Here is a 144179-nt window from a genome sequence, read left to right as displayed (position 1 = left end):
GAGGAGTAGACGCTAACTGGGTTGTTGCACTGGTTTGTGACGACCCTGGGGGAGAGCTGGAGGAAGGTGAGGTGGTAAAGGGCAGAACTCTGGTTTGGGGTGCTTCCTATGTGTAGGATCTCTTGGGGTTCAGAGGCTAATTCATCTTGTATGAGTGATGTTTCCCTTCCTATGTCACCAGAGGAGACCATATTTCTGTTCTGTTGCTACTGTGAGAGTCATGTTGTCTGTGCAGCCCTTGATTTTGTTCTGAGCTTCTAAGTACAATATATTGCTGGTATTTTCCCCATCAGTGGCTGTGGTTACATCTCCAACACATACATTAGCTATTGCAGCCTTGATTCCAGGAATGACCTGGGAAATGAGGAACACCTAGTTTGCTCTACTTTTTCTGGTTCTCTGTGATTTGAAGTCTTTCTCCTTTATTGTCTCCTTTTTTAAATGTAGGCATTATGGCTTTAAATTTCCTTCTTATCACTGCTTTCACTGCTTTCTATAAGTTTCATATGTTGTATTTTCATTTGTCTCAAGGTATTTTCTAATTTCCCTTGTGATATCTTCTTTGAAATGTTGGTTAAGAGTATGTAGTGTAATTTCCACATATCTGTAAATTTTCCAGTTTTCCTTCTGTTACTGATTTCTTGTTTCATTTCACTGTGATTGGAAAAGATACTTTGTATGATATCAATCTTTTAAAATTAAGACTTTGTGTGGCCTAACATATGGTCTGTCCTAGAGAATGTTCCATGTGCACTTGAGAAAAATATCTTCTGCTGTTGTCAGGTGGGGTTTTTATGTCTGTTAGGTTCAACTGGTTTATAGTACTGTTCAAGTCCTTTATTTCCTTATTGGTCTTTTGAGGGTGTGGCCCTCACAGCTTGTGGGATCTTAGTTCCCTAACGGGAGACTGAACCTGGGCCCTTGGCAGTGAAGAGTGCAGAGCCCTAACCACTAGACCACCAGGGAATTCCCTCCTTATTCATCTTCTGTATGGTTTTATTCATTATTGAAAGTAGAGTATTGATGTCTCCAACTGTTATCATAGAACTGTCTAATTCTCCCTTAAATTCTAACAATGTTTACTTCTTATATTTTAGGGCTCTGGTTTTTGGTCCATATACGTTTATAATTATTATATCTTCTTGGTGAATTGACCCTTTTATCAAGGTACAGTGTCCTTCTTTGTCATTTGTAACAGTTTTGACTTAAAGTCTGTTTTTGTCTGATACAGGCATATCTTAACAGATACTGCATTTTTTTACAAATTGAAGGTTTGTGGCAACCCTGTATGTGTTCAGTTACTCAGTCACGTCTGACTCTTTGCAACCTGGACTATAGCCCACCAGGCTCCTCTATCCATGGTGTTTTCCTGGCAAGAATACTGGAATGGGTTTCCATTTACTCCTCAAGGGATCTTCCTGACCAGAAATCAAACCCGTGTCTCCCACATCTCCGGCATTGCAGGCAGATTCATTCCTGCTGAGCCGCTGGGTAAACCCTATGGCAACCCTGTGCTGAAAAATCTACTGGCAGCATTTTTCTAACAGTTGCTCACTTCACACTTTGATAATTCTCACAGTACTTCAAACATTTTCACTATTATTGTTTATGGTCATCAGTGATTGTTGATGTTATTGTTTTAAAAGACTTGCTTAGATAATGGTTAGCATTTTTTAGCAGTAAGGTGTTTTAAAATTAAGGTATGTACATTGAGTTTTTTAGATGTACTTGTGCACTTAATAGTCTACAGTAAAATATAAATGTAACTTTTATATGCACTGGGAAACCAAAAAATTCATGTGAGTCCTTGAATAATTGCTTCATTGTGGTAGTCTGAGGCCAAACCAGCAATATCTCTGATATGCACCTGTATTTATATCACCATCCCAGCTCTCTTTGGTGTCTATTTGCCTGGAATATCTTTCTCTGTTCTTTTCCTTTCGACCTAATTGTGTCTCTGGATCTAAAGTGAATCTCTTATAGAACATCATATAGTTGGATCTTGGTTGTTTTTGTTCCTTTTCTGCTAACCTCTGCCTTTTAAATGGAACGTTTAATCCATTTACATTTAAAGTAGCTACTAAGGAAAGACTTCTACAATTTTGCTATTGATTTCTGTATGCCTTACAGCTTTGTTATCCCTCATTTCCATCATTACAGTCTTTTGTGCTTAGTTGATTTTTGTAGTGACACATTTGCATTTCCTTCTGTGTATATATTCCTCAGACATCTTCCTTGTGATTACAATATATTCTTTAGACATCTTCCTTCTGATTACAAAGGAGATTTTATCTTTTTTCTGATTGCTAAAGTCTTTAAAGGTGTCTTTATTATTTTATGAGCATGTGGGAGCTTTTTCACGTTAAAGGATGTTGTAGTTCATGTGTAGACACACAGACCCAGCTTATAAGTGGAGAAACTTTGAGAACAGATTTTAGAATTCTTCCCTTAAAAGCTTGATGTGTGTGTGTGTGTTTTAGTTGCTCAGTCATGTCCAACTCTTTGCGACCCCATGGGCTCCAACCCACAAGGCTCCTCTATCCATGGAATGCACCAGGCAAGAATACTGGAGTGGGTTGCCATTCCCTTCTCCAAGGGATCTTTCTGAATCCAAGCCAGGTCTCCTAAACTGCAGGTAGACTCTTTACCATCTGAGCCACCAGGAGAACTCTTGTTAATTCAGATGAATTAATCCTCACAAGGCAAAATGGTTCTGTGTTTTGGGAAGTGACTTATCAGCAGTTCCTAATAATTATTTTGTTGACTTTGCTTGTAAGTGCAGATCATATTGCATTAGCTTTGACAGAAAACTGCTTTCACACCATCATGTTTTTGACTTGGTTTTGAATGGCCCTTAACTTTCGTGTACATTTAGGCAGGACTGATTTGCCTGTTTAACAGGTTGCTTTCCTCATAGTCATCTCCTGAATGAAGAAAGTTGGCATATGAAAATTCACCCAAACTTCCTGGATATAATTACATGTATATGTTCACATATATATTTTTTAAAATAAGTGGCATATCTTATCTGTTGTCCTTATGGGACAAAGATATTTTGTATCCTGACTGATGAATATGGTATAATGGTAACCTATATGATTTCTGCAACTTCAAAGTTAATACATATTTCAATACCCTAGTAAGATATTATCAGTTATTTTTCTTGAGAAATGTGGGAATTGATAATTTTACCCTTTAGTTATAATTTCAAGGTATTATATTAGTACTCCTGGATTCTGTGTTAAAATCATGTTGTATGTGACCATATACAGGCTTTATTATAGCTGAGCTCTTCTAAGATCTTTTTGAATTGCCAGATGGTCAGTTGGATTATGAAGTTAATTTAGCCAACCAGCCTTCCTACCTGCCTTCCATTCATTTATTTAACTTTTACCATATGAAGTGTTTGCTATGAAGATACAGAAATGGATGATACAATCCCTGTCCTAAAGGATCTTACAGTCACTTAAGTGAAGTGACATATATGCAAATAAAATAAATATAGAATTGACTACAACAAAGACCATTTAAGACAGAAAACAAAGTGCTTTCTTATTAAATAGCCAGGTTACTTCGGCAATATTGTTTATGGGCAAGTAGTCCTTGCAGAAAGGTCCTTTGAGTTTATCCTTGAGGGTAGGTTGATTTTTTACAAGGTAGAAATGTTAAGTGAGGTTGTTTTTTTCAAACAGAGTTGCTGTAATGGAAAAGGTATAGAACCAGAGCTAATTTGGGCCACAGGAAGTAGTGGGAGAGAACAGAGAAAAATGAACCAGGAATGGTAGATTAAAGCTAGAGCTTGAAGACCTTTAAGCTAAAGGCTGAAATTAGACTTCATGTTAAAGGCATTGGGGAGTTTTGAAGGATGTTATTCTAAAAAAAGAGCTATGCTTTTATTGGGGCATGAAGGGTATTTGGGAGGTTACTTCCATGGTTGAGGTGGGAAACCAGGAAGTTCTGAATCAAACAAGTAACAATGAGTTGAAAGAAGAGTTGTGGAGACACACTCCACAAGGATGCAAAGTCACAAGAGAGTGACTCAGAGGTACTTAAAACATGGGGCCTCACTGACTTGGAAAATGAAAATTGAACAGATAAAAGGAGGAAATGGTGAGTTATTTTGAGTGTAGTGAATTCTTCCAGCAGTGGGGAGTCAAGAGTTCAGCGGTGGTGTTTGCCGCAAGTAGACCGTGCTGTTGCTTCTTTTTGACCTATAGATACGACCTCAGTTTGTTTCTAAAAAGTGTTTTATTTGGAAAACTTTCAAGCTTGAAAAATAAAAAGCAGTCCAACAAAGGTCATTTCATTGTTTCAAGTAACTACAAGTCAGCACTTGATACAAGGATGTAGTTAGCAGGAAAACCTTTTAGCCTTCTTACTTTCTCCTCAGTGCCTGTACTCCCAGCCTCTGTGCCCACGCTGCCCAGGACAGGGTCCAGCAGCCGCGTGTGGCCGGTGAGCACCTGTAGTGCAGCCAGCCTACACCGAAATGGGCTACAGTTACAGAGATATATACCAGATTTCAGAGACTTGGTGTGAAATAAGAATGTAAAATATGTTCTTAAGAATGTTTTATATTGATTACATGTTAAAATGATAGCATTTTGGATATTGTTTCAGGTTTCCACAGCACCACCCATATGTTAGCTGATTTCTAGGACCAGCATATATTCATTTTAGCAGCTAAGATTATTACAGTGAAAGGGAAAAGACTGCCTTTGAGTTTGGAGAAATCCTTTCACAGGGATTATGCTCACCCCTCCCAGGAGGGGCACACTGAACATGTTCATTTCTCCAACAACCAAAAAATACAGTAACCTGTTCAATATTTCTGCCCAGAAAAGCCGACTTTAGAGATTCAGCACCCAAGGTTTTTACTGGGGACTGTTCACATAGGCACTCTCTGCCTTGAATATACCAAAAGTCTAGACTCACAGAAGGAAAGCAGTTGTTAATATTTGGCATAAATGATATTAACACAAACTAGGCACCACGAACTACCCTTGTCAGTCAGGGAATGGAGGAAAGCCAAGTTTCCAGACGCCAGCTAAGGGCCACCCTTGCACACAGACCCTTCTAAAGGCAGCAGCCTTGGTCCTGCTGTATCAACTTTCTGCACAAATACATTAGGTTAAATAAACTATCAGTGGCTTCCCTGATGGCTCAGAGGTAAAGAATACACCTGCTAATGCAGGAGCCACAGGTTGCATCCCTGGCTCAGGAAGATTTCCCTGGAGAAGGAAATGGCGACCCACTCCAGTGTTCTTGCCCAGGATATCACCTGGACAGAGGAGCCTGGCTGGCTATAGTCCATGGAATCACAAAAGAGTCAGATAGGACTTAAAGACTAAACAACAGTCAGTAGAATTAATTCCACCTGTTTCTTTTTAAAGACTAAGATGGCTACTTGCTCTCATTCTTGACTCACATTATATTTATTTTGGGTAGCAGTTGTCTGAATCTTATATGTAAAGTTCTAATCTAATGTGTTTTAGTTGTTTTCTCTGTAAAACTAATGATTTCTCTTTAATACAGATCTAATAAGTAAACAGGTGACACACCTCCTTCAAGTGCTGTGTTTATCCTAATCATTAAAGTCCAGACTAATTGAAGGCTACAGTGGGCTTAACTCCATATCCCACGGGTAGCTTTATTACCCAAGAACAAAAAGAAACACCCCTCCAAAAAAATGTGTGATCAAAAGAAAAGAATTTTGTGAACCCTGATAAAACAAAAGTTTCCATTTTAAAATGTCCACTTGATAAGCACATTTGAGAGCTTCAGTATTCTTTTCACATACTTGTCATTAATTCACATTGTTAACTGTCTTTTGTTATTCTCCAACTTGTTTAGTTGCTAAGTTGTATCTGAGCTTTTGCCACCTCATGGACTGCAGCACACCAGGCTTCCCTGTCCTTCACCATCTCCTGGAGTTTGCTCAAACTCTTGTCCATTGAATCAGTGATGCCACCCAACCATCTCATCCTCTGTTGCCTGCTTTTCCTCCTGCCCTCTATCCTTCCCAGCATCAAAGGTCTTTTCCAATGAATCAGCTCTTCGCATCAGATGGCCAAAGTATTGGAGCTTCAGCATCAGTCCTTTCAATGAATATTCAGGATTGATTTCTTTTAGAATTGACTGGTTTGATTTCCCTGAGGTTTGATTTCCTTGTATTAACTCTAAACTGTTAATGGTTTGTAATTACTATGAATCCATCCATGAATATATTTCCCAGGAGATTTATATAAATGCATTAATTCTGCATAAGAGGTTCACTTCCTATCTATTCATTGACTGTAGACTGCAGATGTGACTAAAATAGTACAACTTGGCCAAAATGCGTAATACAGAATAGCAACCAGGATATGTTTGACTTCTTCCCAAGCACTGAGTTCTAATATATACCTTACTCTTTAAGGAAGGGAATGGCTTTAGGAACGTGATTTCCAGGACTAAAACTGTGAAAGCAGCAGAAGATATTTTTGTTAGAATAAATCCATAATGTGATTTTCAGTGACATATTGCCCTAGGTCCCCTGCAGGCTTAGTTGGAGGACAGAACCATCTCTCAGCATCATTGCCACATCTCATCAGAAGTAGAGGGAAGCTAGAATGGCAGCCCCCTCCCCTCTCCTGCACATGACCCAGCAGTGAGTACAGGGGAAAGGAGAAAGTCCTCAGGCTGCAAGCAGAGAGCAGTTCATAACTGGCAGTGTTTTTGCTATTCTCTTTGTCCTTTATTTATGTAATTCAGCCATTTTATATAGTTTAGAATTGAAGCATGTCATTAGCAACCCATGTCAATAACTGATACTTGCGTTCTCATCAGGAACAGTTATGCTTGTCCACTGAAAATCCATAAAGCTTAATACATTTGTGATTTTCAATATAACTCGCATTTCTACAAAACAAAAGCTGACAATATCATTGCTTGCAGTGCTTTCTAATTGCTTTAAATAATGTGGAGAGCAGTTATAAAGAACTCTATGATTAAAGGAAAAAAAGGGTACTTTCCACTCACTATTCAATCAGTAAGAAACACTGAGCAGGAAACCTGGCTTTTTGCCATTTTTGAAGCTGTGAAGAGCCATCAAGGTACTGTCACATAATGTTTTGTTGATAAACTATAAGAACGAATAATAGTTTGACTCAGAAAATCAGAGTACAATGCTGTTTATAACTTAACTCACTTTGTCTTGAAAACAGCTTCCTTGTATTCCCACTTGTGAACTGGATAAAATAGATAAAATAAGAGCTCAATGTGTAATATGATCTAGTATATAATAGAATTGTGGTATGATAATTAAACAACAGAAAACTCCAGTTTTTAGAAATGAAGAATGTAAAAATACTATATATTCTTTAGGACATGTGTTATATTTTAAAGTATACACATTTGTGTGATACAGTTTTATGACATATATGTCACAACAGAAGTGGGTACACCTGCTAATTTTGTAATTAACTAAAATACCACGCTACATCTTCATTGGCTTTTCTGTCCATCTAACAGCTTATTTCTGTATCTAATATTTATTGTCCTTGTGATAAGCTTTGAGACCATTAAGGATTTTTAAAGAATTGTACCAAATATGAAATTCAATGGCATATATTCTATATGTCTACTGTTTAAAAACTTTTTTTTTAATTCCAAGGAGTGCTTTTTTATTTTGTCTGTGGTCATCCATTCATCCTTCAACAGACTTTTGGGTTGCTTTCACCTTTTGGCTCCTCTGCATTATATTGCTGCAGTGAACAGCAAGTATCTGAGTCTCTGCCTTCAGTTCTTAAGACTATATACCTAGAAATGGAAATGCTGGAGCTTATAGTAATCTATATAAATTTTTGAGAACTATTTACCATTTGCCATACTATTTACCACAGCAGCTGCACTATTTTACATTCCTACCAGCAAAGCACAATGGTTCAGTGTCTCCATGTCTTCACTAACATTTTCTTTTACATTTTGAAAAAAATGTTCTGTGTACTAGTTTCATAGGACCTGTATCAAATACGGTTGAGCCCTGAGTAACAGGAGTTTGAACTGTCAGGTCAGGTCCAGTTACCATGACTTTTTTCAGTAGTGAATACTGCAGTAGTGCACGTTCCACGATTGATGCAGAGGGGCCGCCTGTGGGCCTTGAGCGTCTGCACATGTTGGTGTTGGCCACAGGTCCTGGAACCAATGCCCCACCGATAATGAGGGCTGACCATATATTCATATTGTTATTACACTAAAAGCAATCTTTTGGTGCCCGACCTTGGTAAAAGTTTACATGAGTCAGCATCAGAGAATATGGGCCTTTGTCTTATTGTTTGTGTAGTACAGAGTATATTCACAGAAAAGCCTTTGAGATAGAATATTGACTTTATAAGAGCAAATGCAAAATAAATCAGGATGTTATCATCTGCATGCTTTCTCTTCTTAGCAACAAAGTTTTCTTTTTTTCTCCAGCTCCCTGTACGGGCAGCACTTTCTTTTGCCATAGCAACATGTGCATCAATAATTCTTTAGTCTGTAATGGGATTCAAAACTGTGCATACCCTTGGGATGAAAATCATTGTAAAGGTGAGTCTGCTGGTGAAGGATAGCTCTTAGAGGTGTGGCCATAGCCTTTCACTAAGAAAAAAATCTCTTTTTCTACAACTGTACTTGGCATAACTGCTTTGGCAGAAGACATGTAAAATCAAGGTTCTCCTTAATGAATAACAGACCCCTGGCATGTGGTAAAACTGAATATTATTCTCAATAAAAGCAATTTTTATAGACTATATTTTTTACCTAAAAGTTGTCCATAAGTTAATTATGGTCATTTATATTGTAAAGATACCTTATTGTCATAATAATGTAGATTGTAACCTACAATATTCTTATTTTTTAAATTAAATGGAAATACTATTTAGTAAAATTCAACTGATAGATTCAGTCTTACAGTGTAAAACAGACTCCTTATAAGGACTGCATTTTTTATTCCATGAATTTCCTATGCTGTATTTCAGTATATATTCCCTGAAAGAGAAATATGCCTTGGGGTAATGCTGGTTATCACTGTTTCAGTACTACAGTTTATCTCCCCTTTATTCTCCCAAGAGTTCAATAAGTAACTATGGAAAGTTAATGTATGATATTGCTATCGTAAGTACTTGAGAGGAAGTATTTTCAGGTAACCATTCAAAAACAGTGGACCATGGTTGTAAACATATCTGAGTGGGTCAGTGAAATAATTTTTGTTCTCCTTGCTTATGGCCATCAGTAGGAATACTATGGGTTAACTCAAATCTGCCATAGAGCAGAAAGCAAAACTTGATAAAACAAGAGTATTTTGTTTTGACATTTTCTACATTCATGTATTACTTTGATTTGCAAACTGTATGTGCTTACGTGTTATTGTTGTTTAGTTGTGTCTGACTCTTTGCGACCCCGTGGACTGTAGCCCACCAGGCTCCTCTGTCCATGGGATTCTCCAGCCAAGAATACTGGAGTGGGTTGCCATCTCCTTCTCCAGGCGATCTTCCTGACCCAGGGATCAAACCTGCGTCTCCTGCATTGGCAGGTGGATTGTGTGCCACTGAGCCACCAGGGAAGCCCGTGTACTCACATACCTTCTGAGTAAAGAACCAAGTCCTTTTCCTTTTTTTGTAGTCTGTCTGGCTGCTTTATGATTGGTTCGTTTTATTTTGTTTAAAAACCTAATCTTAAATTGCATTTTCTGTGTTGTATTTGACCCAGGTGTTCTGCTTTACCTAAAAATATTTTGCCGATTTGTGACAGGAATCATGAATGAATTTTCAAAGTCTCATTGTTTTTCTTTTTCTGCAGAAAAGAAAAAAGCAGGACTGTTTGAACAAATCACTAAAACTCACGGAACAATTATTGGCATTACATCGGGGATTGTCTTGGTCCTTCTCATTATTTCTATTTTAGTACAAGTGAAACAGCCTCGAAAAAAGGTCATGGCATGCAAAACTGCTTTTAATAAAACTGGGTTTCAAGAAGTATTTGATCCTCCTCATTATGAACTGTTTTCACTGAGAGACAAAGAGATGTCCGCCGACCTGGCCGACCTGTCGGAGGAACTGGACAGCTACCAGAAGACGCGGCGCTCCTCGACGGCCTCACGGTGCATCCATGACCATCACTGCGGGTCACAAGCACCCAGCGCCAAACAAAGCAGGACCAACCTCAGTTCCATGGAGCTTCCTTTCCGAAACGATTTTGCACAACCACAGCCAATGAAAACGTTTAATAGCACCTTCAAAAAGAGTAGCTACACTTTCAAGCAGGCACATGAGTGCCCTGAACAGGCCCTAGAAGACAGAGTAATGGAGGAGATTCCCTGTGAAATCTATGTCAGGGGGCGAGAAGATTCTGCACAAGCATCCATATCCATCGATTTTTAATCTTCTACTGAAGGTGACGTTAATTATTAAGTATGTACGTATGCAGCCTACAGAGCATCCATGTTGTTTTCAACAGCCAACCCTTTTCTCCTGTCAGAACTAGAAAGACCTTCATTTCGCAGTAATGTAATGGTGAAGTTTTTATTATCTCAGGCAGTCTATATGTTAACCCAACCAAGAAACTTGGTCCATGCAGTAAAAAACAAAAAATAAGCATCTCTTGCTCAGTGTCCTACAAACAAAGCTCCAGTTACATAGTAGCATCTGGAGAGGGGAGCCGTGGTGCTGCACCAGGCTCAGCCGCCTGCTGGTGTTCGCAGCAGGAAGACGCTTCTTGATTGATTCAGCTCTGTCAAAATTTTGATCCCACAATAAGTTTAAACATAAGATTTTTCTTCACGTTCCTTTTACTTTTTCTTTTCTCTAAATTTAATTTGTTTTAGAAGCCAGTAATGTTGCCGTTTCAGTTTCTTATATAAATGGTTAATGTTTCACATGTATTTCAGTATAGGCATTTGTTCTAGAATTTGTCAAAATATAACTAGTTACTGTTGTAAGTGCCAGTTAAGACACAGAATTATGTTTCATCCATCTGTTTCTTGAGTAATTTCCATACTGCTGCCTTTTAATTACTGGATCCTTAACCTTTATTTTCTGTGATATGGTTTAGCACCTTTAAGTCATATTTTGTTTTGGTTATATTATACTAGAAAGTTTCATAATCCTGGGATGTATGCACCATTGCCAGTTACAACTAAAAACTTAATTAAAATTTTTTGAAATTTCCCAGGTTTTATCACATTCAGTGATAGCCCATTTTTTCCCGTGAGTAAAAAGTCATTTAATTCATTTTGGGGGCGGCCTATCATATTTATTTCCAGTGTTACTCATTACTAGATCTGTGTTTCCTATTTTTATAAAAAGGTTATTTGACTCCCTTTGTATTGGTTTGTCCTATAGCATATGGTAACCAAGGTTGTATGAGAGTTAAAGGAAAATGCCTAAGCAACTGTTTAAGCCTTTAGATTGCTTCTTACTTGGGACAATACATTTTTCTAGTTCTTACCAAGAATAACAATTTCCACTTTTTTTTAAACTGCACTTTTGACCTTATTTTTCTTATGGTATATAAACAATAATTTATAAACATGATATACAAAAATCATTGTGTTTTTTTAGACTTTTGATATTATTTGATACTGTACAAACTTTATTAAATCAAGGTTAAAGACCTCCACGACAGATTTCTTTTCAGTGTTCACAGTAGCGGCTTTGTATACAAATATGCTGTGATGGAACTGCACACTATAATTTATTGTAAAAATCTTGGTAATGTGTACATAAGCTTTTGTTTCTTCTTGTTATTGCACTTAGTTTATGATAAATTTTTCACTGGTATCTGTTGATCTAAATCACTACACAAATCTGATAATTAAAATATACATTGTTACAAGATTCTTCAATCATATTATTTATAGCACTGAGATTTAGGATCTTAAGATATATGTGGAAAGGAATCCATTTATTGAATTATGACTAATACAGGCATGACATTTAAAAGATAAATTCTCATGTTTGATATTTTGTGTAGTTAAATTTTCCATGAAATGAGAAATTAAAGTTTCACTAGATTTCGTTGACTTTTTAAAAATATCACATCTTTACATTTTCTCAGATTAATGAAAACTGTGACCTTAAATATGATATATATATATATATAAAATACTCCTTCAAAATGCTTATTATATCACATTTTTTTAATAAGTATATACTATCCAGAAGATAGGAAAACTTACACATAGTATTGTCTTAAGTTTTTTTAAAACTCAGTGTAATTTCCAATTTTAAAAATACAATTTGGGAAGGTAAAGACTTAATGAATGTAGTATTCAGTGAACTAATGAACCAGAGCCAGATTAGATAGTTAAATCCTTTCAGTAGTTTTGTTGAATAGGCATTTTAGTAGATAACATGCCAGACAACATTTAGTAAATCCTTAATATAATAACAACTGTGATCTCATTCTTAGTGAAAGGGAAATTATCACATTTCCTATGTAAAATTATATTCATTAAGAAAACAAATACATCTCTAACATCTATAGTAGTAAATAATACAATATGCTTAAGTAGCACTTGTATTTTTATTTTTGAAATTTGTGTCCTACTCTCTTAAAAGGGCATGAAGGGGCCTACAAAATACAAAGCTGTCAAGGAAGACATTTAACATTAAAACAGCACAGAAGTACATGGTTTCAGACCACTAAGAAAGTAAAGCTTGGACAAAAAAATTGTTTCTAAATTTTCCTGCTTCTAAAACAGTTTTTGTTTTTCATAGTAGAAAATTCAAACTTACCTGCAAGAGGCTAGTTTTCTCTTAAACTAAAGAAAGGAGGGTCTTAATAGTGAATGACATTTCCTTGTAATTTAAAGAAAATGAAAAATACACAGAGAGGCCTTAATGGTAAATACTAACCCAGTGAAGGCACATCTTAGTGTGGCCTAGGGACACTGGTTTCTCATCAGTTCACCTGCAGGGATAGAAGTAAAGAACCAGAGCGTCAGTAACCACACCAGCCTGAGACTGCCATATGTTAGTCTCTGAGCTGTGGGTGGTATCAGATCGCATTTATTTCTTAGTCAAACATTTGACAGTATACAATATGAAGAGAATGGAACTAATAAATTTTAGGCATTATTACCAGAATAATGCTCATTGCTGTATATATAATCTTTCGTCTTTGACATCAGTGAAAAAACTGCAGATTGTTTACTAATGTGAAAGCCATAAATTTTAGTAATTTAAGAAAAAATTTAGCCATCTTGTGGAAGTTATTACACCCTTCACAGAGAATATGGTGCCCAGTGTTAAACACAGAACAAAAAAGGTGAATCTGGAGGAGTGTGTGCAGCTCAGGAGCACATCTGTTAGGCTGTTGATCCCAGATTTACCACAGGGTGTCAACCCCCAAGTGCCCTCAGATTGCAGGAACCCTACTAATCCCAGCATCTAAAGTACGGAGGAATCAAGTGCCATGTACCTTTTGTGAGGGGAAACGTTTGACAAAAAGCAAAGGATTTTTCCACGTTTCCAATCACAAAAGAGATCAGAAACACTTCTTTGACTTGGACTTGTTAACAGCTTGTGTCAGTGTCTGTGTCACATTTCATGTGATTATTAGGCGTTAAAACAACCTCCTAAATGCCTGAACATTTTTATAGCGGTGCTGTTGTCTGGTGAGGATGCTTCCTTGTTTCAGGAGTGTGTCAGCTGATGAACAGGATAGGAAAAGCCTAGTTGTGATCATAGGAATAATTCTCAATCCAAGGAGAGTATGCTTTCTTCAGAATGTTGTTCATGATCAGAAGGAATCTTGAGATTTGGGTTTTTTTAAGATTCAAGAAAGATTATCTGCCCCAGTGTTATTGATGAGAATACTGAAGCCCAGAGAAAAGAAGGTAGTTCCCCGTGTCTCAGACCTCGATCAGCACCCTTTCCTTGCTCTCTGCTGTCTCCCTGCTTTTGCTTGCTGTACGTTTTAAAAGCCGCTCCAAACAGCAGCCCAGATGATTCTTGTAAGCTTGTCAGTTATTCTGGTTTAAAATGTAATTTATTCTACATTTTTTTCCAAAGCATTATATTTTACTTTTTTTTTCCTGTAATACTTTGTTATTCTTCAATTTTGTTGCCATGATTCCTTGGCACCTGCAAATTCTGGAAAACAATTACTCTTTATTCTTAATAAACAATGTTTGTTAACAATTTATAGCCTTGACACTAGACAGAAAGAGCTTTCACTGGTTTGCTTTTGTGATCTTTTCTGAATCTAAAGGAAACAGTGTACAATCTAGAAATTAAAACACGTGTGTGTGTGCGCTCTTTGTTGAGTTTGGAGAATGATTTGAGTTGTGAGCTAAATAATATGACAGGTTGATCTTGGATATCTTTTTTTAGCTTTCTGTAAAACCAGTTGTCCATGTTTTATATACCTCTACTAATAACAAACTCATAATTCTGAATGTGCTTTTTTTTAAAGCAGCTTTTACTTATATTTCTGTGATTGACGTAATGACTACAAAAGCCCGAGAAACTAATGACTGAGGTGCATGTTTAGTATGTGCTGTCTTGAGTATATTCTTCTGAGGCAATGATTTTTCTTTAAGAGGTGAACTTCCAGACCGTATAAGACTTCTTATATGGATTAATATAGTATTAACTTATTACTGGATTTGATACTTCACAGTAAAGAATTTGGTCCTTAAACTGGAAATAAAACTTGTTCTTTGATTCCTTACTTGCCTCAATTTCCAAAATCTCTAAAAGTGGCAAAGAATCCTAATTTCCTTCCCAGGAAAAGTTGGCATTTCCTATCCAGTCACGTCCAGACTAATCATAGTTATGATAAAAAATAAAATCATTATATTTTCAAGTGAATATTCAAGGGAAGAACGAAAAAAGACACATTTAGTCTTAGCTTGCCTGCAGGATCCAGGCTGCTGCCTCCAGTCACTGCAGTGACCGTGAGGTCTTTCATAGTACAGTGGGCTGTCAGAACACGCTGTCTGTTGAGGGACAGGATGCGTCAGTAGTGGCCACAGCTTAGTGAGGATGGGGGTGTGGGTCTCATGAAAGGGGCACCCTGAGGAGAAAGCAAAGGAAGGCAAAACCTCTTGAGTTGTGCAGTCACACAGATCAAGGAGCCAAAGAAGAAGAAAAGAAGGGTAGTTATCACTGCAAATAGTCACAGAGCAATTTTAGTGTTATTTAGGATCAGGAAACAGCTTTTATCTAAAAGTTGTCTCACTCTCCAAGCTTTGTCATACTCTGTAACATCTGGTGCCTGCAGGTCACTGAGCTGGTACATTCCTTCTTGAAATATTTGGAGTATCTGCTGTTTGCTAGAAGGAATTTCCATCAAAAATCTCGATATTGAACCATGCTTTTCAAATCGTGTTCAATGCTTCCATTGATGACTTCATCTGGGATTTGTATTAAGCTTTGTATTAAGCCGTGTTTTGGAGAAGCGTTCACAGGTTTTGAACCCAAAAATAGTTTTGTCAGTCTGTTATGTGTCATGCCCCAAGGACAATTTAGCTCCGAAAATGTGCACAAGTACTGCTGCAACTAACTCAAATGTATGGCCTCCGCCTTTTGCATTCATTGTCTGAAAGCAGCCTTGCATTCTCAATCAGTTTTTAATATTAAAAAAAACCTTGTGATAGGAGAAAAAACCTTCTAAGGTGGCTCCCATGGATCCTTGCTTCCCAGTATTCACAATCCTGTATCGTCCCCTCTCCTTGAACGGGAGCTGGAGCTAGTGACCTGCTTCTAATGAATAGAATATGGCAAAAGTGACATGTCTCTTCCGAGATTAGGTGACAGAAAGACTTTGTCTTCTGTCTTGCTTGCCTTCTATTTCTGTCATGCTTTCCTGCTCTGATGGAAGCCAGTTGCCATGTTCTGAGATGCTCTGTGGAGAGGTCCATGTGACAGGAAACCGGGGTTTCCTGGCAACAGCAGAGTCCCCCAGTCTAACCACATGCAAAGAACTGAATCCTGCCAGCAACATGTGATGGGTCAGGAAGGGGATCCTCCCCTCACTAGAGCCTTGAGATGACCACAGACAACACTTTGATTATAGCTTGTGTGGGACCTTGATCCACACCCAAATTACTCAGAAACCCGAGATAAATAAGTCTTGTATTAAGCTGCTAAACTTAGAGGTAATTTGTTACGCAGCCATAGATAATACGAAGCTGGAAAAGACAGTGGCGGTTCCCAATTTTCACTCCTGGGGTAAAAGTATTGATGAAATCTAGCATGATGTTTTATGTTTGTGTAAGAACTATCAGTGCAGTGGGCACATCTTAAACCTGGCATCATGGAATGAGGAGAGCTGGTCTTCCTCTTGCATGAGTACAAGTCAGCCATTTTAGCCTCCCAACCACCAGTAAAAAAAACTTAGATCCATTCCCTCTCAAGTATGGCAGAAGATACTGCAATTTGATTCTGCATTTGAAATGTAAATAAAATTACATTAAACCCTAACTCTTGAAAATAGTGTCCCTTTTAAATCACTCATCAAGTCTCCTTTGAGTAAGGTGAATCTATCTTAAAATGAATAAAGGATAAAATTCTATTCAACGTCTATATAGTAGTCCAATAATTTAATCAAAATCTTTCATATTTCCAATCATATTCACACTCAGTTTCCTAGACTGCAGAGTTAGTATCATTAGCCCACTTGCAAATGTGATCCTTGGGAAAACTGACTAAGAAGAGCAGTGGAGCCCCACTTTGAAACTTTGAAAAAAAGTTGGAGGGGACTGCACTAAGAAATAAATCTTTCATGTCCAGAGCCACCCTACAACCCAAATTGAGAAATATAACCAAAACATTTCTATACAGAGATTTTTCTGTTGTGATGAAAAATAAACTGATTTCCTGGAAGAGAATACTCTTTTTTTTTTTTTTTTTTCCCACTCTGGTCAAAATGATGGAAAGGCCAGACCAACTCCACAAAGTTTTTTCTTTGTGAAATTGTTTTCACATCTGGCTGACAGCCAGCCACAGCTACCTGCTACAAAGATAAAATTGTATCTTTTATTGTATCTGTGTATAAATATTTCCTTTGAATTGGAAGCTGCTATTGCTGATTTTGTTTTGCCCAGTGGGTAGAATTACGTCCTAAATCCTTTTCTAATGTGAATGCGTCAGACCTTAGCCTCCAGAAATAGGGTAGTACCTGTTGCTTTGGAAGCTTGACGTTTTACCCTAATCTCTGCAAGAGAGGCACCAAATGAATCTAGTCTTCCCGTTTGCCGTTCTTAATTGCTAGATGGCAGACACTGACTAGGCTTGAAGTTGTATGGCTTTTTCTGCAGGATTGGGAAAAGGGCCTACCTTTCTGCTAGGAGCCTGTGGTTTAAAGTAATCTACCACACACACGCTGTCCAAAAACTCCCCTCTCCTGCTATAGCTCCCTCCTTTCGTGAGGATACAGTGTTTGGTTTTATCTTCCCATTACCCACACTCACAGATTTTTTGAGGAAATACTACAACACCAAACCAGGTTCTCTGAAGAAACTCCCAAAGTTTGTCCATGAAAATGAGGGAACTTCTCTGATTGGTACAGATCAGTGCTAGGCTGAGAGGTGTACAGAGCGACTGCCTTTATCAAAAGCCACGTCTTAAAGGATGTGCCAGGGAATGCTTCTATTATTTTATAAATATATAAATATCTTTTTTAATATTTACATATATTTTACACATGTAAATATATATATAGTTTGTCATGCAACATGTATCATGTGTCAGCCATGTCACACAACATGTGGGGTCCTAGTTCCCCGACCAGTTGAACCCACACCTCCTACATTGGAGGCAGAGTCCCAACCACTGGACTGCCAGGAGTGTCCCAATACTTCTGTTTCAGGCTGACACTTTCACCTCTCCACCCTAGAAAAACAGCTCGTTTCTCTTCCTCTCATCAGATAGGCAAAGAAAGCGCTTGCATACTTTTTAATTACAGGCAGACATAAACCTACAATTCTAGAGTATTGATTTGTTGGACTGTAATCTACACACTGAACTGCATTTGGCAGCATGCCAGGTGTGTAAAGTTGGAATTTAATGACAACGTCTCAGTAGCAGCCCCAGAATTTTGTACAATACCACTGTCGAATACTAATGTAACGGTAGCCAGAAAACAAGTAGAGAAAAAAGCTGCTTTCTCAAGTTACCTTTTTTTCTCTTTCTTGGATATGGAGCAACTGAAAGCAATTAACTATTTCATGGAAACTTCGTCTCATAAAGAAACTTCAGTCAAAAGCAAACCGTGGTCATTGTTGCTATGTTCATGGAACTTTATCAATCAACCAAAGGCAAGTTCATTTTTGACACTTTAAAACATTAATCATACTGCCTACTTATGAAGTTTTTTCCTGAAGAAGTTATCAAGCAATTTTACCTTCTGAAAATAGAGATGTCAGAAGTATTGTGAATGACATCACCATGTGATCACATTTCTGGTTCTCATCATTTTCAAAATGGAGTTCCATTTCCTTTTAATTAGAAAGAAGAGTGATAAAATCTAATTTTGAAAAAATGACCTTTCTTATCCTGAAGAATGGGATTTCTCAAACTCAATACTGTTAACGTTTTGGGCCACATGATCCTTCATTGTAGGGGAACCACTCTGTGTGTTATAGGATGTTTAGCGGTGTCCCTGACCTAGGTTCCAATAACACCACCCCCATTTGTGACAATCAAAAGTGTCTCCAGGTATGCCCAAGTGTCCCCTGGAAAGAGGAGTCAAAATCAACACAGGTAAGAACCACTGCTATAAAGAGACTGAAGGGCTTTTAAAAAATAACTAAAAGCTGTTGAATTCTATGTTGAAGAAATACTTCACCTACTCAGCCATAAAAAAGAATTAAATTTTGCCATTTGCAATGATATGGATGAACCTATCAAACTCAATGGCACCCCACTCCAGTACTTTTGCCTAGAAAATCCCATGGACAGAGGAGCCTGGTAGGCTGCAGTCCATGGGGTCGCTAGAGTCGGACACGACTGAGCAACTTCACTTTCACTTTTCACTTTCCTGCATTGGAGAAGGAAATGGCAACCCACTCCAGTGTTCTTGCCTGGAGAATCCCAGAGATGGGGGAGCCTGGTGGGCTGCCTTCTATGGGGTCACACAGAGTCGGACACGACTGAAGCGACTTAGCAGCAGCAGCAGCATCAAACTCATCATTGGTATGGAAGGTATGATGCTTAGTGAAATAAGCCAGAGAAAGACAAGTACTCTATCTTATCACCTATATGTGGAATCTAAAAAGTAAAAATATAACAGAAACACGCTCCCAGATACAGAGAACAAACTAGTGGTTTCCAGTGGAGAGAGGGATAGGGAAGGGGCGTGACAGGTAAGGGATAAAGAGGTACAAACTACTATGTATAAAGTAAGCTACGAGGATATGTTGTACAGTGCAGGGAATATAGCCAATATTTTATAATAACTTTAAGTGGAGTACAAAATTTAAAACTTTGAATCACTTTGTTGTACACATGAAAGTAATATTGTAAATCAACTATGTTTCGATTAAGAAAAAGAAATGTTTCAGACTTATGAAAAGAGGTGAAGAATAGTGAGCACCTACATGCCCAGAACACTGCTTAATGCCCTCCCGGTTTTATTTCCTTCCTTCCTACCTCATCCCCCAGAGGTGCTGAACTGGGTGTTTATGCATACTGTGTATGTATTATACATATACTATGTATATTATTAGTTAGAAGTTGCATACTCAGGGGACTCCCTGGTGGTCCTGTGGTTAGGACTCCACACCGCCAATGCAGGGGCTGCGGGTGTGATCCCTGGTTGGGAACTAAGATCCCACACGCTGCACAATGCAGCACAGCCAAAGAAAAATAAATAGAGGAAGCTTAGTTGCTCAGTCATGTCTGCCTCTTTGTGATCCCATGGACAGTAGCCCACCAGGCTCCTCTGTTCATGGGATTCTCCAGGCTCCTCTGTTTATGGGATTCTCCAGGCAAGAATACCGGAATGAGTAGCCATTTCCCATTCTATGGGAATCTTCCCAACCCAGGGATTAAACCTGGGTCTCCTTGCAATGCAGGCAAGTTCTTTACCATCTGAGCCCCCAGAGAAAGTGGTGAAATAAATAGCTAGGTAAATATTTAATAATAAATAAAAGCTTCCTGCTCTGGTCACTTCTTCAGTTCTTCATTGTCTTGTGAAGAATCTAATTAAAAACTTTTCTTTAAAAAGTTACATATTCTATTTCTCACTTTTGTGGTTAACATTCACACTTTCTCATGTGTATGTAAGTCTAAAATTATATTTCTACTGTCTTTCTGAAAAGAACAAGAGTCTGCCTTATCTGCATCACTCCTTTTCCATGTTGCATGTTATTTTATTTCTGTGCTGTTTTTTATGTCTCAAAAAAATGGTCCATAGTGACCAATTTTTATAGTGAACAGACTTCTCTCCATGCCTCCTGATTCACTTGCTCTTCATATCTTCTTGCATCCCAGACCTTACTACTGGAATCACTTCCCTTCTGCTTTCCTTTTGAAGTTATTTACTGACACTCTGCCTAGTAATCTGTCCGATTTTTACTTTTCTAAAAGAAAAATCAACTTCTTCCTCATGATTTGTATAATTTATCCGGGTATAAAATTGATATTGACAGTAATTTTCTCTCTGTGTTTATTTTGTGAGTATCTGGCTTCCTTTCTAAATCTAAATTACTTTATCTATCAGTATAACCTGTCTTTTGCCTCTTACGTGAAGTAAAGTGAAAGTCACTCAGTCGTGTCTGACTCTTTGCAACCTCATGGACTATACAAGTCCATGGAATTCTCCAGGCCAGAATACTGGAGTGGTGGCCTTTCCCTTCTCCAGGGGATCTTCCCAACCCAGGGATCAAACCCAGGTCTCCCGCATTGCAGGTGGATTCTTTACCAGCTGAACCAGAAGGGAAGCCCTTTCCCTCTTAACTAATTTTATAATATTCTCCACTATTTTGCCATCACTGTGATGCATTATGTCTACATACGGATTCATTTTTGTATTATTTTTATAATATGTGGGCTTCTTGAATCTGAACATATATGTTTTTATCATTTATAGAAAATTCTTTGTCTCTTAATCTCTTAGTACTCCCAGTTCTTCATATTTTCCATGTGCTACATATTCTATTTAGCCATATCTATCTTCCGTTTAACTCATGGTAGTTGGTTTTCTTGGGTTCCAATGAGTCCTTAACTTGACTATATTGCTTATTTCTAGAAATTCTATTTAGTTTTTTTCTAAATAGACCTGCTCCTTTTATGGTATCTTTTTCTTTTCCTTTGTTTTTATTCTCTTTTCTCTTTTTAACAATTTCATACATATTTTATATTCTGTATTCCACAGTTCCACTACCTAAATTTCTTGAGGGTTCTTGTTGCCTGTGTTGACTAATGCAAATAGTACTTGGTTTGCTTGGGTGATTGTTAATTTTCTTTTTATTGTCAGTGCATCTACGAAAAGGCATTGTATCTCTAGGAATTTGATGAAGGCTGGTGTGAGGTATATTTCCTCCAAAAAAGATTTGCATTTTGCTTCTCTGAGATACTCCCAGAGTACTTTCAACCAGGATAAATTTAGATTAATTTTGCATATTGGGATTTTCAAAAACATTATAAAATTCTTTTTTACTAAAATATAATTTACATTCAATAAAAAGCATACGATTTGTGTCTAGTTGGATGAGTTTTCATAAATATATGCACCCATATAGCCACCATTCCAGTCAATATATAAAACCTTTTTGTTAGGAATTTGCTGGTGGACCACTGGTTAAGACGTGGGCTTTCACTGCCAAGGGCTTCAGTTTGATCCCTGGTTGGGGAACTAAGATCCCACAAGCCACTCAGTGTGGCCAAAAATAAATAAAACCTTTGTTCTCATCCCAAAAGACTCCCTTGAGCCCTGTCTCCTAACCCCTACTAACACTGATTTACTTTCTGTCACCATAGTGTTGATTCATATTTCCTAGACTTTCATATAAATAGAATTATGTGTTAAGTATTCTTGTGTGTGTACATTTTTTTAATTCAAAATAATGTTATTCCCATTCATCTATGTTGTTATATATATCTTGCTGGTGCTGCTGCTAAGTTGCTTCAGTCGTGTCCGACTCTGTGCAACCCCATAGACAGCAGCCCACCAGGCTCCCCCATCCCTGGGATTCTCCAGGCAAGAACACTGGAGTCCTACCAGGCTCCTCCGTCCATGGGATTCTCCAGGCAAGAGTACTGGAGTGGGGTGCCATTGCCTTCTTGGTGAATACTTTTTATTACTTAGTAGTATTCCAGAGTTGACTATGCCCCAATTCATTTATTCTTTTTTTGATGAATGTATTGATTTCAATTTTTGGACCTTATGAAGAATGCCTCTGTATACATTCATGCACAAATCTTTCTGTGGATGTATATGTTTATATCTCGGTCAGTGTCAAAGGGAGTTTCCAGGATGACACTAGTTGGTAAAAAACAAAAAAACCTGCCTGCCAATGCAAGAGATGTAAGAGATGGGTTCGATCCCTGGGTCAGGAAGGTCCCCTGAAGGAGGAAATGGCAACCCACTCCAGTAGTCTTGCCTAGAGAATCCCATGGACAGAGCAGCCTGGCAGGTTGCTGTCCATAGGGTTGCAAAGAGTCGGACATGACTGAAGAAACAAACACAGTATCAAAGGATAGGATTGCTAGATCATATGTAAGTTCACATTGAACATTTAAAGAAATTGGCAAACTGTTTTCCCAAAATTGCTGCACCATTTTACAACCTCACCAACAATATATGAGTGTTCCATCTGCTGTACATGCACATGAACACTATAATGATTAGCCATTTTAATTTTAACCATGCTAATGGGGATGATATCACACTGTTTTAATTGGTATCTCCCTAATGACAATTGATGTTTGCATCTTTACAAACACTTGCATATCTTCTTTAGTCAGCTTTTATATAAATACTTTGCCAATATTTTAATTAGATAGTTTTATTATATGTAATATATATGTATACACACAAACATACATATATCCCAAATATAAGTCCTAAGTCAGATGCATGTATTATAAAATTTTCTGGGTTTTATTCTTTTTTTCTATAAGTATTTTAAACAGAATAGTTCATATTCTGTGTTCATGGATCCCGTTATCTAAACTTTCAGTTGATTGCTGCTGCTCAATAGAAATGCAGTTGATTTTTGTGTACTAACTTTGTAACAATCTTGTAAAACTCATCCTAGTGGTATTTTATAGATTCCTCTTGATTTTTTATGTATACAAACATAACATCTGTGAGTAAAAGCAATTCTAGATCATGTCATTTTATCTTTTTCCTGCCTTATTACACTGGCTAGGACCATCAGTAAGATTGAAATAGAAATGGTGAGACTGGATATCCTGTTAATGGTTTTCATCTTAGGAAGAAAGCATTCAGTCTTTATCAGCATTTAATTTTATTTAGATATACATTTTTCATAGATGCCTTTTATCAAGTTGAGGAAATTCCTTTTATACCTAGTTTGCTATGAGATTTCACATACATAGGTGTTGAATTTTATTAAGTATTTTCTCAGCATCTATTGAGATGATCATGTTTCTCCTCTTTTTATATGATAAATGACATTGCTTGATTTTTCAAATGTTAAACCAACTTTGCATTCCTGGGACATGTTTACTTGGTTACAATATATTATACTTTGCACATACAGCTAGATTTAATTTCTAATACTTGTTAAGAAGTTTTTGCATCTGTATTTATGAGGAATGTTTGTTTTAAGCCTCATGATATGAGTTGGGAAGTAATTTACTTTCTTCTGCATGTTCTAATTACATGTTAGTGTAATTAGAATTAGTGTTGCTGCTGCTGCTGCTGCTGCTGCTGCTGCTAAGTCGCTTCAGTCGTGTCCAACTCTGTGCGACTCCATAGACGGCAGCCCACGAGGCTCCGCCATCCCTGGGATTCTCCAGGCAAGAACACTGGAGTGGGTTGCCATTTCCTTCTCCAGTGCATGAAAGTGAAAAGTGAAAGTGAAGTCACTCAGTCGTGTCAGACTGGTATCGACCCCATGGACTGCAGCCCACCAGGCTCCTCCATCCATGGGATTTTCCAGGCAAGAGTACTAGAGTGGAGTGCCATTGCCTTCTCCGGAATTAGTGTTATTCATCCTTAAATGTTTGATAGACTTCACTAGTGGAGCCATCCTGCCTGATGTTTTATTTGTTTAAGGATTTTTAATGGGAAATTTATTTTTTTAATTGAGATAAGGTTATTTAATTTCTTGTTTCTTCTTAAGTCAGCTCTAGAATTCAAGGAATTTAAGTACTTTATTTAGGTTGTTGATTTTTTGGCATAACATTTTCTTATTATTCTTTAAATATCTGTAGAATCTGCTGGGATGTCTCTTCCTTCCTTCTTGATAATAGTAATTTGCATCTTTTCTCCTTTGTTTTAATCAGTCCAGTTAAAGGTTTACAACTTTCTTCATGTTTACCAAGGCCCAGCCTTTGGTTTATTTTATTTTCTCTCTCATTTGTCCATTTTCTAATTTCATTGATTTCTATTTCTGTACTCTTGTTTTCTTCTTTCTATTTAATTTGGGTTTATTTTGTTATCTTTCTAGTTTCTTAAGGTGGAAGATTAGATCATTGATTTTAGACTTTTCTATTATTAGTGATGTTTCTACTACTGATTTCCAATTTAATTCTTCTGTGGTTAAAAAACACATCTTGTATGATCTCTGTCATTTTAATTTTTAAAAACTCACTTTATGGCCCAGCATAGGTCTCTTTTGGTAAACATTTCATGTGAAATTTAAAAGGATATATGTTCTGTAGTTGTGGGTATATTCTAAATCTTAAAAGCAATCAGAAAAAGAGGCTGATTATATATACACATATGTGTAATGGTCTAAACAAATAATTAGATGGTTATAATCTTCATTACATCATATCTATCGCTTTTCAGTCATTATTAAGATAGGTGTTTTGAAATCTCAAATTGTAACCTAAGACTTACCTATTGCCCCGTTCACTTCTGTCTGGTTTTGCTTCATGTATTTTGAAGTTCCCTTGTAAGTGTACTCATTTAAGATTGTCTTCTTGTTGAATTATTATAAAGCTCTCCACTTTGTGCCTGACAACATAACCACTGTTGTCCTCTACATTGTAACCCTGGCAGTGTAGACCATTTACATACAATGTAATTTTTTGTGGTTAAGTTTTAATTTACCATCTTGCTAATTTCCTGTGTGGCCCATCTGTCCCATATCCTCTTTATTATTTTTCTCTTTTTCTGATTTCAGTGGAAGTCAGAAATAGATTTAAGGGACTAGATCTGGTAGACAGAGTGCCTGATGAACTATCGACAGAGGTTCCTGACATTCTACAGAAGACAGGGATCAAGACCATCCCCAAGAAAAAGAAATGCAAAAAGGCAAAACAGCTGTCTGAGGAGGCCTTACAAATAGCTGTGAAAAGAGAAGCGAAAAGCAAGGAGAAAAGGCAAGATATACCTATTTGAATGCAGAGTTCCAAAGAATAGCAAGAAGAGAGAAAAAAGCCTTCCTCAGTGATCAGTGCAAAGAAATAGAGGAAAATAATAGAATGGGGAAGACTAGAGATCTCTTCAAGAAAATTAGAGATACCAAGGGAACATTTCATGCAAAGATGGGCTCAATAAGGACAGAAATGGTATGGACCTAACAGAAGCAGAAGATATTGAGAAGAGGTGGCAAGAATACACAGAAGAACTGTACAAAAAAGATCTTCATGACCCAGATAATCACGATGGTGTGATCACTCACCTAGAGCCAGGCATCCTGGAATGTGAAGTCAAGTGGGCCTTAGAAAGCATCACTACAAAAAAAGCTAGTGGAGGTGATGGAATTCCAGTTGAGCTATTTCAAACCCTAAAAGATGATGCCATGAAAGTGCTGCACTCAATATGTCAGCAAATTTGGAAAACTCAGCAGTGGCCACAGGACTGGAAAAGGTCAGTTTTCATTCCAATCCCAAAGAAAGGCAATGCCAAAGAATGCTCAAACTCCCACACAACTGCACTCATCTCACATGCTAGTAAAGTAATGCTCAAAATTCTCCAAGCCAGGATTCAGCAATACATGAACCATGAATTTCCAGATGTTCGAGCTGGTTTTAAAAAAGGCAGAGGAACCAGAGATCAAATTGCCAACATCTGCTGTATCATGGAAAAAGCAAGAGAGTTCCAGAAAAACATCTATTTCTGCTTTATTGACTATGCCAAAGCCTTTGACTGTGTGGATCACAATAAACTGTGGAAAATTCTGAAAGAGATGGGAATACCAGACCACCTGACCTGCCTCTTGAGAAACCTGTGTGCAGCTCCAGAAGCAACAGTTAGAACTGAACATGGAACAACAGACTGGTTCCAAATAGGAAAAGGAGTACGTCAAAGCTGTATATTGTCACCCTGCTTATTTAACTTCTGTACAGAGTACATCATGAGAAACGCTGGGTTGGAAGAAGCACAAGCTGGATTCAAGATTTCCAGAATTATCAATAACCTTAGATATGCAAATGACACCACCCTTATGGCAGAAAGTGAAGAAGAACTAAAGAGCCACTTGAAAGTGAAAGAGGAGAGTGAAAAAGTTGGCTTAAAGCTCAACATTCAGAAAACGAAGATCATGGCATCTGGTCCCATCACTTCATGGCAAATAGATGGGGAAACAGTGGAAACAGTGTCAGACTTTACTTTTTTAGGCTCCAAAATCACTGCAGATGGTGATTGCAGCCATGAAATTAAAAGACACTTACTCCTTGGAAGGAAAGTTATGACCAACCTAGACAGCATATTAAAAAGCAGAGCCATTACTTTGTCAACAAAGGTCCGTCTAGACAAGGCTATGGTTTTTCCAGTGGTTATGTATGAATGTGAAAGTTGGACTAGAAAGAAAGCTGCTGCTGTTGCTGTTAAGTCGCTTCAGTCGTGTCCGACTCTGTGCGATTCCATAGATGGCAGCCCACCAGACTCCCCCATCCCTGGGATTCTCCAGGCAAGAACTCTGGAGTGGGTTGCCATTTCCTTCTCCAATGCATGAAAGTGAAAAGTGAAAGTGAAGTCACTCAGTTGTGTTCGACTCTTAGCAACCCCATGGACTGCAGCCCACCAGGCTCCTCCATCCATGGGATTTTCCAGGCAAGAGTACTGGAGTGGGGTGCCATTGCCTTCTCCGAAAGAAAGCTGAGCACCAAACAATTGACGCTTTTGAACTGTGGTGTTGGAGAAGACTCTTGAGAGTCAATTGGACTGCAAGGAGATCAGTCCTGGGTGTTCATTGGAAGGAATGATGCTAAAGCTGAAACTCCAATACTTTGGCCACCTGATGCGAAGAGCTGACTCATTTGAAAAGACCCTGATGCTGGGAGGGATTGAAGGCAGGAGAAGGGGACAACAGATGATGAGATGGTTGGATGGCATCACCGATTCAATGAACATGGGTTTGGGTGGACTCCGGTAGTTGGTGATGGACAGGGAGGCCTGGCATGCTGCGGTTCATGGGGTCGCAAAGAGTCAGACATGACTGAGTGACTGAACTGAACTTATTTCTTTTGTTTTAGGTTTTTCCCCACCATTATTCCTTTTTTATCTTGACCCTGCCTGCCAATGCAAGAGATGTAAAAGATGCAGGTTCGATCCCTGGGTAGGGAAGATCCCCTGGAGGAGGACATGGCAACCCACTCCAGTATTCTTGCCTAGAGAATCCCATAGACAGGAGAGCCTGGTGGGCTACAGCCATAGGGTCGCAAAGAGTCGGACGCAACCAAAGTGACTTAACACACACACAATACCTTATTAGCTATTACAGCTTTGCCATTTTTTAATGGCTTGCTCTAAGGTTTACAATATACATTGTTAATTTATACAGTCTATCTTCAAATAATGTTATTTCATTTCAGACCTAATGTCAGCCTGACACCAGAAGCATTTATTTCCCCATTTCATCTTGTCTACTGTTATTATTATACATTTTATCTCAGTAAGGCCCACAATACATTATTATTACTTCAGCTTAATCAATCATGTTTTTAAAATTTTTTTCAGAAAGGGAAATCTCTTGTATTTACCCACATATTTGCTATCTCCTACACTCTTTCTTCCTTTTTAAAGATCCAAATGTCTGTCTAATATCATTTTTCATCTGCCTGAAGAATTTCCTATGCCATTCATACTACATCTTGTAGCATTTACTTGTCTAAAAATCAGTATTTTGGAAAATAAGTTTGCTGGCTATGTAATAATTCTAAGTTGACTGATTCTCCTTGTCTTTTAGCATTTTAAAGATGGATTATTATTGTCTTCTGGCTTGTATTGTTTCTGACAGGAAGTCTGTGGTCATTCAGTATTTCTGTATATAATGAGCCTCTTTTTTCTGACTACTTTTAAGATTTTTCTACTTTTCACTTTATCTGCATTCTGGTGGAGTCCACAACCTCTGCTGACCCTGTGGATCTCTAGAGAGGCCCAGCAAAGCATCAGTTGGAAGTCTTGGTTACTTTTGTGTTTAAATATGACTAACTGACTTGGTCTGTAGTAAACTTGTCACAGTATCATTTACATTTGCAAATGCCAATAAATCAAGCCAAAAGGCTGGGCACTGCACATTATTGTTTATCTATGTGAATATTCAAAAAACCTACTTCCCTATATTAAAGAAACACAGAATCTGACAGTTATTAAAGTAGTAAACACACATTTTATTAGGAACTGTTACAATAGAGGAAAAGAGACTTCAGTGTAGAACTGGGCTCAACTCCAAATACAGCATGATATAGTGGTGATTTGTAACTATGGAGCAGGTTGAGGCTCAGTGGATGAAAAATTACTAAAACATCAAGGAGAAGGCCTAGTTAAACAGACTTAAACAGGATTCTTTGTGAGGGCAGGGTAAGGTGATAAGACATCATCTGGAAAATGGTGCAGATGTGAGGAATTTGATCAGAGATTGAGAGTGATCAGATATCAAGGATGGAAGGTTTTCTCTAAACTAGCTCAGAATGATTCTTGTGACAAGCAGGTGATGCAGACCTGACAAGGACAGATGCCAAATTGGGGCCTAGAGATCTTAGAGGAGACTGAATAAAATTTAGTCAAGGAGGGAACCTCTGTCATTAACAATAGCAAATACACATCTCAAGTATACACAGAACTTTTTCCAGAATAGACCACTTACTAGGCCACAAAACAACTCTTAACCAATTAAAGAGGCTTGAAATCATGCAAACAATCTTTTCTAATGACAATACAATGAAACTAAAAATCAATAGCTGGAAAATCTACAGAAATGTACAGATTAAACAACACACTGTTAAACAACCAAAGGGTCAAAGAAGAAATCACAAGAGAAATTATAAAATGTCTAGAGACAAACGAAAATGAGAGTACAACCTACCAAAACGTATGAGATGCAACGGAAGCAGTGCTAAGAGGGAAGTTTATAGCCATAAAAGCTTACATTGAAAAGGATCTCAGATCAACTACCTAACTTTACACCTCAAGAAGCTAGAAAAAGAAGAACAAACTAAACCCAAAGGTAGCAAAGAGAAAATAATAATAAAGATTAGAGCAAAGGTAAATGAAATAGAGGGTAGGAAAAAATCTTTTATTTCTTCTTACAAATTTTGTGAAACTAAAAACCTTAAATTGGTCACCCTCTCTCAGCCTTTCTGTCTTAGAAAATTCACACCACAAGTATATTCTTTGCAGCTCTGTTTGCTCAACTTGATGAAATACTAGACAAACCCCAGAATCTATTAAACTGCCCTTGAACCCCTTACTCCTTGTTTTTTCTGTGACGTTCATAGGACACACTGTTCTTTTCTACTAGTACTGTACTGAGAACTCAAATAAAAGGGCACATGTAAGAAATAACAAATCCCAGATTTGTCAGCACTGAAAGGAATTAAGCCAGAAGGCTTCTTGTAGTGCTCTGGGCAGTTTTTGGAAGGAGGAGGAGAAGGACAACCTGATCAGAAGGTAGGCAGACTTTCCGAACAATAGAAAGACTTGGATCACAGAGGGATTCCTGAAGCTGGCAATGAACAAGGAGTCTGCTTTGTGTTTGAGTAACTGTGAGCAGCCCTCTTGTAGCTCCTCCAGGCAGGAAGGACTGCACAAGCCTCCTTGGAAGGTCTCACTCACCCAGGCATGTTTTTTAAAAAATTCTGTGATGATAAAGGGAGTAGAATGTGGCTGCCACATTATTAATTCTGATTGCTCAGAATATGCTTATATACTTTCATACACATCCAGAATCTAGGATCTCACACCATCACACCTTTTCATAGTGCTGAGCTGGAGATGAAAGGGAATAGAGCAAGTGCCAAGGAAGCCAGAAGAGAAAGGATTCGTTTCTTCAAATAACTCCAAAGACTTGAGAGACTCAAATTCTGCTTGATGGAGTGAATGCTGCAGATCACATCAGCAATCAATAAGACAGAGTGTATCTCCAGAGAGCTTTGAATAGGAAAACAATGAGCCCTAGCCCCTCAAAGTTGGGGCTTCTTTGATCTTGGTCATTATGTTGGGAGTGCTACCCCACTGGGGAGACTGTTCCTTCTCAACCAACAGAATGGGCAAAGTTTTACAATTGAGCACACAACCACCTTCACACCTTTACAAAGAAAGCAATTGTATTAGTCAGGACTCTGACTTGGATATAACACAGCCTGATATAAATCAGTTAAGTAAAAAATGGAAATTTATATGACTCACATGGATGGGAAGAATATAGGAAAACGTGCATAATACAGAAGTTCTGCAGGAACCCGGGCTTCAGAGGCAGCAACCTGGGACCTGACACTTCCGTCTCTACACACAGCTGCTTCCCAGTGTTAATCTCATTCTCTCTTCCTGTAAGCAGGCTTCCTGCATATGGCAAGTACATGCTTACATTCTCTCAGCACCTTTGTTTCAAAGGTAAAAATGTCCCAGGAAGGAATGTCACGGGCTGATTATTGTACCACTTCCTGAAGCCAGTGGGTCAGCATATTCTAATGGGCTCGGTCTTGGTCACTTGCCTGCCTCGTGGTGTGCATGGACACCCTCACCTGGAGTAGGAGGAGACTTTCCTAAAGGAAAAGGGTGTGTGGGTGCTTTTACTGGGAGAGCAGAGCAGACATGCTGAGTGGCTGTGGTACAACATGATGCTCTATCTGCTCTTAGGTGCTTTTTGTCTTTTATCTTCCCCACACTTCCCACACAAATGGCATTAAATAATGTCCTGGATGCTTCATTTACTACTTAGGGCATGCGGTTGGTAAAAAAAAATTATTCCCAAGACAAATGGATGGTAACCCAGAAGCCCAGAATTGAGATGAGAAGTTGCCTAAGGAAATTCAGGGAAAGGGTTGAGAGAGAGGCATGGAAAAAGCATAAGATCAGGGCAAACTTTAGTATTTATTGAGCACTTACTAAGATTTATTAAGTGCTTACTCTGTTATAAACTTTACTCTGTCTTTTCTTCACACCTCTGTTTCACAGGTGATATAACTGAAGCTTAAAGAGGTTAATCAACATTCAGAGGCCACACAGCTCCTACCTGACTGTGTAAGGACTTCCAGAGCCCATTCTCTCAATCAGTTTTCCACATTGCCTCTCAGGTGAACTAGATGTCAAAAAGACTGGAGGTTAAGCAACGAATGGGTGGGTTATTGGAGTGGGTGCTTTTTACTTTCATATATTTTCTAGATTTCTTTTCATGAGTGTATATTACTTCCATAATTAAAAGCACCTTGTGCAGAAAACAGTGGCACTTGGGCTATGGCTGTGAATCTGCTCTGAACTCACTTCCAAACCCTGACAAACTTTCTTTCCCTAGCTCTGGGCCTCAGTCCTAGATCATATCTGTGGCTGCTGACAGCTCAGATTTCCTGGGATCTTTGTCTGACCTCCACTCCCAGGCTTCCCTGGTGGCTCAGATGGTAAAGAATCTGCCTGCAATTCAGGAGACTCACGTTTGATCCCTGGGTCGGGAAGAGTCCCTGGTGAAGGAAAGGGCAACCTACTCCAGTATTGCCTGGAGAATCCCATGGACTGAAAAGCCTGGTGGGCTACAGTCCATGGGGTTGCAAAGAGTCAGGTACAACTGAGAAACTAACACTTCCCAGGCAAGCAAGGGGACCAGTTTCTGGAACTAAGTTAGGTGAAAAGACTGGATCCATGGATGCAGAATCCAAAACAGAAAGGAACCAGATCAGATGGTCCAGGAAGCCAACAAGTTCCAGGCACAGAGTCCAAGGCATGGGACGAGGACAACCACCTGGGGTGAAGGAAGGGCTGACAGAGACCAGGTGAGACAGCCCAGCTGACGCAGGAGAGGCTGCCACTCAGCCAAGCTGAGGCAGAGAGTGTGAGCATCATGGACACTGCCCTGCCTCCATCTGCACCCTTTCCTCTGGGGAACAACCCCTTGCCAGGGCACAGTGTCAATAGGGCCTGTCCCTCCTGAGCAGAGTGTTAGAAGGACTGAGGACAGATGAAGCGCATGCTTGCTCATGGGGACACGTCACTGTTTCTGATGTCACAGCCCCAGAGCTGTGCTCCTTCCCATCTGACCCAAAGACTGCTCCTTCCACTTTTCCCTCAGTTTGCTTAAGTTCGCCAAAGTCAGTCTCTCTTGCTTGTAACCAAAGAACCCTAATAGATACAACTCTGTTTGAATAATATAATTTTGCTCTGACAAATTAATAATCACTTAGTCCCACTGAGTGCCACGATCTGTGCTGAGCACTGCCACACGTGCAGTCGCTTCAGTCTTGTCTGACTCTTTGAGACCCTATGCACTGTAGCCTGTCAGGCTCCCCTGTCCATGGGATTCTCCAGGCAAGAATACGAGTGGGTTACCATGCCCTCCTCCAGGGGATCTTCCCTACCAGGGATTGAACCCACGTCTCTTAAGTCTCCTGCATTGGCAGGCGGGTTCTTTACCACTAGCGCCACCTGGGAAGCCCCAACACCCTTCTACTGAGGCCCAAGCCAGAGCCCATGATCCCACAGGACCTCGTGTGTCCTCGTGGTGTTCCCTTGAATGTGAAACAGCCACATTCGGGTGTCAGTTAGTGACAGCTTACGGTGAGTGGTGCTGCAGGATTCGTGGTCGCTGAAGATGCAACTCCAGAACCAAAGACAGTTTCAGTCACTCAGAGCTTTGTGTAGATTTTTATTTAAAGTGAAAATGAGAGAAAAAGCTCTGACATAGATATCAGAAGGGGACAGGAGAGCACCTGCCTCACTAGTTTAAGCGGGGCCTGTATACTTCTCAACTGGCTGCTGAGAATAGATAAAAAGAATACCTCAAGGTTGTAAGAGTTCCAGCAGAACTTTCCCAAGGCATGCATCCTGAGATAACTTTGGCACAAGATTAGCCAGGGAGAACAGTTCCGGCAACGGCCCTCGGCTAGATATACTGTTGCCATGTAATCAGGGATCTGAGGCTTGAGAAACAGGTTCCCAGTCAAGATTTGTTACAATTATAATCATTAACACAGAGCCCAAGAAAAGCATTTCCATGAGTAAGACATTGTGCTGTGTGATTATTAGTTCTGCGACCTAAAGAAAGGCCAGTTCTTGGACAAAATACATTGTTGCACAAGGCTTAAAGGAAAGCATGAGCGAACATGTTCCCCTCCTTAAAGGGGCCTAAGCTTTCACTCAGGATGTCCCAAGACAGCTGGAGATAGGACTGTGGGCCCGGCAGAGGAGACACTTCCTGGGGCGGTGCCTTAAGGTGTTAGAGAAGTTCAGCTGAGTCTTGAAGAAAGCTTCATCCCAGCACCTAGCAAACAAGATGGAGGTGGGAAAATTTTGCCGACTGATTGATGATTGCTCCCAGGGCTGGCCCACAAAAACAGAAATTTCTCCTCACCTGAGCCAGCCAGTCTCCAAGCAGCCCTGGCCAAAGAAAGGGGTGAGGTGCCCAGACTGAGAGGGTGGAACTCAAGCTTGAGAGGCCGCCCCAGCACTGGAACTCAATTTAGGCGTCCACCTCCACCCCTTCCTCTGGCCTGATTTTAACCTCCATTAGCCAATTTGTCTCCCGTTTCCACCTCTCTTCCCTCAGACTTTTCTCCTTATGCAGATGCTGATCCTGCCTCCTCCTGACTCCCTGGCAGAGAGACCCAGCCCTAGGCCCTCCCCGAGTCCTTTCCTTAAGGGTGGTGCCAGCTCACCTGAGCCCGCCAGGTGGGCCTTGGGCCACAAAGAGGGGAGTTCTGAGGAAGTCAGTCTTCCACAGGGAACATTTAAATATAATCTTCCCTTAAAACGTGTCTTACTGAGAAAACTGGTTCAGACTGAAAGTAATGTGATCAAATGGAAAAAACTTTTTTAAAAAACAAAGGTTACAAAAATATCAGAACTGATAGTTGCACAATGACACTCAAGAGGGGTGGGAAATTCAATTTTAGATGTAACTCAAAGTAATACTCACACGTTTCCCCCCATGCCAGCACAGCACTGGAAAGTGAAAATGTCACATGGCTGGTGGCCATAAACAGACTCTGGGTGCCCTGAACCAACAGCCAGCCCAGCATATCCACCAGCAGGTCAGCCCCATCTGGTGCCCAGTGGTCGTCTCCCATCAAATGATCCCATTTTTTTAAGCCAGTATCATTTCAGTCTGAGGCTGAAACAGCCAGTGGAGGAAGGGACACTATTGAGATTTTAATCTCACTCACTGGGGGTAAGGAGGAGTTGGCCCCCTTCTCCAAGGCACTGCCCTCTTGGACCAGAGGGAGGCTCACCTTTATCTCTACCATAGGCCTTTATGAATTATCTTAATAATCATTCATTACATAAGCAAAACGTGAGTTTTAGCAAATGAAAATGTTGACAAGCAAAAGTGAAGACTACACATGTCCAACCACTCTGAGATTACCACTCTAGCTCTTTAGTGTGTAGCCTTCCAGATTTTTTTCCATGTACGGAAAAACTACAACAAACCTAGACAGCATATTAAAAAGTGGAGACATTACTTTGCCGACAAAGGTCTGTCTAGTCAAAACTATGGTTTTTCCAGTAGTCATGTATGGCTGTGAGAGTTGAACCATAAAGAAGCCTGAGCACCGAAGGATTGATGCTTTTGAACTGTGGTGTTGGAGAAGACTCTGGAGAGTTCCTTGTACTGCAAGAAGATCAAACCAGTCCATCCTAAAGGAAATCAATCCTGAATATCCATTGGAAGAATTGATGCTGAAGCTGAAGCTCCAATCCTTTGGCCACCTAATGTGAAGAGCTGACTGACTAGAAGACCCTGACGCTGGGAAAGATTGAAGGTGGGGGGAGAAGGGGACGACAGGACAAGATCATTAGATGGCATCACCCATTCAATGGACATGAGTTTGAGTAGGCTCCGGGAGATGGTGAAGGACAGGGAAGCCTGGCATGCCACAGTCCATGGGGTCGCAAAGAGTCGGACACGAGTGAGCAACTGAACAAAAACAACAGCAGATTTGTACATGAATTGTTTTTACCGAAGTGAAGTCACATTTCACGTTGATTCTTTCTCTCAACTTTTGTTTTGAAAAACTTTCAAACCTTCAGTAACTTGAAGAACTAATATAACAAGGATCTGTAAGAAATTCATCTAGAGTCATAAGTTGGCACCATTTTGCTACATTTGTTTTGTCTCTGTCTCCCATACCGATATCCAGATGTAGATAATGTATGCCTCTGTATACAGATATCTAGTTAGTGAGATCTATATAGATAAATATAGCAATGCAGATATATAAATACATGTTAACCATACGGAGTAAGTTGCACACAGCACAACCCTTCCCCCCTAAATACCTTAGCATTTCTCCTAAGAACAAGGATAGTCACCTACACCACTGCCATACAATTACCACACTCACAAAATTTAACACTAATATAATACTATTAACTAATATATAGCCCATAGTTCCCTAATCACCCAATACTGACCTTTATAGTTAGTCACAGGTTGAGTTCTTTAGAAACCATACATATCGAGATGGAGTTTGGGGCACAAGATGCTTATCAGGCATCTTACACCTGTGAAAGGGAGCAGGCGGAAGCAGGATCAGGCAGAGGAAGAAGTTGAACTTCACAGTCCTGGCAAAGCCTCTTTCTACTCTACGGGGAAACTCTGGAAGGAGAACTGCCCAACAGCGTGTCCTGTATGGAGCCAGTCACTCCACAGGGCTGCCCTGGGGAGGGCCTGGCCTGGGGGCAGGAAGCTCTCTCGATGGAGCAGCTCTAGGTGCCAGCTGCTGGCCACCCTCTGTGGTTGGGGACACACCTCCTGATCTCCTGGAGAGGGACCTGTGATTCCCTTTAAAGTCTGGATCCAGTCAAAGGTCACTTATTGCACTAACTTGTCACGTCTCTTGTGTCCTTCACTGTAACACTTCCTCCACTATTTTTGTCCTTTAGGATATTAACACTCTGAATGGCCCAGTCCGTTGTGTTGTAGAATGTCCTTCAATCTGGATTTGCCTGCTACAGAGTTTCCCAACCTCCTTTGTTCAGCCAGCAGTCTCCTTTTCATTTTAATAAATTTCATGTCGTGTAACAGCCAAACTGATCAGCCGATTCATCCAACTGGTATCCAATCCTGGACCACAAACTGCATCTGGTAGTAATGGTCCTTAGGTCTCTTTCCATCTAGCACAGTAGTCTTTTCATGTGAGTAAACCTCGCGGAGAGACCAGACTGCATGGCCTGCAGACCCCGTCCTCTGAGCTGTCTGACTGCTTCCGTGTGGGTGCTCTACCCTCTGACTTCCAGTGATCAACCCATTGGGCTATCATAGGTGGTGATGTGGACTTTGTGAAATACATATTATTAATACCTGATCAACGTGCACTCTGAATCTTGAACCAGGGGTCTCTCACCAAGCTGCCAGTGCTCACCGTCCCCTCTCCTGTTTTTACAGCTCCCTGTCCTCTTTCAGTATTTACAGACACTGATGTGCCCAGTCACACCCAAGCTCCCAGTAGGGAGCAGCAGAGTAGGTGTCAGGGAGGAGGGCAGCCGTGTTCCCACCCTGAGTCTGTCCTCACCGTTGTGTGTGACTCAGGTAACACCCCTGACCTCTCCTCTCATGGAACACACAAATACTCCTTGCCCAGATTAAGCCAACTTTCAGAGAAGGTCACACACCAGCCTGCTCCTGCCACCCCTGCCCAGCTCGCCCTCCCTCCAGTGACTGGCAGGCCTGAGCTCAAACGGCAGGAACAGAAAAAAGGCTTCAGACCCCCAAGGCTGAGCTCCAGGAGCCTCAGCTGGAAACTGCCACCGGCAGACTGACTTGCGGGCAGGCCAGGCCAGGCCACTTTAGATTAGAAGAGGCCCCTCCAAGTTCAGAGGAAGCAACCCGCACACGCCAAGGATCCCACACAGACCAGGTGTGAAATGACTGAGAGGAAGCCGCAGTGTCGAGCTCTGGGGCCCAGGGGAAGTCCATTCCTCTCTCTCCCCAGAGTTTTAGGGGGTGGGGAGACTTGAAATGAGGAGCTACTGAAGTCTCATAACCGGGATTCCCGTGGTTAAATAGTGTGAATATTTTCCCTGGTGGAACAGCCCTTTGCAGGTTTGCCGACCAGAGGCCCTGTGGCCTGGTCAGATCTGTTCGTTTAGCCAGTAGCGGGTTGCTGCTTCCATGGGAGCATTATTGCCATGTACCTCCTCTCCAGTGGGCCACAAACACCACCACTCTCTATTGTCTCAGTTCAGTCCTGTGCTCAAGTTCACTCCCTGCCCAGTCCCTGGAGGAACTGAGATTGCAATCCCGGAGGCAGGCGCTGCTCATTTTAACATGTCCTCCAGGCAGCAGGTGCTGGCCCCAGGCTGAGAATGGAGACTCCGGCCCCAGAAGGGGACTGCTGCTCAGGACTGCAGCCTGAGTGCCCTCAGCTGTCTGCACCACCTGTGGTCTCATTCCTGGAGATTCATCCTTGAGGTTAAGTGCTGATTCCCTCAAGAATGGAGGAGACCTATTTCCTCACTAACAGTGTGGTATAAATTGGTTCATCAAATATCAGGAGAGAAAAAGGAAGGACACTGGCATCTATTAAGAGTTTGCTCTGTGCCAGGTACTGGGTATACCATCCCAGTTAGCTTCCCTGACACTGTAAGATAGATGTTATCACACTGTACAAACTGGAAAACCAAGACAAATTCGCTTCCCCTGAATTGCACAGACAGTAAAAACACAGCCAGTTTTGAACTCTGATCTACAAGAGAAGCTGTGCTCCTTCCTCTCCCCATACCATGCCGCCCTGAGCACCTACCGTGTGCTGGACACAGAGCGAGACACAGCCTCTGTCCTCAGCCAGTTCCCAGCCTGGCAAGAGGAGTGTTAGCTTGTGAGTATGGCCTGCACTCTGCCCTTTCTCCTTCACCCGAAACTCAAGCCAAGGTTTTTCAAAGACTGGCAGCTACCATTGGCAGGACATGAGGTGATTTTAGGTGAAACATAACATGAACTATTTTGTTTCAGAAGCTACATATTCAGTATAAAAATATAGGTACTTCATAAATACATGTTTTCCAGACATTGCTGCAGATGAGGCCCCTGGGGTTGGCCCTGTGAGGTCCATGTAAGGCCAGAGACAGGAGAGGAAATTGCTGCTTGTAAATCAGTGGGACACTGTGCCCCTTCCGGACAGCAGGTCCTCACCATCTCCTCCAGGCACCTGCCCCTCCAGAGGTTGCTGAAAACAAGACTTCCTCTTCAAGTCCAGGACCCCTGCGGCTCACTGCGGGCCACACCTGGTGACCTCTCTCCCGGACTTGTTCCCCAGCCTGTTTCAGCTCAGGGAGTTGGTTTGGGAGGGCAGCCAGGTCTCTCGGGCACTGCTTCAGACCCAGCACAGCCAAGGGGGGAGTGACAGTGCAGGAAGGACTCGCCACTGCCCTTTGCCCAGCTTAGAAGGAGTCACTGAGAATTTACCACTCCCAGTCCTGGGACCCTAGTCATCAAACATGTGTGCACACACATGCATGCAACACTTATGCACACACATGCACATATGCACTCCAGCCCTGCCATCATCACTCTTTAGCAACCACAATACAACTAGGACAGCATTCTGGGAATTCAAGACTCCTTGGAAAGGGAAATAGCTATAAATGATTGAGAGCAGTTCTCTTGATAAGAGCTCATCAGGAGGCAGAGATGTCAGTTAATTAAAAGAATAAATTGGGGTCTTCTCTGGGCCAGGGCATCATCACCAAGCCAAACCAGTGCCCCACAAACTGTGTGATTCCCAGAGCCCTTTGCAGACACTTCCTTTCCGGAAGGAAGGGAGAGCTGTGCTCCCATTGCCAGGGTTAAGGAGAGGAGAGAATAAAAGAGACAGTCAGAAGGACAGAAAGACAAGGCAGAGAGAGATGCTTCTTAAAAATTCAGCTCAGAGGAGAGGCCATGTAATCAGACTAAGAAGAGCTGACATTTCTCAAGCACTTGCCTTACAGCCCCCAGGTCCTGTTCTAAGCCCTATAGCCATATTATCTCATGTAACCTTCACAACCACCCTGTGGGTTGGTTCTGGTATTTTCCATTCTCTATTTTACAAACAAAGTAACTGAGACTCAGATGGGATAAATTATTTGCCACAGGTCCTACTGGTGAGAAGTAGAGGGAAGGTCTACTTTCTGTGGAGACTTTGGAAACTCTAAAAAGGGCCTAACCATGTTGTTTTGTTTGAAATTGCAGCATTAAAAAGCCCCATTCTTTAAGACCAAACTCGTCAAAAATATCTTACTAAATTACAAACAAGAAGGCTGAGTGCCGAAGAATTGATGCTTTTGAACTGTGGTGTTAGAGAAGACTCTTGAGAGTCCCTTGGACTGCAAGGAGATTCAACCAGTCCATTCTGAAGGAGATCGGTCCTGGGTGTTCTTTGGAAGGACTGATGCTGAAGCTGAAACTCCAATACTTTGGCCACCTCATGCGAAGAGTTGACTCATTGGAAAAGACTCTGTTGCTGGGAGGGATTGGGGGCAGGAGGAGAAGGGGACAACAGAGGATGAGATGGCTGGATGGCATCACTGACTCGATGGACATGAGTCTGAGTGAACTCCGGGAGTTGGTGATGGACAGGGAGGCCTGGCATGCTGCGATTCATGGGGTCGCAAAGAGTCGGACACGACTGAACAGCTGATCTGATCTGAACCCCATTTTCAGTGCTGAAGACCTCCAGGCTGAGTCTGTAGGACTGAGTTGGAGCACAAAAGCAGAGACACCATGTGATCTTGGGGCTTCACATGGCCTAAGAAGAGCAGTCTGTACCCCGGGGTACACCAGGGAGGGCTGCAGGGCTCCCAAAGGGAAGGCGAGCCAAAGGCCCCCACACCCCAGGATGCCACAGCTGTGGCCCCACCAATGTCCCAGTGGTGCGGCAGGAGTCTCCCCGCTAGGCCCATCACAGCTTCCACTGGCCACCTGCATCTCTGCAAGCAGTATGCCTGCCGGGAGCAGGGAGGGTGCAGGGAGAGACCCTGTCTGTGAGCTCCGTTCCTCCCAACTGCAGGAAGGCAGGGACCGCTGTTTGTTTCCGCAGCCAAGGGTGGGGAAGGGGCACCGGCACGGTGCGGCATGGAGCGGGGCGTGGTGCGCTGTGGGGGAAAGCCAGGAGGACGGTCGCTTTCGGAGACAAACTACGAAATGAGCTCAGAGTAAAGCAGAACCATGCATTGTCACCCAAGGGAGACGCACCCTCAGTCCACAAGACCAACCCTGAGTACTAATAACATGTCTAAAGACAGACTGTCTCTGTCACAGCAGGGTGGCCAGCTCTGAAAGCATAGGAAAAGGGAGTCACCGACAGACCAGCCTCTCCTGAGCAGTGTCCAAGGGAAATGGTGGCTCCATTTCAGCTGATCAAAAATAGAAATGGTAACTAAGTCAAAAAGAGAAAGATAACATATGATATCACTTATACATGGAATCTAAGAAATGACACAAATAAACTTATTTATGAAACAGAAACAGGCCCACTGATACAGAGAACAGATCTGTGGTTGCTACCGGAGTGGGTAGCCTTTCCCTTATCCAGGGGATCTTCCCAACCCAAGGATTGAACCCAGGTTTCCCACATTGCAAACGGATTCTTTACCAACTGAGCCATCAGGGAAGCCCTCAAAAAAGGAGGGGGAGTAGGGTGGGGAATTTGGGATTAGCAGAAGCAAACTATCATATGTAGGATGGATAAACGATAAGGCACAATATATCACAGGGAACTATATTCAATATCCTGTGATAAATCTTAATGGAAAAGAATATGAAAAGAATGCATGTATAACTGAATGACTTTGCTGTATAGCAAAAATTAACACAATATTGCAAATCAACTATACTTCAATAAATATTTTGGAAATAAAAAGTCATTACACACACAAAAAAAAAACAAAAGTAAAACAAAGAAATGCTTGACTTCAGAGGTTCTGGAGGAAGATGGGGCCACATTGGGAATGGTGGCTGACTCAGACCACCATTGACCTCCCAATGTGCACAAGTCATCGCTGCGTGCCCACTATGACCCTTTCTGATAACCAGGCCTGCCACATGACTGGCCAACAGAAGGAAAGGCTCTGGTTCAGGCCACATAAACCTCTGCCAGGCAGTTATAATTCTCACCAGTGACTAACCAGTGGATGTGTATGATTCTGCCTCCCTCTTCTGTGGCTTTGGAGGTGTGGGTCAGCTTCCCTGAGTCCTATGGGCTTGAAGACGCTGACCAGATACAGATTCTGAGCTCTGAGGGCGTTGGACTAGGGGCTATGGGAAGTCCACCAAAGGAAGAACTACCCCATAGATTCAGCCTCTCCCCCAGTGTCTGCAGGCACATTCTCTACCCAAAGTGGGTGCTTGGTGTAGGATGGATGAGAGACAGATGGACACACGGAAGAACATAAAAGTTACTGCAAGATTAACTAATCTCCTGGCCTCAAGAGCTGAGACTTGCTCACCATGTGGGGCAGCTCCTTGGCTGTATCTTTGTTCTTTCCTCTCCCCAATGTGCCCAGCCCATTTGATCTGGAATCCAGCAGCAGGGTTGGGGCCAGTGAACTTCACAGAGTCGGGAGAGGAGACTGTCCTCCTCACTGGAGGTCACCCCTGTCCAGCTCTAGAAAGGAGGAGTGGGTGGGATAGGAAACCCATTCCTCAGGACAGTGCCCTGCTTGAAACCATGCAACTCAGATTGGGACTTGAACCCACAGACTTTTAACTGAGATCACACACCTGGTCTCAGGACTTAGTAAAGCTCATGTTCTTGCTGTCTTATTACAGAAAGAATTCAGTGAGAGACAAAGTGATAGGTAAGAAATGGATTCATTTAGAGAGAAACACACTCCACAGACAGAGTGTAGACCATCTCAGAAGGCGAGAGGCCCTGAGACATGGGGTAGTTAGTTTCTAGGGACTGAGTACAAGCTTCCTCTGTCCATGGAATTTTCCAGGCAAGAATACTGGAATGAGGGCCATTCCCTTCTCCAGGGGATCTTCCTGACCCAGGGACTGAACCCAGGTGTCTGTGCATTGCAGGTAGATTCTTTACCATCTGAGTCACCAGGGAAGCCTCAAATAGGCTAATGGGTTGGGAGGATTATTCCAACTATTCTGGGGAAGGAGGGATTTCCAGGAATTGGGCCACCACCTACTTTTTGGCCTTTTATGGTTAGCCTCCGAACTGTCATAACTCCGGTGGGTGTGTTATTTAGATGCTAATGCATTACAATGAGCAAATAATGAGGATCAAGGTCCACTGGAAGTCAACTCTTTTGCTTTCACGGACCTCGTTGGTTTTAACCAGTTTTGTCATGTCCTCTGGCTATGTCATTCTTTTAAAGTTGTGCCCTGCCCCCTTCCCTCCTTTTTCATCCTGAGAGCCACATTTCTTGGGCAGCCATCTTCTGGGACCGTCTGTGGCTAATAACACAAGAGATAGGAGTTTTTTAGAATTTGTTTGTTTTGGTATACAGCATGAAGAAGTCTCCACCAAGCTCTGGACATTGTCCAGGCAGTCAGCATGGACATATGGCAAATGGTTCTGAAACAGGAGGGAAGAGGGCAGGGCACAACCTTTGAAAAGATGAACATAGCTCAAGGACAAAACATAAACTGATTAGAATCAAATGGGTCTGAGATGGCAGACAAGTCAACTTCCACTAGACCTTGATCCTGAGTATATGCTCATTGTAACACATCAGCAAGCTAAAAGACACACCAAGAGGCACCGTGACAGTTCCAAAGCTGACCATCAAAGACCAAAAATTGGGGGTGGAAATTGGGCCCAATTCCTGGAAATCCTCACCCTGTCAACTGCAAATTGGCACTTACCAAGAGCACTGCCCATGACTGAACAACAAAGGCATTTGCCCCCTGCTTCTACGGAGATTGAACCCCATGCTGCTCTAGCTGTTGACCTTCAACAACCCCTGAGGGAGTTCAGGGTGGAGTGAGGCACTCTGTGCTCCAGGGAATCTGGTGGGATAGGTCTTCAGACAGTTGGATGTTTTAGGAACAGATTTTATGATCTCAATCCTTGCATCTCCTCATATCTAGAGAAGCACTAAATCCCTTCATGGTGACATCAGACCCTCATGACTAACAAAAAACCTTTTGTAAATTGAGTGCTTCATGGTATTGAACTCCCCCTTCACCAAAACCTTATATATTGACCTTTCCATACTGCTGCTTTGGAGTGGTCTCTCAGAGCCATCTGAGATGCTGCCTCCCGGGCTGCAGTCCTCATTTTGCCCCAAATAAAACTTAACTCACAACTCTCAAGCTGTACATCTTTTTTTAGTTGACAACCGCTTCCCCAAAACAGTTGGAATAAGCTTCTCACTCATTCGCCTATGAAATTACCTGGCCCATAAAAACTAACCACACCACCTGCTGAGGCCTCGTTTGCTCTCTGGAATGGCCCACATTCTTGTCTGTGGAGTGTGCTTCTAAGGCTGCACTTGCCTCTGAGATGGCAAACTCTGTCAGCAAAGTGTTTCTCTCTAAATAAATCCACTTCTTACCTATCACTTTGTCTTTCACTGAATTCTTTCCCCAGTGAGACATCAAGAACCTGAGGCTAGGTCCTAAAACCAGGTCTATGATCTCAGTTGGAAGACTGTGGGTTTGGGCTAGCTTTGAGTACAAGCCGCATGGATTCAAATCCCAAACTGAGGGAAATGGTTTCAGATTCTGCCCAAGGCAGTTCTCAGTCTGTACCTGACAACACCTTACCCAGAGCAGAACCAGGCACCCCAGGACCAGAGGATAGAGAATCAAACTTCTCAAACCGTGTTCACTTTCATGATTACCATGGTGTTCCCCACCCTTCCCACTGCCCCATTTTTTTTCTGGACTGTTCTACGGGTGGAAGGAACTCGGAATTTGGAGTTCAGAGACCATGGTTCCAGACCAGTCAGGGCTTCTGGGTACATTTGTATGCCTTGTACCCCCAAATAACTGGCAGATCGACTTCTGCTGCCAGCTGTGTATCTATAGGACTGAGTTCATCCAAAGGTACTGATACCAAGCTGGACCCTTTGACCCCCATTTCTTGATTACAGGAAATACGCGTCATTCAGCCTCTACGACCTTCCATGAGTTCCAAGGAGTAGGTTCAAACTGTTGCTAATCAGGGAAGGGAAAGAATGTAGAGATAAGGAACAGTCAAAAGAGATAATAGTGCAGCCTTGGGGCAGGGTTCTGACTCCCCATCAAGGGATACACATATGAATATCTTTGAGTTGTTTGGAAGATACTGAAACCCCCACCAGTTCAGTTCAGTTCAGTCGCTCAGTTGTGTCTAACTGTTTGTGACCCCACGAATCACAGCACGCCAGGTCTCCCTGTCCATCACCAACTCCCGGAGTTCACTCAGACTCATGTCCATCGAGTCAGTGATGCCATCCAGCCATCTCATCCTCTGTCGTCCCCTTCTCCTCCTGCCCCCAATCCCTCCCAGCGTCAGAGTCTTTTCCAATGAGTCAACTCTTCGCATGAGGTGGCCAAAGTACTGGAGTTTCAGCTTTAGCATCATTCCTTCCAAAGAAATCCCAGGGCTCATCTCCTTCAGAATGGACTGGTTGGATCTCCTTGCAGTCCAAGGGACTCTCAAGAGTCTTCTCCAACACCACAGTTCAAAAGCATCAATTCTTCGATGCTTAGCTTTCTTCACAGTCCAACTCTCACATCCATACATGACTAGTGGAAAAACTATAGCCTTGACTAGACAGACCTTTGTTGGCAAAGTAATGGCTCTGCTTTTCAATATGCTATCTAGGTTGGTCATAACTTTTCTTCCAAGGAGTAAGCGTCTTTTAATTTTATGGCTGCAGTCACCATCTGCAGTGATTTTGGAGCCCCCCAAAATAAAGTCTGACACTGTTTCCACTGTTTCCCCATCTATTTGCCATGAAGTGATGGGACTGGATGCCATGATCTTTGTTTTCTGAATGTTGAGTTTTAAGCCAACTTTTTCACTCTCTTCTTTCACCTTCATCAAGAGGCTTTTTAGTTCCTCTTCACTTTCTGCCATAAGGGTGGTGTCATCTGCTTATCTGAGGTTATTGATTTTTCTCCCAGCAATTTCAGCCCAGCATTTCTCATGATGTACTCTGCATATAAGTTAAATAAGCAGGGTGACAATATACAGCCTTGATGTACTCCTTTTCCTATTTGGAACCAGTCTGTTGTCCCATGTCCAGTTCTAACTGCTGCTTCCTGACCTGCATATAGGTTTCTCAAGAGGCAGATCAGGTGGTCTGGTATTCCCATCTCCACCAGGTGGGAGAAATTAACAAAATGCTGCCCACAAGACCAGTTGTGGGTACTTTCCTCCCGCTTACCTCACCACCATCCAATCAGAAAAATGTCCTCAAGCTGAGCATGCCCTCTTTGAACCATTACTATTGATATAAAACCTCTCACTACACGCTCCAGGTTAGGACACAGGGTTCTGAAGGTATTAGCTGCTATACCTCCCTTTGCCTGGCAAAACAATAAAGCTATTCTTTTCTGCCTCAACCAAAACTCTGTCTCTGAGAATTAATTTGGGCTCAGGGCATAGAAGCTGATTCAGCTTCAGTGCCATATGGGCTGGTAGGGGTCAAGGCCCTCCCATTACTCAGCTGTGAGGGTTTAGGAAAGCCATGGCATCTTCTCCAGGTCTTAGCTTTCTCACCTGTAAATTGGGGGTAATGTTGATACCCTGACCAACTCCAAATTCACTTTCCTTGCTGCACAACAGGTCAATAAATCCTAGAGACAAAGTGTTAAGGCAAGGAGTGTGACTTTATTGGGAAAGCCAGCAGACCAAGAAGATGGCAGACTAATGTCTCAAAATAACCAAATGATCAGGGTCTGGATGCCAGATTCTTTCACAGAAGAGAGACGAAGGGAAGTTGGGAAATAAAAGGGCAGACTAGAGGAAGAGGTGGTGAGGAAGTAAGTTAGAAAGGGCTATCAATCTTGAAAACCACTTCCAGGAATGGCCAGTCCATGGAAGGAATGTGTTAATATCTTCTTTCCTGTTCAGTTCAGTTCAGTCACTCAGTTGTGTCTGACTCTTTGCAATCCTGTGGGCCGCAGAATGCCAGGATTCCCTGTCCATCACCAACTCCTGTAGCTTGCTCAAACTCATGTCCATCGAGTCAGTGATGCCATCCAACCATCTCATCCTCTGTCGTCCCCTTCTCCTCCTGCCTTCGATCTTTCCCAGTATCAGGGTCTTTTCCAATGAGTCAGTTCTTTGCATCAGGGGGCCAAAGTATTGGAGTTTCAGCTTCAGCATCAGTCCTTCCAATGAATATTCAGGGCTGATCTCCTTCAGAATGGACTGGTTGGATCTCCTTGCAGTCCAAGGAACTCTCAAGAGTCTTCTCCAACACTACAGTTCAAAAGCATCAATTCTTCAGTGCTCATCTTTCTTTATAGTCCAACTCTCACATGACTCCCAGAAAAAACATAGCTTTGACTATATGGACTTTTGTCGGCAGAGTAATGCCTCTGCTTTTTAATATGCTGCCTAGGTTGGTCATAGCTTTTCTTTCAAGGAGTAAGCATCTTTTAATTTCATGGCTGCAGTCACCTTCTGCAGTGATTTTGGAGCCCCCCAAAATAAAGTTTGACACTGTTTCCACTGTTTCCCCATCTATTTCCCATGAAGTGATGGAACCAGATGCCATGATCTTAGTTTTTTGAATGTTGAGTTTTAAGCCAGCTTTTTCACTCTCCTCTTTCACTTTCATCAAGAGGCTCTTTAGTTCCTGTTTGCTTTCTGCTATAAGGGTGGTGTCATCTGTGTATCTGAGGTAATTGATATTTCTCTTGGCAATCTTGATTCCAGCTTGTGCTCCATCCAGCCTGGAATTTCACATGATGTACTCTCTATAAAGAAATGCAGAAAAGCAAAATGGCTGTCTGGGGAGGCCTTACAAACAGCTGTGAAAAGAAGAGAAGCGAAAAGCAAAGGAGAAAAGGAAAGATATAAGCATCTGAATGCAGAGTTCCAAAGAATAGCAAGGAGAGATAAGAAAGTCTTCCTCAGTGATCAATGCAAAGAAATAGAGGAAAACAATAGAATGGGAAAGATTAGAGATCTCTTCAAGAAAATTAGAGATACCAAGGGAACGTTTCATGCAAAGATGGGCTCAATAAAGGACAGAAATGATATGGACCTAAGAGAAGCAGAAGATATTAAGAAGAGATGGTAACAATACACAGAAGAACTATACAAAAAAGATCTTCACGACCCAGATAATTACGATGGTGTGATCACTCTCCTAGAGCCAGACATCCTGGAATGTGAAGTCAAGTGGGCCTTAGAAAGCATCACTATGAACAAAGCTAGTGGAGGTGATAGAATTCCAGTTGAGCTATTCCAAATCCTGAAAGCTGATGCTGTGAAAGTGCTGCACTCAATATGCCAGCAAATTTGGAAAACTCAGCAGTGGCCACAGGACTGGAAAATGTCAGTTTTCATTCCAATCCCAAAGAAAGGCAATGCCAAAGAATGCTCAAACTACCTCACAGTTGCACTCATCTCACATGCTAGTAAAGTAATGCTCAAAATTCTCCAAGCCAGGCTTCAGCAACATGTGAACCATGAACTTCCAGATGTTCAAGCTGGTTTTAGAAAAGGCAGAGGAACCAGAGATCAAATTGCCAACATTTACTGGATCATTAAAAAAGCAAGAGAGTTCCAGAAAAACATCTATTTCTGCTTTATTGACTATGCGGACTATTTCTGCTTTATTTGACTGTGTGGATCACAATAAACTGTGGAAAATTCTGAAAGAGATGGGAATACCAGACCACCTGACCTGCCTCTTGAGAAATCTGTATGCAGGTCAGGAAGCAACAGTTAGAACTGGACATGGAACAATAGATGGGTTCCAAATAGGAAAAGGAGTATGACAAGGCTGTATACTGTCACCCTGTTTATTTAACTTATATGTAGAGTACATCATGAGAAACACTGGGCTGAAGGAAGCACAAGCTGGAATCAAGATTGCTGGAAGAAATATCAATAACCTCAGATATGCAGATGACACTACCCTTATGGCAGAAAGTGAAGAGGAACTAAAGAACCTCTTGATGAAAGTGAAAGAGGAGAGTGAAAAAGTTGGCTTAAAGCTCAACATTCAGAAAACAAAGATCATGGCATCCAGTCCCATCACTTCATGGCAAATAGATGGGGAAACCGTGGAAACAGTGTCAGACTTTATTTTGGGGGGCTCCAAAATCACTGCAGATGGTGATTGGAGCCATGAAATTAAAAGACGCTTACTCCTTGGAAGGAAAGTTATAACCAACATAGACAGCATATTAAAAAGCAGAGACATTACTTTGTCAACAAAGGTCTGTCTAGTCAAGGCTATGGTTTTTCCAGTAGTCATGTATGGATGTGAGAGTTGGACTATAAAGAAAGCTGAGCACCGAAGAATTGATGCTTTTGAACTGTAGTGTTGGAGAAGACTCTTGAGAGTCCCTTGGACTGCAAGGAGATCCAACCAGTCCCTTCTGAAGGAGATCAGCCCTGGGTGTTCATTGGAAGGATTGATGCTAAAGCTGAAACTCCAATATTTTGGTCACCTGATGCAAAGAGCTGACTCATTTGAAAAGACCCTGATGTTGGGAAAGATTGAAGGCAGGAGGAGAAGGGGACAACAGAGGATGAGATGGTTAGATGGCATCACGGACTCAATGGACATGAATTTGAGTGGACTCCAGGAGTTGATGATGGACAGGGAGGCCTAGCGTGCTGTGGTTTATGGGGTTGCAAAGAACGGACACGATTGAGCGACTGAACTGAACTGACTGAACTGAACTCTGTATATAAGTTAAATACAGCCTTGACAAATTCCTTTCCCAATTTGAAACTGGTCTGTTGTTCCACGTCCAGTTCTAACTGTTGCCTCTTGACCTGCATACAGATTTCTCAGGAGGCAGGTCGGGTGGTCTGGTATTCCCATCTCTTGAAGATTTTTCCAGTTTGTTGTGATCCACACAGTCAAAGGCTTTGGAATAGTCAATAAAGCAGAAATAGATGTTTTTCAGGAACTCTCTCGCTTTTTGATGATCAAAAGATGTTGACAATTTGATCTCTGGTTCCTCTGCCTTGTCTACATCCAGCTTGAACATCTGGAAGTTCACAGTTCAGATACTGTTGAAGCCTGGCTTGGAAAATTTTGAGCTATATTTTGCTAGCGTGTGAGATGAGGGCAATTGTGCACTAGTTGGAACATTCTTTGGCATTGCCTTTCTTTGGGATTGGAATGAAAACTGACCTTTTCTAGTCCTGTGGCCACTGCTGAGTTTTCCAAATTTGCTGGCATATTGGTTGCAGCGCTTTCACAGCATCATTTTTTACAATTTGAAATAGCTCAAGTGGAATTCCATCACCTCAACTAGCTTTGTTCGTAGTGGTGCTTCCTAAGACTCACTTGACTTCACATTCCAGGAAGTCTGGCTCTAGGTGAGTGATCACATCATCGTGATTATCTAAGTCATGAAGATCTTTTTTGTATAGTTCTTCTGTGTATTGTTACCACCTCTTCTTAATATCTTCTGCTTCTGTTAGGTCCATACCATTTCAGTCCTTTATTGTGCCCTTCTTTGCATGAAAACTTCCCTTGGTATCTCTAATTTTCTTGAAGAGATCTCTAGCCTTTCCCATTCTATTGTTTTCCTCTATTTCTTTGCATTGATCACTGAGGAAGGCTTTCTCATCTCTCCTTGTTATTCTTTGGAACTCTGCATTCAAATGGGTATATCTTTCCTTTTCTCCTTTGCCTTTCTCTTCTCTTCTTTTCACAGCTATTTGTAAGCCCTCCTCAGACAACAATTTTGCCTTTTTGCATTTCTTCGGGATGGTCTTGATCACTGCCTCCTGTACAATATCATGAACCTCTGTCCATAGTTCTTCAGGCACTCTATCAGACCTAATCCCTTGAATCTATTTGTCGTTTCCACTGTATAGTCGTAAGGGATTTGATTTAGATCATACCTGAATGGTCTAGTGGTTTTCCCTACTTTATTCAATTTAATGATCTGAGCTACAGTCAGCTCCTGATCTTGTTTTGGCTGACTGTATAGAGCTTCTCCATCTTTGGCTGTAGATACAATCAATCTGACTTCAGTATTGACTATGGTGATGTCCATATGTAGAGTCTTCTCTTGTGTTGTTGGAAGGGGATTCTCTTCTTCAGGATCCTGACTTGCTGAGAGATCAAGGAACAACTTTCTCAGCTTCCTTTTCCTTGATCCCAAGTTTACAAACTCCTTTCCTGCAGCACTGATGGACAGGGTCATATTATCTCCCTGGGAGCTGAAGAAAGGTGAGTGACTGTTAACTTTTGTTAACAGTCATGCAGGTTCTCTGAGGCAGGCCATTACGTATAAATATATTTTCAAAAGCAAGAAACAGTTCCAAGACAGAGTCAGAATTGGCTCTTCCCTGCAACAATACTTGTTCTGCCCACTTGGCAGGCATAGGTCAGTGACACGTGGGACCTCAGTGTTTTGTGAATCATGAGGATGCTGGCCCACTTGGGCAGGCCCTCCTCCAGCGCTCTCCTATGACCCCACCCTGGCCTCCTAGTTTGCCTGGACCCTGGTCCAGCTCCCCTCCGGAGACCTGGCAGGGCTCTGGGAACCTGCCCCTGTTGTATCTGCTCACATCCCTATCCTTTTATTTCTCCTTCAAGACATCTTCTCAGTTTACTGTTAATTTTCTTAATTGATTCATATTTTCTTAATTATTATAAAAGTAATCAAATGTCCTGGTTAAAAAAAAAATGCAAACAGCTCACTGAGATAGAAGATGAAAAGGAGAGGTTTTCCTTTTCCAAGCTTCTCAAGCCCCTCCTGTATCAGTAGCTTCAGTTCAGTTCAGTTCAGTCACTCAGTCGTGTCTGACTCTTTGCGACCCCATGAATTGCAGCACGCTAGGCCTCCCTGTCCATCACCAATGCCCGGAGTTCACTCAGACTCACGTCCATAGAGTCAGTGATGCCATCCAGCCATCTCATCCTCTGTCGTCCCCTTCTTCTCCTGCCCCCAATCCCTCCCAACATCAGGGCCTTTTCCAATGACTCAAATCTTCGCATGAGGTGGCCAAAGTACTGGGGTTTCAGCTTTAGCATCATTCCTTCCAAAGAAATCCCAGGGCTCATCTCCTTCAGAATGGACTGGTTGGATCTCCTTGCAGTCCAAGGGACTCTCAAGAGTCTTCTCCAACACCACAGTTCAAAAGCATCAATTCTTTGGCGCTCAGCCTTCTTCACAGTCCAACTCTCACAGCCATACATGACCACTGGAAAAACCATAGCCTTGACTAGACAGACCTTTGTTGGCAAAGTAATATCTCTGCTTTTCAATATGCTATCTAGGTTGGTCATAACTTTTCTTCCAAGGAGTAAGTGTCTTTTAATTTCATGGCTGCAATCACCATCTGCAGTGATTTTGGAGCCCCAAAAAAATAAAGTCTGACACTGTTTCCCCATCTATTTGCCATGAAGTGATGGGACTGGATGCCATGATCTTCGTTTTCTGAATGTTGAGCGTTAAGCCAACTTTTTCACTCTCCACTTTCACCTTCATCAAGAGGCTTTTTAATTCCTCTTCACTTTCTGCCATAAGGGTGGTGTCATCTGCATACCTGAGGTTATTGATATTTCTCCCGGCAGTCTTGATTCCAGCTTGTGCTTCTTCCAGCCCATTGTTTCTCATGACGTACTCTGCATATAAGTTAAATAAGCAGGGTGACAATATACAGCTTTGACGTACTCCTTTTCCTATTTGGAACCAGTCTGTTGTTCCATGTACAGTTCTTTTTTTTTTTTTTTTTTTTGTGCTAACACGTGAAATACATTTACTAATTAAGACAACCAACACTTTTATTTGCATTTATTTTTTGCGGCATTTATTCCTGGGCCATAAGTTTTTGTTTCTTCAGTTTCTTCTGGGATATCTTTTTCTTCTGTGCAACCTCCTCTTCTGGTTTAGGAACAATCTGTTCTTTTTCAGTAAGGATCATCTCAATGTGGCATGGAGAGCTCATGTGTGGGTTGATCCGACCGTGAGCTCTGTAAGTCCTGCGCCGCATCTTGGGGGCTTTGTTCACTTGGATGTGCTCAATGACCAGAGAATCTACATCTAAGCCCTTAAGTTCAGCGTTACTCTCTGCATTTTTGAGCATGTGTAGTAAAAATTCAGCACTTCTTTTTGGGCCGCCGACCCTGCGTCCAGCCCCACTGTTTAGCCTGTGCACACCTACCAACTCCACCGTTGTAACGACGGAATGGCACACATTGTTTCTTTAAAGTGACATCCTTCAGATACTTGTTGGCTTTTCGGATATGCATACCCTTCATGGCCTGGGCAGTTTCACGAGTGTTCTTAAAGTGAACACGAAGATTTGAACCTCTTGATTTGCATGATTTTGTGGGGTTTTCTGGGTCAAGTGAATAGCGCACCATTTTTAGGGGTCACCTCAGGCCGCTTACCGGAAAAGCCATGTCCAGTTCTAACTGTTGCTTCCTGATCTGCATACAGATTTCTCAAGAGGCAGGTCAGGTGGTCTGGTATTCCCATCTCTTGAAGAATTTTCCACAGTTTATTGTGATCCACACAGTCAAAGGCTTTGGCATAGTCAATAAAGCAGAAATAGATGTTTTTCTGGAACTCTCTTGCTTTTTCCATGATCCAGCGGATGTTCGCAATTTGATCTCTGGTTCCTATACCTTTTCTAAAGCCAGCTTGAACAACTCGAAGTTCACGGTTCACGTATTGCTGAATCCTGGCTTGGAGAATTTTGAGCATTACTTTACTAGCGTGTGAGATGAGTGCAATTGTGCGGTAGTTTGATCATTCTTTGGCATTGCCTTTCTTTGGGATTGGAATGAAAACTGACCTTTTCCAAAAAAAAAAAAAAAAAAAATGCAAACAGCTGTCTGAGATAGAAGATAAAAAGGAGAGGTTTTCCTTTTCCAAGCTTCTCAAGCCTCCCCTGTATCAGTAGCTTAGCATCCCAGCTAACTCCTTGTTCTCTCCATACAGCCCAGGGCATGAGACAGTCTCTGCTTGCACGAGCCCTACCCTGCCCTACTCAGGGAAATTGGCTTGCACAGGCAACCTCACCAGATGTTTGTGGGGATGGAAGGCATATACACCACTAGCCCCTCAGCACAGAAGTCTGAGCCCCCATGCTCATCTCTGGGCAGCAAGGTGACCAGCATCTGCTGGGTGCCTGGCGCTGCTGCCCATACCCCAGCAATGGGGGGAGAAGGAGTAGGAGAGGGGGCTCCTGGCACTGTGCCTGCAAGGGAGTTGCTGACTGGGGTGGTTGACAGCTTTTTCTGAAATGCCAATAAATCACCAATCTCTGCCTGGCTCACTAGGATAGATTCCGTCACTTAAAAACTCTAATCCTCAGAAGCTCATCACCCCCTATCCAGTGTCTTTATCTTCCCATGGCAGTTGACAAACATAAGACCTCTGGTTGGTGGTGTCAATTATAAAAATATATGCACAACCTAAAAGTTGAGTTATATTTTATTCAGTGGAAGTTTCTAGGACTTCAAGCCCAGGAAGCAGCATCTCCAAAAACCCTGAGAGAACTGCTCTGAGAAGGCTAGTTGTGCAGCCAGGTTATAAAGAAGTTTTGCAACAAAAGGCAAGTAGTAGAAACAAAAGATTAATTAATTAAAGCTAACTAGTTCCAAAGAATAGCAAGAAGAGATAAGAAAGCCTTCCTCAACGATCGATGCAAAGAAATAGAGGAAAACAACAGAATGGGAAAGACTAAAGATCTCTTCAAGAAAATTAGAGATACCAAGGGAACATTTCATGCAAAGATGGGCTCTATAAAGGACAAAAATGGTATGGACCTAACAGAAGCAGAAGATATTAAGAAGAGGTGGCAATAATACACAGAAGAACTGTACAAAAAAGATCTTCACGACCCAGATAATTACGATGGTGTGATCACTCTCCTAGAGCCAGACATCCTGGAATGTGAAGTCAAGTGGGCCTTGGAAAGCATCACTAGGAACAAAGCCAGTGGAGGTAATGGAATTCCAGTTGAGCTATTTCAAATCCTAAAAGATGATGCTGTGAAAGTGCTGCACTCAATATGCCAGCAAATTTGGAAAACTCAGCGGTGGCCACAGGACTGGAAAAGGTCAGTTTTCATTCCAATCCCAAAGAAAGGCAATGCCAAAGAATGCTCAAACTACCACACAATTGCACTCATCTCACATGCTAGTAAAGTAATGCTCAAAATTCTCCAAGCCAGGATTCAGCAATACATGAACCGTGAACTTCCAGTTGTGCAAGCTGGTTTTAGAAAAGGCAGAGGAACCAGAGATCAAATTGCCAACATTTGCTGGATCATGGAAAAAGCAAGAGAGTTCCAGAAAGACATCTATTTCTGCTTTATTGACTATGCCAAAGCCTTTGACTGTGTGGATCACAATAAACTGTGGAAAATTCTTCAAGAGATGGGAATACCAGACCACCTGACCTGCCTCTTGAGAAATCTGTATGCAGATCAGGAAGCAACAGTTAGAACTGGACATGTAACAACAGACTGGTTCCAAATAGGAAAAGGAGTCCGTCAAGGCTGTATATTGTCACCCTGCTTATTTAACTTATATGCAGAGTACGTCATGAGAAATGCTAGATTGGAAGAAGCACAAGCTGGAATCAAGACTGCCGGGAGAAATATCAATAACCTCAGATAAGCAGATGACACCACCCTTATGGCAGAAAGTGAAGAGGAACTAAAATGCCTTTTGATGAAGGTGAAAGTGGAGAGTGAAAAAGTTGGCTTAATGCTCAACATTCAGAAAATGAAGATCATGGCATCTGGTCCCATCACTTCATGACAAATAGATGGGGAAACAGTGGAAACAGTGTCAGACTTTATTTTTTGGGGCTCCAAAATCACTGCAGATGGTGATTGCAGCCATGAAATTAAAAGACACTTACTCCTTGGAAGAAAAGTTATGACCAACCTAGATAGCATATTGAAAAGCAGAGACATTACTTTGCCAACAAAGGTCCGTCTAGTCAAGGCTATGGTTTTTCCTGTGGTCATGTGTGGATGTGAGAGTTGGACTGTGAAGAAGGCTGAGTGCCAAAGAATTGATGCTTTTGAACTGTGGTGTTGGAGAAGACTCTTGAGAGTCCCTTGGACTGCAAGGAGATCCAACCAGTCCATTCTGAAGGAGATGAGCCCTGGGATTTCTTTGGAAGGAATGATGCTGAAGCTGAAACTCCAGTACTTTGGCCACCTCATGCCAAGATTTGACTCATTGGAAAAGACCCTGATGTTGGGAGGGATTGGGGGCAGGAGGAGAAGGGGACAACAGAGGATGAGATGGCTAGATGGCATCACTGACTCGATGGACATGAGTCTGAGTGAACTCCGGGCGTTGGTGATGGACAGGGAGGCCTGGCGTGCTGCGATTCATGGTGTTGCAAAGAGTCAGACACGACTGAGCGACTGAACTGAACTGAGATATCTAATTAAAGTTAATTAAAGAAAACTAGATATCTCAAGGAATTTAACAATTTTCTACATATGTTAAGATGCAAAAGTCTGGGCTTACTGAAATCATTCCTTTGCTATGCACCTCAGCTATCTGGGTCCAGTATCCTATGACTTCACATCCCGAATTTCCTCTGAGATCACCATAGGGAGTGGCTACAGCCTGGTGGCTGCTAGACATCAGGTATTTGCTTCCTTCCTAAGTTCCTTTGGACCCACCAGCTCACTGTTGGTGGTGGCTGAAATTGCTGATGACTGTGACATCCCTTGTTTACTGATATGTCAGGAAATATTCCATTTCTCAGAGGCATCACATCTGCAGACCTTTGGCCATGGGACTGGGCATGAAGGGTGAGTGTACTCTCTCTGGGTCTTTCTAGGATATAACCACTGGCCAGATGTGCCTGATTTCTGGTCCCAGTCTGTCCTGGCTGCAATGAAACCTTGAATGGAATGCTTTCCCTGGGGGAATGGCATTGAAACATGCATAATATCATATATGAAATGAGTCGCCAGTCCAGGTTCGATGCATGATCTGGATGTTTGGGGCTGGTGCACTGGGACGACCCAGAGGGATGGTATAGGGAGGGAGGAGGGAGGAGGGTTCAGGATGGGGAACACATGTATACCTGTGGTGGATTCATTTTGATATATGGCAAAACCAATACAATATTGTAAAGTTAAAAAATAAATAAAAATTTATAACTCAGAAAGAAGAAAAGTGAAAGTAAAATAAATAAATTTACTTAGAAAAAAAAAAAGAAATGCTTTCCCTTTCTTTATCTCAGTTTCCCCATCTTTACTAATCAACATTGATTGAATTCACTGTTTTACTTGTAAATACAGTTTATTTGGGAACTTCCCAGTGGCTCAATCAGTAAAGAATCTTCCTGCGACGCAGGAGACATGGGTTGGATCAGGAAGATCCCCTAGCGAAGAAAATGGCAACCCACTCCAGTATTCTTGCCTGGGAAATCCCATGGACAAAGGAACCCAGAGGACTACAGTCCATGGGGTTGCAAGAGAGTCAGACACAACTTAGCAACTAAACCCCCATCAGTGGCTCAGAGGTATAGAATCTTCCTGAAATGCAGGACACCCGGGTTTGATCCCTGGATTGAGAAGATCCCCTGGAGAAGGAATTGGCAACCCATTCCATTCAGTATTCTTGCCTAGAGAATTCCATGGACAGAGAAGCCTGGCAGGCTACAGTTTATGGGGTCTCAAAAGAGTTGGACATGACTTAGAGGCTAAACAACACTTTATTTATAATATCTTTGAGTCCTAATACTCATTCCTTAAGGCAGGTACTCACTTTGTCCTTGTCCTCCATGTTGTTACAAATTTTACAACCTGAGGCATGGAGAGGTCAAAGGGCATCCCTATAGGGCACAAGACCAGTGGGTGGCAGAGCTACGGTTTGAGCAATCTAAGCACAGCCCCCATGTTCTGGCTTGCCGACTCAGGAGACCAAAAGGGGAATTCTTCAGTCCAGCAGGAGCCCCAGGTCCTCTTTTCACAAAAGACTTGGGGGATGAGGAGAGAGAGCAAGCCTTGGAAAGCACTTGCCAGCTTCATACCATTCAGGGAGGCCCATGAGTAGACGAGGAAGGCTGGGGACCCTCCAAGCTGTGGAGTGAGAGCCCCCAGGGGCTTTCACAGACAACACAGGCTTGGGCCTGGAGCAATGGCCAGAGGCTGGTTCGTAGCATCTTCACCTCCCCCACCCCTCACCCCAAGATGGCTGTGGCCACCTTCCTCTCAAAATCTCAAAGCCCCAAAGTGAAACAGGAGGGAATGGGGCAGGGTACAATCTTTAAATACATCTAAGATGGTAGATGAGTTGACTTCCACTAGGCCTTAAGCCTCAGTATACTCTCACCGTGACACAACAGCAAGCTAAGTGATACACCCACAGACGACATGACAGTTCCAAGGCCAACCATCAAAACCCACAAGTGGACAGTGCCCCCATTCCTGGACATCTCTGTCTCTTCCTCAAAATAGTTGGAATAACCCTTCCACTCATTAGCCTATGAAATTACTCAGCCCATGAAAACTAAGCACACCATATTTAAGGGCCTTTCACCTTACAAGATGGCCCACACTCTGTCTGTGGAGTGTTTCTCTCTAAATAAATCCACTTCTTACCTATCACTTTGTCTCTCATTGAATTCTTTCTACAACAAGATATCAAGAACCTGAGCATCATTAGGTCCTGAAACCAGCTATGTGATCTCATTTGGAAGACTGAGGCTTTGGCTTAGGTTTTGGCGAGGTCCAAATCCTAATCTGAGGTGAACAGTTTCAACAGGGCCAGCCCCGCCAGTCACCTGAGCATTTCCCCCTAGTGCAGTGGTCTGGGGCTTCAGCTGAGGATGCAGCCTCTGCTCACTTGTCCTTCCCTGGGGCTCTTTTGCAGGCAGGGGGACCTACGGGCCCTGCTGCTGAGGAGGGGGGTGACAGCAAGAACTAGTGGCCCATCAGGGCTGTCCCCATCCCCCCAGACATGTCTCGAAGGGAGAGGCCCAGGAGGCCCTGGTCACTGGTGCAGATGGAAAGTCCCTGTCACATACACACCTCCTGGGGGAACCACGCTGAGGACTGTGGTTTCAAGAGAGAGAAACCTGAATCCAACAAGCTCCAGAAGAAGGGGGTTTGTTGGAAGCTACTGGGGCTTCTCACCACTCATGCGCCTCAGGGACAACTAGAATAAAAGACTCAAATACTACAGGGTGCGGCCCACCCGGCCCTGCCCTGTTGCTACATCTGTCTTCCCGACTTCCTCCACACGGGAGTGACCTCAGATGGCCTCGGCCAGCAGCGGCCTGAAGCAGGGTTTCGATTCCTGGCCAGAGGCTGAGTCCAGGCCACAGTGGTGAGAGCATGATATGCTGGTACTAGACCAGTGGTCAGTGATCAGGCCTTGGCTCTTTGGCTTTGAGGAAAAGAATTCCCACAAAGACAAAAAGGAGTGAAACAAAGTATTTATTAGGACAAAAAAGAGTACAGCACCTCTGGATAGACATACAGGCAGACTCAGAGAGAGCTGGGCCCTCATGGAGGTTTAAATCACTTTCTTTGGGGTTTCCTTTGGCCAATTATTTTGATTTGCCTGGTTCAGAGTCCATATTTGGAATATCTCGATCTTCCCATATGTGTAGGTGCATCTCTTAGCCAACATGGATTCTTCTGAAGAGGCCTATGGGTAGTCATCATCACTTGCCTTTTGACCATCAGGGAACATTCATTTCTCCACATGTGTAGTCAGGGAGGTCTTCTGACTTTGAGAAAGAGAAATACATGGTCTCTTATCTTCTATCAGAGCAGGGCCCAGACTCCTCTCCCAATTTTCCTGCTATTCTCATCTTGAAGTATTAATCCATAGGGAACAAATCTCCAATTGCTCCTCTAGGGTGAGGAGGGGGCCCGTCAACCCCCAGCCACAGGAAATACAAGGCTGCCACAGCTCCAGCCATCACCAGAGGGGGACCGCTCCCTTGCCTTACTTCCAGCCTGTCAAATCCAAGAAAGGGGCTTTGATTGGCCAAGCTCGTGTCAGTAGCCCATTCCTAGCCCAATCAGGTTGCCGAGAGGGCAGGACAACATGACATAGGCAAAGCCATTGGCTAGAGAAGGAAACTGGAGAAGGAGACTCACTGAGGGCCAGGAAGTCAATTCAGTTGTTTGTATCTGTTACACCTCTGTGAGATTTCATTTCCTCACCAGTGAATTGATGCTGATGTCAGTGACCACTTCATGGGTGGTTGTGTTTAATGATAAGATAGTGAAGTAAATAGTTTGGTGCCTAGAAGTAATCCACAAATATTGGCTTTATTATTGTTGATGTTAATAGGATTTGCTGTAGCTAAGTGAGGAATAAGGTTCCCACTGAGAAGGTTGTGGGTGGAGCAGGGCCTCAGCTGTCGGTCCTGCCTGAACCCCAGTATTCTTGACGTCACTCGCCCGTTAACACGCCCCAGGCAGCAGAGAGGAGGGCTCCCTCCCCAGCTGAACCCCACCCCACCCCCATCTCAGTTTCTTGGTCATCAAACGGACAATAATCCAGACTTGTTTTCCTTTGCTACAGTTGCGAGCAGCAAGCATGAAAGCCTGCGAAGGGGAAACTGCAACATCTTACTAACAGTTTATTGTTGTTATTAATTATCAGCTCCAGAAAACTGCTGGGATTATGAGCGGGTATTTTCCCCACGTTTCCTCTAAAGGCCATTACAACGAGGGAAGCCAAGCAGACTTAATTTGCTAATGCCAACCACTAAATTATGCAAAACCAGATCTGCTAATGAATTTCTCCCCTCTGGCTGCCAGTGCTGATTAGTTTGGGGTGCCTTGTTGGAGGGAGAGGCAGGGAAGGGGCCCAGTGCTCAGCTCCCTCTTCCACACCCAGGCAGCCTGCACACGCCCCCTGGATGAGGGCCTCTTAAGATGTGACTCCCTACCCGAGAGGCCTCGAGGGGGCTGAAGAGCTTCTTTGGTAATTCAAGATGGTTTTCGGTTTCTTCGGTTTGAAAAGAATCTCATAGCTTATTTCAGAGGAAGAAAAAGAACACCTTTGAATTAAACGTGAGCCCACAAATGACTTCTCTCTTTCTCTGCTTTATTTCTGACGACTATTTATAGATCTGAGTCCATCACTGCAAATGAAGGACCTTTTCATTCTCCCTCAGCCTCCACTGCTCCCATCCCAGCTTGTGAGGATGATGGTCATTGAGGGGCTCAGCTGAGGCTCCCCTCCTGACAAGGAGCTCCTCCAGGAGAGGGGTGGGGCTGCATGCCCAGGGCCAGGTGAGGCAGGCACAGGCCTCATATCCACCTGGTAAGTCATGGCAAGCTAAGGAAAAACTCTTGGCTTACTTAGGCCAAAGAAGGTAGTTTATCAGAAGGATGCAGGCAGCTCACAGATGAAGAGAAAGGCCTGAATGACCTTTCCCAGCCTTGGAAAGGGCAGGAGCGGGGCAGCCTGGGGACCCAGGTGACAGGAACTGTATTTTCAAGGCGCAGTTCTTCCCCAAGGAAATCCAACCAGTCCATCCTAAAGGAAATCAGTCCTGAATATTCATTGGAAGGACTGATGCCGAAGCTGAAACTCAAATACTTTGGCCGCCTCATGCGAAGAACTGACTCACTGGAAAAGACCCTGATGCTGGGAAAGATTGAAGGCAGGAGGAGAAGGGGACGACAGAGGATGAGATGGTTGGATAGCATCACCGACTCAATGGACATGTGTTTGAGTAAATTCTGAGAGTTGGTGATGGACAGGGAGGCCTAGCATGCTGCAGTCCATGGGGTCGCAAAGAATCAGACACGACTGAGCGACTGAACTAAACTGAACTGAGATACTCCCCAGTTGTTCTTAACTGAAGTGGTTCAAATCCCTCAGTGCCAACCCCGTGTGTGACCTTGGCTGGGTTTCTGACTCTGTCTGGGGCTAATTTATTCTGTGAAATGGGGCTCACAGAGCCTTTCTCCCCACCTCTCACAGTTGCTGTGTGTATAACCCAGATGCCAGCTGCAGTTAGACACTGTTCTTTGAAATTTAAATTAAATTGGCTAGGACTTCAATCCCTTGTGAACAGGAAATCCAATATTTTCCCCCAAGATTTCTGTGACTCCCTGGGGACGGCTGCACTCAGGGCCACCCCCTGCCCCTGCTGGCCTCTCCTGCTCATTTGTATCTCACTCCCGTGGCTGTTTGGCGTCTGCTCAGCGCTGATCCCCACGTGCAACTCAGCACCTCCCTAAAGGCTCCCAGGAGACATTTACGTGTGAAATTGACTGAAAATGGGGGCCGGGGAAGAGGAGGTTTACTCGGTCAATCACAAACAACCACATATAGCATATTAGACTGTTTTCAAAGACACAGAGAGGCAACGTAGCCTAGTGGTTAATAGCTCAGGCACTGGGAGGGGGCCCGTGGAGGCTCAGATCCCAGCATTGCCACTTACTGGGCATGTGGCCTGGAACAAGTGACCTCATATCACTTCCCTACAGAGTGAGGATTAGAAACTTCATGATGTGTGTGTGTGTGTGCGTGTGTGTGTGCATGCATGTGCACCACTTATGACGCGCCCAGGACACAGTAAGTCGTATAAGGGTTACGGACTCTTGTGAAGAATCAGCCTCCTGCCCTCTTGCCTGGCACTGCCCACCCCACCTCCTTTCCTCTCCTCTGTCCCAGTCCCACCTGAAGTCTCCTTGCATTTCTTATGTAGAGCAGTAGGATGCCTCTTTGCTTCACTGTCACCTTCTAAACCAGGATATCACCTTCCACCTCTGAACTGTTTTATCAAGGGCTTTCCTAAAGTTGGTCTCCTCCTTTAGCAGTGCCAGTCGTCAAAATAATTGTTTCATATTCAATGCATGAAGAGTGTATAAATGTGAAAACGCTTTGAAAACCCCAAAGTACAGCCCACAGATGAAGCGTCATTTACCTGTTTCTACAAGTACCCATTTTGTGGACAAAGCTTCCTCGGAGGTACCTAAGTTTCTCTTGGCTCATGTTACTGACATCCATCTCTTCCCATTGTTGGTCATGAGTAAGATGGTAAGGATTTTTCTGAAAGAATCCTTTTCGGGCTCAAAATGAACTCAGTCCCCTGAAACTAAACAAATCTATCTCTAACCACCCCTTCCCAGTTTTTAAACTTCTTACTGGAAAATAATTTACATAGGGAAAGTCATGTCGTCAACTTTCACACCTGCACCACCAGCCCTGCGCTCAAGACACGGACAATGACCCACTCCCAGAAGCATCCCTGTGTTTCCTTCCATCTGACCCCAAAGGGAGCCCGCCAGCCATCCTGACTGCTACCAGCTCCCTCAGCTCTGCCTGCTTCTGACCTTTACATGCACGGAGTCTTACCTTGTACATGATACTGCGTCTGGCTCCTTCCCCACATGGCTGTGAGATTCACGAATATTCCTGCAGGTCCCCGTTGCTGCTCAGAACTCTCTCCTGGGCATTGTCTACTGCTGATGAACACTGGGGTAGTTCCCACTGCTTTGGACATTCTAGTTGTTTTTCAGCACACATATGGATGTATTTCTGTTGGGTATATACCTAGAAGTAAAACTGTTGACTCACTGGTACCCTTGTGTTCATTTTAAATAAAAGTTGCCAAGTATTTTTCTTCCCACCTTCTTTTCTGAGCATCTGCTCTCAGACCACATTCTGTGGGTCATACCCTAAACAGCAGTGCTGGGATTGGAGTCTATGCTCAGAGGCTGACCTCCTAACCAATAGGCCACACTGCCCTCCCATGTTTCTGAGAACAAAGACTGTAGTATACAACAGAAAGTTGTGTGTAGATTGCAATGTAAACCTCCACGTGCAGTGGGCATGTCTGCTCTTCACTCCAAAAGGAAACACTACCACTCTTTTCTAAGGTTGTTTGCTATTCAAACATCCTGGAAATGACCATCTGGAACGTGCAGTGGGCATGTCTGCTCTTCACTCCAAAAGGAAACACAACGTGCAGTGGGCATGTCTGCTCTTCACTCCAAAAGGAAACACTACCACTCTCTTCTAAGGTTGTTTGCTATTCAAACATCCTGGAAATGACCATCTGGAAAGAACGCAATCAGTGCCTGTGCTCACGAAATGTGCAAAGTACGAGAGACCCTAGAGGATTATCTCTAACACCCGGCTCCTCGGCCTGGAGGCTGGGCTCTGGCCACCTGCAGCATCTGCTGCCTCCGTCCCCAGCAGAGGTGCTCGGGGTGTAACACAGCTGGAATGCCTGGGAGCTAGCCTGGAGGGGTTGCAGTGCCATGTGGAAGACACCAGCTGCTGCCACACTTGGGGGCAGGGGGCACACCAAGGCCTCAGCCCAGGCCCTGCAGGGCTCTCCCCATCTCTCCTCTGCCCTTTGCCTCCCCCTCCTTCATCTCTGCTCCCCTGACCCTCTCTTTCTCCCTGTACTTTACCCTCTCTTCATTGCTGCTTCTCCTTCCCTCCTTCTTGCCTTTCATGTATCTCTCTTACTTTCCTTCTCGTGCTTTCTCTCTGGATGATTTTATCTCAGGGACTGTGAGACTTTAAAGGACAAACTTTAAAAAACAAATTAAACAAACATGAACCACAAATGTGAGGAAGCAAGCGAGACTCACCCACAATCCCCCACCCAGAGATAACCACCAACTCCAGAGTTTTATACACACACATGTCCACACCTATCAACACACTTCCTACCAAATTGGGATCCTAAGTAGACAGAGCTCACACTTCCTGGCTACTCCAGAGAAGAGGAGGCTTGTGGAAGGAGCTAAAGGAAGGCTTTCTTCTCCTTGAGAAAAAGAATGAGAAGGAATCCAGGACCACTGCAGACTGCCCAGAGCGTTGAACTTCCAGGGCCCAGACAATCCTAAGCCCCCTCTCCCAGCCCATTCCTGTCAGCAGGGTGAGGCCAGGGGCAAAGTCAGAGAGAGGCCTTGGCAGTGGGGGGTCCCAGGACTGGCCTGGGGCAGAGAACCACATGTGAGCCCTCAACCCAGAGCAGAGGCCAGATCAGAGGCGTGTGTTGGGGGCAGGAAGGTAACAGGTCTGGTACGTGTGTGTGCACATGCTCACACAGCAGCCACTGGGGTCCCTGCCACGGCCGCACAATTCTCTTTTCTTTGACTCAACTCTGGACTGATTCCCACCCTTTGATGTGTCTCACCTTCGACCCTATTGCAGGCTGGGCTGGAAGGGCAGCCTGACTAGACAGACCGGGGAGACCTCCAGGGTTGGCCTGGGGCCTTTGGATTGTCTCTACATTTTCCCTGTTACAAACATTCCATTTCCAACGTTCCTGAAGGATAAGGATTGTTACAAGAAACTCAGACAGCAGCCAGTGTCACAGAATGTTGGACGTTCTCCCTACCCTCCCCTTCTTCAATTCCACTCCCCGTGAAGGTGACCACCAGAGACAGCGGTTAATACCCTCTCAGAGTTATCCCTCACAGAAACCAAAATATGAGCCCACGGGACATTTTGTTCCTAGCGCACTGGCCTGCAGAGTTCCACAACTTCCCTTTCACTCACTCATCAAGGCTTCGGAGGCATTTTGCCAGGTCAGCACACACAGAGCTGCTTCGCAGTCGAGAGGGCTGCTCAGAGAGAGAAGCCCGTCAAGACCTGGCAGGTAAGAACTATCAGTCTTTCCACACCTGCGTGTCCTGGGCACTGTTCACAGCCTGAGCAAGACGCAGACAGCCCCATGCTCACAGTCCCCACCTTCCAGCTGTGCGGCCCTGGAGAGGTCACTTGACCCGAGGGCCTGCCCGTGGTGCTGTGGGGATTAAGTGATCCTCTGTGTGGGAGGCTTGGCAGAACCAAAGCGTGCACGACTGTGGGAACCACGACAGTTACCCCAGAAACAGACAAGCGAGGGGAGGAGTGGCTGGAGGCATGCAGCCTCTTCACTCCGCTTGTTTCGTTTTCCACAGTGTTCTCATTTATTCCACAAACAAGATCACTTTCCTCCTGATGCACTTATCAGATCACTACGTTTGGAGTGTTAGTCTGAAAAAGGCTGTTAGTCTGACCACTCTCTGTGGTCACCTCGGGCAGCACTTGGGGTCCCTGAGCCTTGCCTCCTGTCTCTAAAATGGAGAAATGGAGAAATCAATCCCATCCCTCAGCTGCCTAGATGACAGGAGAAACTTCCTATAGAAGTGCTCTGTAAACTGAGGTCTTGTGGACCTAGGGGGGAATTGTGTGGGGTACAGGCTGTGCCCCATTAGAAGGTTCCCTCTTGTGAGGATAGAAACATGGACTCAGTAAATGCTAGCTGCATAACGAAGAAACCTGCTCACCTGAAATAAGAAAATTAAAGCCCTGGGTCCCTAGAATATTTAGCAAACGGACAGGAGGGAAGAGGAAATGCTGATCACACCTAGAGTGTGTCTCCTGCCTTCTCTCCTCTCCCTTCACTCTTTCCTCCTTCCCTCCCTCCTTTCCTCCTTTTATTCAACACAGTGTCCTGACTTTTTTAGGGGAAGAAGAGATTAACAAGGACACTAGCCGACAGCTCCTCATTATCACACACATTTTGTGGTTTACAAAGCACTGTCACATGGTCACATGCTTTCTCTTTTGACCACTGAAATTCAAATTTAACTAGGCCATTCAGTGTTTTGTCTGACAACCCAATACCCAGCCTCTAGGAGACCTCCCCTCAGCTCCCACAGGCCCGACCCAGGGCTTCCCAGTGAGATAAACTCCCCTTCCTGGTTCATCTGGAGTTCATTGACCCTGAATATTCATTGGAAGGACTGATGCAGAAGCTAAAACTCCAATACTTTGGCCACCTAATGCGAAGAACAGACTCATTGGAAAAGACTCTGATGCTGGGAAAGATTGAAGGCAGGAGGAGAAGGGGACGACTGAGGATGAGATGGTTGGATGGCCTCACTGACTCGATGGACATGAGCTTGCGCAAGCTCTGGGAGTTGGTGATGAACAGGGAAGCCTGATGTGCTGCAGTCCATGGGGTCGCAAAGAGTCGGACACGATTGAGCAACTGAACTGACATTGACCCAGGCTTCAGAAATGGCCCAAGCATCCCCCACCTGCCCAATGGCTGTGAAGAAAGCCCTGTGCCAGACTCTTCGGGGTGAGATGACCTGGCAGGGTCTGCCCTGGAGAACCTCAGTAGGAGAGGAAGGATGCATCTATGAGCAACACTGTTAACAGGCGGCAAGTGCCAAGTACATCCATGATGTGGAAACTGAGGTCTGAAAAAGAAGTTACACAGTCTAAGTGTGAAAGCCATGCTATGATTCCTACACCACTTTCACTATGCCTCTCTCTTTCTGAAACGTTCGCCTTCCCTCCTGTGCCCTCCTACCCCTTCTCCTTCCCAGGCTTCCCTCTAGACCACCATCGGCACCCCGAATGCTTGGTTCTCAGTGCTTCCCTTCCTGGAGGGCCATTCGTTCTCTTTGAACCCGTGTTTCATCAAGTGTCTTTCGTGTGTCAAGCCCTGGGCTGGACCGCTGAGATCACCACGTGGGTCCTGACGCAGCGAGAACAGCGGCCTGTCCTCTCTCCTTTACCCTTCTTCTCTCCCGCCTTGCCTTTCCTTCTTCTTTACTTCCTCCCTCCCTCCTTTCTTCTCTCTTTCCTTTCTCCATCCCTCCCTCCAACCCTCCATCCAGTCCCGTACTCCCTGCCCACCGCCTAAGTGCACCTCTGAGCCCCTTGCTCTCATGGGGCTTTCAGGAAGACCCCTCGCTGCCACAGAGGAGGGGATGTACCCTCGGTTTTCTCTCCTCGTTTAGTTTCAGAGCAAAGAAAGAGAATCTCTAACCTGAATAAAACGAAGGGCGTTTTCCCCCTGGTGGCGGAGAATCATTTCACAAGCCAGCGCGCCCTCTGGTGGCCAGAGTCGGGGCCCGGCCGTGGTTGCGTTACCCAGACGAGCTCCCGAGGCTGGGCTTCCCGCGGCATCGCTCCGCCCTCGCTCCGCGCCCCCGCTCTCCTGGTCCCTAGGTGCCACCCTCCCGCGGGGTGTCCCCCTCCGAGACCACCTCCTCCTGGAGCCTTCCGCCCCAGCCCACCTCAATTCGGGAGTCAAAGGCGGCACTTGTACTTGGAGCTTCCCACGTTGTAACAGTGTTGCGCTCCCACGGAACTGGAACCGGGGGTTCACCCAGGCAGACCCTGCCAGGTCGTCTCACCCGCCAGAGAGTCTGGCACGGGGCTCTGTTCACAGCGGCTGGGCTAGGGGTCGGGGGTGGGGGATGCTCGGGCCATTTCTGAAGCCCAGATCAATGAATTACAGATAAACCAGGTACCAGGCGTCACTGGGAGGACGTGGGCCAGGGCTTCCTGGAGCTGAGGGAAGTCTCTCAGAGGCTGGGTATTAGGTTGTCAGATAAAACACAGGACATCCCAGTTAAATTTTAATTTCAGATAAATGAAAAAAACATTTTTCCCCCTTTGGTTTGTTTAAGTTCCAAATACTGTAGGGTGCACACATACTCAAGCTAAAAAATGTTTTTGTTGTTCGTTTGAAATTTGAATTTAAGTGATGTCCTGTAATTTATTTGCTAAAGCTGGCGACCCTACTGAGTGTAATGGCCATATGGAGCCCATCTGGACAAGGTGGGGGCGAACTAGAGGGAGGCTGGGCAGACAGGTCCCCAAAGGAGCCTGGGGCAGGTCAGGTGTGGGGTGGGGGGAGGGGGGGCAGTGGTCTGAGTCTAAATCCTGCTTTGGACCACACAGAACAGTAATGCAAACTTCACATTTTTACATGGAATTTACATCCACATCATGGTGGTGAGGTGTGGGTGAAAACAAGGAGAGCCTTGTCTGTTCTCAAGGTTCTGCTCAAATGCTGACCTTTGCAATCCCCCCTGCTTCCCTGGGACTGTAATCACACACCCATTAGCAACATTGTTACCAGCCAAATACAGATAGACTTTACCCATGTGGGACTTGAGGACTGAAAAAAGTTATACAATGTAAAAGCATCAGTTCAGTTCAGTTCAGTCCCTCAGTCGTGTCCGACTCTTTGTGACCCCGTGAATCGCAGCTCGCCAGGCCTCCCTGTCCAGCCCTACCATTCCTCCACTACTTTCACCATTCCTCTCTCTTCCTGAAGTTTCCCCTCGTTCCTGTCCCCTCCCACCAGTGGCCCTCCCTTCAACATCTTCAAACTTGTGTCTGGGCACACCAGCACATACCACAACCAAAATCACCTAGAGCGTATCATCAATAATTGGTGTGAAACGAATGGATGTCAAGAGGAAAAGTTGTAGCATGGGAGGGCTACCTCCAGGCCTACCTTGTAAGGCAGGTAATTGGTGTCAAGTCCCTAGAATGATACCTGGCAACCCAGTCAGTGCTCTGTAAACCTCAGCGCCTTCTTCCGTCACAGCTGTTAAAACACTGATTCCTTAGGGGCGTAGCCACTGATTTTTCTCCTGGAATAATATTGCATTCCACTGTTTTCCCACCTTTGATGGCACCCTTTCACAAGACATTCTGGGGAGATTTCCTTTGCTTTCTGAACAAGGTGAGTCTTGAGAACACAGTGTGATCTCACATTCCCTCAGAGAAACAATCTCCTGGCCTCATTTCCCGGTGACCATGGCTGTGCATCTATGTTTCTAGCAGTATTAGAGCTCGTTTATAATGATTTACAGTAATTACATTGGACAGGAGTTTGATGGCCATTAGGCCTCTTTATTTGGCTGAAAAACATTTGAAGCGTGAAGCTGTGTGAGAGAATCAGCGCCAGCACCATCACGAAACATCCTTGTATTTGGAACCAATTTAGAGTGTCATTTTTGATATCGCAAATTATCCATCTTCGGATTCCAAGTCCTTGGTACCTGTGCTCTCTTGCTCTGGTATCGGGAGGACAGCCAGCGGCTGCAGGCCTGCCCCGGGAGTGAGCAGACAGGCCAGCACCAGCCCTGGGAGCTGAGTTCCCAGGGGACGCTGGGTCACCTAACACTCGGCATTTTCACCAGCATCATTCCACCTCCCGTGAGCAGCAAGGCCCTAGGATAGCTGGAAATGCCATCTGAAGTCCTACTTCAGTGTCCGCTCCTCTTCCCTCCACTCACAGAGTGAAAGGGTAGCCAGGACTGCCACCGGCTGGTACACGTCGATGCCGGCTATTTGGGGCTGGCATTCATGCCAGACCTGATGCTCAGTATTTGAATATCACTCAAGCAGAATGGCCATGGAACTGGCTGTGAAGAATCTCTCAAGCTGTGACTATACCATGCCAAAAATGCTGGTTTGAAAAGTGAAAAATTAATAACAGGCCAGATGTTTAATATTCCACAATGACAAATAGAATGTATTTCATCTAGATGTTTCTGTGTAAATATACTCTGGCTTTTTTTCAGATCACTGCAACCTGCCCACACCAACACCTAAGAGATAGTTTCATATGTGTACATTCTTATAAACACAGGAAAAAAGTGGATTCTGCCCAGGAAGAATTGAAGTAAGGCCATGAAAGTGCAAGATTGACCCACGGCCACTGCCATTATCGTGACTGCCCCTGGAAGGGCGCAAGGGCCCCTCCACTCTCTCCAGGGCCCCATGGGAAAATGTCTCTTTCTAAAAGCAAGAACAGCAAGTGCCATATGGTTTGTTTTACCATCATTTTAATGGGAAAGAACAATAAGGGAGCGATTACTGGGCTGAGGAGCTAGCTGCCTGGGCCTGGCAGGTCCGATTCATTTATCCTCCTTTTTTTTTTGGAAAACTCAGACTGACTTTAATGATGAGAAATAAAGTGGCTTCCAGCAGCCTCTCTCCACACTAATGGAGCCTGGGCACCCTTTCTTTAAATAGACATTGAAATATGCAAGCGTATCTATGTCATATGAACACCCCTGGACCGAGTTTTGGACACTTTAACTGCTCTTGGTAATTGGATTCTGTACAACTTCAGCCATTTTCCTGTCTCCATTTGCTGGGTGAAATTCATTGTTTTAATATTCACAGTAAACTTAAGGTTTCATTTCACAGAGAAAACCTATGAAACAGAAACTGGAGATAAGGATGGGAAAACTACTTTAGTGTTTGCATGGGTGACTTTAGCATTTCCCTCTCTTTCTGCCTCTGCCTGGGCTGGGGGAGTGCTTATGGGGCCAGCAGACATTGATGGTTTCAGGTCATCTGCTCCCTGTTTCTTCCAAGGCTGAGACGGGAAGCCATTTACCTGAGCCTGGGGAGGGTGATGGCTTCAGCCTCCCTCCAGAGAGATGGCACAAACCTGCAGGCAGGTGTCCACCTGAGTGCCCTGGTCCGGAAGCCAGGGTCCAAGGAGCAGGGACCAAGGGTTTAGTTAACTGCGCACCCTCAGTGCTGACCACTGTCTTCACCCCAGCTGTGGACAGTGGATGCCTGGCTTCCTAGAGCCCGCTACTCTCTCTCCCTGGTACTTCCATCTCCACCCACAGCCAGACATTTCCTCTGAGCCTAAGAGCCAAAATTCCTACTGCCTTCTTGACATCTCCACGTGGATGAGTCAAGCTCAACACGTGCAAACCAAACTCCAGTGCTTCCCCCACCTACTCCCATTCCAGTGCTCCCTGTCCCAGGGAACTGAAAGTCCCAGAAACCTGAAAGTTCACCTGTGTACTTTTGAAATTATCCTTGTCCAACCTGTGTCCCTAAGAACAGATCATGTTGTAATGACGCTGGCATACTTCCAACCTCCAGGATCTACATGAAGAAACCAGGGAAATCCATTCTTCGAGGCAGGGCAGGCTGGAAATGCCAGGAAGGTAGAACACTCCAGGAGCAGCCTTTGGCCACTGACTGATGGCGCTCTGATTCTTCTGAGCTGTGTGTTTTATCTCATTTCACCAAGCTTCCTGCAGGATTAAGCTCCAGTTGCCCAAAGGCAGGATGGGCTTCACCGACTTGCAATGTGCATGGGACTCCATTGTTTAAAGGGCCCTGCGCTTGACTAAACACTCTGCTGCTTTCATTCTGAATTTCTCAATAATTTATGATTACAAGGCCTCACATTTTCATTTGTACCAGCCCTGCAAATTGCACAACTGGTCCTGCTAAAAAGGTAGCTGGCTTGAGAAGACACTGGCTGCATTCCCTCCTTCCTTCCATGTCTCTCTTCCCTATTCACCTGTTTGTATTTCCTGAGCCCAAATAAACTACTTGACATGAAGTCCTTGTCTCAGGGTCTGCTTCTGGGGGGAAGCTGACACTGACGTATTCATTTCTCCAGAGTCTGTCCACTGCCCTTGGTTTATCCTCACCTCACCATGACACTGTCCCTCCTGGACTACTGCAGTGGCCTCCCAACTGGTCTCTCCATGTCCACTTCATTCCCTCCAACTCCTTCTCCACAGTAGCCAGAGGGCTGTTTGGTGGGTGGGTTTGAATATAAAGTTAATCATATCACTTTCCTGCTTGAAACATTTTAAGGGTTAATTGCTGAAGCTGGGTGATGGTATTAGGTACCATAAAAGTAATTATGGTGCCAAACCATAAAAGTAATGAAGGTTTCATACCCTGAATTTAAATCATTATAACTAGGCTCAACACATTTAATTAATCAAAATAGGAACCATTACAACCATCACATTTTTGCCAATGAGAGATAAGTTTATTTCTGTAGCATAAAAATCTGTTTCAGGATTTGATGAACTCTTAGAAAGCATTTTCTGCCTCATGCTGGTTGTGGAAGCATTTTCCCTGCAAAAAGTTGTCGAGACGCTTGAAGAAGTGGTAGTCAGTTGGTGAGAGGTCAGGTGACTATGGCAGATGAGGCAAAACTTCATAGCCCAATTCATTCAACTTTCAAAGCGTTGGTTGTGCATCGTGCGGTCGGGTGTGGTCTTGGAGAAGAACTGGGCACTTTCTGTTGACCAATACCAGCTGCCGTTGTTACATTTATCAGTGCATCGATTTGCTGAGCATACGTCTCAGATGTAATGGTTTCTCTGGGATTCAGAAAGCTGTAGAGGATCAGACAGGTAGCAGACCACCAAACCATGACCTTTTTTCTGGTACAAGTTGGGCTTTGAGATGTGGTTTGGAGCTTCTTTTGGTCCAACCACTGAGCTGGTCATCAACAGCTGTCATATAAAATCTACTTTTCATCGTGTGGAATGGTTTATTGTTGTTGCATAGAATATGAGAAGACGACTCTGGAAAAGGACTTTTTTTTTAAATTTGTGGTCAGCTCATGAGGCTCCCACTTATTGAGCTTTTTCACCTTTCCAATTAGCTTCAAATCCCAAACAACCATAGAATGGTCGACGTTGAGTTCTCGGGCAACTTCTCATGTAGTTGTAAGAGGATCAGCTTTGATAATGGCTCTCAATTGGTCACTGTCAACTTCCAATGACCAGCCACTATGCTCCTCACCTCCCAGACTCTCATCTCCTTTGCAAAACTTCTCAAGCCACTGCTGCACTGTACATTCATTAGCAGTTCCTGGGCCAAATGTGTTGTTGATGTTGCAAGTTGTCTCTGCTGCTTTGCAATCCATTTTGAACTCAAATAAGAAAACCATTCCGATTTCCTTTTTGTCTAATATAATTTTCATAGTCTAAAATATATAAACAGCAAGTCATATTTCATTAGTAAAAAAACATAAAGCAAGAAATGTACATCAAAATGATGAATAACATAACCACATATCTTTAAGAATGTATTCTAATATCAAATGGCAAAGTTCAAAAACAACAATTACTTTTGCACCAACCTTAATATATAGGAATCTGTGATCTTTTTCTTTCTACTTCTGCATATATTTTTAAAACTCTATAATAAAAGTTAAATGAAAAATAAAGTCTCAATCACTTCTCAATGCTATTATGAGAATAGACAAAATCACAGTGCCCTATGAGGCCTGATGGGCTGACGGCCCTTGTTTTTTTGCAGTCTGTACAGTAGCTGTCCTGGCCTTTCCCCTTACATGTACTGTGTTCTTTTTGGCCTCAGGGCCTCTGCCAGGAATGCCTTCTCTCATAATCTGTACTCCCAACAGTTACCCGGCCCCTCTATTTCTCAGATTTTCCTCATATGTAAAATAAGAATGATACTAGCTTTTACAGCACAGGATTTTCTCATAGGAGTATTATTAGGATAAAAGTGCCTGGAACAAAGAAAACACTCAAAAAACAAAACAAAACAAAAAACCACCAGCTAGTAATATTGTAAAAATGATGCTGCTTCCTCTGGGATTTGAGTAACACTGACGATCCAGGAAGCCTGGTCATGTTTATTCTGAGTTCCCTCAGTGTCTGCACCTCAAGAAGATCGTAGGCCTGCCAGCTGTTGTCTGCCTCCCACTCATTATGGTGAGAATCAAGTTAACTTTAGAGATATCGAGGGCCTACATGCATGAGGCATGATTATAGCATGCTTGAGGGACCCAAGAGGAGTTATATCACTCAGTGAATCAGAAGCCCCAAGGTTCTGCCAGCCTGCTTAACTGGTTCCTTCTAGCTGCTGTTGGCCTTTGATTGGGCAGCCACACTTCCAATCAAGTTCAACCTGAGATTATCAGAATTAACCAGATGTCAAACACTTCCTGTCTGATTCAGCCAGCTTCTTGACCTTCTACGTGGCTCTCTGATTATGAGATTGAAGTGAAGTGAAGCGAAAGTCACACAGTCGTGTCTGACTCTTTGTGATCCCATGGACTGTATAGTCTGTGGAATTCTCCAGGCAAGAATACTGGAGTGGGTAGCCTTTCCCTTCTCCAGGGGATCTTCCCAACCCAGGGACTGAACCCAGGTCTCCTGCATTGTGGGCAGATTCTTTACCAGCTGAGCCACAAGAGAAGCCCAAGAATATTGGAGTGGGTAGCCTATCCCTTCTCCAGAAGATCTTCCCAACCCAGGCATCGAACTGGTGTCTCCTGCATTGCAGGCAGATTCTTTACCAACTGAGCTATGAGGGAAGCCCTGAATGAGATTGATACCCTTATTAAAAAGACCCCAGAGAACTCCCTTGTCTGTTTGGCCATGTGCAGTTACAGGACAGCTGTCTATGAACCAAAGAAGCAAATCCTCACCAGACACCAAATTTACTTTAATCTTGATCTTCTCAGCCTTCAAAAAGGTGTGAAATAAATGTTTATTGTCTAAGCCAGCTAGTGTATTGTTATAGCAGCCTAAATGGACTGACACAAGTACCAAGTGCCTAATAATGTCTAGTTTCTGTGCAAACCTTTTGAGATCATCCCAAAGTTACTATTCTTAGGGGTTCTAAGGTTCAGAAGAGTCTGGAAACCTGCTCCAGGTCCCACCAGCAAGATTCAAAACCAGATCTATCTGGCCCTAAGCCTAAATTCTTTCTCCAGGGTTCAGCAATTCTCAAACTCAATATTCCTAGGCTCCCTACACCCACTGCTAATTCAGTAAATTAGGAATTTGTATAAATTCCCAGGCCTGGGTATTTGTATTTTTAAAGTCCCCTGTGTGACTCTGAAGATCATCTAAGTTTGAGGACCATTTGTGGGGGCCACTGTATTCCCCCAAATCCAAACAAAATGGCCCCATGAGGCTGTTCATGAGCTGGGCCCAAGTTCACCATTCACCGTAAACAATTAGTTAGCCACTGTATTTTACATCATGCCTGTCTTATTTCAAATCAAGTCTTTAGACATCTAAACAGAAAAAGTCCTTTATTTATTGACCAAATCCCTTCGTAAGACAGCATTTGTTCTGTGACTACATGCACTGCAGACCCCTCTGGTGCTGTGCCCTCTCTCATACTGTAGCTGCCGAGAAACAGAAATTGAGCATCTTTCATCTTATCTGTACAGAAAGACACATAATACATGCCTCAGCCCAGCACACGTGGCTTGATAGGAAGAGATGTCTGCCTTGTCATCCTCCAAGATTAGTTCCTGGAGTTCTAGAGGCTCCTTTCTGGCATGGAAGTTAGAGCAAGAGCAGCTTTAAAGATACAGTTTTATGCCCTCAAAGGCATTAATAGACTGGAATCATGTAGGAGCTTTCTAGAACAGAACCATGTCTGCAGTCAGAGCTGCAAGTATGAACCAATTCAGGAGAGAAGTTGCTGCTTATGAATAGGGACTTGCTGAGTTTATAAATGGATTTTTTAAATGAACTTCTTGTCCCACCTCTGATTTCAGGACTGGAGCGTGCTAGATTATGCTTCTAATGCCTTTCCCAATTCAAAAATTATGTTTACAATAAGAACCACTTTTAATAAGTCAAGGAATTTATCTAAAGAATGACTTATTTCATGCAGACTGCATTCCTCTCTATTCAAACACTATAACCCTCTTGTTCCACTACCTTCTACAGAAAGCCTCAAGGAGCAATCACTAACTTAATAGCTAAAATAAATGTTTAAATTCTCTGTATTAAAAATAATAATGTTGCTAAACTTAAACTTTAAAAAAAATTATTGGCTCTCCTGATAAGTCTCTTTCCTTCAGAGTTGGCCAGAAAATATATTTAAAATGCCCCCACAGAGTTAAAAAAAACTCACTAGGAAAGGCAGACACATGATTCTGACAGTATAAATGATGATAAAACTTTTTAATGAAGAGCAAAACTCAGTCAATTATCTCCTGTCTGTTCTATGCCAGGAAATGTGTTTGATCTTTTCCCGGTGATTTGTGTTGCTTCTTACTAAACTAATTCGGTTTGCCTGATCAAGACTGTGTGTTTACCACCTTCGTCAGTGGAAGTTAACTTAGTTCCTACATGTATGGGGATGTCCCTGGTGGCTCAGTGGTAAAGAACCTGCCTGCCAATACAGGAGATACAGGTTCAATCTCTGGGTCAGTAAGACCCCCTGGAAAAAGAAATGGTACTGGGAATACTCCAGTATTCTTGCTTGGGAAATCTCAAGGAGCATGGTGAGCTACAGTCCACGGGGTCACAAAAGAGTCAGACATGACTTAGCAACTAAACAAGCACAACTCCATGTATGGTGGAGACGAATAATGTATGGAGTGTGGTTGGCCTTGCTTGTCTGGACATCATATCGCTTGGACTTGGGGACCAGCGACACGCTAAGTACTAGCCCCAGGTTTTAGCCACTGTGACCTTTTCGCTAGGGTCACTAGACTGCCACTATATGGACATAAACCAAAGGCACATTGAGGAAGGGACTTGACTGAGCTAGGGATGGGGAGACGTGGAGGCGTTTCACCGAGAGGGGACTTTGCAGCCACACCTTGAAGGATGACTAGACCAACTGGCTGATCACGTCTCAGAGACTGAATAGCCAGCCAACTGCGGCACAGCCAGAGCAACCATTTCACGCTGCAGAGCCAGTGCAGTTGAAGTCTCTCTCCTTGCAAAAGTCCTCTCCTCTGAAGGAAAATGTTACTGGCAAGAGATTTCTGCTGGCACACATCCTCAACTTTCTAATTCTCAGTCTCCATGATTTCCTTTGCTCACCCAGTGGACTGGCTCAGGCAGCACATCCGTGGCTGTGGTGACAGGGAGCACTTCCCTCCCGTTCTCCTTGTGATTGTCCATTAGCACAATCAGCCCCCAGGCAGGGCAGGACCCTGCGGGCAGCTCTCTTGTCAGCTTGACTGTGTCCCCCTGCCCAGTACTCATTTTCAGCTACTCGAATCTTTCTTAAGTCTACCTACAACCAGTGTCCTGTGCAGACTCGGGAGAAAAGACGTCCAGTGGGCCACCAAGGTCTTAGGACTCTGGGCTGAGTCTTGGTCCAGGCATCTGAAAAGTGGTGATCTCTTTGGTCAAGGCTCCAAAACCATTTCCAAATGGTACTCCTTGTGTGTGATGGGCTCCATTTTAAGAACACTCAATTTATGAAAACCTGAATTGACAAAACAAATACCTCAAAGGCACATATGTTTGACTCTACATTCAGGCAGCTTCTTCAATCTGAGATTCTTGTATTTCATCAAGTCTGACTATTCTTTTTCTGTAGGGTCATTTCTCTTGTTGCTTAGCTATCTCAGATTCTCAGGGGTACTAATTTTTTTGTGATTGTGTCTGCTGATATTCTCTAATGGTCTATGAATTTCACATGTGAGCTCATCTTTCCCAGGGGAGTTGTGTGTGTGTGTGTGTGTGTGTGTGTGTGTGTGTGTGTGTGTGCACATGCGTGTACACACACACACACATTTTCTCACATGTTATACCCTTGTGTGCATGCTCAGTCATGTCTGACTCTCTGCAAACGTCTGTGTGTATGCCCTCACACATGTTCTATGGACTGTGGTATGTGAAAATGGCCAAACAGAGCAAGTCTAAGTTCTTCTTTGCTGGACACCCAAGTATTTCACCTGTCTGTGGTTAGTTTCTCTCAATTTATTGGCTCTATATTGCTAAAACAAGCAGGAAGAGTAAATTTGGATTCCACATCCTTGCATGGAGAAGGTTTGGGGTTTCAATTTCTCAAGAAGCTCCCTTTTTTCCATCCAGAGTCTTGACAAGATAAACCCCCATGCTAGGGCATGTGTGTAGTGTTTTGGGTTCCCTAATCACAGAGATGCTGCCATTTCAAACCCAAGTTTACACAGGTGTCAATTCCAGGTCCCCACCACTTGTGGTTGAAGGCCATGTCCCTGTCTGACTGTGACCAATGAACTGTTTCAGTCAGTATCAAGGTCCACTGTCCCTGGGCCATCATGGCACTAACTTTCACGAGCAGCAATCTCGTGTGAACTCCTCTTCATTGCTGGCACCCAGGGAAATCTGTTTATTTTGTGCTTGCCCTTGAATTTGAACTTTTCAAAAAATATTTTACGTTACTATTTAAAGTGGGCTTCCCTTGTGGCTCAGCTGGGAAAGAATTCGCCTGCAATGAGGAGACCTGGGTTCGATCCCTGGGTTGGGAAGATCCCCTGGAGAAGGGAAAGTCTATACCCACTCCACTATTCTGGCCCGGAGAATTCCATGGACTGTATAGTCCACGAGGTCACAAAGAGTTAGGCACAAGTTAAAGCAAGAGGGGGGACTCCACATTAGTTCATCATACTGTATACTGAAATCCAAACCAGAAGTAATATGTTAATGGTAAAATAGTTCAACAAACAATTACAGAGGGCCAGACAGCTTCACTGATGAATTCTACCAAACACTGAAAGAAGAATTAATACCAATCCCTCTCAAATTCTTCCAAAAAATGGAAGAGGAAGGAGTACTTCCAAACTCATTTCTCAAGGCCAGCATTACTCTGATCTCAAAACCAGTACATCACAAGAAAAAAATTAAAGACCAATATCCTTCATGAACATAGATCCAAAAATCTTTAGCAAAATATTATCAAACTGAATTCAACAATATGTTAAAAGGATCATATGACAGAAGCAGAAGATATTAAGAAGAGGTGGTAACAATACACAGAAGAACTGTACAAAAACGATCTTCACAACCCAGATAATCATGATGGTGTGATCACTCACACTCACCTAGAGCCAGACATTGTGGAATGTGAAGTCAAGTGGGCCTTAGGAAGCATCACTGTGAACGCTAGTGGAGGTGATGGAATTTCAGTTGAGCTATTTCAAATCCTAAAAGATGGTGCTGTGAAAGCACTGCACTCAATATGTCAGCAAATTTGGAAAACTCAGCAGTGGCCATGGGACTGGAAAAGGTCAGTTTTCATTCCAATCCCAAAGAAAGGCAATGCCAAAGAATGCTCAAACTACCACACAATTGCACTCATCTCACACACTAGCAATGGCACCCCACTCCAGTACTCTTGCCTGGAAAATCCCATGGACGGAGGAGCCTGGTAGGCTGCAGTCCATGGGGTCGCTAAGAATCGGACATGCCTGAGTGACTTCATTTTCACTTCTTACTTTCATGCATTGGAGAAGGAAATGGCAACCCACTCCAGTGTTCTTGCCTGGAGAATCCCAGGGACAGGGGAGCCTGGTGGGCTACCATCTATGGGGTTGAACAGAGTCGGACACGACTGAAGCGACTTAGCAGCAGTAGCAGCAGCACACACTAGCAAAGTAATGCTCAAAATTCTCCAAGCCAGGCTTCAGCAATACATGAACCGTGAACTTCCAGATGTTCAAGCTGGTTTTTAGAAAAAACAGAGGAACCAGAGATCAAATTGCCAACGTCTGCTGGATCATCGAAAAAGCAAGAGAGTTCCAGAAAAACATCTATTTCTGCTTTACTGACTATGCCAAATCCTTTGACTGTGTGGATCACAATAAACTGTGGAAAACTCTGAAAGAGATGGGAATACCAGACCACCTGACCTGCCTCTTGAGAAACCTATATACACGTCAGGAAGCAATAGTTAGAACTGGACATGGAACAACAGACTGGTTCCAAACAGGAAAAGGAGTACATCAAGGCTGTATATTGTCACCCTGCTTATTAACCTTATATGCAGAGTACATCATGAGAAATGCTGGGCTGGAGGAAGCACAAGCTGGAATCAAGATTTCTGGGAGAAATATCAATAACCTCAGATATGCAGATGACACCATCCTTCTGGCAGGAAGCAAAGAAGAACTATAGAGCCTCTTGATGAAAGTGAAAGTGGAGAGTGAAAAAGTTGGCTTAAAGCTCAACATTCAGAAAACTAAGATCATGGCACCCGGTCCCATCACTTCATGGGAAATAGACAGGGAAACAGTGGCTGGCTTTATTTTGGGGGGCTCTAAAATCACTGCAGATGGTGATTGCAGCCATGAAATTAAAAGACGCTTACTCCTTGGAAGGAAAGTTATGACCAACCTAGACAGCATATTAAAAAGCAGAGACATTACTTTGTCAACAAAGGTCTGTCTAGTCAAGGCTATGGTTTTTCCAGTGGTCATGTATGGATGTGAGAGTTGGACTGTGAAGAAAGCTGAGCACTGAAGAATTGATGCTTTTGAACTGTGGTGTTGGAGAAGACTCTTGAGAGTCCCTTGGACAGCAAGGAGATCCAACCAGTCCATCCTAAAGGAGATCAGTCCTGGGTGTTCATCGGAAGGACTGATGTTGAAGCTGAAACTCCAATACTTCGGCCACCTGATGTGAAGAGCTGATTCATTTGAAAAGACCTTGATGCTGGGAAATATTGAGGGCAGGAGGAGAAGGGGATGACAGAGGATGAGATGGTTGGATGGCATCACCGACTCAATGAACATGAGTTTGGGTGGACTCCGGGAGTTGGTGATGGACAGGGAGGCCTGGCGAGCTGCTGTTCACGGGGTCGCAAAGAGTCAGACACGACTGAGAGACTGAACTGAACTGATACCATAATCACACGAGATTTGTTTATGAAATGCAAGGATGGTTTAACATTTGTAAATCGTTGTTATACACCACATTATCAAAATGAAGGATTAAAATTATACAATCATCTCAATAGATACAGGAAAATCTTTTGAGAAAATCCAGCATTCATTTATGATAAAATCTCTGAACAAGTAGGTATAGAGAAAATATACCTCCACATGATAAAAGCTATGTAAAAGACAAGCCTATAGTTAACATCAAACTCAGCGGTGAAAAGCTGAAAGTTTTTCCTCTAAGATAAAGAATAAAACAGGGGTGTCCATTTTGCCACTCTTATTCAATGAAGTTTTAGGGGGGAGGAACAAAGTATTGGAAGCTCTAGCCATATCAATCAGAAAAGAAAAAGAAATAGAAGATCTTCAAATTGTAATGGAAGAAGTAAAACTGTCACTATTTGCAGATGATATGATACTATATGAGGCCATCCCTGGTGGCTCAGTAGTAAAGAATCCACTTGCAACGCAGGAGTCTCAGGAGACAGGTTCGATCCCTGGCTTGGGAAGATCCCCGGGATAGGAGCACTCCAGTATTCTTCCCTGTGGAATCCCATGGACAGAGGAACCTGGAGGGCTACAGTCAATAGGATTGAAAAGAGTCAGAAGCTACTGAAGTGTCTTGGCATGCACACATGCATGATACTCTACATAGAAAATCCTAAATATGTCACAGAAAAACTACTAGTGCTCATCAATAAAGCCAGAAAAGTTGTAGAATATGAAATTAATATGCAGAAATCTGCTGCATTTCTAAACATTAATGACAAACTATCTGAAAGAGAAATTAAGGAAACAATCCCATTTACAAGGTATCAAAAAGAATAAAGTACCTAGGAATAAATCTACCTGAGGAGATAAAAGACGTGTACTGAGAAAACATTAAGACACTGATGAAATAAAATGAAGATGACATGAACAGATGGAAAGGTATACGGTATTCATTAATTGGATTAGTTAATAGTTTAAAATGACCATACTACCCAAGGCAATCTACAGATTCAATGCAACCGCTAATACAATATCAATGGTATTTTTCACAAAAACCCAAACAATCCAATCAGAAAATGGGCAGTAGATCTGAATAGACACTTTTTCCAAAGAAGATATACAGATGGCTAACAGATATATGAAGAAATGCCCAACATCACTAATTATTAAGGAAATGCAAATTGAAATAACAATGACGTATTACTTCACCCCTCAGAATGACTATCATCAAAAAGTCTACAAATAACAAATATTGGTGAGGATGTGGAGAAAAGAGAACCCTGGTTCACTATTGATGGGAATGTAAATTGGTGCCACATAATGGAAAATAGTATACAGCTTCCTCAAAAAACTAAAAATAGAACTACAAGATGATCCAGCAATTCCAACCCTGGGTATATATCAAAAAAAACCCCACTAATTTGAAAAGATATATGCACCTCAATGTTCATACATTTATACATACAATGGACTATAACTCAGCCACAAAAAGGAATGAAATCTTGGGACTTCCCTGGTGGTCTAATGGTTAAGAATCAGCCTTGAAATGCAGGGGATGCAGGTTCAAACCCTGGTTGGGGAACTAAGATCCACCATCCCACATGCCACGCAACATGGCCAGAAAAAACAATGTATGGACCTGGGAGAGATTATGCTCAGTCAATAAGGAGAGACAAATGCTGTATATGTTCACATATTTTTAACATAAGAAAAATTAAAATATAAATATAATAGAGCAGAAGCAGACTCTTCGAATAAATTAGTGGTTACCAGTGGTGAGAGGGTTTCTGAAAAGAGACAATACAGAGAAAAAGGATCTTAAGGAACAAACTACTAGGTATAAAATAAATAAGATACAGGATGTAATGTACAGCACACGGAATATGACCAATATATTCTAATACCATTAAATGCAGTATAACCGATAATAATATTGAGTCATTATGTTGTATATTTGAAACTAATGCAACATTATAAATCAACTACACTTTGTAGTTCTACCAAGTTAGATCTTAGGGTTGTGATAGATTTACCACGGCAATGTAGGATATTAAGAATAGGAGAGATGAGGTGAAGGGTTTGTGGGAACCCTCTGTAGTATCTCTGTAACTGTTCCATAAATTTAAAACTCTTCTTAGTTTATGAAGCCCATCTTCCCCTCTAAAAAGGATGGCCAATATATGCTTTCTTCTGGATCTCTGATCAGTTAGAGACTAGGCAGAGTCTGCTCCTTTTTGGATGTATGGGTAGATCAACCCTGAGTATCCTTATTTCTCAACATTTTTGCCCTTTAAGTCATTTTTCAGTTCAATTCAGTTCAGTCGCTCAGCAGTGTCTGACTTTTTGCAACCCCATGGACTACAGCACACCAGGCTTGTCTGTCCGTCACCAACTCCTGGAGCTTACTCAAACTCATGTTCACTGAGTGTGTGATGCCATCCAACCATCTCATCCTCTGTTGTCCCCTTCTCCTCTCACCTTCAATCCTTCCCAGTATCAGGGTCTTTTCAAATGAGTCATCTCTTCCCATCAGGTGGCCAAAGTATTGGAGCTTCAGCCTCAGCTTCAGCATCAGTCCTTCCAATGAACATTCAGGACTGATTTCTTTAGGATTGACTGGTTTGAACTCCTTGAAGTCCAAGGGACTCTCAAGAGTCTTCTCCAACACCACAGTTCAAAAGCATCTATTCTTTGATACTTACCTTTCTTTATAGTCCAGCTCTCACATCCATACATGACTACTGGGAAAAACATAGCCTTGACTAGATGGACCTTTGTTGGAAAAGTAATGTCTCTGCTTTTTAATATGCTGTCTAAGATTTTCATAGCTTTTCTTCCAAGGAGCAAATGTCTTCTAATTTCACAGCTGTAGTCACCTTCTGCAGTGACTTTGAAGCCCCCAAAATAAAGTCTCTCACTGTTTACATTGTTTCCTCATCTATTTGCCAAGGAGTGATTGAATGGGATGCCGTGATCTCAGCTTTTTGAAAGTTGACTTTCAAGCCTGCTTTTTCACTCTCCTCTTTCTCTTTTATCAAGAGGCTCTTCTTCTTCCCTTTCTGCCATAAGAGTGGTGTCATCTGTGTATCTGTGGTAACTGATATTTCTCCTGGCAAGCTTGATTCCAGCTTGTGCTTCATCCATCCTGGCATTTTACATGATGTACTCTACATATAAGTCAAATAAGCGGGGTGACAATATACAGCCTTGACATACTCCTTTCCCAATTTGGAACCAGTCTTTTGTTCCTTGTCCGGTTCTAACTGTTGCTTCTTGACCTGCATACAGATTTCTCAGGAGGCAGGTAAGGTGGTCTGGTATTCCCATCTCTTGAAGAATTTTCCACAGTTTGTTGTGATCCACACAGTCAAAGGCTTTGGCATAGCCAATAAAGGAGAATAGATGTTTTTCTGGAACTCTCTTGCTTTTTCGATGATCAGATGCTGGCAATTTGATCTGTGGTTCCTCTGCCTTTTCTAAATCCAGCTTGAACATCTGGAAGTTCACGGTTCACGTACTGTTGAAGCCTGGCTTGGAGAATTTTGAGCATTACTTTGCTAGCGTGTGAGATGAGTACAATTGTGCAGTAGTTGGAACATTCTTTGGCATTGTCTTTCTTTGGGATTGGAATGAAAACTGACCTTTTCCAGTCCTGTGGCCACTGCTGAGTTTTCCAAATTTGCTGGTATATTGAATGCAGTACTTTCACAGCATCATCTTTTAGGATTTGAAATAGCTCAACAGGAATTCCATCTCTTCCACTAGTTTTGTTGGTAGTGATGCTTCCTAAGGCCCACTTGACTTCACACTCCAGGCTGTCTGGCTCTAGGTGGGTGATTACACCATCATGATTATCTGGGTCATGAAGATGTTTTCATATGGTTCTTCTGTGTATTCTTGCCACCTGTTCTTAATATCTTCTGCTTCTGTTAGGTCCATACATTTCTGTCCTTTATTGTGCCCATCTTTGCATGAAATGTTCCCTTGGTATCTCTAATTTTCTTGAAGACATCTCTAGTCTTTCCCATTCTATTGTTTTCTTCCATTTCTTTGCATTGATCACTGAGGAAGTCTTTCTTATCACTCCTTGCTATTCTTTGGAACTCTGCATTCAAATGGGTATATCTTTCTTTTTATCCTTTGCCTTTTGCTTCCCTTCTTTTCTCTGCTATTTGTAAAGCCTCCTCAGGCAACCATTTTGCCTTTTTGCATTTCTTTTTCTTGGGGATGGTCTTGATCACTGCGTCCTGTACAATGTCATGAACCTCCGTCCATAGTTCGTCATGCACTCTGTCTATCAGATCTAATCCCTTGAATCTATTTGTCACTTCCAATGTATAGTCATAAGAGATTTGATTTAGGTCATACCTGAATGGTCTAGTGGTTTTCCCTGCTTTCTTCAATTTAAGTCTGAATTTTGCAATAAGGAGTTCATGATTTGAGCCACAGTCAGCTCCCAATCTTGTTTTTGCTGACCATATAGAGCTTCTCCACCTTTGGCCGCAAATAATATAATCAATCTGATTTTGGTATTCACCATCTGGTGATGTCCATGTTAGTCTTCTCTTGTGTTGTTGGAAGAGGGTGTTTGCTATGACCAGTGCATTCTCTTGGCAAAACTCTGTTAGCCTTTGCCTTGCTTCATTCTGTACTCCAAGGCCAAATTTGCCTGTTACTCCAGGTATTGCTTGACTTCCTACTTTTGCATTCCAGTCCCCTATAATGAAAAGGACACCTTCTTGGGGGTGTTAGTTCTAGAAGGTCTTGTAAGTCTTCATAGAACTGTTCAGCTTCAGCTTCTTCAGCCTTTTTGGTCGGGCCACAGACTTGGATTACTGTGATACTGAATGGTTTGCCTTGAAAACTAACAGAGATCATTCTGTCGTTTTTGAGATTGCATCCAATTATCTTTTCTTAATTTTCATATTTCTGTTGTTGGTCTTTACTGCTTAGAGAAGTCCCTTTAGTATTTCTTGTAAAACCAACTTAATGGTGCTGAAATCTTTCAGCTTTTTCTTGTCTGTAAAACTGTTTGTCTCTCCTTCAAACCTGAATGACAGCTTTTCTGGGTAGAGTATTCTCAGTTTTAGGCTTTCTCCTTTCATCACTTTGAATACATCATGCCACTTCCTTCTGTTCCACAAAATTGCTATGGAAAAGTCAACAGAGAGTATTTGGGAGTTCTCTTTTAAATAACTAGTTGCTTTTCTCTCCTGCTTTAAAGATTCATTATCTTTAATTTTTTCCACTTTAATTTTAATATGTCTTGGTGTTGACCTCTTTGTGTTCATTTTGTTTGGGACTTTCTGTACTTCCTGGAGTAGATGTCTGTTTACTTTCCTGGATAGGAAGTTTTCAGCTGTAATTTCTTCCAATAAGTTCTCTGTCCCTTTCTTTCTTTTTTCTTCTTCTGGGACCCTTATAATGTGGATGTTAGTATTCTGACATTGTCTCAGAGGTCTCATAAACTATCTTCATATTTTTTAATTCTTTTTTTTTCTGTTCAGCTTGGGTAGTTTCCACTACTCTGTCTTTCAGTTAGCTCATCTGTTCCTCTGTATTACCTAGTCCTTCTAGTGTATTTTTACTTCAGCTATTGTACTCTTTATCTCTGTTTAGTTATTCTTTATATTTTCTAAATCTTTAACTTCTCACTGTGTTCATCTATGTGTCTCTTAGTTCATTAATCATTTTTATGGTCACTACCTTGAACTCTTTATAAGGTAGATTTTTTATCTCCACTTCATTTAGTTCCTCCAGGATTTTGTCTTGTTCCTTCATCTCAAAAATATTCCTCTGTTGCCTCATCTGGCCTGGTTCTCTATGCTTCCTTCCATGAATTAGGTAGTTCAGTTCCATTTCCTGACCTTGGAGAAGTAGCCTTAGTAGCAGACACCCTATGGGGCCCTAGAGCACTCTTCCCTCTAGTCAGCAGAGCTATATGCCCTAGGAGGGCCCTCTATGTGGGCTGTGTGGGCCCTTCTTCTGTTATGATGGGGCTGCCTGCTGTAAGTGTCCTGGTAGACAGGACTGGCCACTGACCTGGTTGGCTGCCAGGCCCTGCCTTTTGTGATGGCTTCTGGCCCATGGGTGGGAAAGACCAGGTTCCACCACAGCTGACTATATAACTCAGTGTCTTGGGCCCGATGCTGGCCTACTGGTGGGTGGGGCAAGGTTTCAAACTAGATGACTAAGCAACCCGTGAGGTCCCAGGACTTGTGCCAGTTCACTGATAGGCAGGGCTATGTCCTGGAGCAACTGGCTGTAGGGGCCAAGGGAATCTTGGTGCTAGTGCCATCCCATTAGTGGGCAGGGCCAGGTGTCAGGATGGCTGGCTCTGGCACCTGGGGTCCAGGAATGGTACTAACTCACTAGTTCGGCAGGGGGGGAGGCTCGGTCTTGGGGTAACTGCTTATGGGGTCCACTCGTGAATGAGGTTGGGTCCCAGGACTGCTGCTGGCCCATTGGCAGAAGGACTGGGTCCTGGGCTCATGAAGACCCACTGGAAGGTATGCAAGCCCCTGGAGATAATAGGCTAGAGGGAAGACTCCAAAATGGCACTTGTTAGCACAGTGCTGTCATGGCAGAACAAATCCCCCCAAAATGGTTGCTGCCAGCATCTGTGTCCCCAGCGTGAATCCCAGTACCCTCCTATCTCTGCAGGAGCCTCTCCAAGATGAGCAAGTAGGTCTGACCCAGGCCTCTTCCAAAGCACTGCCTCTGCCAGCACTCAGAGGGTGTGAGCTTTGGGGAGTGTCCTTTCAGAACAGTGTGCTTCCTGCAGCCCTCCTGCTCTCCCACACACTCCTGCTGGCCTACAGTGTTAGAAGTCCTGGGGGCTTGTCTTCCTGGTGCAAGATCCCTGGGCAGGGGAGCCCAATATGAGACTTGGGCCCCTTACTCCTTGGGGACACCTTTGCATTTGTGATTATCTTATTTGTGGGTCCCCTACCTGGGGGCTAGTGTCTTGACTATGGTGCGTCTCTGTTCCTTCTACCTGTCTCACATTTCCTTCTTTATATTTTTAGTTTGGAAAATCTTTTCTTCTAGTCTTCAGGTAGTTCTCATAGAGGGGGTCTCCATAAATAGTTGTAATTTTGGTGTGCCTGTGGGAGGAGGTGAGTACAGGCCCTTTCTACTCTGCCATTTGGTGATGCCTCTGTCACATCCTTTTCTAAAAGACATTTTCCCCCATGTTCAAATTCTTTTAGTGAAATTTTTTTGCTCTATTCTTATTCTCTGAAGAAAGATGTCAAAATTGCCACTATTTGGAGGGAGTTTCAATTTCTCACTCTCTTTCCTGGATTAAAAATATGTTCTCTAATGTCTGTATTGATTTGGCAAAAATCAGCCAAGATCTTCCTTATGGAGTCTCATAGTTTAATTTTAATAACAGAAGTATTATAAACCATAATGTTGAGAATAGAAGTTTCAACCAAGTGACCCATAAGCCAAATCTGGCATGAAGGTTTGTTTTGGTAGGCCCCACGTAATTTTAAAAAAAGTTAATTTCTCATGAAAATTTGGAATTTCACATTGTCTTGAAATAGTAATTCTGTCAACATAAGACTCATATTTTTCTTCTTTTTTTTGTTTTTGGCCATGTGACATGTGTGATCTTAGTTGCCCAATCAGGGATTGAACTCATGTCCCCTACGGTGGAAGTGTGGCATCTTAACCATTGGACCACCAAGGAAGTCCCAGGACTCTCATTTCTATCTGGTTACAGCTAGCTGGACCTGAAAAAGGGCGTCTTCATTTTGTTGATATTTAAGTCCTTCCCATTGCAGAATTCTTGCCTGGAGAATTCCATGGAGGAGCCTGGTGGGCTACAGTCCATGGAGTCACAAAGAGTCAGACACGACTGAGTGACTAACTTTCACTTTCACTTTTCAAGTCCTTCAGAATGCCACAATCCTCATCTACCCAAATTGTAGGACCCTCCTTGGAAGAAAAGCTATGACCAAACTAGACAGCACATTAAGAAGCAGAGACATTACTTTGCCAACAAAGATCAGTCTAGCCAAAGCTGTGGTTTTTCCAGTAGTCATGTATGGACGTGAGACTTGTACTACAAAGAAATCTAGGCACCGAAGAACTGATGCTTTTGAACTGTGGTGTTGGAGAAGACTCCTGAGAGTCCCTTGGACTGCATGGAGACCCAACCAGTCCATCCTAAAGAAAGTCCTGATATTCATTGGAAGGACTGATGCTGAAACTGAAACTCCAACACTTTGGCCACCTGATACATAGAACTGACTCACTGGAAAAGACCCTGATGCTGGGAGAGACTGAAGGCAGGAGGAGAAGGGGATGCCAGAGAATGAAATGGTTGGATGGCATCACTGACTTCATGGACATGAGTTTGAGCAAACTTCGGGAGTTGGTGATGGACAGGGAAGCCTGGCGTGCTGCAGTCCATGGGGTCGCAAAGAGTCGGACACAACTGAACGACTGAACTGAACTGAACAGTTCACCCCATTTGCGCCTCTCTGCAGCTGATTAAATTTCCAAGTCCTGACCTAGAATACCAAATGCCTTCTTGTCTAAATGATTTTCTTTGGAGTATCATAAAGAGAAAGAGAAAATAGTTAAACATATGAAGCAAAATGAACCCTGTGCAAACCCTATAAAACCAGGTTAAAATAATCAGTTTACACATTTGTAGAATAAAGTAATAAAGAAATTAGCAACTTATTATAAATGTACTAATTTAGGGATAGTACTATTGAAGCTGCCAACCAAAGTTTGGGGTTCTTGGTACTCAAGGCAAGAAACAAAGTCAGTTCCCAGGATTCACCTTTGCACTTGCTGTGGGATTCAACACAGTCCTTAGACTTTAAATTACATGCTGAATGTTTTTCTAAATTTGAAGTATAATTATGACTGGAAAACATCAGTTCACAGATGATGAAGTAAGGTCAATGGTGTTGAAAGAGGGAAAGAGAATGAATGAATTTTCTGCAGCCTTTACCATAGTGACAGTACACTTATAGACAAAGCCTGCTCGGGGCAGAGCAGCACAAACAAGGCAGAGATGCATGCTGCCAACCCAGTGTCTCAGACCATGTTGGACACTGGCTTTTTAATGTCTATGTCACGAACAGAACTTCACATATTTTCACTTCTTTCCTAAAGGCTTAATCTTTGCTAATATTATGGGCTTCCCCAATGGATCTGCAGTAAAGAAACCGCCTGCAGTGTAGGAGACACAGGTGACATGATCCCTGTGTCATCCCATGTTCGATCCCTGGAGAAGGAAAGGGCAACCCACTCCAGTATTCTTGCCTAAAAAATCCTGTGGACAGAGGAGCCTGGTGGACTACAGTCCAAAAGGTCGCAAAGAGTCAGACATGACTGAGCACACACATGCACACATATACGTGATAATACTACATAGTAAACACAAATGGAAAAAAGAAAGAAACTGAGTTTTTCAGCCCAATAGAATGTATATACTGTTTCTTGTTTAGTGCAATGAAATTAATTTTGTCTTAAGCATTTCTAAATAATTCTGCCACATCTTAGAGCCCTGAATCAAGAGTCATACACACTATGTATTGGACTTCTCTCTAAAGCAGGAGTTGGTAGAGATGTATCTGGAAAGGCTTGAAAGAAGGAAACCACAAAGCCTAGTTGTCCCAAAGATAGATAGGACCAATAATGAGCTGGGGAGACATAGGTGGTTGCACTGCCCACACCCCAAATCGTTCATCTCCTGGGACCAAGACTTGATCCAGCTCACTTTCTGGGCCTTCTCAGATGTTCGCTTAGGGCATTACCCTCCAGGAGCAGACAAAGAACAGATTTTACTGTCCTCGGGTTCAGGTTTGCCAAATACTCTGCCCCCTTTAACCCTATGAATTCAGATACAAAGAGGAAGACTGAATTTTAACAAATAGAATCCTCTGGAAAGTTAAATGCTGACCAGGTAGAGCACTTCTAATGGATTTTCCTTTATACGATGTAATAGGAGGAGGCTGATATGCTGGGGCCAGAAGGGAGGGGGCCAGATGTAGATGGAGGGAGGGCCAGCTGAGAAATGTCCCAGAACAGAAGCCTAAAAGAAATGCTAAGAGATTTTACCATAGCAGAATAATGACCCCTTTTACCTCTTGGCTCTTTATCCCCTCCCCATCTACATCTATCCCAGACTAAAACAAAAGACACCCTGATTGAAGACTGGTAGCTTGTTGGGGAGACAAGAGAAATGGAGAGAAACCGATGAAGGTTTACACACAGTGAAAACCGAGGGAATGGGGCTGAATGCTGTCTGATGAACAATGTGGAAAGAAACATGCTAAAACCTCAGAGTCTGAGAACAAATCCACTCGCATCCCCTTATGTGGAGAAAGTTGCAAAGCCCCAGAGAGGAAATGAGTGCGAAGGAGTCTGGGCGTATGTGGCTTCAGAGAGGCACAATTCCTGCCCAAAGCCCCAGCACAACAATGAAAGCAGCAGCAACGCTGCCATTCTCTACAGGGTGAACTTGGCTACATGACCTGAAGGGACCAGCAGATGGGGGAAGCATGGTTTCATGGACACCTAGTAGGCAACAAAGAGGGCACCCCAACTTTGTGGTACGACAAAAGCCCCTAGAGCTTAGATGTAACCACAGGAAAAGGAGGAACTCCATGTTTCCACAACCTTGGTCAAACAGAGGTCTTAGAGATTGAGTTATAGAGCAACAGAAAAAGTTCTGTTTCTTGCCCACTGCAAAATGTAAACTGCTCTGGTCTTGGCCAAAAATGATAGCACTGCGAAGCTGAAATCATAAAACATTTGTAGCAACACACAACCATGGTCAATGTATCTGAACTGAATAATGTGTGGTGTTGCCCTGCTTATCGGGAATGAGTGATTTATTTTACGATCCAAATTTTAAATCCCTTAATACGCCCCCGAAGGGGTGCTCTGGTATGGAAAATTAAAAAGGAGTGAATAACTAATGAATGAAAAAGACTACAGAAAAAGTAGAAACTGTTTTATTGAATTTTTTTCTAACATGAATTGCTTTGACCAGAGAAGGTAGATTAGTAAACCAATCTGTTCCTAGGTACAATTTTTATTAAGATTTGGTGGAAAAAGAAAACTGCATTCTATGCAATTATTTGTGAATAAAATGTATATATGGTTACATGTACATAGAAAATGCCTGAAATTATGCATAAGAGAGTGTTATTAACAGAAATAGCCTTCTAAGGAAAGGCTCTGAGAGTCTGGAGCGAAGGAAAAGGAATATTTTATTCGTGAATATATCATTTTAATTTAATTTTAAAGTAACCTTTTTCCCTTCTTTTATTTTTTTGGTTGTGCTGGGTCTTTAATGTGGCATGTGGGCTTTCTCTAGTTGAGACATGTGGGCTTAGTATTTATGGCACATGGGCTTAATTGCTCTGCAGCATATGGGATATTCCTGGACCAGGAGATTGAACCCATGTTCCCTGCATTGGCAGGCAGATTCTTAGCCACTGGATCACCAGGGAAGTCCCCCCAAAGAGTTTAAAATTAATTAATATGGGAATGTAACATATTTAGAAAAATCTATTCACTTACTAAATGTGTATTTAGTGTCTACACTATGCCAGGTACTTTGCTAGGAAATAGAGAAATAAAAACATAAGTCACAAACCTTACCCATTAAGAGCCTAAACTCTATGGGGTTTAACATTCAAGTTAAACATACGCTAGTGTGGTAAATGCTAAGCAGATGCACAAGTCAATAAATTGGTGGGGCATGCTGTTTTCCACTACCTGTTTTTATGGAGCATTATATTTTTGCTTTACACGTGTGAATAATGTTTCAGTGTAACATACAGTGGTCCAAGACTCAACTCAGCACCAACTGTAAGCATTTGCCCGTGGTTCTCACCCTTCCCTTTTTTTTACACCTCACAACAGATCCGTAAGCTATTACTTTCTTTGTTGTCTGCAAAAATCAATCTAGAATTCAGCCACTGATAAATATCTGGCACCAATAACACCCTGGACATCTCTTGCCTCAGTTCAGTTCAGTCGTTCAGTCGTGTCCGACTCTTTGCAATCCCATGGACTGCAGCATGCCAGGCTTCCCTGTCCAATATCAACTCTCGGAGCTTGCTCAGACTCATGTCCATCAAGTCGGTGATGCCACCACCAACCACCTCATCCACTGTCATCCCCTTCTCCTTCTGTCTTCAGTCTTTCCCAGCATCGGGGTCTTTTCCAAGGAGTCAGTTCTTTGCATCAGGTGGCCAAAGTATTGGAGTTTCATCTTAAGCATCAGTCCTTCCAGTGAATATTCAGGACTGATTTCCTTTAGGATGGACTGGTTTGATCTCCTTGCAGTCCAAGGGACTCTCAAGAGTCTTCTCTAACAACACAGTTCAAAAGTATCAATTCTTCAGTGCTCAGCTTTCCTTATAGTCCAACTCTCACATCCATACACGCTGCTGCTGCTGCTAAGTCGCATCAGTCGTGTCCGACTCTGTGCGACCCCATAGATGGCAGCCCACCAGGCTCCTCCATCCATGGGATTATCCAGGCAAGAATACTGGAGTGGGTTGCCATTGCCTTCTCCATCCATACATGACTACTAGAAAAACCATAGCTTTGACTAGACGGACCTTTGTTGGCAAAGTAATGTCTCTGCTTTTTAATATTCTGTCTAGGTTGGTCATAGCTTTTCTTCCAAGAAGCAAGCATCTTTTAATTTCATGGCTGCAGTCACCATCTGCAGTGACTTTGGACCCTCCAAAAATAAAGTCTCTCACTGTTTCCATTGTTTCTCCATCTATTTGCCATGAAGTGATGGGACTGGATGCCATGATCTTCATTTTTTTGATTGCTGAGTTTTAAGCCAACTTTTTCAGTCTCCTCTTTCACTTTCATCAAGAGGCTCTTTACTTCCTCTTCACTTTCTGTCATAAGGGTAGTGTCATCTGCATATCTGAGGTAACTGATATTTCTCCCAGCAGTATTGATTCCAGCTTGGGCTTCATCCAGCCCAGCATTTCACATGATGTACTCTGCATAGAAGTTAAATAAACAGGATGACAATATACAGCCTGACATACTCCTTTCCCAATTTGGAACCAGTCTTTTGTTCCATGTCTGGTTCTAACTGTTGCTTCTTGACCTGCATACAGATTTCTCAGGAGGCAGGTAAGGTGGTCTGGTATTCCCATCTCTTGAAGAATTTTCCACAGTTTGTTGTGATCCACACAGTCAAAGGCTTTGGCATAGTCAATAAAGCAGGAATAGATGTTTTTCTAGAACTCTGTTGCTTTTTCCATGATCCAACAGATGATGGCAATTTGATCTGTGGTTCCTTTTCCTTTTCTAAATCCAGCTTGAACATCTGGAAGTTCATGGTTCATGAACTGTTGAAGCCTTACTTGGAGAATATAAGCATTGCTTTGCTAGTGTATGAGATGAGTGCAATTGTGTGGAGTTGGAACATTCTTTGGCATTGCCTTTCTTTGGGATTGGAATGAAAACTGACTTTTTCCAGTCCTGTGGCCACTGCTGAGTTTGCCAGATTTGCTAGCATATTGAGTACAGCACTTTCACAGCATCATCTTTTAGGATTTGAAATAGCTCAACTGGAATTCCATCACCTCCACTAGCTCTGTTGGTAGTGATGCTTCCTAAAGCCATCTTGACATCACATTCCAGGATGTTTGGCTCTAGGTGGGTGATCACACCATCATGGTTATCTGGGTCATGAAGATTTTTTTTTTTTTTTTTTAGTTCTTCTGTGTATTCTTGCCACCTCTTCTTAATATCTTTTGCTTTTGTTAGGTCCATACCATTTCTGGCCTTTATCGAGCCCATCTTTGCATGAAAAATTCTCTTGGTATCTCTAACTTTCTTGAAGAGATCTCCAGTCTTCCCCATTCTATTGTTGTCCTCTACTTCTTTGCAATGATCACTGAGGAAACCTTTCTTATCTTGCCTGGATTATTGTAATAACCTCTTAACTTCTGCCCTTATTGCTCTTCAATCCATTTGCAATGCGAGAATTGATGCTTTTGAACTGTGGTGTTGGAGAAGACTCTTGACAGTCCCATGGACTACAAGGAGATCCAACCAGTCCATTCTGAAGGAGATCAGCCCTGGGATTTCTTTGGAAGGAATGATGCTAAAGCTGAAACTCCAGTACTTTGGCCACCTCATGCGAAGAGTTGACTCATTGGAAAAGACTGATGCTGGGAGGGATTGGGGGCAGGAGGAGAAGGGGACGACAGAGGATGAGATGGCTGGATGGCATCACTGACTCGATGGACGTGAGTCTGAGTGAACTCCGGGAGTTGGTGATGGACAGGGAGGCCTGGCGTGCTGTGATTCATGGGGTTGCAAAGAGTTGGACACGACTGAGTGACTGAACTGAACTGAAAATACCCTTTGAAAATGTCCATCCCAGCACCTTGCTTCCCTGCTCAAAATCTTTCAATGTCTTCCCATCTAATGCTATGTAAAGGCCAAAGTCTACACAAGGAACATAAGGCTCTGTATGCCCTGTCTTGCTTTACCTTTCTAACTTTGGCACACTCCTGTCACAGGATTTGTACACATGCTGTTCCTTCTGCTTGAACTGGAATGTTCTTTCCCCAGATATCTGGCAGATCCTTCCTTCTTCATTTATATCTTGGCTTTACTTAAATGTCACCATCTAGGGAGGTCTTCTCCGGACATCATATCTACAATTTCAATACTATATCCTTCTCCCAACATTTCTTATTCTCTTTCTCTGCTTCTTCTTCTCTGAAGCACTGGTCTCTATCAAACTTAATATATATTTTACTTACTTATCTTGTTTACAACTAGAATATAAGTTCCATGAGGATAGAAGTTGAATCTGGGTGTTGTTCACTGACTTTTTTTCCCCAAGTGCCTAGAACGGTGTCTATATAAATATTTCACTTAGGTATTTGTGAAATGAACAAATGGGTGAATACATGAATATTTTATACAAGGAATTCATTGTTATTCATTATCCATTCCACAGATAATTGACTGCTTTCTTTTGAAAAATATTCTCTCATTGACCAAACTTTACTCAGATTCCCCTGAACTTTTTTCAGCTCAACCTGACTTCCAGACTTCTGTGTTCATCTACTGCATTGTCCAATTTAAACAAGAATCCTGATAAATCAGTTTAGCCAGAATCTTCCATCCTGCATACCTCATCACCCTCTATATCTTAGCAGCTTCCTCAACCACTACGATCTCTCAGATGATGTCTGATCACCCTAGGCTGACTTTACCAAGAAGCCTGTTAGGTCAGTTTAGCAGAATCTCCCGTTACCTCTGATGTTGTTTCCCAGTAATTTTCTACCCACTGATCCCCACTTTGCTCCTTGACTATAAATTCTCACCTGTCCATGCTATGTTAAGAGTTGCTATGTCCCATCTTTCTCTCTCACTGCAAATTCTACCCAGTGGTACAATACCAATTACTACATTGCTCTCCCCTCCCTTCCCCTCTGTAAAGTTTTCCTTACTATGGCTAACTGTCATTTTAATACTTTACCACTATGTACAAAGCACTTTTTAAAGTAGAGGAAATAAAACAAGCAAGAGAGATATAATTTCTGCTCCCATGAAACTTACAGAAAAGTAGGAAGTGATCTTTAAATTACTTTCACCCTCAGAAAACTTACTGCACAACAGGACATGAGAACCATGACTTTGGTCTTTGCACAATCTACAGATGGGCATTTCCTTTAGCCTAATAGAGCATCCTGGAACCTACAATTACAGTATTTATACAATTATAGTTACAGTATGCATCTCCCATCTCCAAAGAGCAATTGAAATCTTTTTATTAGTGATAAACCACATTCACATCTCAATGTTCCTCCAATTGTGGAATCCAACTGCTGGAAAACACAGCAGTGTTGAAGCTATCTTCATGATGATTTCTTTGAAGAAAGAGGCCATGCCTATTCTATGGTACCTGGTAGGAGTGAGCGCTCAATAAATGTTAGAATGTTAATTGCTGTTACTGAGGACCACTTCAGCAAAGGAGAACAGCCACAACTTGTGGACTTTTTGAAGTTGTGGAGCAATTTTTAGAGGACTAACAACTAATTTTTAAAACTTAATTAATCCTGCTAAGAAAAGAGATAAAAGAACACTTACAAGAAATTCTTGCAGGAGTTGAGGTGGGGCACTTCACTTCAAGTCACCATTGGCTTTTTAGATAACGAGAGCTATTCATTCATAAACCTTATTAGTCTGCAAGCCCCCTAATCTGGCTGGGAAAAAAAATTAAATAGTTAGATTTGCTGAAAGAAAATTTCAGAATGGAATCTTCTTTCCAAGGAGACACAGACTTTAACAACAATCATTTCAGTGAGTTTTATTGCTCATGGAGATCCCCCTAAAGAGTATTCTATTGTGATTTCTTTTAGAGCAAAAAGAGGGCTTCCATTGTCAAGGCCAACAATCTTCTGGATTTCTTCTATGTATTTTTCCAGTTGGACCTGAGTAGTTTGTTTCTTTAGAAGAATAAATCTGCTAGCCAAGTTCACAGCTAAACCACAGCTGAAGAAATGTCTCCATTACGTTGACCTAGAATTCTAGGATATCTGAAAACAATACCTTCTGTTCTTAAGAAAATTTGAATTTTTCTTTTGATTAAAGCAACTTCCTTTAAAAATTAAGCTATCAAAAATAAACTCAAGACTTTTTACACCCTTGTAGAATACTGCTGAAGAATTTGATCCTATTTCCTGAAATTGGTAAATAAAGAATAACTTCTAAGGTATTTTCATCTCTGGGATAGATACATATCTTAGTTACCAGATAACAGGTCAATTGTCCATCAAAAAGAGCTAATTAAATAAATCATGGTACGTTCTCACAATGTATGTTGCTACAAAAAAGAATGAAGAGTTCAAGATGGTTGAGTAGAAGGACGTGTGCTCATCTCCGCCTGCGAGAGCTCCAAAATTGCAACTAGCTTTGAACAACCATCAGCAGGGGGACACTGGAACCCACCAAAAAAAGATACCCCGCGTCCAAAGTCAAAGAAGAAGCTGCAGTGAGAAGGTAGGAGGAGCGCAATATTGATAAAATCAAATCCCATACCTGCCAGGTGGGTGAACCACAGACTGGAGAATAATAATACCAAAGAAGTTCTCCCACTATTATGAAGGTTCTGAACCCCCTGTCAGACTTCCCAGCCTGGGGATCCGACAAAGGGACTGGGAATCCCAGGGAATCTGGTCTGCAGGGCCAGTGGGTTTTGATTATAGGCCTTCCAGAGGACTGAGGGAAACACAGAGCTCAGTCTTAGAGGGCACAAACAAAATTTTGCATGCTCCTAAACCCAGAGGAGAGGACCAGTCATCACAGGAGACTGAACCAAAACTCCCTGCTAGTGTTGCAGGGCCTGGGTTGGCAGGGGCTCACCATAGGGATGGGGGCACTGACAGGTCCCTCTTGGCATAAATCCCCTTGGAGTTCACCATTAACCCTACCACACAGCCCTAGGCCCCAGCGCTGGGTCACCTCAGGCCAAACAACTACCAGGGAGGGAGTGCAACCCCATCTATCACCAGATAATTGGGTTAAAGCTTTACTGAGCAAGACCCTGCCTACCAGAGCAAGACCCAGTTTTTCCTACCACCAGTCCCTCCCATCAGAATGGTGGAAATCACTGCCAGAGAACAGAATATAGAAAAAAGAATGAAAAGAAATGAAGACAGCCTAAGAGATCTCTGGGACAACATCAAATGCACAAACATTCGCAGTAGAGGGGTCCCAGAAGGAGAAGAGAAAGAGAAAGGTCCTGAGAAATATTTTTGTTTTCTAGGAAACTATTTGAAGAGATAATAGCTGAAAACTTCCTGAATATGGGACAGGAAATAGTCAACGAAGTCCAGGAAGCACAGAGTCCCAGAAAGGATAAACCCAAGGAGACACACACTGAGACATATAGTAATCAAACTGACAAAAATTAAAGACAGAGATAAAATATTGAAAGCAACAAGGGAAAAATGATAAATAACATACAAGGGAACTCCCATTAGGCTACCAGCTGATTTCTCAATAGAAACTCTACAAGCCAGAAGGGAATGGCACGATATATTTAAAGTGATGAAAGGGAAGAACTTACAGCTAAGAATACTCTACCCAGCAAGACTCTCCTTCAGATTTGTTGGAGAAATCAAAATATTTCCAGACAAGCAAAAGTTAAAAGAATTCAGCACCACCAAACCAGCTTTACAACAAATTGCTAAAGGAACTTCACTAGGAAGGAAACACAAGGAAAGGAAAAGCCCTAAAGAAAATAAACCCAAAACAATTAAGAAAACAGTAATAGGATCATACATATTGATGGTGGTTTGGTGGTTTAGTTGCTAAGTCGTGTCTGACTCTTGCGAACCCATGGACTGTACTCCTCCAGGCTGCTCTGTCCATGGGATTTTCCAGGCAAGAATACTGCGGTGGATGGCCATTACCTTCTCCAGGGGAATCTTCCCAACTCAGGAATTGAACCCAGGTCTCCTGCATTGCAGGCAGATTCTTTACTGACTGAGCTATGAGGGAAGCCCATACATATTGATAACTACCTTAAATGTAAATGGATTAAACGCAACAACCGAAAAAGACATTGGCTGGGTGCATGAAGCGCATGTATGCACTTCCACTTACCACATCACTCTGCTTGACACCCCCTGCCAAATAGCATGTGATTATTTTATATTGTTAAGTTAATCATGTTCCCATTATGGCTTGCAATTGTAATTATCTTTTATTTTTTGTCTAGTTATTGATTGTGAAAACTGATAAACATCTTTTACTATTATGAGAGAAAAAAAGAATGAGGAAAATCTCTATGTACTGATGTGGAAGGATTTTGAGGATTTTAGTTCAAATACAGTACAGAGCAAAGCATATATTTATAGCATTATACTTCTATATTAAAAAGAAGTGGAGATAAGAATACAAATTTAAATTGCTTGACTTGTATAAAAAAATGATGGAAAGACAAGAAATACAGGCAATTGGTATGAGGTAAACAGGGGTGAAGAGGACAGGGATGGAAGCAAGATTTCTCCTTGTATAATTTTGAATGACATAAATATATTAATTAAAATAAATTTTAAAATAACTTTATTGTCACCAAGATGTCTACATTCATAAATTCATAGGTATAAGAACATTTAAGTTGAGATAGATGAAACTGAAGAATAGGTGATTTGAAAATCATCTAATGAAATGATTAAATGATTATAATCATTTAAGTCTACTCATTCAGCCTACTCTAAGGTAGGCTGAATCAAGTTTTCTTTTTCTTTCTTTCTTTTTCCTTTAAGAAACTGATAAATCCTTCAGACCCAGATATTTAAAGAGAAGGTGTTAGGACTCTTGATTACACTAGAATTGGAAAAATAGCCAACATATTTTGATTTAATTAAAGTTCTGCAATAAACCGTCCTGGAAAACCATTTTCCATTCTGGAAAAACCAAAGCTATGGTTTTTTTCCAGTAGTCATGTATGGATGTGAGAGCTGGACCATAAAGAAGATTGAGTGCTAAAGAATTGATGTTTTTGAATTGTGGTGTTGGAGAAGACTCTTGAGAGACCCTTGGACTGCAAGGAGATCCAACCAGTCTATTCTAAAGGAAATTAGTCCTGAATATTCATTGAAAGGACAGATGCTGAAGCTGAAACTCCAATACTTTGGCCACCTGCTGCGAAGAGCTGACTCATTGGAAAAGACCCTGATGCTGGGAAAGATTGAAGGCAGGAGGGGAAGGGGATAACAGAGGATGAGATGGCTGAATGGCATCACCAACTCGATGGACATGAGTTTGAACAAACTCCGGGAGATGGTGAAGGACAGGGAAGCCTGGTGTGCTGCAGTTCATGGGACTGCAGTGTCGGACATGACCGAGTGACTGAACAACAACAACAATAAACCATTCAAGAGTTTTCATAGCCAGATCACACCAGATTTGAATTGGAAAAAATTTGAAGTAGTAAAAATTTAAATTCCTGTCGATTGGGTCTAAACTAATTAAGTCTGAAATTCTTCCTCTCTGCCCTCTGGAATTCACTGCCCATCAAAATTCCCATAGCCTCAACTCCTATGAACTTTGCCTTCTTATTCAGATTGAAAGTGAAGCCTTCTTAAACTGTGACTGTTTTTCCTCCTTTCCCCTGGGCCTAGAAGGTGACTTCAGCCACTCCCCAGACTTTGAAAGCCACCTGGATAACTGTTGCAAAATTTCTATCCCAGCCTTGACCTCTTCCTTGAGCTCTAAGTGATTAATTAGATTTGATTCCTTAGTCTACATTTCTAGTCAGATACTGGAATTTCAAATTTAACTCTGCCAAAATATTTAATAGTCTTGATTCATACAACCACCAAATCTGCTCCTTCCTTGGCCTTTTTCATCTCTGTAAATGATTTTACCACCACTTTCGTGCCTCAAATAAAAATATGAAATCTTTCAATTTTTCTCATTTTTCAAACATCTATTACTATATCAAATCTATCCCCCTATAGGACCAGGACCCCATAATCCATTGATAGTACTACATTCTGATATCCACAATCAAACATTATCATCTCTCCACTATACACTTTAAAAGTCCTTGTTCCATTCTCATAATGGTCTCCACTTTGCTAAATCCAGTCCTGGTGTGGTTGAAAGATTGTTGGGTTCAGAGTATTAGAGGGAGTGGAAAGATAAGTGGTAATCAGTGAATGAGATTAATGAGAGTTTGGCAATGACAAAGTTATAAAACCACCAGAGTAAGTAGCTCCATGGCAATGGAGGACAAGACCATTGAATGTGAGTTCAAGGAAGTGAGAGGCCAAGGTGTTAGAAGGGTCATTTACACATGTTTCAAGCTAAAGATTAAGACAGAAGTGAAGCTGGAGAGTAAACAAACCAAGAGCTACAAGAGAAATAAGAGGAATAATAAGGGTCAATAAACTGACAATCAGGTAGTAAATGATGTTATCTGGTGACTAAAAACTAAAGGCTTTATGTTTTCAGGAATGTGGGAGGGAGAAATACCTGGAAATAGCAATGAGATTCATCCATATTATCTGGGAAAGATTGAAGGCGGGAGAAGGGGACGACAGAGGATGAGATGGTTGGATGGCATCACTGACTCAATGGAAATGAATTTGAGTAAACTCTGGGAGTTGGTGATGGACAAGGAGGCCTGGCATGCTGCAGTCCATGGGGTCGCAAAGAGTCGGACACAACTGAGCGACTGAACTGAACTGATACCAAATTCATTCACGCCTCTCCATTTTTACCGTTGGCATCCTAGTCCATACTGTCTGAATTCCTGCAATTGAGCTTCCTAATTCCATACCTAACAGGGAAGCCCTGATCCTTGTGTACCAACATTTTATACTGTGTGTCTTTGATACCGTGATTTGTTTTAACCTGATGAAATGTACTGAGAAAAAAGGTATCTGATAAGAAAATTAAGCTGACTTCCAGATTGTGACTACCTTAATGACTAAGTCAGAATTGAATGAACTTTCTGGATTCTGTTCATTTACATTGTTTAATTAGAAGAAATTCTTAGCAACAATTTATTCTGATTAAACAATGTTAAGACCTTTAAGTACGATGTCTAGGAAAAAGATTTGACACTTCAATGTCACTATAGATTTTGGATGATTTTCCTAATTTATATTATCAATTGTTTAATAACAAATTGATGCTTTTGAACTGTGGTGTTGGAGAAGACTCTTGAGAGTCCCTTGGACTGCAAGGAGATCCAACCAGTCCATTCTGAAGGAGATCAGCCCTGGGATTTCTTTGGAAGGGATGATGCTAAAGCTGAAAGTCCAGTATTTTGGCCACCTCATGCGAAGAGTTGACTCATTGGAAAAGACTCTGATAATGGGAGGGATTGGAGGCAGGAGGAGAAGGGGATGACAGAGGATGAGGTGGCTGGATGGCATCACTGACTTGATGGACGTGAGTCTGAGTGAATTCCAGGAGTTGGTGATGGACAGGGAGGCCTGGCGTGCTGCGATTCATGGGGTCACAAAGAGTCGGACACGACTAAGTGACTGAACTGAACTGAATGAACTAAGGTATGGAAATTTTATTTTTAAAAAACCCACACTTTTAGAATATTTTCAAGGCTATTGCCAAGCCCTTTGCCAATTTTTCTGCCCTCCTGCTGAGTATTAGCCAATCATTCCACGTCCTTTTCCCATCTCAGCAGTGAAGTGAAAGTGAAAGTTGCTCAGTCATGTCTGACTCTTTGCAACCCCATGGACTATACAGCCCATGGAATTCTCCAGGTCAGAATACTGGAGTGGGTAGCCTATCCCTTCTCCAGTGGATCTTCCCAACCCAGGGATCGAACCCTGCTCTCCCGCATTGCTGGCAGATTCTTTACCAGCTGAGCCACACGGGAAGCCCAGAATATTTTAAGATTTTATGCCAGAACAAAAGCATGTGTTCTTCAGGAGTAAATTGACAAAATGAAAATATTAACAATATTCTAGAAATGTATCCTATGAAAGCAACTAAGAATACGCACAAAAATTAGACTATAAGGCAGTTCATAGAAGCATTGTTTACAATGTTAAAAAAAAAACATTGTAATGTAAAAAAACATTTACTATGTAAAAAAAAACTATAACAATCTAAGTATTCAAAAATAGACTATTTTAAAAAATGTAATGCCTTCCTCTATTTCTGATCAGTTCAGTCAGGACCTCTGGGAGGACATTGGAATCTTTAAAAAGTTCCTCCAGGGGTTCTAATGTGTAGTTACTGAGTAAACTATCATAGGTGAGATTAGCAAGTCTTAAGTTATATACCATCAATGTGTTGAGGGAGTCCTCAATTTACATCTAAACTGCAGCCTAAACTGCAGCCCTTCCAACTCCATTCTTATAAACCCACTGCTTACTCAACATTGCTCCTTGAATGTATGATAAGCATCTCTAATTTAACATGAATGCTTATTTTTACCATTACACCCCAGATTTAACTCTATCGGTTCCAAATTCAAAATATATCCAGAATCTGACCTTTCCTCAGCAACTTCCACCTCTTCAACCTGGGCCCAAGTCATTCCTCCCTTGGGTTTTATTACAATAGATTCTCAACACAGTTACTGGATGCATTTATTTGTTTAATATTTATTTATTTGGCTGCACTGGGTCTTAGTTGCAGCATGCAGGACCTTCGGTCTTTCTTTCAGCATGTGGGATCTAGTTTCTTGACCGGAAGCCAGGCCCCCTGCATTGAAAGCTCACAGTCTTAGCCACTGGACCGCCAGGGAGGTCCCACACCCCATTTAAAATGTCACTTAGTTTCTGTTTCTCTTCTGGTCAATCTTGTTAAAGGCTTCCCATCACACTCAGAGTAAAAGCCAAAGTCTTTACAATGGACCTAACTGGGTCTTTGACAACATCTCTGACTTTAGCTCCTTGTACTATCTCCTTCATTTGCTGTTACCCAGCCATCCTGGCCTCCATCCTCTATAAAGAACATGCTTTACAGCAGGCATGTTCTGCCTTAGGGCCTTTGCTTGCCCACTGCCTGGAAAGCTTTCTCAAATATTCCTGTGGCTAACTCCATCACTTCCTTTAAAGTTCAAATGTCACCTTATCAATGAAGTCTTCCCCAAATATTGTAAATAAAAATACTGTCCAACCCCAATACTTCCTTATCTTTCTTCTTTTTCACCTGTTATACCATGTATTTACTTGTTAGTTTACCTCCTGTCTTCACCACTAGAATGTACGTTCTGTAAAGGAAAGGATTTTGTTTTGTTTATGATTGTATCCCTTACCCTAAAAAATGCCCAACACAAAATGGGTCCATAATACATATTTGTTGAATGAGTGGATAAATATATAGACATATTTTCCCCATTATTTGTCCCTAAACAAATGCTTTAACTTTCCAGTTTGTCTGCTTACTATACCATTGCAATGATATAAGCAAACTGAAAAGTTAAATGTGCTAATTGACAAGAAAGGTTTGACGTGACAGGGTTTAACAGGTTAGCTGTGGAGCTATACGATGATGTACACCATATGTATACGTGTGTGTATATAAATGTATATATGTGTGTGTATATGTGTACATACACACATATATATTTAGATATAGATATATTTGATACTTAAATGTCAGTATAGATTTTGGATGATTTTCCTAATCTATATTGTCAATTGTTTATTAACAATTGTTCTAACACTTAAGGTATGGACATTTTATTAAGCAAACCCACAACTTCAGAATATTTTAAGATTATATGCCAGAACAAAAGCATGTGCTCCTCACATGCAAATTGACAAAATGAAAATATTAACAGTATCCTAGAAATGTATCCTATGGAAGCAACTAAGAACATGCACAAAAATGAGACTGTAAGGCAGTTCATAGAAACACCGTATTGTGTATGTACAATATATACACACACATATACATATATACCCTATATAACCACGCTGCACTATTACTAAACAATCTAGTTCAGGAACTGCAAGGAATGCAGATTATCCAGCCATCCAAACTCCACAATTTTTTTTCTCAGAGTGCCAACAATCATCAATTCTAATTGTACTAACATCCTCATGACAAGGGTATGTCTTCTGTATACCCTGACAAATATTTCAACTGGCATCATCTGCTCTGTACATTCAAAACTAGTTAGATTTACAGAACATTCCACACAATAGCAGAATAAACATTCAAGTGCACACACACACACACTAGTTAGGTAAAAGGCAGAAAGCAAAACTACTGTCTGAACTGCCTGAACCATATATTTACTGCTGCTGCTGCTGCTGCTAAGTCGCTTCAGTATATTTAAGACTATTTAAAAGCATGGACCTCATGGTACTGTATTCACTTAGTTGTGAACAATATGAAGGGCCTTTCAGGTTCCTACAGTCTCTCCCTAGTCCTTCTCCACCTCTACCCCACTCCCAATCCCACATTACACAAGCACAGTAAATTTAAAAAAGAAAAAGAAATTGAACAACAATATAAACCTGGCAGAAATCTGAAATCACTCCAACTTCAAACTTTAAATCACTTGCCTAGTGAGAGCAGCCCTCAGATGCACTGTGACTCAGCATTTTATGATGCCTGAAACATGAAATGAGATAAAGATCTTGTTCCCTTCACGGCATTAGCTAAATATGGAGCTAAAATAAATGAGCTATCTTAAAAATACAAAGTCAGTGGCTGAAAATGTTACAGTGCTCACCCTGACCCAGGTTTGACTCAGTATGTGATGACAGGGAGGAGAGCATGTGTCAGCTGAAGCACACAGAACTCTTCTGAAATAACTTGTTGACCTATAACATTAGCAAATAACAATGCTGACTACAATTAATGCTCAGAAATGGAGGAATTATTGTAAGTAAATGAAAATAAAAATATGAGCTGTGACAACTGATTTAAGTCAGGTAGTAAAGTAAATCTGACCTGGGTGGGAGTGGTGGTGGTGGTGGGACTTACCCAGCTATTCTTCACTAGAAAACAGAAGCTAAAATCTAACCAAGGGAAAACCTTTGCAAAAAAAAAAATTAAGTAAAACTGAAACAAATAGAAGTTTGACTCTTTATGGACAGAAAGAAAATAAGATGAAAATAAAATAATGAACTATACAAAAGTTGCAATTCAGACAAAGTTTTTAGTTCATAATCTCATGTGGAACAGGAATGGATGGAGGAAGGAGAGAATCTGGTAATCAGCAAGCAGGGAGAACTGGATAGCCGAGATCACCAAGAAGGACTGAGGACTATTCCACATAGGCAATGAAGTTGGGAAATCCCACTTGGAAAGCCAAGAATTTAGATAGACAATGAATAGAGATGTGGTGACAGTTCATAGGCAAATGGGCAAAAAAAGTTGCTAATACTTACTTGGTTTTAGCTCCTGTTTTCAGTACTGTATATCAACTCTTTTAATCATCAGAGTAAGTCAATGATATAAAAACTATTAAACCCCATTTTACATGTGAGGCAACAGCCTCAGAAAAGTTAAGTAACTTGCTCAAGGTCATGTTGTTAATAAATGGCAGAGCCAGGCTACCAGCCTACGTGTTTTAACTCCTCCACAACTTTATATTGCCTCTTATGAACCACTCAAAATGTGAAAAGGAAGTGGAGGAATTGAAATTATCGGGGCCTTTACTGCATTCAAAACTAGACCATCTGCATTCAAAAACAGAAGAGTGAATTTCCCCTAAGGAACCTACTAATGGAGCTCAGACTCACAGCAAAATACCATTCAAGTTCCACAAGCCACGGGTAGTGGGGATTCAAATAAGAAAGCAATGTTCAACTGGTTATGGAGTCAAGAAGGACTTCACTCAAAGAGCAGCATTTTGGTCAGGATTTGAGAAAAACAGAAGAGTTAGGTGAAAAGAGAATCATGACTTCAATTACTCCCCAGGGTTTTCAGGATAAATTTCAACTCCTTGGCTTGGCACTCAAAGCCCTCCAAACTAGGTCTGGAGGAATGCCAGGGAGAAATGGTTATCCTAAATGAGATGCCTGTGCTGGAGTCTTTATTACTATACTAGATCAGGTTCCAAAGGATCGGAAGATGTTGTTTTTTTCTATCTTCATAAATCATTAGTGAGTTTAAAAGCTAGGCATTATGACTTATTCTTCTGTAACACTCCCCTCCACCAGGAGGCCATACATCTTAGCACGTGGTAAACAGTGAAAGTCGCTCAGTCGTGTGGGACTCTTTGCGACCCCATGGACTATAGAGTCCATGGAATTCTCCAGGCCAGAATACTGGAGTGGGTAGCCTTTCCTTCTTCTTCAGGAGATCTTCCCAACTCAGGGATCGAACCCCGGTCTCCTGCATTGCGGGCGGATTCTTTACCAGCTGAGCCACAAGGTAAGTCCATGGCTAGGTGCATGGCAAACATTTTCTGAACCTAAATCATGGGCAACAATCATCAGATGACTATGCGCCCAACCAGGCTGCTGCTACCATCTAGATCTCTGACTGACTAATTTTAAAGTTATTATACACCAAGTAAGAGACGTAGGCACTTGATCCAGATGCAAGGGGTGGAACTTGTGCATCTAGATGCTACGAACCAACTGTGAAAGGACATGGGACAATGGTGAAAGTCTAAACAGTCCCTTAAAAATTTGCCTGCAATGCAGTAACCCCAGGTTCCATCCCTGGGGAGGGAAGATCCCAAGGAAAAGGGAATGGCTGCCCATTCCAGTATTCTTGCCTGGAGAATCTCATAGACAGAGGAGCCTGGCAGGCTCCAGTCCCTAGGGTCGCAGAGTCCGACATGACTGAGCCACTAGGCTCAAATGCAGATTAGGAATTAAATGAATTCATTTCATTACATGTGGGGATGTGACCCTGCCTTAAAAAATTATATGTATACACACACACAGAGTATTTATAAACGAATGATTTCCCTTAAGACACTGTAAGTAGGGGGTATGGGGGAATACATTAAAAATCGGCAAAATGCAGCTAACCGTTGAACAGTTTAATACACTACTTTTGGTGAATGCTTGAAAATGCCCTAATAGAAAACACCATTCAAGTCCTACAAGATGTTTTTTATCTTAAGCCCGGAGGGAACCAGACCCACAGGGTCCGCGCGCGGCATCTTTTAACTCTGAGGACGACCTCCGCGAGCCCGGAACAGACTTTCTCTACGGCGGGACTGGAAGTGGACCGAAGGGGCGGGCGTGGGCCGCATCGGCTTCTTCATCCTTTCAGTACCCCCAATAAATGCCTCTGGAGAGAGCTAATGTCCCTGAGAGCCCCATGAAGAGTTAGTTCTCCGGGTTTCTACTCTGGACCTCATCTGGCGGCCCATAGCTTCAATCTAGAAGAGTACCCAGCATGCTTCCTCACCACCCACGACCCCAACGGTCCCCTGCGCTCGCGGCGGGCTCTGCGCAGCGACGTCACGGAGCGCCGTGCGTCAGGTCAAAGTTTAGCCCCACCTCCGCTTCCTCACTGTCTCCGCCTGCGCTGCCGCCACCTCTGCCGCTGCTTAGGGCCCGGTTCCGCTCCTCCTCCTTCTCCGCCTTCTTTCCTGAGCGCTGCCCGGCCGGCCGCCATGGCGAACGTGGCCGACACGAAACTGTACGACATCCTGGGCGTCCCGCCTGGAGCCAGCGAGAACGAGCTGAAGAAGGTATTGGGGCGCGGGCCGGCTGGGCAAGGTGTCAGGGGCGCGGGCCTGCGCGACTGGGACGGCCAGGCCGCGCTGCGGGGCAGCCCGCGAGCCGGCAGCGGCCGGCCCAGGCTGGGGGCCGGCGGCGAGACCGGCCCGCGTCGTGCCGCGCACTCCGGCCTCGGCTGACCTTGGGCCGCCGTCCCCGCCCGCCCGCCCGCAGATGCAGCAAATAAAACCCACCTCTGCGCAAACACTACGAAAACGCTTCCTTCCTCCCTCCCCCGGCGAGCGCCGGAGGCCGGGCGCTCCCGGGAGGCAGCTGCCTGCCTGGCCTTGCTCATGCGGAGGTCACCACCCTGGAAAAACAGGTTGGACCAAGGCGCCCAGCGCATCCTAGCCCCAGGAGAGGAGCTGACCACGCCGCGGACGTCGGCGCCCGCGCCGCATTGGGACTGATTTGGGGCCTGGTGGAGGGGTCGAGGCCACCCCCGCTGGCTGCTTGGGGAAGCTTAGGGATGTTTCCTGGGAGCCGCGGCTGGGGAGCTTCTCCCTCGCCTGTCGATCCGGAGGTGGCGTGGGTCTGTGTTTGGGTGCATTGTTCTGTAGGCAGGTAACCCAGATGTTCTCTACCAGCTTCAGGAAGAAGCCATGGGTCCCAGCCAAACACCTGAGTGTACACTGACTAAAAATAAATAGAAGGCCTCATTATCGCTCTTTGCAGTGCTGCGACTCTTTCCTCGCAGGATTTCAAAGCATTTGAGACATTTAAGTCCCATAGCATCTTCACGGGGCTTAGAGTATCCGGATTTGTAAGCTTAGAAAAATGAGAATGCTTCTTAGGCAGTGGGACGGGTGCAGTTCAGAGTAAAAGGACTTCCTGTTACCTTACCGGAAATGCTGTTCTCTATTACATAATTCATCTATCTGTGAATGAACGCTTAAGTGGTTTATAGCTCAGTCACCCAAATGTATGCAGCTTCGCGAAGACTGAAGTCACGCCAATTGAGACCACAGTCAATTCACCGTATGAAAATAAACATGACATAGGAGATTGTCTTGGATTTTTCCTGATACTACAATTAGAGGAGCCATCATGAGCCTGGATTCTTACCTTAGCTTAATTTTTTAGAGTTTATTGGAGTCTTCTTGGTGTGGTTACTGGCCATCAAAGACGTTTGACAACAGTAAAAATATGGGATGTTTCAGTGTTTTGTTTTTCTCTGTGGTTTTGTTTTATTGTTTGCGTCTGTCTTTAGTATAATATGTTTTCTAATGTAACTACTGTTTACTTTGTTATTAGTGAGTAAATGGTATTAAGATGGGAATGTCCAACAGTGCCGATGGAAGTATTGCTTCTCAGAAATTTGGATGTGAAAGTTAGTACTCAGCAGGTCTTTAAACTGGTCTTTATATGTAACCTTTTTTTTTTAAATCTTTTATTGAAGGCATACAGAAAGTTAGCCAAAGAATACCATCCTGATAAGAATCCAAATGCTGGTGACAAAGTAAGTTATTCGAGACTTTTTCCCCCCTGAGATTTTTGTTTTAAACTTAAATTGCCCTTTTTGGACAAAAAGGGAATGTTGTAAGGAAAGTCCACTTATGCCCGTAGAGCACGTTTTTATGTTAATATTTTGGACTTCATAATAGGGATACTAACATTCTGGGTAGTGGCAGTTGGTAAATAGGACCACCTGTAACTTTTTTTAGAATTAAATGAATTCTAGATTCCTGTAGCCTTTCCCTAGTTCTTTATTTGAAAATCCAACTGTTTTCCTTTTTCCCTTTTTGTTCATAGTTCAAAGAAATAAGCTTTGCATATGAAGTACTATCAAATCCTGAGAAGCGCGAACTATATGACAGATATGGAGAACAAGGTCTTCGGGAAGGTAGCGGTGGAGGTGGTGGCATGGATGATATTTTCTCTCACATCTTTGGTGGAGGATTATTTAGCTTTATGGGTAATCAGAGCAGAAGTCGAAATGGCAGAAGAAGAGGAGAAGACATGATGCATCCACTCAAGTGAATATCTCTTTTTTTCTTTAAAAATACTAAGCACTTTCTTTCCAAGTAGAAGTATTCAGTACAGGAGAGGAAAAGTATCAAAAAATATTCTGTCTTTAATCAGAAAAAAAGTCTTCCATTTGCCATACTGTCCTCATAGGATGACTAAGTTGAATTTAATAACCTGGGTGTTGGTATTTGGTGACAGATCTTAAAGGATGGTTAGTGTTTTTACAGAATGGGAAGGTGGTTTTGGTATATGCTTCTGAGGCTTCTTGTTTTTAAAATTTCAATTAAGATTCTTTTCTCTGAAGTATTTAAACCTTCTGAGTTAGTTTTAATTTAAAAACTTAGAAAGTGAGTGACCATCTGACTGGTTGGTTGACATGTTACAGTCACGTATTACTTGATCCACAGTGTGAGCTCTCCTAAATTGATTTTCATGGAGCTTGCTGGCTTCAGGCCTGACATTAATCTGCCAGCATATGAATGGTATCTTACCTTAATCTTAGACTGTGAACCCAAGACGAAAATAGCTATTTTACTTTGCACATTCTGTGAAATCTTTTATCTGTTAATTTTTCATGAACCAACAATGGTTTTACTAGCAAATGCATGACACTGAAGTTCAAGTGTGTATTTAAAATGTTTCGTATTATCTAGTTTATACATTTGAGTAGATAAGGGGACTGTAAAGCATGATTTGTTAAAATTTTCATTACAGTGTTTCATTTTGGATGTCTTTATAATATTGCATTCCGTGATTTATTTATTCATTCCCTTTTCTATAGGGTGTTACCAGTTTTTTCCCTATAATGAATAGTGCTGCTGTATCTTTATATACAGCTTTGTCTCTCGTTGGTAGGGATTCCTGAGGTGTCAGTGTTTTGAGGCTGATAGATAATACAACTATATTGTCTTTAGAGGATGTGTCAGTTTAGCCCCACTGGTGGAGAGTGCCAGCTTCCCTAGACCATTACCCGCATTTTTCTTTCTTCGCCATGTTTATTGAAATAACAATTTTTCTTGCTGACCTCTTATATAGTGATGTTGCATACTAATTGCGATTTAATATGTAAGGCAAAGAAGACCTACCTATCATGTAAATGGTTAAAGGTTCTTAGGAGGAGGAAGATAAAAGGCTGATGGAACCAAGTACTTTGGTCTAAGGTCTAGATATGCCGTAGTTTAGAAGTGTTGGTAATGTTTTGACCTTAAGTGCTTTATTCTTACACTATTTATAATGTACAAAAATTTTAGCTTCCAATGCTGCAGAATAATGTAGGTGCTTTGCCAGGTAGTTTTAACTTTTTTGTTCCTTTATTTAATTTTTTAAAAAATACTTTTGTTCCTTTGTTTTAAAGTAAATTGAGCGACTTCACTTTCACTTTACTACTAAAGAAGATTTTAAAACACTATGAGAAAAAAAACACACACTATGAGAAGGGTAAAACCAAGTTAAATGCAAGCTGTTTTCAAGTTGTAAATGAATATTTTTGAGACTTTGATATAGTTTTTTTTTTTTTTTTTTTTTGAGGTTTATTTGAAAATGAATGGTCCTGCAGTTCAAATATGTTGTGTGAATAAAAGCAAGTTGGGGTTTATCAGTTGGGATTTTTAATAGGTTTTTTATCTGGACCATTTGGGGGTCATGGACCCCTTTGAAATTTTTGTAAAAGTTGCTCAAATTTTGCTTGTAATTCTCTGGGTTTTTCAGACATTGAAAGCTTGTAGGCTTTCTATTTGGAAACCCATTCTCTATTACAGTATAATAAAGCCAATTTTTTTTTTTTTTTTAAAGAGATAGCCAATCTGAGCATCTCCCAGAAATTGTAATATAACTTTGTAGCCTTTCTGAATTGTCCTTGAAGGAGACAGAGGCTTACAAGTAGAGCATGGACTCCGGAGCTAGACTCCCTGTGTGATCTTGGGCCAAGTTACTTAACCTCTCTGTGCCTCAGTTTTGTCCTCTAAAATGAGGATAATAATTTTGCTTCATTCAAAGGGTTGGATTAGGTGAAGGTTTTGTCTAAAGCTAGAAGAAGGTGTAATGTTTTGAATTTGTGTAGTTATCAGCTTTATCAGAAAATACAGCACAATCAATTATTGGCTTGATCCTTTACATTCTGGCTTTAAGTATTTATAGCCATAAACAATTTGAGCTACAAAATAAAATCTCACTCAGTTGACTTAATGTAAGGTGTTCTTGAATTCTTTGTTTAAAAGGTTATAGTGAAATTAGCTGTATCAGCTAATGCTTTCTTGTATTTAAGACAACTTGGCAAAATTTGGATCTAATTCTTTTCTCCACAGAGTATCTTTAGAAGACCTGTATAATGGCAAGACAACCAAACTACAGCTTAGCAAGAATGTACTCTGTAGTGCATGCAGTGGGTGAGTGTGTTTCCTGGTTATGAAATACATTTCATCTGTTGTTTGAATAACTTGTTGAGTCTATATCAAATAAAAATTATTCATGATTTCAAACTGACTACCCAACCCAGAACAGTTTCTGATACCTCTGAAAGTTGGTTAAAATTCCAGTCTTTGGGGGTTGAAGATGAAGGTGAAAAGCACAATTCCCATTTTTCATGACCTAGGGGGGAAAAAGTCTAATTTATACTTTTGCTTGCTTTAGCCAAGGTGGGAAGTCTGGAGCTGTTCAGAAGTGTAGTGCTTGTCGGGGTCGAGGTGTCCGCATCATGATCAGACAGCTGGCTCCAGGGATGGTGCAGCAGATGCAGTCTGTGTGTTCTGACTGTAATGGAGAAGGTACGCATGCCAGTGCTTCTCTGCCCTTCTGTTGGAATGGATTGGGGGTGCAGAAATTGGAGAGGCTTACAGTTTTTCTTTTTCAACGTGTTTTTATATTCATCGTATTGTAAAAGGTAGAGAGTTATTTTTAAAAATGCAAAGATATTATTTCCTTTTGCATAGGCCCAGTGAACACCGATAAACAGTAAATTTATATTGTGTTGAGTGGAATGTTAGTCTTTTTCCAAAAAGATGGGCAAAATTTTTTGTCCTTTTGGATTTTGTTGTTGTTGTTTACTTATCCTTTATGTATTAAAAGGTAAAAGGGAGACAGCAAATTGTTTAGTTCTCATTCTGATAAGTAGAGAATTTTACTGTAAACTTTAGTTAGCTTTTGAGGATAGATCGTTATAATTGAAGCTTATTTTACAGAAGTAAATATTTTAGGTTTTTGTAGGTTAATGGTTTTTGAAACTGCTACTCTTCTACCCTTTTAGCCCTTTTATAGCCACAGACAATATGTAAATAAGTGGGCATGACTGTCTTCTGGATAAACAGTATTTACACGAACAAGCGTGCCCAGTTTGGCCTGTGAGCCTTAGTTTGCCAGCCCTGTTCTAGAGCGGTGCTGTCCAAAAGGATTTTTCTGTGCTGGAAAGGTTGTGTGTGTGTGATGGCTACTGTAGTCGCCTCTAGCCACCTGGATGTGGTTGAGGAACTGAGCTTTTAATTATTTTAAACTTAAATAACCTCAGGTGGCTAATGGCTGCTATATTGGACAGTTCTAGAACACCCTTTTCCAAATTGCTTCTGAAAGTGACAAGATAATTTTGAGAAGCCACATATTATATTTCCCTCCTGAAGAGTCTTAGTGCATTTTACCTTATTAAAGTTGCTGACATTTCCCACTCAAGAAATTGGAGTTGACTGAAATCTTTTCCCATGTGCCATTACCATTTTAAGGAACTGGTGCTTTGCAGAACATACCTGGCAGAAGCAGTGTTCCTAAAGTCATTTATATGTCACCTAAGCATTAAAGTGTGCCAATAATCAGACATTAGAAGTTGATGGTATTTTTTTCATGATATACTATTGTATGACTTCAGTTTTATTTTCTTATACCACTGATCAAATATTTCAGAATACATGGAAGAAAAAACTGTTGGAGTCATAAAGGATGTTTAAATTTTTATTTGGGTTGTCGCTCCATTGTTAAATTTAAATGAAACTAAGACAAAAAATGAAGCATTTGTAGAAGTTCTAGTGTCTGACTACCCATTTTGTTTGCTTGATCCTCAGGCTTTGTTTTAACTTTAGGAAGTAGTGTCAGGAGGTAAGATAATGTTATTTAAGATACTTTATACTCTGGAATAGAGTAGCTGGGTCCTTTAGGTAATCTGCAGTAAGATGTGAGTTCTGTTCCTAAGAACGTTCATGAAAAGTTCAGGTAGCAGTTTAAAGAAGTACAGGAAATTTATTTAGTGAATAAAGGTGTTATCAGGACCTGTCTTACTTAAGAGTGCAATATAGTACCCTTGCTGGAAGTTTGAATGACCTCTTTTTCCAGGAGAGGTAATTAATGAAAAGGACCGCTGTAAAAAATGTGAAGGGAAGAAAGTGATTAAAGAAGTCAAGATTCTTGAAGTCCACGTAGACAAAGGCATGAAACATGGACAGAGAATTACGTTTACTGGGGAAGCAGACCAGGCCCCAGGAGTGGAACCAGGAGACATTGTTCTTTTGCTACAAGAAAAAGAGCATGAGGTAATTTCCTTTTTGTTTTATTTTTGCCTCAGAGGATCAGAAATGTGTCTTGTATGCAAGATACAGGTTGGTGATGGTTTTGTTGCTAAATCGTGTCCGACTCTTGCGACCGTGTGGACTATAGCCCCCCAGGCCTTTCTGTCCATGGGATTCTCCAGGCAAGAATACTGGAGTGGATTGCCATTTTCTTCTCCAGGGGATCTTCCCAACCCAGGAATCCAACCCGGATCACCTGCATTGCGGGCAGATTCTTTACCTACTAAGCTATGAAGGAAGCCCAAGATACAGGTTAGATCAGTTTGAGTTCCCTGAAGTAGCATTGAATATAGATGAAGTTGTTAAGTGGTTTGGCTGAGTTCATAAGAACTGACTTGCTTAGTAGACCAGCAAGACAGGTGCTGTCAGAAGGAGGAGCTGACCTTAGTCCCAGCTCTGCCGTTGACTGGCACTGTAACCTTAAGTAATCCTGCTGTGTCTGTTCCCCCGTTTCCTTGTTTATGAAGATAAGGCACTGGACCAGATAACGTAGGCAGCTTAGTTTTCACTGTGAGCTCCTTCGACGGTCGGTGAGTTGGTGACGGTGTCCTCAGTACTGCTTTGTTGATTTGTTTTACATACAGGGTATCCATGTGAGCTTTTCTTGAAAAAAAAGTTCTTCAGTTTTAAAAACATTGCATTTTAAATTTCTCGTTCTCTTTTTGGGGGTAGGGGAGGGCAGGGGCGTCCTGTGGCTTGTGGGAGCTTAGTTCCTTGACCAGGAGTTGAACCTGTGCCCGCAGCAGTGGAAGTACTGAGTCCTAACCACATGACTACCAGGGAACTCCCTGTTTTTAAATTTCTGACTGACTCAGTATTGTATCTGTTAACGAAGGGTCTTCAACCCCTGGACCTTGAGTGGAGCTGTATATGCTGCTCCCTATCATTCCCCATGCTTGCATTACTGCCTGAACATTGTTACACCACCTCCACCCCACAGTCCAGGAAGAACTCACAAAACTGGTGCCCAAACGTTTGGGGACTGCTGTGTTAATGTACTTGGGAAAATGAACTGAGCTAACAGTGTGGTCTGGAGTATGTTATTTTGATTACACCATTGCACCTGTATGTTTTACATGTGCCGTGGAGTATATTATAGACCTTTTCATTCATGAAGAACATGCGTGGAGCTTTGGTGCCCACCTAGTTCTTGAATGGCTTCCCTGGTGGCTCAGACGGTAAAGCGTCTGCCTGCAATGTGGGAGACCCGGGTTCGATTTCTGGGTCGGGAAGATCCCCTGGAGAAGGAAATGGCAGTCCACTCCAGCACTCTTGCCTGGAAAATCCCATGGACGGAGGAGCCTGGTGGGCTACAGTCCATGGGGTCCCAAAGAGTCAGACACAACTGAGCGACTTCACTTTACTTCACTTAGTTCTTGAATATAGAAGCATTTGACAGAATCCTGGCTTTGTATTTGATTGCATTGCTATTTTGAGTTCCTTTGGAAGTCTAGATCACAAGTCAGCCACCTTTTTTAGTTCACAATAAAATTTTCTCCCATATGATGGTGATTTCTACAAATAAATTTTTAAAATTACTCAGAATCCAGTAGAGAATAAAGCCATATTGAGATGCAGATTCTGGGAATTTGATTAGATTCATTCCTTCACTAGACTGGCTTACTACTACACTAGCCTTTCTCAAGGAATGGTAGTCAAATGTATTGCCTCAGCAAATCTGTGAAAATGAAAATCTATGAATTGCAATATATCTTGTCCTTTTGTGAGTATTGCCAAACCTACCAATGACAAGGGTCCCTAGATTGCTTTGTTTTTTTTTTTTTTCAAGGAATAATTTCTAGAATTCCATCTTATGGGTTGAAATATTCTGTAAGTATATTGGGTTTTACAAAATAGAAATCACTGTTCTTAGAGACAAGAGACTTAAGTTCTGGCTCCCATGTACTACTAGTTTTGATTTCCCTGGACTTGGCTTTGCATACTTAAAAACAAAACTCATCCGTCAGAAAGATAGTGTAGAATCAAATGAGATAAAGAATAACCTGCTCTTGCTGGGAACTGTGAGGAGGCATTTGGAACTAAATCAGCCTCTAAAATTATTGGCTACAGTGGAATTGCATGGAATTTCTAACAAATAGCAGATGCTGCTGCTGCTGCTGCTAAGTCACTTCAGTCGTGTCCGACTCTGTGCGACCCCATAGATGGCAGCCCACCAGGCTCCCCCGTCCCTGGGATTCTCCAGGCAAGAACACTGGAGTGGGTTGCCATTTCCTTCTCCAGTGCGTGAAAGTGAAGTCGCTCAGTCGTGTCTGACTCTTTGCGACCCCATGACTGCAGCCCACCAGGCTCCTCCGTCCATGGGATTTTCCAGGCAGGAGTACTGGAGTGGGGTGATAGCAGATGCTACTGGTTGTCTAAAGTAGAAAATAGACGATGATAAAGGCTAGAATGGAAGTTCATCTAGTAAGAGGTCAAAGATTTTTCCTTCTGGGTTTTATTGACTGGTAACGTAAATTTGAACCCAAAATGAGATTTAAGCATCTTGTTTAATTTATACCACTGAGAATATTCTAAACCCTCTTAAGAAAAATTGACTAGTTTGAACTAGTTCATGAACAAGCTTGTATTTTGCTTGGGGCTTTTTGTTTAAAAATTGTCAACACTTGTAGGAATTGTGAGGCCATGAGATCAGGGTGGCTTCTGTAGCTTGAAACAATGTAAATCTGATAAAAAGTAGTGCAATTTTGAGAGTAATGTGTATGCATGTGTATCATTTTTCAGTATAGGTATGTGTTTGTTTTTGGTGATTTTGCTGTCATAATGAAGTTGTACAGCAAAGAACCACAGTGGTGGGTAACATTGGGTGATACTAGTCTCTCTATTTTTCAGAAATTATTTCAGCTTTTAAGTGTTTTATTGTCTGGTCCTTGGTAATCTCCTCATTAGTCTTGTTTTTCAAAAATTTCCTGGCCATGTGCCTGTTGATTTTCTGTTTGAATTTTAGCCTCTAATTGTCTAATCTGACCACCCTTGCTGCTGGCCCCCTACCTCACAAGAATCAGCCCTAATACCATTTTTTTTTTAATTCGTTTGAGTTCCTCTATCCAAGAACATAGTATGTCTTCTTGCTCCTTCTAATATTGCTTTAACAAAATGATACTTGGTTAAGGATGGTTCCTGGAACAATAATATAATGAGATGTTCAGAAACACTTTCATTTTACAAATTTGCAAAAGCATGAAAAAGTCCTGCATTAAAGAAACCTTACTTAAATCAACTTTTCCTCCGATTGTAAGAAAGACGTCAGTAAACTCATTGTAGGTAATATAAATTCAGTGGTTCTTAAGCTTTAGTATACGTTCTAATCCCCTGGAGGGCTTATTAAAATGACAGATTGCTGGGCCTCACCTTCATAGTTTCTGATGCAGTGGGTATTGGATGGTGCCCAAGAATGTTCATTCCTAACCAGTTTCCTGGTGCTGCTGAGGCTTCTGGTCCAGGACCAATTGTCAAGATAATGGTTTGAGATTAACTTTACTCGTAGGTAAGTTTAGGAGGGTAGTTTAGGAAAAGAGTCTATCTTTCAGATTTCCTTTCCTCTGAATTAACCAGCCAGCCTTACTCTTTGGAAGAGAGGCTATTGAAAAAAATCTAGGTGACTGTTCACTGCAGTTAATTTTATTTCAAGTTAAATTTCAAAAGTTAGTATAGATATTTGAAAACTCTTAAGAAGCAGAAGTTGTAAGTTGGGCATGTGTGAAATTGGATGTATTTTTTCCTGCATGTTGAATGCTCAGAAACATTTTTTAAAATGCTTGTTGAATAATCTTTGCATTACATAGTCCATAGGCTTATAGTGCATTAATAAGCCAACTTCCATTAGCATTTGGTTTGCATTCACCTAAGCAAGTTTTGTATCTTAGGTTAGGTAAAACTTGTTCGTACTTAAATGAAGTGTGGGATTTGAGCCCTTTTACTGGTTGAGCTGTTTTAGTTGAGCTTGGGCCTTCCCCTTCCCCTCTTAGAATCATGTCTGGAGGAAATTCCAGGTGAACCTGTTCTACAGAATCCCACTGGGCCTTGTACACCTTTTCCCTCATGGTTCAGAAATGGGCCATAATTGTAAAATATACTTGGTTCTGTTTTTTAAGCTTCAGCTGTGCCTTATGAGCCATTGTATTCCCAATTCCAATTCTTTCGTGATCGAAGTTTCTAGCATATTACTTCTGAATAGCTAGATTTCCTTATATATATTGATACATTTAGAGAACTTAGGGATGGTGGCAATTTGACCTTTGCAGTAAATGGTAGAATTAAGGTTTTGAATTGATTCAAGTAACACAGCACAACAGAGCATGCCTCCATAGTCCCGCTATTTCTTGTTTGCTTCATTTGTAGGTGTTCCAGAGAGACGGGAATGATTTGCACATGACATATAAGATAGGACTTGTTGAAGCTCTTTGTGGGTTTCAGTTCACATTTAAGCACCTTGATGGACGTCAGATTGTGGTGAAATACCCCCCTGGCAAAGTAATTGAACCAGGTAAATCTTGATTTTTGTCTGATCTAAGATTCTCTGTAATCTTCTACAGTGGGTGACTCTCAAAAAACATTTATTATTGAGCACTTTCTTGGGTAAAATTCTTAATATCTTCCCCTTTATTTACTCAAATAATAGGATGTGTTCGTGTAGTTCGAGGTGAAGGAATGCCACAATATCGTAATCCCTTTGAAAAAGGTGATCTTTACATAAAGTTTGATGTGCAGTTTCCTGAAAACAACTGGATCAACCCAGATAAACTTTCTGTAAGTATTAGGCAACAGATGACTTAAAGGTTAATGATAGTTGTTTCTTTGTCACTTACCATTTGTTTTGGGTGCTAAGATTAGATCACATAGTTTATTAATTTGAGTGATTGATGGTCTGGCCTCATTGTTTTTTAAAATGGAAACAGCTGATGTGAAAGTTTATGGGGCCAAGTCGGGAATAGTGAAGGCATAAGCAGACGGTGTGAGGTGGGGGTAGGAGGATTGGGACTCTGCAGAGCAGATCTCTTACCCCAGCTTAGCATCTCCTGGTCGTTCATGCAGGAAGACATGTCTAATGTGAAGTTTTCCAGTGTTTAAATGTTAGCGATTAAATCTGTTTATTGTTTTCTAATCAGTAGATGGGCTGCACAAAAGATGTCTCGATTTGGTCTGTGGGTCATCCCTTTGTGATCTCTGGCTTAAAGTGCAAAGGTTTTAACTGTCAAACATACACCTTGGATTGTATCAAAAGGGAAATTGATAGTAGATAATAATCTTCAAGCTAATCTTATTTTTGTTCATTTTCATGAAGGAATTAGAAGATCTTCTGCCATCTAGACCAGAAGTTCCAAATATTATTGGAGACACTGAGGAGGTAGAGCTTCAAGAATTTGATAGCACACGGGGCTCAGGAGGCGGCCAGAGGCGTGAAGCCTATAATGATAGCTCTGATGAAGAAAGCAGTAGCCATCATGGACCAGGAGTGCAATGCGCCCATCAGTAAACTCTGCAGACAACTTGCACAGGGGGATTTTCTCTCCACATTGGCCTGGTTTGTTTGCCGCAATCCAGCTGGAGGGTCTGGTCAACCCAGATGAACTGATGGACATCTGTTGGTCTATGTGTAACTTTTAAAATTGATATAGTATCTACAGAGTGTATAATTTAAACTAACCACAAAGCTTTACATCTTCATTTCGACTGTTCTGTAGCAGAATAAAGCACTTGAAAGGAAACAAGACTCCCTTTCACACATGGGTTATAAGTTTCAGTCCTGATATTTGTGCTTGATTTTTATCAGTTTTGTGTAGATTTTATGTTTCATATTTTAAATTCAATTCCCACATTGTAAAGTTTGTGTACAGTTTGTCCTGAAGCTTTGTGTTTGGCTGCACCTGCATAAGCTGCTACAAATAGAATAAAGAATCTCATAGCCTGTGTCTATCATTTAGATGCATGGGAAAATGGGCTTTGCACACAATGGGTTTGGAGCTGACTGGGAACAATGGAAAAAATATCATTAGCTGAGCTGTGTTTGTAAAGTTTTGGGTGGGGTCGGGGTGTTTCTTTTTCTTTCTTTCTTTCTCCCCCGCCCCCACCTGTTTTTTTTGGTTTGTTTTTTTTTTTTTTTTTTTTTTACCATCTTGTGAAAGGTTTCTGGAACTGAATAATAAAAAGCAGTTGGTGTAAATTACTCTTTGTCTCAACATTTTTAGAAAGAAGAACATATTTTGAACTGTAAAATCTTTCCTTAAGGACATAATTTGAACTGTAAAATCTATCCTTAAACTGGAGAATGTATCCTAGTTTTGGTTCTTAAACAGTATTTAAAAACCCATTGGCCTGAAGCTTATGCCTCAGGCTCATGCCCATTTTATAGTTTCAAAAGACAAGAGAAAGTTTGATATATTGGTAGAAACGGGCTTTATTGGCTTCAATTAATGCTTTGTAGAGTCAAGGACATCTAAGTTATGTAACTCATGATCCTGAGTACTGGGGCCAAGTTAACCTGGCCTCTGTATTTCCGCACCCAACTCTGTTTAAAAAAATAAGGTAACAGCAAATCAGTATTAGAACCATGTCTGCATAGAACCTGTTAAGATGCTCTGTTTTCATTAAATGTTAAGTTAAAGATTCTCTTGTCTCCATTAAGTTGAATATTTGAGACTGGGGGAAGCATTGATTACTATTCTTTTACAGAAAGGTAAGACTCTTAGGCTGGTATGAGAAAAATCAGGTAAAACTACTATGAAAAGGATGTACTGCTTTTTCATTTTCTATTATCTTCTTTTCATTTCCAGAGTAGATATTTTTAGAACACACTTAGGGAAAAAATAGATGAGTTGTAGATACGTTTGTAAAAGACAAATGGGAGAAAACTGAAAATTAAAAATTTTAAATATGCCATCCCTGAGCCTATTTGTAGTACTTGTAGTCTATTTCTAGGTCTTCTAGAACCTGAAGAAAGAAAAAGGTCCTGACATTAATCAAGGCCTGTGAGGTTTAAATTATTGCCCTATCCACTCTACCTCCATTGTACAAAAACTTTCACAACCAGCCTGGGCAAGATGCAACAGCGTAGTAGTTTTGTATCCAAGGTTACTTCCCCCACAACACTTTAAGCAAAAGAAATGCAGTGGCAATACAAAGTCTGTAGCCTTTCCAATAAAGGTTTGTAAAACAGTTGTACAGTGTAGTCTTTCTTTCAGTTCTATCCAGATTTTTGAATTGTAGTAGTGAACTATGTGAAAGTTGCTACAGTCGTGTCCTACTCTCTTGTGACCCCATGGACTATACAGTCCACGGAATTCTCCAGGCCAGAATACTGGAATGGGTAGTTCCCTTCACCAGGGGATCTTCCCAACCCAGGGACCGGGCCCAGGTCTCCCATATTGCAGGTAGATTTTTTTACCAGCTGAGCCACCAGGGAATCCCAAGAATACTGAAGGAGGTAGCCTGTCCCTTCTCCAGGGAATCTTCCTGACCTAGCAATTGAACCAGGGTTTCCTGTATCACATGTGGATTCTTTATCAGCTGAGCTACGAGAGAAGTGAACCATGTAGAAGGGGAATAAAACCTTGTTAAGGTTATTTCACTGAAGCTACTGGCTCTGTTGTAGAGCATCTGTCTAAAGAAAAAGCATGTATCATCAGTACAAAGAACCTTTTACAACAGCTTTATTGAAATACATTTTATATACCTTTAAATCTACTTTTTAAAAAAAAGTACAGGGAATTCCCTGGCTGTTCAGTGGTTAGGACTCCATACTTCCAGTGTTGGGGTCTTGGCTTCAATCTGTGACTGGAAACATATCCCTCAAGCCACATGGCCAAATAAAAGGTGTGCAATAAAGTGGTTTTTAGTGTATTCACAGATTTGCAACCATCACCACTGATTCCAGACCATTTTCATTACCCCAGGAAAGGAATCTTAAGTCTGTTCGTATTTGCTCCTCATTCCATTCCCTGCCCCTTTGGTACAATCTCTAGTTTCTAAGTATTTGCCTGTTTCAGACATTGTCTCCAAAATGGAATAAATAGTACGCGGCCATTTGTGACATGTTCATTTAGCAGTTAATCGCTGTCATAGCATGTATCCATATTTCATTTTTATAGCAAAGTAATACTCCATTGTATAAAATACCGTGTTTGTTTACCCATCCATCAGTTGGTGAACATTTGAATTTTTTCCATTTGGAATAATGCTTCTATGAACATTAACATACAGATTTTTGTGGGGGCATGTTTTTAAGTTCTTTTGCATAAATCTAGGAGTGTAATTAGTGGTTCACGTGGTTTAATCTTTTGAAGATCTGTCAAACTTCCAAAAAGTATGCACCATTTTACAATACAATATTTGAAGACTTCAGTTTTTCCATGTAACAACCAACATTTGCTATATTTTAGTATAGCTGTCCTAGTGGGTATGATTTGCATTTGCCTAATGATGTTATATTTTAAACATCATTTCATGTGCTTACTGACCATTTGTGTTTTGGGAGAAATGTCTATTCAAATCCTTTTCCCATACTTTATTCAATATGTTTTCTTATTCTAACATTTTTCTGTTCCAGGACACCATATTACATTTAGTCATATCTGCATAGGCTCTGCTTGGCTGTAACAGTTCTCAGAGTTTCTTTATTTTTGATTGATGACTTAGAAAATTTTGAGGAGTCAAGTATTTTATAGAATGAACAATGTAATATTAGTATTACATATGTAAAAGTTGATTCTAACAGTACTAGTTACAGGAATGAATCAGTGTAATGCCTAAAAGAAAAACCTGTTTCTTCTATTCAAAACACTCTGACACTACCTGGAGTTAGACTCCACAGGTTAAGGGTTCAGGTCCCACAAGACTGCCTGATCTTCAGACACTAATCACAGTTCCAGGTTGTCATTTGTACTGACCAAGTGGTTATAAATCATGGGTACCCAGAACCCTCTCCTCAGTTCAATAATTTGCTAGAATGGCTCATAGAACTCAGGAGCACATACCAGATTAGCGGCTTATTACAAGTGATACAACTCAGGAACAGCCCAGTGGAACAGGACGTAATCATTGTTCATTGACGACTGAACTGTCTCAGCCCTTCTCTTTCCCAGAGGTCTAGGGGCGAGATGGAAAGGTCCAACCTTCTTACCATATTGTTGGTTCCCTCTGGTAAGCCCCATCATTAACATAAACCCAGGAGTGATTGAAAAGGGCTTGTAATAAAAAGATACTCCACTAACTCCTATTGGAAAACTCCAAGGGTTTAGGGAGCTCTGCCAGGAACCAGGGATGAAAACCAAATACATTTTTCTTATTCTATCACAATATCACAGTGTTATTTTGTGAAACACAAAAGCTGCATATTATAAACTCTGTCAAGGCACATGTGTAAAAGTTATTTCTAATAGTTTTGCATGAATGAATCCATGTGGTATTACTTTGGTAGAAACCTTGCTTTTATCATCTGCCAACTTTCTGCTGAGTTGTTCAATTCTAGTATAAATGAATGGTAATATCCATTGTTAACCCATACCCACGTGGGAAAAAAACTAGGTCAACTAGTGTACAGTGCTAAGCATCTTTCTTTTGCCTTTAATTTTACAGACTCTATTTTCAAAGTTATTTAGGCCAACACCTTTGCCCCACCCCCTTCCTTGAGAACTGTTTCGTATGTTTGTAATACCGTTAAATTATGTGCTTGCCTTCTACGAGCATTCTGCATTCTATCCTAGGTGCCACCCCACCACCACCTCCTAAATGATTTTTTAAAACCTCCATACAGGGATACCCTGGTTGTCCAGTGGTTTTTAGGACTTCGCTTTCACACTGAAGACATGAGTTCATTTCTTGGTTGGGGAACTAAGATCCTGCAAGCTGCACTGCATAGTCAAATAAATTCTGGGTTCCTCCCTGGTGGTACAGCGGTTTAGAATCCACCTTCCAAAGTGGGGGACATGGGTTTGATCCCTGGTCAGGGAACTATGATTCCACATGCTGCAACTAGAGAGCTTGTATGCCACCACTAAGCCTCTAGAGCGCGTGTGCCACAAAAGCCCGTGTGCTGCAACTACAGAAAGCCTGTGCCCTGCAACGGAGAGCCCACGTAGTGCAGCAAAGACCCAACACAGTCAAAACGTGTGAAAACCTGCATACATTAAAGGTCACTCTGTGCTGTGCAGTTCAGTATGTTTTGACAAGTGCATAGTGTCATGGATTTACTGTTACGCTATACTGAATTAAAAAATCCTCTGGACTTCACCTATTCAACTCTCCCCACTCCTGAACCCATGACAAACACCTACTGTTTTGCCTTTGCCAAAATTTTATAAAATTAGTCATATAGTATGTAAGCTTTTCAGTCTTTCACTTACTTAAGGTGTGTTCATATCTTTTTGTGGCCTGATAGCTCACTTATTATTATTTTTTTGTTGGAGGATGATTGCTTTGCAATAGTGTGGTGGTCTCTGCCTACATCACTACGAATCAGTGATAATTACATATATATACATGTATCTCCTGTCCCTCATGAGCCTTCCTCCTCTCCCCTAATCCACCCGTTAGGTCGTCACAGGGTGCCAGGCTGGGCTCCCTGTTACACAGCAGCTTCCTGCTACTTGTCTGTTTTACACATGATAGTGTATATATGTCAATGCTACTTTCTCAATTTGTTTAATTCTTACCATTGCTGAAAAAGTTTTCATTGTATGGATGTATCAGTTTATTCATTATCAGATATATGATTTGCAAATATTTTTCCCATTCCATGGTTGTCTTCACTTTCTTGATAGTGTCTTTTGAATTTAACACAAAGTTTTAATTTTTCATTAACTCCAGTTTATTTTTTCTTTTGTTACTTACATAAAATTTTCAACCAAAGTGTGTTAAAACTGTGTTTAACACTGGAGATGACCTTACCAAAGGTCATCTTCGTTGCGAAACAGTAGCTCCTTTTTTACATACAGCAGTCATCTGGCTCTGGCTGGGTGTATGTAAGACATTGTAGATCTTATTTGGTAATTGATAATTTATTTGGGAATCCACATGAAGGTACCGTTCAACAGTTACATCAATTAGGTCTTGAGTATTTTGCCCCAAGTACTGATTATACTCACTCATTTTCTTTGTTTTTCCTTCTAGTTTTATTGAAATATAATTGACATACAGTACTGTATAAATTTAAGGTATGACAACATAATGATTTGACTTTCATACATTATGGAATGATTATTACAATAATTTTAGTGACCACCCATCATCTCATATAAATAAAAACAGTAAAGAAATGGACAAAAATAATTTTTTCTTGTGATGAGAACTCTTAGAATTTACTCTCTAAACTTTTATGTAATGTGTAGCTGTGTTAATGACATTACATCCCTAGTACATTACAACCCTACTACTTATAACTGGAAGTGTGTACCTTTTGACTGTCTTCATCCAATCCTTTCTCCCCACACCTCTGCCTCTGGAAACCACAAATCTAATCTCTTTGTCTATGAGTTTGTTTGGTTTTGAAGTATAATTGACTTGTGACACTATGTTAGTCCCTGGTATACAACATAGTAAGATGTTTCCATACATTTCGAAATGATCACCATGATAAATCTAGTTGTCATGTGTCACCATACAAAGGTGTTACCACATTACTGTCTATTCCCCACATAGTGCGTTCCCCGCAATGTACATTTCCTATCTGTATTCATTTATTTTGTAACTGAAAGTTCATTACCTTCCTCTCCTTCATGTATTTCTCTCATCTCCCAACCCCTTCCCCTTGGCAACCAGCTGTTTGTTCTCTGTATCTGTGATTCTGTATCTGTTTTGTTATGTTTGTTCATTTGTTTCTTAGATTTCACATACAAGTGGTTGCTGTTGTTCAGTTGCTCAGTTGTGTCCGACTCTTTGCGACCCCGTGAACTGCAGCTCACCAGGCTTCCTTGTCCTCCACCATCTCCTGAAGCTTGCTCAGACTCGTGCACTGAGTCAGTGATGCCATCCAACCATCTCATCCTCTGTCGTCCCCTTCTCCTCCCGCCTTCAATCTTTGCACATGGTGTATGATTCCATGTGTGGAATCATACACTATGTCTTTTTCTGTCTGGTTTATTTCCCTTAGCATAATACTCTCTAGGTCCATCCATGTTGTTGCAAATGGCAAGATTTCATCCCTTTTAGTGGCTGAGTAATATTTGTATATTTTAATACCTATATACATATATATTATATATATACCATATCTTTATTCATGAATATATATTCTATAGAATATGAATATACGTATACCAATCTTTATCTATTCATCAATAGATAGGCACTTGGGTTGCTTCCATAGCTTAGCTATTATTTTTAAAATGTTAAATTAACATAGGGGTACATATATCTTTTCAATTTAGTGTTTTTGTTTTCTTTGGGAAAATTAATTGCTGGATCATGCATATGGTAGTTGTAGGTTTATTTTTTTGAGAACTCTTCATACTGTTTTCCACAGTGGCTAGTAAACTTATTCATTTTTCTGCCTTTCTTTGCTTATGCCACACATAGTAAGTTATCCATAAACCCAATCTTCCTTTTTTTGGCTTACTAGCTCACAAGTTTTTATAGTCTTTTATTATTAAGTAAGCAGAGTTTATATTAATATAAATAGCTGGAGTTTGATTACAAAAAGATGCATGTTCTCTAATAATAAACACTTCTTGGAATTCCCTGATGAGCCAGTGGCTAGCACTACGCACTTTCACTGCCAGGGTCTGGGTTCGATCCCTGATCAGGGAACTAAGATCCCATAAGCTGAGCAACTCGGCCAAAATAATAATAACAGTAAAAACTCCCAAAGTCTTGTGATTAATTCATCTCCAGTTGCAAGGGATTTGAATAAATTCTGAAGCCCACATAATCTGATGCAGGCTTCTAGAGAATATTATTAACGTAATTCTTGTCTATAATTTCTGAAAGTTCAGTTAAATCTCTATCAAAGTGGGACAGTTGGGTCAAGCTAAAGATGCCAGAAGACTTGACTTCTCAGCTCTAGGAAGGGAAGTGCCTGAGAAAGCTCTTTAGCCAGGGTAGGTTAACCTTCCATCAATGATGTACTTTAGTCTGTGTGTGAACAGCTAATTCCTTCTTGTGAACCACAAATTATTGTCTTTTCTGTTAGGAATACAGTACATAACCATTAAAAAAATCAAACCTTACAAAACTATGTGACTTAGGAAAATAAGTAATGCAGCGCTCCCATCCAATCCCGTGTTTATGAGACTACGAATACAAATGGAGTTATCTTTATTCTTCAAGATTTTTAAAAATGCATATAGAACCAATTGTAATTCCCTGGTAGCTCAGCTGGTAGAGAATCCACCTTCAATGCGGAAGACCTGGGTTCTGATCCCTGAGGTGGGAAGATCCCCTGGAGAAGGGAACAGCAACCCACTACTCCAGTATTCTGGACTGAAGAATTCCGTGGGCTATACAGACTATGGGGTTGCAAAGGGTCAGACACGACTGAGCAACTTCCACTTTCACTTTTTTCATAGAATCAAATCTCCCATCTTTAATCCTCCCAGATGCAACCGCTTTTTACCATTTTCTCATGTGTTTATATAGAAATTGGATATAACTTATTTTACAACTTTCTTTTGGTCTTATTCCTCCTTTGCTACATTTGCATGTAATACATAAAGATCTATGTTTTCTTTTTAATGATCTCAAAGTTCTATTGTTTGAACCTTTATTCATTTTCCTACTGATAGATAATGAGATGGTTTCCAATTATTTATTACAATGATATGCATAGGATCTTCATAAATATGACTTTGTGCATTTGTACACAATGCACAGATTATAAAGTTAAGCTTCTAATGCAAAGAACACTGGCATATAGTAGAACCTAAATAAAAATTTACTAAATGAGAGGTGTGCCTCTGGATCTCCTGAACCATAAGATCTGAAGGATCTAAAATAATGACCTAAATCCCTGAATAGGAACTCCAAAAAATAATATATCCTTGTAGGAAGTAGATTTCATCTATAAAAGATCTCAACTGACATCCTTTTGAAACTTACTACTACTCTTCTGTGTTTTTGATGGGCTTCCCTGGTAGCTTAGACGGTAAAGCATCTACCTACAATGTGGGAGACCCGGGTTCGATCACTGGGTCAGGAAGATCCCCTGGAGAAGGAAACGGCAACCCACTCCAGTATTCATGCCTGGAAAATCCCATGGACTGGGGAGCCTGGTGGGCCTGGTGGGCTACAATCCATGGGGTCGCAAAGAGTTGGACACGACTGAGCGACTTGTGTGTGTGTGTGTGTGTGTGTGTGTGTTAGTCGTACAGTGTTCACACTATCAATTTCTCAAACGGTTCACCACCAAGGACCTTATGCTGAAATACTATTTTGCTTGCCAAATTAGTCATGATGACCCACATTTTTACTTTATTAAGGTGCAATTTTCCATCTTGAAGGCTATAATGTAACTCACAGTAAAACCAAATCTATAAAATATGAATGCATATTTAAAAACATCTACTTGAGAGGACACAAGTTTTAGTTAAGGAGAAAGACTTTATAGACCACCTGCTGAGGCACGACAGGTACTCCTTCAAGGACACATTCCACTAAAGACAGTCCAGTATGTCTTTAGCCTCAGGTACTAATCCCAGTGCCATTGGGAACCGGACTTCCCATGTGGGTAACTGGTTTCAGCTGGACTCAAGTCTTAAAGGTTCTGGCCTTGCTCAGGCATCTGAAAGGTGGATTCTACAGAGCTCACCAAGAGGGTTGAGCTATTTCCTCAAAGGCACATCTCTTGTCCTCAAAAGCTGATCTCTGTCCTCAGTGCTCTGAATGACCAGGCTCTGCAGACAAGCCTATCAATACGGATGGCTGTGGCTAAACAGGGCAACATGGTGACACCCCGGCCCATTAACCTTCTCACCCTATCAATCCAGGAATGTCTTATGTAAAGCTCCTTAGGTTCTAAGTCCTCTCTCACTTGATCCTAGACATCAGTCCATGGCTAATTACCCAGAATGGTCATCCTAGGAAAGACAGGCAGTGTTGGATAGTCCCTGTATATCCCAACAGTCTAGAGATATCCACTATAATGACCTGCTTTGAATACTTCATTTCTTGTTATCAAAAAAAAAAAAAAAAAAGATTCAACTATTGGTTAGGCGCTTGTCTTAGATGATTGCTTCAGAGATGGGAAAGTTCGAGGATCAATTATGAAGAAGCAGTGCTCCACTGGCCATGATTCCTTTAGAAGCCCTCTGATTTCTCATTTTGAGAATGGCTCTGGCCTCAAAAAGTTTGTTCATAGAGCTTCCTTGTTCTTCTTTGTATTTATTCACAGAGGACTATTGACTACATTTTTTCAACACAAGATTCCTTAAATTATTTAATGTTTGGTCCATGTATAATCTTTAGAATGCCTTTGCCAATGGTATACATTTTTGTCTGACCAAGACATTTCAGAACAAGTTGATTAACTTTCTGCTTACACTGATTAGTACACATTTGCATCTAAGACACCTTGTGGTTGCAATGAACAAAACAATACAGTTGTAAGAAGCAGTGAGGAACACCTGAAGGAGGGAGAGTCCATAATATATAATATATTGTATTGTTGAAGGTCCAAGAGTCTTGATCTGTGAACAATCATGGGTCCAGGGGTCTGCCTGTTAAGAGTTAACATAAAGAAATCAATGCTTATAAAGAAGAAAAACTTCAGCACACAAGCTTCCCAGTGTGATCTTTATACTTTTTTAAGGTCTTGAATTTGAACTCCTGATATAGTAGAGAAAGAATTTTTCCTTGTTCTGTCCATGTAGACTGGATTCCAGGCTGCTGTTCCTGCTGCTGCTAAGTCACTTCAGTCATGTCCAACTCTGTGCGACCCCATAGACAGCAGCCCACCAGGCTTCCCCGTCCCTGGGATTCTCCAGGCAAGAACACTGGAGTGGGTTGCCATTTCCTTCTCCAATGTGTGAAAGTGAAAAGTGAAAGTGAAGTCGCTCAGTCGTGTCTGGCTCGTAGCGACCCCATGGACTGCAGCCTACCAGGCTCCTCCATCCATGGGATTTTCCAGGCAAGAGTACTGGAGTGGGTTACCATTGCCTCCTCTGATCAGGAGTGTTAGGGACTTATAAAAGGATTTTTAGGTATTTTGGCTACCTTCTTTCAATCTTCTCCCTCTGGGTATTTATACACTGGTTTTCCTCTAAAGCCAAGGGTCAGCAAACTATAGCCCATGGGTCAAGTCATCGACCACCTGTTTTTGTAAATAAAATTTTACTGGAACACAGCAATGCTCTTCTTTTCCATATTTTCCATATTGCTTTTGTGCTACAATAGCAGGGTTGAGCAGTTACAACAGAGACCATGTGGTCTGTAAATCCTAAAGTATATACTATCCTCCCCTTTATATGTAAAATTTCCTTTCTTCTACTCCAAGGGGCAGTACCTTCTTCACCCTCAGTTCTTGTGAATTAGAGCTAATGGTGAGTTTTTTTTTCACTTGGCAAACCAACTGAGTCCTACCTGACACAAGGCTGGCCCAGTTCTAGAATCACTCTGCTCCCGGAATGGCCTAAATCACACACCCAGAGCAACGGCTCTAGTTCATCCCCTTCAGGGAAGGACAGGAAGTATGTTCTTCTGACCAGAAGCTGCAATTCGTTTTCTGTCAACAGGGTCATATATTTGAAATTGGGAGTTCCCAGAAAATCCCAGATGCACGGTCGTCATCTGATGATGCCTCATTTTATATACATGTTGACAGTGGAATATATATGTGTGTATATGTTTGATGAGAGGGAGGTAGTGCTGTGGACGAACGGGCTTAGCAGGATGGAAGCTTGCTGTCTCTCTCTACATCTCAGGGTACGGATGGTGTCCTAACTGCCAAACAAAAGCTTGGAATGACTGATATGTGCCTGGCTTAGGGCTTAGTGTTTTGCATGTGTTACATCACACGAACCCTACAATAACTCTGTAAGGTGGAAATTATTACTGCCCCGGTTTACGAGTGAACCAACCAACCAATGAGCACTCAGTCATGTCTGATTCTTTGCGACCCTATGGACTGTAGCCTGCCAGGCTCCTCTCTCCTTGGGATTCTCCAGGCTAGAATACTGTCATGGGTTGCCATTCCCTTTGCCAGGGAATCTTCCCAACCCAGGGATTGAACCTGGGTCTCCTGCATTGCAGGCAGATTCTTTACCATCTGAGCCAAAGGGAAGCCCCAAGGAAGCCAATTCTTAGAGATATAAAGAAATTTCAGAAAGGTCACATGGCCAATAATGAAGATAGGATTCCAATTCAAGTCCAAACTCCAACACCCAGGTTCTTCAACGTGATGCTCTACAACCAAGTCAGCAAGCCTGTAAAAGCAGCAGCTCCCTCTCCACCCTCCCACCGTAAGTCCTGGGTGGGGCACCCACTGGGCTGGTGTTAGTCATGTGCCATCCTTGAACCAATCACTGGGGTTAGGGGCACAACCTGGGTCCCATGCTCACCTGTGAGCCTGAGGTGGGACCATTCTTACCTAAATGACATAACCTGGCCTGTGGCAGTAGCATATTTTCACACTGAAGGGTTCAGGACTGGAAGGTGATAGCATTTGTGTGATTGAGAAACATCAATTGTCCACATTTTTGGGGAGGAGGGCAGGGAGAGGCCGGGAAGGAGTGTGCTGCCTCCACTTCTGGTTATTGTGCTTCTGTCCATTGTCATCTGTGATCAGCTGAAATGTTGGGAGGTCAACCCTAGAGGACCCTTCCTGACAAAGAGATGTGTGTCTGTCAGGGATACAGCCTGTGCGGCAGCACCCGCATTAGGATCTTGACAACCTCTGAGGCAAGTCAATGGTTAAATGTCTTGGTCTCCTTCCCTGCAATCTGGTGAGAATCTGATCCAGCTTTCAAAGCTAGTCAAAGGGTCAAAATAACTACAAGACAGCCTACAAAATAACAATGTAGCAGAAAGAATCACCTGTAGGCTAAAACCTGCCAGTGAGTCATAAGGAAACAAGTTTTCCCCTAACTAGAGTCTGGTGTGCAGGCCCATCCCTCTGCCCAGCACCCAGCCCAACCTCCCACTGCACAGAACCTCTAGATTGACACAGTTATCACTGGCACATGTCTATAACTTCTATTTAATCTATCGTGGTCTGTCTTGGTAAGAGGGTTTCAAAGATTACAGGCTCAGTTAAATGTTCCTGGGTGTCAGGCATTAAACAATGGGGCTGTGTGCCCAGCTGTTTTGTACTTTTATCGCAGAAAGCTGAAATATGAAACAAGAGATGGGCTCAGCTGCTGAGTTCAAGGACGAGGGTTGCTTTCCAACACACACACACACACACACACACACACACAGGCTCTCGGTAGTGGATAGGTGACTAGCTCCCCCTGGTGCTTAAACATTTTTGCATCCGGAAATCCCTTTCTGGGCCTCTATCTTGGGAAAATTATGACTGTGCAAGAGTCAGTGTAAGAATATTCATTGAAAGATTCTGATTGTAAGGAATTGAAAATAACCTGAACGTTCTTCCATTAAATTTTGATGCATCTATTCAATGCATAGCATGTAGTTGCTAAAAAACAATGTTGTAAAGAATGTTTTATGGCTATGTTAATTATATAATAGAAAATGATGTTTCACTATGATATTTTTAAAATATATGCCTGTTGATATATGTCAGAGACTAACACAATATTATAAAGCAATTATCCTCCAATTAAAACCAAATTTCAATTTAAATAAAATAAAATAAAATAAAATATATGCCTGCATAACTGTTCTGATAGGATGTACATGAAACCGAAAATAATTATTTTTCTCTGCATTTGAAGGTTGCAGGTGTTTAAAAAGATTTTTATTATGAAAATATACAGAAAACTCAAATAATAAAATGAACGTCTCTACATCTACTATTAATTATCATTAATCCAAATCATTAATTATCATTAATTATCATCAATATTTGGCCACACTTGCTGCACTTATTTTTTCCAATAAAGAAATACATTTAGTCTTAAAATTTATACTACTTTGTTGAATAGTAATATTTTCACACCTATTTTTTTTCACTGGCCTCTCTTTTCTAAAGTATTTTAAAGCAAATGTCAGACACCACTGAATGTTATTCCTATATACTTCAACATGCATCTTGACATTTCTGGGACTTTCCTGGTGGTCCAGAGGTTAAGAATCTGTTTTCCAAGGCAGGGGATGCGGGTTTGATCCCCGGTTGGGGAACTAAGATCCCACATGCCCCGAGGCAACTAAGCTCCCAGGTCATAACTACAGAGCCTGTGCAGCGCCAAAACTGAGCCCGCACGCTCTAGAGCCTGTGCTCCACAACTAGAGAAGCCCATAGGAGAAAGCCTGCGCAAGGACAAAAAAAGGGAGAGGGGGACATTTCTTATGCGTTTGCAATGCTGTTATCACATCTAACAAATTAACAATAAACCCTTCCATTTCTGCATTATCTGCATTATATTCTCATTTCCATGAGTGATTTTCTTTTTCTTTTTCTTACCTGTGTTTTCTAATTTTTTACAAACCAATATAAGAACACTTATTAAAAAGCAACCATTAAAAAAATTAGAAATCCTTTGATTTACACATTTTTTCTTCAGAACATAGATTGCATTCAGCAACTAAATGTGAAATCTGATGAATCCAGCAAAGCTCTAAAGACAAATAAGGGTTTGCAACTTTTTAGCAGCTTGATGATTTTTTAAGAATTCTTCTTAAGAATTTGCCAGCTTAAGTATTTTAGGGCAGAAAAACGTTATGAGGGAAAATTCTTCATCTTTAAGAGAGAGACAGAGACATGGAGACTGAAAATTAGACACAGAGCAAATGAGAGAGATTGATTTCCATAATCAAATACTAGTCAGGTACATCACTATCTCAAGGTTAGCCAGGAGACTCCTACTCCTCACTCAAAAATCACATTCCTACCTTTAAACAAAACTAGCCCCAGCCTCACTTACTGCTCTGATGAACCAGGCAGCAGTTGTGGATAGCTGTGGTTGCACCATTTCCTCTTCCAAGTTCCCTTTACTAAAAAGTAAGCTGAGTGAGCATCTGTAGACCATACATGTGTACATATATATATACACACATGAAACTCTTTCCCCCTAGTCTTTCCTTATGTGTACACTAACATATGCTTTGCCTGCAGCAATAGGAACTTAACTCCAGCTAACTTGGCCAAAAGGGAGACTCTATTGGCTCTTAGGATCCAATAGCATGGCGATCCACTCCAGTACTCTTGCCTGGAAAATCCCATGGACAGAGGAGCCTGGTAGGCTGCAGTCCATGGGGTTACTGAGTCAGACACGACTGAGCAACTTCACTTTCACTTTTCACTTTCATGCACTGGAGAAGGAAATGGCAACCCACTCCAGTGTTCTTGCCTGGAGAATCCCAGGGACGGGGAGCCTGGTGGGCTGCCGTCTACGGGGTCACGCAGAGTCGGACACGACTGAAGCGACTCAGCAGCAGCAGGATCCAATAAATTAGATAACCAAGCCACGGGAGCAGTGGGGATGTAGCTGGGGACACTGAAAGCAACTGAAGCAAAAGGGCAAAACCCATGAAGGCCTTTGGACTGTGAATTCTCATCCCTGATTCTCTCTGGATGTCAGTTTTATTGTCTCATTAATGAGCACTTTCCTCTATGAGACAAGATCCATGTTTACCTTTAGGGCTTGAGTTTTCTTTTATAAAAATAATTTAGCCTTTCAAGAATTAGACTCGGGGTTTCAAATTGGACAATCCTGTGAATGGATTTACCCACCTGCAGTCTAGGGGTTGCGGAATCACCTTAGAAGGCGCAGACTCACTTTAGAATGAGGGAATCCTCTGATGTAGGGGGAGAATATTCCCAGGATAGGGTGAGTCTGATCAGACAATACCAAGACTGCCCTATGGATGGCGATTGCAATTCTACTTCAGTTTAAAAGTGGATCTTAGATGACTTTTCAGGGCAGTAGCTACAGAGGTACTAATCTGGATTAACAGTTGCATGACATTCTTTTGGAGGGATACACAAATCCTTCATTAGTGTGTGTGTAAGTTTCTCCCCTCTTTTGCTCTGCTGGCATGAACATTCTTGAACACAGTCGTAGAAAAGTCAATTAACTACCAAGTTAATAAGAAAAAAGGGGGAATTTTATTCAAGCCAAACTGAGGATTATAACCTGGAAAGCAGATTCTCAGAAAGCTCTGAGAAACTGTGTACCTGCTAGAAGTTGAAGGTGCAATCACATACATTTTTGATACAAAGGAACTGTAAGGATGTACCTGGGAACTTTGAAAATTACATGCTATTTTACCTAAAGTTCACCAAGGATACAGGGCCTTATACAAAGTGAGCAGCAAGTCATGATGACCCCTTACTGATGCCCTACAGAGCTGGAAAAGAACACGATTCTTCTAAGAAGTTACACTGCTAGTGTCAGAAGGCAGGGGAGAGAAAAAATCTTTCCAGTTGAGCCTGCTCTCCCATCTTTGCGGAGCTCTAGTTAATGTGCAGTGAAATGCACACTGCACATCAGGGAGGGAGGAGGAGGTCCAAACAAACACACAGAGAATTGTGTTTAATTTTTCTTGTCCTGCCTTAAAATAGAAATTTTACTTCATATATATATACACATCTTTCACAAGTGGGAAAATGTCCAAGGATAAATTCCTAGAGGTGAGATTTCTGGATCAAGGGATGCATGTATTTCCCGCTAATAAGTTTTTGTTGAGTTATAATTTATTTGCAGTGAAATACACAGATTGTAAGTGGACAGCTGTATAAGCTTGGACAAATGTAACCCACAGCCCTCTAGAGATACGAAACAGGAAACTTTTGCTCCAGGCTATGATGGATCAACAGGCACTAGATTTACTCAGAACCTGGAGGAACAACCCCACGTCCGAGGTCAGGGGCAGCAGCCAAGAGGAGCTATCACACGCCCGAGGTCAGGGACGGCAGTCTAGAGGAGCAACCCCACGTCCAAGGAGCGGCGGCTGCGTGGGCGCAGGAGGGCCGAGAGGAGCTACTCCACTTTCAAGGTCAGGAGGGGCGGTCGTGAGGAGATACCCCTCATCCAAGGTAAGAGAAACCCAAGTAAGATGGTACCTGTTGTGAGAGGGCATCAGAGGGCAGACACACTGAAACCATACTCACAGAAAACTAGTCAATCTGATCACACGGACCACAGCCTTGTCTCACTCAATGAAACTAAGCCATGCCGTGTGGGGCCACCCAAGACGGGCGGGTCATGGTGGAGAGGTCTGACAGAATGTGGTCCACTGGAGAAGGGAATGGCAAACCACTTCAGTATTCTTGCCTTGAGAACCCCATGAACAGTATGAAAAGGCAAAATGATAGGATACTGAAAGGGGAACTCCCTAGGTTGGTAGGTGCCCAATATGCTACTGGAGATCAGTGGAGAAATAACTCCAGGAAGAATGAAGGGATGGAGCCAAAGCAAAAACAATACCCAGTTGTGGATGTGACTGGTGATAGAAGCAAGGTCCGATGCTGTAAAGAGCAATATTGCATAGGAACCTGGAATGTCAGGTCCATGAATCAAGGCAAATTGGAAGTGGTCACACAGGAGATGGCAAGCGTGAACGTCGACATTCTAGGAATCAGCAAACTGAAATGGACTGGAATGGGCGAATTTAACTCAGATGACCATTGTATCTACTACTGTGGGCAGGAATCCCTTAGAAGAAATGGTCATGGTCAACAAAAGAGTCAAAAATGCAACACTTGGATGCAATCTCAAAAACGACAGGATGATCTCGGTTCGTTTCCAAGGCAAACCATTCAATATCACAGTAACCCAAGTCTATCCCCCGACCAGTAACGCTGAAGAAGCTGAAGTTGAATGGTTCTATGAAGACCTAGAAGACCTTTTAGAACTAACACCCAAAAAAGATGTCCTTTTCATTATAGGGGACTGGAATGCAAAAGTAAGAAGTCAAGAAACACCTGGAGTAACAGGCTAATTTGGCCTTGGAATACGGAATGAAGCAGGGCAAAAGCTAATAGTGTTTTGCCAAGAGAACGCACTGGTCATAGCAAACACCCTCTTCCAATGACACAAGAGAAGACTCTACACATGGACATCACCAGATGGGTCAACACCAAAATGAGATTGATTATATTCTTTGCAGCCAAAGATGGAGAAGCTCTATGCAGTCAGCAAAAACAAGACTGGGAGCTGACTGTGGCTCCAATCATGAACTCCTTATTGCCAAATTCAGACTTAAACTGAAGAAAGTAGGGACAACCACTAGACCATTCAGGTATGACCTAAATCAAATCCCTTATGATTATACAGTGGAAGTGAGAAATAGATTTAAGGGACTAGATCTGATAGACAGAGTGCCTGATCAACTATGGATGGAAGTTCGTGACATTGTACAGGAGACAGGGATCAAGACCATCCCCATGGAAAAGAAATGCAAAAAAGCAAAATGGCTGTCTGAGGAGGCCTTACAAATAGCTGTGAAAAGAAGAGAAGCGAAAAGCAAAGGAGAAAAGGAAAGATATAAACATCTGAATGCAGAGTTCCAAAGAATAGCAAGGAGAGATAAGAAAGTCTTCCTCAGCGATCAATGCAAAGAAATAGAGGAAAACAACAGAATGGGAAAGGCTAAAGATCTCTTCAAGAAAATTAGAGATACCAAGGGAACATTTCATGCAAAAATGGTCTCAATAAAGGACAGAAATGGTATGGACCTAACAGAAGCAGAAGATATTAAGAAGAGGTGGCAAGAATACACAGAAGAACTGTACAGAAAAGATCTTCACGACCAAGATAACGATGCTGTGATCACTCACCTAGAGCCAGACATCCTGGAATGTGAAGTCAAGTGGGCCTTAGAAAGCATCACTACGAATAGAGCTAGTGGAGGTGATGGAATTCCAGTTGAGCTATTCCAAATCCTGAAAGCTGATGCTGTGAAAGTGCTGCACTCAATATGCCAGCAAATTTGGAAAACGCAGCAGTGGCCACAGGACTGGAAAAGGTCAGTTTTCATTCCAATCCCAAAGAAAGGCAAGGCCAAAGAATGCTCAAACTACTGCACAATTGCATTCATCTCACACGCTAGTAAAGTAATGTTCAAAATTCTCCAAGCCAGGCTTCAGCAATACATGAACCGTGAACTTCCAGATGTTCAAGCTGGTTTTAGAGAAGGCAGAGGAACCAGAGATCAAATTGCCAACATCTGCTGTATCATCGATAAAGCAAGAGAGTTCCAGAAAAACATCTATTTCTGCTTTATTGGCTATGCCAAAGCCTTTGACTGTGTGGATCACAATAAACTGTGGAAAATTCTTCAAGAGATGGGAATACCAGACCACCTGACCTGCCTCTTGAGAAACCTATATGCAGGTCAGGAAGTAATAGTTAGAACTGGACATGGAACAACAGACTGGTTCCAAATAGGAAAAGGAGTATGTAAAGGCTGTATATTGTCACCCTGCTTATTTAACCTTTATGCAGAGTACATCATGAGAAACGCTGGGCTGGAAGAAGCACAAGCTGGAATCAAGATTTCTGGGAGAAATATCAATAACCTCAGATATGTATATGAAACCACCCTTATGGCAGAAAGTGAAGAGGAGCTAAAGAGCCTCTTGATGAAAGTGAAAGAGGAGAGTGAAAAGATTGGCTTAAAGCTCAACATTCAGAAAACTCAGATCATGGCATCTGGTCCCATCACTTCATGAGAAGTTGATGGGGAAACAGTGGAAGCAGTGTCAGACTTTATTCTTTTGGGCTCCAAAATCACTGCACATGGTGATTGCAGCCATGAAATTAAAAGACGCTTACTCCTTGGAAAGAAAGTTATGACCAACCTAGAGAGCATATTGAAAAGCAGAGATACTACTTTGCCAACAAAGGTCCATCTAGTCAAGGCTATGGTTTTTCCAGTGGTCTTGTATGGATGTGAGAGTTGGACTATGAAGAAAACTGAGTGCCGAATAATTGATGCTTTTGAACTGTGGTGTTGGAGAAGACTCTTGAGAGTCCCTTGGACTGCAAGGAGATCCAACCAGTCCATCCTAAAGGAGATCAGTCCTGGGTGTTCATTGGAAGGACTGATGCTAAAGCTGAAACTCCAGTACTTTGGCCACCTCATGCAGAGTTGACTCATTGGAAAAGACTCTGATGCTGGGAGGGATTGGGGGCAGGAGGAGAAGGGGACGACAGAGGATGAGATGGCTGGATGGCATCACCGACTCAATGGCCGTGAGTCTGAGTGAACTCCAGGAGTTGGTGATGGACAGGGAGGCCTGGCGTGCTGCGGTTCATGGGGTCGCAAAGAGTCGGACACGACTGAGTGACTGAACTGAACTGAACTGAACCTCATGAAGAATCCTGTGTAACTGGACCCAGTGTATTTTTATTTCAGAAAATGTGTGACTGCAAAAATAAAAAGGTTACCACTGTCCAAAAAAATATCCAAATAACTCACCTGTGTACTTTGTCTAGCAGAATATATTCAGCAGTCCTGGGAAAGAGGCCTCACTTCCTCTACATGTCATTTTCATACTGTATCTAGCGTGCCAAGAGCATAATTTCCCCTTTATTTAAACATGTATTGAACATGTATCATATCAGCACTGCTCTAAAAATTAATCAGACTATCAAAGAAAGTAATCAATAAATAAACTACTTGCCTTGAGCTACGCTAAGTTACACACACACACACGCAAAACACCCACATTTTCCTGTTTGGTGCTCACCGTCGTCCCATTATTCCACAAGCGGGTACTATCAGCCCTGTTTTGCAGACGGCAATACTGAGGATGAGTGATCTCACAGCTGCTAAGTGCTAGAGCCAAGGTCAAGGTGTGTACCATGATCTGCTGAGCTCTGAACTCTGCCTCAGAGACAAAGTCCCTGGAGGTTCATGGAAAAAACCTACTCCTGAGCATGTTCCACAATAAGCCATGACACAGGAGCCAGGGAGGAGAATACCCTCTCTATGCACAGATGTATTATGTGGCATTATTTTTAAAAACCAATAATTTATGTTATCTAAATGTTTAAGCGTGTAGCTAACCAGTAGTTAATATGGCTATTTATCCATAGAACTCATGAAGTAGCCACCCAAACTGCTCATCAGGCACTTTAATCATGTTCTAATGTTGAAGGGGAAAAATTAGGATCCAAACACACAGCCATAAAAAATACCTTCAGGAAGAGGACAGTAAGGAATGTTAGGGGAATTCCCTGGCAGTCCAGTGGTTGGGACTCCACTCTATCATTGCTGAAGGCCCAGGTTTGATCCTGGTCCCAGAACTAGGATCCCAAAAGCCATGCAGCACAGCCAACAAAAATGAATGTCAGGCTTGATTAATTCTGGAGGATTATAGAGGATTTAAAAAATTTCTTCCATGACTTTATTTTCTAGTTTTTCCACATGAATATCTTTACTTTGATAATCAGAATATTTTTTGTTTTAGGCTTATTTAATGTATACTTCTGTGCACTGACCTAAGCATCACTAGGATTCTGGACGCTTTTACAGTTTTGAAATTGAATATCGTCCAAAGGACTTCAAGGTTATGCACTCAGAGCAAAGACAGACAAAACTGGGGAGGAGACAAAAGAAATCATGAGAGTCAACCCTCATATTTATGAACTGAACCAACCTCAGATAATTTTTTTTTCTAGAAAATTCCAAAAAGCAAAAGTTGAATTTGTTACACACCAGCAACTATTTACGTTGTATTTACAACTATTCACATAATATTTACATTGTATTAAGTATTATGAGTAATGTAGAAATGCTTTAAAGTATATGGGAGAATACATGTAAGTTATATTCAAATACTGTACATTTTATATAAGAGACTTGAGCATCCCCAGATTTTTTGTATCCTAGGGGATTCTGCAACCAATCCCCCCTTGGATACCAAGGGATGACTCTTTATCTTCTAATCTTTTTACTGATCGATTTTTAAAAATTGTAGTTAACTTACAATATTAGTTTCAGGTGTATAGCATAGAGGTTCAGTATTTTTATAGACTATACTCCATTAAAAATTATTACAAAATAATGGCTATAGGTCTCTCTGCAGTACAGTATATCCTTGTTGCTTATCTATTTTATATGTAGTAGTTTGTATCTTTAATCCCATCCTCCTGTCAAGTCCTTTCCCCTACCCTCTCCCAGCTGGTAACCAGTAGTTTGTTTTCTATTTTGCTATGCACATTCACACATTTATATGTATATATACCATATCTTCTCAAGCCAATCATCTTATCATGGGCATTTGGGCTGTTTGCATGTCTTGGCTATTGTGAACAGTGCTGTAATGAACATTGGGGTGCATGGATGTTTTTGAATTAGTGTTTTCATTTTTTTCCAAATATTATATCTAGGAGTGGGATTGTTGGATCATACGGAAGTTCTAGTTTTAGTTTAGTTTTTCTTTTGTCTACGCCACACATCTTGCAGGATTGGACCTACAGCAGTGAAAGCACGGAGTCCCAGCCACTAGGTCACAGGGAATTCCCATTTTCAGCTCTTTGAGGACCCCCCCGCCCCCTCGCACTGTTTGCCATCGTGGCTGCACCATTTCCATTCCCACCAACAGTGCGCAAGTGTTCTCTTTTCTCCACACCCTCTCTAGCATTTGTCCTCTGTAGACTTTTTGATGATAGCCATTCTGACCAGCGTGAGATTTTTTTTTTTTTTTGCTTGCTTGCTTTTATCAACATAGAGAGCATATTTTCATGTATCTGTTGGCCATCTGTATATCTTCTTTGGAAAAATGTCTATTCAGGGTTTTTGCCTATTTTTGAATTTTTTTTTTTTTTTTACATTGAACTGTATGAGCTGTTTATAGATTTTGGATATTAACCCCATGTTGGTCAAGTGATTTGCAAATATTTTCTCCCATTCAGTAGGTTGTCTTTTCATTTTGTCAAAGGCTTCCTTTGCTGTGCAAAATCTTTGAAGTTTAATTAAGGCCTATTTCTTTTCCTTTGGGAGACAGATCCAAAAAAAAATTGCTATAATTTATGTGAAAGAATGTACTGCCTATGTCGTCTTCTAGGAGTTTTATGGCTTCGGTTTTACATTTAGGTTTTTAATTCATTTGAGCTCATTTTTGAATATGGTGTGAAGGAGGAAATGTTCTAATCTTGCTGTTTTACATTTTCTCCTGCATCACTTATTGAAGTGACCGTCTTTTCTTCACTGTACATTCTTGCCCTTTTGTCAGAGATTAATTGACCATAGGTATGTGGGTGTCTCTTATTTTTTTTCAGTTGGAGAATGAAATCTCAATAGGAAACTCTAGCTGACCTGTTCCTCTTAAGGAAAAGAACTGGTTGGGTACCTAGCAGTTTCTTTTCCTTTTTCTTGAAGAGTCTCCTGGCTCAGTGGCAGGATGAAGGCTAAAAGCAAGACCTCAGAAGGCACTGTGGAAAGAGTAGGGGTGGGTAGAGGCACCCCAACTCGGCAGAGAACAGAGTCAGCCTCTCCCTCCTATGCATCACCCATATGCTTCTATTAAGCCCAGCACCACTAGGTGGATGGGATTTGAGCAATGAACCATTCAGTGGTCATTCCATCCATAGGTTTTTTGAGGACAGTGACCACCTCTTATTAGCTTCTGATTCCCCATTCCCCAGCAGTCTGTGGGCTTATGCTAGGTCCTTATCAAACATTCAAAAGCTTTCTAGATGTGGTTAGAGCAAACACTAT

The 144179-nt window shown here is 42.0% G+C and overlaps 3 protein-coding genes, 2 long non-coding RNA genes and 1 pseudogene across 15 annotated transcripts in view; 2 read left to right on the top strand and 4 right to left on the bottom strand.

Annotated features, from left to right (window-relative positions):
* Positions 1-11629, top strand: part of NETO2 (neuropilin and tolloid like 2) — a 65067-nt gene extending 53438 nt beyond the window's left edge. For both annotated transcript variants that reach the window (XM_019979390.2, XM_019979388.2), the window contains exons 8-9: positions 8455-8568; positions 9820-11629. In XM_019979390.2, coding sequence (XP_019834949.2) covers positions 8455-8568; positions 9820-10400 — 695 coding nt within the window. In that variant the 3' untranslated portion in view covers positions 10401-11629. The remainder of the gene's footprint in view (positions 1-8454; positions 8569-9819) is intronic.
* LOC109572527 (PDZ and LIM domain protein 1-like) overlaps positions 1-38379 on the bottom strand; it is a 174905-nt gene extending 136526 nt beyond the window's left edge. For 2 of the 9 annotated variants that reach the window (XR_011561742.1, XM_019979392.2), the window contains exons 1-4: positions 38280-38379; positions 35950-36039; positions 14880-15039; positions 12876-12930 (exon numbers count right to left, since the gene is read on the bottom strand). Coding sequence is in view for 2 of the 9 variants with exons in the window: in XM_019979392.2 (XP_019834951.2) it covers positions 12876-12890 (15 nt within the window). In the remaining 7 variants the exon portion in view is untranslated. Of the gene's footprint in view, positions 1-9954; positions 10308-12875; positions 15040-33164; positions 33800-35949; positions 36040-38279 lie in introns of those variants that run through there. The other 7 variants (XR_011561741.1, XR_011561740.1, XR_011561743.1 and 4 more) reach the window with 6 other exon arrangements.
* Positions 38380-52394: 14015 nt separating this feature from the next.
* On the bottom strand, positions 52395-53017 carry LOC109571645 (large ribosomal subunit protein uL22-like; annotated as a pseudogene).
* Positions 53018-59026: 6009 nt separating this feature from the next.
* Positions 59027-67742, bottom strand: LOC139177065 (uncharacterized). 2 transcript variants are annotated; one of them, XR_011561472.1, is made up of 4 exons: positions 67370-67742; positions 64002-66794; positions 62938-63120; positions 59027-59338 (listed from the first exon to the last, which is right to left on the bottom strand). It is a non-coding gene; the product is annotated as an uncharacterized lncRNA (long non-coding RNA). The 2 variants fall into 2 exon arrangements; XR_011561471.1 differs by lacking the exon at positions 67370-67742 and having other exon boundaries at positions 64002-67164.
* A 4394-nt stretch (positions 67743-72136) lies between these two features.
* On the bottom strand, positions 72137-108697 carry LOC139177064 (uncharacterized). The gene is made up of 2 exons (XR_011561470.1): positions 106642-108697; positions 72137-73111 (listed from the first exon to the last, which is right to left on the bottom strand). It is a non-coding gene; the product is annotated as an uncharacterized lncRNA (long non-coding RNA).
* A 22-nt stretch (positions 108698-108719) lies between these two features.
* Positions 108720-122075, top strand: DNAJA2 (DnaJ heat shock protein family (Hsp40) member A2). The gene is made up of 9 exons (XM_019979564.2): positions 108720-108908; positions 110336-110395; positions 110689-110912; positions 113208-113288; positions 113533-113666; positions 115216-115412; positions 119808-119952; positions 120088-120215; positions 120751-122075. The coding sequence occupies exons 1-9, from the start codon at positions 108831-108833 to the stop codon at positions 120940-120942; spliced, it is 1239 nt and encodes a 412-aa protein (XP_019835123.1). The 5' UTR covers positions 108720-108830; the 3' UTR covers positions 120943-122075.
* Positions 122076-144179: the final 22104 nt, after the last annotated feature.

The sequence above is a fragment of the Bos indicus genome, chromosome 18, assembly GCF_029378745.1.
Source record: "Bos indicus isolate NIAB-ARS_2022 breed Sahiwal x Tharparkar chromosome 18, NIAB-ARS_B.indTharparkar_mat_pri_1.0, whole genome shotgun sequence".
NCBI classification, from domain to species: Eukaryota; Metazoa; Chordata; class Mammalia; order Artiodactyla; family Bovidae; genus Bos; species Bos indicus.
Note: the sequence above shows the minus strand (reverse complement) of the source record. Positions and strands in the feature narration are given on the sequence as shown.

Coding starts and splice junctions, on each gene's coding strand:
- DNAJA2 (XM_019979564.2), top strand. CDS start 108,831: ATGGCGAACGTGGCCGACACGAAACTGTACGACATCCTGGGCGTCCCG. Junction 113,667..115,215: donor TTCTGACTGTAATGGAGAAG/GTACGCATGCCA, acceptor CTCTTTTTCCAG/GAGAGGTAATTAATGAAAAG. Junction 119,953..120,087: donor TGGCAAAGTAATTGAACCAG/GTAAATCTTGAT, acceptor CTCAAATAATAG/GATGTGTTCGTGTAGTTCGA.